This window comes from Chiloscyllium plagiosum, unplaced genomic scaffold (genome assembly GCF_037043375.1).
Source record: "Chiloscyllium plagiosum isolate Xiang-an unplaced genomic scaffold, Cpla_swu_hap1 HiC_scaffold_16, whole genome shotgun sequence".
Classification (NCBI taxonomy): Eukaryota; Metazoa; Chordata; class Chondrichthyes; order Orectolobiformes; family Hemiscylliidae; genus Chiloscyllium; species Chiloscyllium plagiosum.
Genome location: NW_028270154.1, coordinates 6,509,225 through 6,653,403, shown reverse-complemented (window position 1 = coordinate 6,653,403; position 144,179 = coordinate 6,509,225). Strand labels below are relative to the sequence as shown.

The following is a 144,179-nucleotide window of genomic DNA, read 5'->3' as shown; positions in this document are numbered from 1 at the left end:
AGCACCATTTACTTGTAAAGTGCTTTGGGTTGTCCAACAAAGCACTTTTTGAAGTGTCATTATTATACTAGGAAGGTGATGTTGCTGCAGTCCTGCTCTGTCACTAGAGAGGGAGAGCTGGTGGCGGTTTAACCTGAGGATCAGCACACCTCAGCTGAGGGGAGGGGTTGAGGAGGAGGAGAGTCCGTCATGACCTCAGTTAGTGTGGGAATTGAACACATACCACTGGCATCACTCTGCCAAATGAGCTAAGACATTCCAAAAGATATGAAACACACAAATTAATTTGTACAGCAAGATCCTATGCACTGTAAAAATTATAATGAGGCAGATAATTTGTTTTCGTGATATTAGTAGACGGGTCAGTGTTGGCTAGGATCCAAAGAGTTGTAAAGAAAGGATCTTGAACTGAAATGTTAACTCTGTTTCCTCTCTTTCCACAGATGCAGTTTGACCTGACCAGTATTTCCAGCACTTTCTGGTTTAATTACAAGAAGAGTCCCTCAGTTTAAATAGTGCAATTAGATCTTTTACATCTACCAGAGAGGACAGAAAGGGCTTCAAATGCTCGTATTATCTGAAAGATTGTACCTTTCAACACTGTCACATTCTCTCAGGTCAGCAATGGAGTGTAAGCCTAGAGTTGATGTTAAAGTCTCTTGCTAACATAAGTCCACAATCTTAAAGGGAGAGAGCTATAACTAAGAAGAAGGTTAAATGCCCCATTGAAGTTGAAACGAGTGCTTAGGGATATAATTGAAGTGCTCCTGACACTTTAACTGCTGAGCCACATCAGCTGTGGCAGTAGGTGTCAATTTTATTCATGTTCCTTAATGCTACAATTGTCCAAATGGTGTCAAGGGCTGTCAGTCCCACCCCTGCTTGAGTCCAGCTCTTTCGTTCATCTTTGTCTGGAGCTGGAGTGTGGTACACAAGATCCACCTGGTTCCAATCACTACAATCTCCAATCCTGATTTTGATCTCGTACTGACAAAGGAACACAAGAAATATTCAAGTCAGAAGAATGTGTAAATTCAGAGAAGGTGTCCCTATGCTTACCCTTAGGAATCCTACTTTTTAATTTGCACTGAGTAATGAAGAAAAGTCCTTGATCTGAAACATTAACTCTGTTTCCTCTCTCTGCCTCTCCACAGATGCAGCATGACCTGCCAAGTATTTTGTGATATTTCTACATCTTCCAAGTGCCGATAATGGCTGCGTAGCAATAAGTTACTTCCCAGAATATGTCATTTGGAGCACCTTAATAAAGGTGACTGTGCGATCCTGACTAGTTTGCAGAGCTGTGCAAAGTTTCACTCTCTGAGGTGAAGTGCTACATACTTGAGAAATACATTTGCATTCTGAACTCAACACTTTAAAAGAGATTTAAAAACCGCATCAAATGTACCTATGTTTTAATGACTAGTCGTCAGTGTACAGAAACCCTGCATATTAACGGTTTAAATCAGAGAGAATTATCAACCTTTCATAGGGAAGATATAGATTTCAATTAAAGCACAAGGTAATTGCGCTGTGTAGGTATTGATTAACAGACTGAACTGCTTCTGGACGACCTGACTGTAATAAGTCGGGATGAGCCTGGATAACAATGTAAGGAGACTGGAACTCTCATGCCTGGTAGAACTGTGAGCTTCAGATCCATGGATCTAACAGTATTCAGGAAAGATCATGCATTGCCTATCAGCTCCTCATAGAGCTCAGCAAGGTGCCCAGCAGCTTCAGGCCCCTGCTCTATTGATGCAACAACAAAATATTCTGGCGTTGGAAATCAGAAATAAAAGCTTGAAAATTCTCAGAATGGTTGGAAGCATCTGTGGAGAGGGAAACAACTTAATGGTCCAGATTTCAACTCTGTACAAAGGTCACTGACCTGAGCCATTAACTCTCCGTCTCTCAGCACCGACCCTGGTGTACCTGCTGAGAATCTGCAATGGTTTGTTTCTGTTCCTGCGATATTGATGGTGCCTACCATCTTGGGGCAGATTTCCAACAACGTCTCTGAAAAACAAGGGAGGTCACATCACAGCAAGACATCATACCCCTCTGGCATCTTGAAATCCATTACAACCTTTTTTTGTTTGACTTTAAAATGAGGTAAAGGTATAACATATATATGTGCAGCATAGATTTGCAGGAAGGCAGAAACACTGAACTGCTGGACAAAATAAATTCTCCACATAACCTGTGAAGTCAAGCAGCCGCAATGAAATTTTAATTAAAAATGGTTCATGGAGAGCTTCTCTGATATTATAGAAAATTATACATTTGATTCCTGACCCTCAGGTTTTGAAGATTTGAGACTCAGTTCTCAATTTGAAATGAATAACCTAAATCCAAGCACAGAGTTATTGTCAATTATTCGGGTTTTCATTGCCCAGCTCACTGTGTAATACCAATCCAATTGCACAAAATTAGGCAGCAGATGCTTGTATTGAGAATGCCGAGCAATGTAACTGACAGTTTAGGGCAATTTATGTAGCTCTATTGAAAAGGACAACATTAGCATTAAACTATTGACAATAATGTGATTACTGAAAGCTTCAGATATGCCTCAGTGAGCAGCTCTCTCATCTCTGAATCTGAACCTCGTGGATTCAAATTGCAAATCTAGATGCTCGAACACCACGGTCCAGGCTGACACTTTCAGAGCTGTACTGAGGGAGTGCTGCACTGTCAGAGCCATATTTAGGGAGTGCTGCACTGTCAGAGCCATATTTAGGGAGTGCTGCACTGTCAGAGCAATACTGAGAGAGTACTTCACTGTCAGAGCCATACTGAGGGAGTGCTGCACTGTCAGAGCTGTACTGAGAGAATGCTGCTCTGTCAGAGCCATACTGAGGGAGTGCTGCATTGTCAGAGCCATACTGTGGGAGTGCTGCACTGTCAGAGCTGTACTGAGAGAGTACTTCACTGTCAGATCTGTACTGAGAGAGTACTTCACTGTCAGAGTCATACTGTGGGAGTGCTGCACTGTCAGGGCTGTACTGAGGGAGTGCTGCATTGTTAGAGCCATACTAAGGGAGTGCTGCACTGTCAGAGTTGTACTGAGAGAGTACTTCACTGTTAGAGCCATACTAAGGGAGTGCTGCACTGTCAGAGTTGTACTGAGAGAGTACTTCACTGTCAGAGTCATACTGAGAGAGTGCTGCATTGTCAGAGCTGTGCAGAGGGACTGCTGCATTGTCAGAGCTGTGCAGAGGGAGTGCTGCACTGTCAGAATCATACAAGGGAGTGCTGCACTGTCACAACCATACTGAGGGAGTGCAGCACTGTCAGGGTGGTACTGAGGGAGTGCTGCATTGTCAGAGCTGTACAGAGGGAGTGCTGCATTGTCAGAGGTGTGTAGAGGGAGTGCTGCACTGTCAGAGCTGTGCAGAGGGAGTGCTGCATTGTCAGAGTCATACTGAGGGAGTGCTGCACTGTCAGAAGTGCTGACCTTTTGCTGAAGCATTAAGTCAAACCCTTGGCTGATGTGTTCTTCAGAGTTATCACATTAACTCTGAGACTGGGGATCCTACTGAGAACAAGTACCAGAAGATGCATTAAAACAACAATTAAATTCGTACAGTGCTATCATGGACTTTGATATAGTCTAGGCAGAAGGTGGTTGACTAACTGCCTTTCCTGATGCATTATAAACCGTGTAACAGTAGCTTTTGCAGATGGAGCTGATAGTTTTATATCACATGGCATGATGTCACATAAATACTATCATTGAACTCTTTTAAAGAGGGGATCATTTGGGGCCTTGGATAGAGGGTAGGGGGGAGGTGTGGGCGCAGGTTTTGCTCTTCCTGTGGTGGCATGGGAAGGTGCTGGATGGCTGGGGCCATGGATCTGATGACGGAGTTGCAGAGGGAATGGTCTCTCTGGATAGGGGTGGGGAGGGAAATATATCTCCGGTGGTGGAGTCTGTTTGTAGATGGCGGAAGAGGTGGAGGATTCCCAATTGCTCCGCTCCACTGCATTGTTCCCCAGATGACCAGTTCCACCTTAGGACATCCCAAATGGTCTCCTTCTTCAAAGATTGCAATTTCCCCTCCTACGTGGTAGACGATCCTCTCCTGTGCATCTTCTCCACTTCCCACACCTCTGCCCTTGAACTCCACCCTTCCCAACGCAACAAGCACAGAACCCACTTGGTCCTCCCCTTCCACCCCACCAACCTCTGGATACATCGCATCATGCTCTGCCACTATATTTCCCTCCCCACCCCTATCTGTGTTCTGGAGAGACCATTCCCTCTGCAACTCTCTCATCAGATCCACATCCCCTCCCATCAGCCCGCACCCCACTCCCAGCACCTTCCCCTGCCACCGCAGAATTGCAAAACCTATGCGCACACACCTCCCCCCTCACCTCCATCCAAGGCCACAAAGGATCCTTCCACATCCGAAAGAAATTTACCTGTATCTCCACCAATGTCATCTACTGTATCCATTGCTCCCAGTGTGGTCTCCTCTGCACCAGGGAGACAGGATGCCAACTTGGGACACCCGCACCAACCAACCCCACTGCCCCATTACTGAACCCTTCAACTCCTCTTCCCACTCCATCAAGGACATGCAGGTCCTGGGCTTGCTCAATCGCCAAACCCTTACCACCCGATGCCTGGAGGAAGAATGCTTCATCTTCCACTTTGGGACCCTGCAACACACACGATCCATGTGGATTTCACCAGTTTCCTCAATTCCCATCCATCACCTTATCCCAGTGCCAAGCCTCCAACTTGGCACTGCCCTCTTGATCTGTCCATCACCTTTCCCACCCTTCTGCTCCATCCTCCTCTCCGATCTATCACCTTCTCCCCCACCACCATCTACCTATCACATTCTCAGCTATCTTCCACCCAACCCCACCCACTCCCATTTATCTCTCAGCTCCCTCGGTCAACAAACCTCATTCCTGACAAAGGGTTTATGCCTGAAACATCAATTCTCTTGCTCCTTGGATGCTGCCTGACCTGCTGTGCTTTCCAGCACCACACTCTTCACTCTGATATTTGGGGAGGTCTGGTTCCCCTGTCATTAAACTAGAAGCTTCCATTTTGTGTACCACCCCAGGATGTCCAATGAAGCTGTGTTCATAATGTGGCCAAACTGCTTAATTATCCATATTAAAACAGAAATTCAGCAGGTCTGGCAGAATCTGTGGAGAGATAAACTGAGTTAATGTTTTGAGTTCAGAGTGACTTTTCTTTGGAATTGAAATGGATAAGAAAATGATAGTTTTATGCTGTTGACAATGCAGGTAGAGAAGTGTGTGGAAAAGTAGGTGAGTGTGCCCGGATTAAAAGATATCCTGATGAAGGGCTTTTGCCTGAAACATTGATTTTCCTGCTCCTCGCATGCTGCCTGACCTGCTGTGCTTTTCCAGCACCATTCTAATCTTGACTCTAATCTCCAGCATCTGCAATACCACTTCTGCTTGGATCAAAAGATGTGCTGAGTTCTCGTGCTGGTAGAGGAGTGATATAGATGTGAAGTTGATATTGACGGTAAGTGTGAGTAATAAAATATAGCTCAGTCCAATGAGAGTCAGCCCATTCAAATAAGACACTGGGAGTGGATGGATTGAGAAGGGGGTATAATCAAAATGGAGGACAGTCTACGTAGTCTGAAGTTGTTGCATTCAATGTTTAGTCCTGAAGGCTATGGAGTGCCTAAACAGAAAATAAGGTGCTGTTCTTTAAGCTTGTGTTAAGTTTCACTGGAACACTGCAGTCATCCAGGATAGAAAGGTTAGCATGGCAGTAAGATGGTGGATGGCAAGCAATTGAAAGATCAAGGCCTTCTTACTAATAGAACAAAACAGTCTGCATTTGATCTTGCCAATGTAAAGGAGACCATCAAACAGATAAAAAGGCAAGTGTCACATTTCTGTGATTGTATGAGAAGGAGCCATGGGGGAGGGGGATGAAATGTGACAGAGGAATGCCAAGGAGGGAATGATCCCTGAAGGAGACCATAAAACCATAAGACATAGGAACAGAAATGAGGCCATTCAGCCAATCGAGAATGCTGACAAATGAGGGGAGAAGATGATGTGTTTAGTGGTAGCATCCAGCTGGAGGTGGGAGAGGATGATCCTTTGGGTGTAGAGAAAAGTGAGGTGGAAAGCAAGGGTGAGGGGAACCCTATAGTTGTTCTGAGAGGGAGGGGAAGGGGTGAGGGCAAAAGTGTGGCAAATAGGTCAAACACGGATGAGGACTCTGCCAACCAAGGTGGGGGTAATCCTTGGTTGTGGAAAAAAAGAGTACACTCTTGCTCCTGAGTGTTGATGATGGAGGGAGTGATGTTTGTGGATATAGCATCAATCAAGCAGGATGCTTCACTCCAGATCATGTAAACTAACCCAGTGCTGTTCTCCCATTTTCTCTCCATAACCCTGCACATTCTCCCTTTTACACTTTATGATCCACCTCCCCCTGAAATACCTCAAGAGAACCTGCCTTCAGCAGACTGGTCAACACCTGATCCGAGATCGTAACTACTTGCTGCCTGAAACATTTTCTCCCGGCATTGCCATTGCTTTTTTCGCCAATGTCCTTATATCTGTGACTCCTTTTTCTCAATCCTTCTCACAGCAGAAACATTTTTCTCTACATATCCTGTCCAAATCTCAGATCATAGAAACTTAGAAATTAGGAGCAGGAGTGGGCCATTTGGCCCTTAAGGCCTGCACCACCATTCAAAATGATCGTGGTTGATCAAGCAACCTCAGGATCCCACTCCCGCTTTCTCCCCATCCCCTGTGGTCCCTTAAACTGGAAGGGCCACACCCAGTTCCCTCTTGAATATATCTAATGAACTGGTCCCAACAGCTTCCTGTGGCAGAGAATTCCACAGGTTCACAACTCTCTGAGTGAAGAAATTCTTCCTCATCTCAGTCCTGAATGTCTTATTCCTTATTCTTAAATTGTGATCCCCAGGTCTAGACTTCTCCAATATCGAAAACATTTTTCCCGCATGTAGCCTGGCCTGTTCTATCAGGACTCTATGTTTCCATGAGATCACCCCTAATTCTTTGAAATTCCTGTGAGTACAAGCCTAGTCGATCCAATCTTTCCTCATATGTCAGTCCTGCCATCCCGGGAATCAGTCTGGTGAACCTTCACTGTACTCCCTCAATAGCAGAATGTCCTTCCTCAGAGTCGGAGACCAAAACTGCACACAATACTCAACGTGTGGCTTAACCAACTTCTTAAATGTGAAGGTTTCTGCCTCTCCCACCCTTGGAGACAGTGAGTTCCCAGTTCCCACCATCATCTGAGTAAAAAAGATTTATCACATCTCTTCTAAATCTTCTGTCCCTTAAAACCATGCCCCGGTCATTAATCCCTCCACCAAGGGGAAATGTTTGTTTCTGTCTACCCTACCTTTACCTCTCATAATTTCATACACCCACAATCATAACCCCTCTGAATCTCCTCTACTCAAGGGAAAACAACGCTAGCCAATCCAATCTGTCCTGAAACTCTCCAGTCTAGGCACCATCCTGGTATATCTTTGTGCCCCCTCCCCAGCACTGTCACATACCTCCTATAATACAGATTCCAGAAACTGCACACAATACTCTCGGTGTGGTTAATCAAAGCGGTGTCCTTCCTCATCTGTGTATCAGGATACTAGTGATGCCTGGTCATGTCTTTTGGTGGCCAGTTGGTGCTGGTGGCTAGTTTCCTGCCTGTCTGTCCGATATAGTGTTTGTTGCAGTCCTTGCAGGGTAGTTTGTAAATGACATTCGATTTGATGGTTGTTGGTATGGGATCCTTTAGATTCTTTAGTAGCTGTTTCAGTGTGTTGGTAGGTTTGTGGGCTACCATGATGCCAAGAGGTCGGAATAATCTCGTAGTCATCTCCAAGATGTCTTTGATGTATGTTAGTGCGGCTAGAGATCTGTGCATGTTATGTCTTCTTGTTTGGGCTTGTTGTTTAAGAATCAGCGGACTGTGTTTATTGGGTACCCACTGTTTTGGAATATGCTGTATAGGTATTTTTCTTCTGCTGCTTGTAGTTGCTGGATGCTGCAGTGTGTTGTGCCCATTTAAATAATGTCCTGATGCAGTTCCGTTTGTGGGTGTTGGCATTTACTGCTTCTCGGATGCTGCCTGAACTGCTGTGCTTTTCCAGCACCATTCTAATCTAGAGTATGATTGCTCTTGTAGATGAGTATCTGGTCTGTGTGTGTTGCTTTCCTGTAGATGCTGGTCTGCAGTTTTCCATTGACTGTTTGTTCCGCTGTGACATCTAGGAAGGGGAGTCTGTTGTTGTTCTCTTCCTTGTTTGGTGAAATTTATGCCAGTAAGGATGTTGTTAATGATACTGAGATGCCGGTGTTGGACTGGGGTGTACAAAGTTAAAAATCACACAACACCAGGTTATAGTCCAACAGGTTTAGTTGGAAGCACATTAGCTTTCGGAGCGCTGCTCCTTCATCAGGTGGTTGTGATATTGTAGGTTAATGATATTGGAGGTTTCCTCTAATTTGCTCTGTTTCATAACAAAGGTGTCGTCCACATAGCTGACCCAAAGTTTGGGTTGGATTGTCGGGAGGGCTGTTTGTTCTAGTCTCTGCTTCACTGTTTCTGTGAAGAACCTAAAGGACCCCATACCAACAACCAGTAAATCGAACGTCATTTACAAAATACCCTGCAAGGGCTGCAACAAACACTAGATCGGACAGACATCTGATACACCAGCACCAACTAGCCACCAAAAGACATAACCAGGCATCACTAGTATCCTTACACACAGATGAAGAAAGACACCACTTTGACTGGGACAACACATCCATCCTAGGATAGGCTAAACAGAGACATGCACAGGAATTCTAGAGGCCTGACATTCAAACTAGAACTCCATCAATAAACACATTGACCCCATTTACCAACTTCTGAGAAAAAGAACCGGACATGATAACACCCACTGACAGACCAAGACACACAAATAGAAAGCGTGACAGAACACCAGCGCTTCACTGGAGGCTCACTGATGTGCATGGTGACGAAACATCTGAGAACTAACCTACCAGCTCAGTGAGCAAGTGTACAACCTGGGCTTCAACCTGAGCTACAAATCTTCACAAAAATCGCAATCACTAATGTCTTTTAAGGAAAGAGATCTATTATAATTTGTAAGTCTGGTCTACATGTGACTCCAGACCCACAGCAATATGGTTGACTCCAAGCTGTCTTCTGAGCAATAAATACTGGCCACATCCTGTCAAAGAAAAACAGTAGTGATCAAATCTGCAATCTAGAATAGATTGTATTCGACTTTATGTTCTGATAGAAACTTGAAGAGCTCATTCTAGAAGTAGGAAATACTGATCAAAGTTGGATATCAGCACAAATGGAGTGGAAGGAATGATATTGCCCATATTTTTCAATGATTGTCCTTTCTTGTTATCATCGAATGACAGAATCATCAAATCATAAAATGCCAACAGTGTACCAGTAGCCAATTGAGTCCATACCACTCCAAAGAGCATCACTCACTCCCCTACCTTATCCTTATAACCCTGCATTTCCCATGGCTAATCCATCTTGCCTGCACATCCCTGGACAATTTGGGCAATTTAGCATGGCCAATCCATGTAAGCAATCCTGAGGTTGGGATTGAACCATTGCAACAGGCTTAAAGTTTGTAACAACCTGAGCAGTTCCAAAATCCAGATTTATCTGGAATTCAAATTGACACTGATCTAAAAAAAAGAAGATGGAGGAAGGGCCCCTATGGCTGAATAGCTAAATATTGTTAAATGTTTATTGGTTGATATTCACTCCCTTCACCACTGATGCACAGTGTGCACCATCTACAAGATTCACTGCAGTCACTTTCAATAGCACATTCCAACCGATATTCTCCACTATCTAGAACATCAAAGGCAGCAGATGCACAGCAACACCACCAACACAATACCCTTCATGTCACACATCACTTTGACTTGGAACCATCTCATCATTCCTTCAGCGTCACTAGGTTAAAAGTCTGGCACTCCCTTTCCAACAGCATGTGGGTTCCCCTACACCAGATGGACATGCCTGGGAAAGCAACTCCAACAACATTGAAGAAACACAACCACATTCAGGTGAATTCAGCTTGTCTGTCCAGCATTTCATGTGCCACCTTCAGCATTCATACCTTCCACCATTCTCACAGCATGGTATGTATGTTTACCATTTACAAAATTCAGTGCAGTAACTCACCAAGGCTTGTTCTCTATCACCCTCCGAACCCATGAGATGTTATGCCCAGAAGGTCAGGGTTCTTGTCCAAGGAAATACCTTCAAGGCTCACACGTTTTGACTTGTATGTTCATCAGTCACATCTTCACTGGAACTCTCTCCTTGATGACACGGGGGGCACCTTCATCACACTGTTTCAGGATATTGGTTTATCACCTCAAGGCCAACAAGAAATGTGTAATAAATGATGTTCAGGCCCATATCATGAAAATTAATCAAATTTAAATACCACGGACTACAAATAATGTACTTCATTGCAGTCTGGCAAATTAATACGATATTTCTCTATCATATTTGTAGAGATATGTTTCAAACATCTGAAATCTAATAAACCCCAACTTTGGAGCAAGTGGAAATTTGGAAATTCCACCATTGGGTGCAACTTTAGTGATTTTGACTGAAATTCTCCCCATTTTGATTTTAGTGAAGGTTTTGACATTTTAAAGAAAATGGGTTACATTTTTTTTCTGAAATAATCATCAAAGTGATTTCAGGTTTAATACCACATTAGTTCGAAGGCACTCAGGAATGCCCTGCGGTACTACACAAATGCAGACCATTCAGCTTTTTCTTTCCTTCAATCTTCCTCACTGGTGTCACTGCAAATCCAGACACCTCTCTGCTGTAACTACAACACATTCATGCAGCCCTGATTACATCACCTGCAGCCAAATGAAGCAATGAAGTCAGAATAGACAATAAAATAATCCTCGGCTCAATAATTCATTCCTTCACACACTAAGAGAATAAATGGTTTTCATACAAAATAATCATTACCAATGTAAGTGAAGTGGATATTACTAGTACACTGGATTTGAAAAGATATGGGCCAGTCACAATGATTTAGCTAAATATCAAGGAACAAAATTAAAACTGAATTATTCATACTGTGAGATGGACATGCCAGATTTTTTTTCCTTCTCAAATTGCAGTCAAAACCAATCATAGTTTTTACACACCGCAGGCTTGTTTCTTTAATAACTTGGAATGCGAGCAAGTTCAACCTATGTAAGCCAGGCTGAAGAGCTTAAGTAAAATGATTTTTACCCTTTGAAGGCAATGTTGCAGACAGCAGAACAGGAGAGTGTTTGGCATTTATACAAACCCTTCAGCATAGTGATATCCCAGGGCACTGCACTGTCAGATAAAGAGTAGGAGAATGCTCTTTCTCCGAACCAGTCAAGTTGGATCAAGGTATAATAACGTAGTTGCTAAGATAGTTGTCAAAAAATTACAGAGAGCTAAGGAGTTATATTTCCTTGCCTCTCAAGTAGAAGCCTGTCACCTCCAAGTTCCTCTCCAACACCAGAAGTACACAATCTGGGGTGACATTCCAGATCAGTTCTGAGGTGAGCGTGAGAAACACAAAATGCCGGAAACATTTAGCAGATCATTCCAATCCCACATGGAGAGAAACAAAGTCAATGTTTCAGGTCTAAGGTCTTTGATCGAAATTGGTTTGATCCAGTTCTTCATTCAAAGAAAAATAGTCCCGTGAACAGTTGTATATCACCTTGCAGAACTCCAGGATGTTGAAAAGCATTTTATGATCAATGAAGTACTGATGGAGCACAGTCACTGGTGCAATGTGGGACATTTGACAGCCAATGCACACACAACAAATTCTCCAAACATCAGTTTGAGAATGGCCACCATTCTATGTAAAGAGCTTGAAAGTAATTAGCCAGGAAACCAGTTGTATGCGTAAGTGTTCGAGAGGGCAACATTCATAGCTGTACTGAAGAGTCAGGTATGTATAACACTTGAAATTCACATTGGTGCAATGGGGTTGGAGGTCCTGAACTGGAAGATGAGGCGTTCTTCCTCCAGTGTCGGGTGGTAAGGGAGTGGTGATGGACGCAGCCCAGGACCTGCAAGTCCTCGGCAGAGTGGGAGAGGGAGTTGAAATGTTTGGTCATGGGGCAGTTGGGTTGGTTGGTGCAGGTGTCCCGGAGATGTTTTCTGAAGTGGTCTGCAAGTAGGCGTCCTGTCTCCTCAATATAGAGGAGACCGCTACATTTGTCTCCTCTACATTGGGGAGATAGGATGCCTCCTCCATTGCCACTTTTTCATCTTCTGCCTCAGGACCCTCCAACCCCAGGGCATCAATGTGGATGTCACCAATTTCCTCATTTCCCCTCCACACCTTACCCCACTTCCAACCTTCCAGCTCAGCACTGTCCTCATGACCTGTTCCATCTGTCTCTCTCGGCAGAGGTGAGTACTACAGATGCTGGAGATTCGAGTCAAGATTAGAATAGTGCTGGAAAAGCACAGCAGGTCAGGCATCATCTGAGGAGCAGGAAAATCGACATTTTGGGCAAGAGCTCTTCATCAGGAATGATTCCTGATGAGGGGCTTTTGCCCGAAACATTGATTTGCCTGCTCCTTGGATGCTGTCTGACAATCTGTCCATCTTCCTTTCCGCCTATCTGCACCATCCTCCCCTCCGACTTATCACCTTTACCCCCACCTCCATCCACCTATTGCACTCTCAACTACCTCCCCCCCAGCCCCACACCCCCTTCCCATTTATCTCTCTACCCTGGAGGCTTCCTGATGAAGGGCTCTTGCCTGAAAGGTCCTTTTCCTGCTCCTTGGATGCTGCCCGACATGCTGTGCTTTTCCAGCACCACATTCTTGACTCTAATCTCCAGCATCTGCAGTCCTCACTTTCACCTATGTATAACACTTTACTGCCCTTAGCAAGTTAGAATTAGAGATAAAGACCTTTAAATTCAGAGCTGATGACAACAGAGCTTAAATTTGAAAAGAGAGGTCATATTTGCTAATTTGCCAAATTAATACTTCACTATGTCTAATTTCGTGTAAGGAATAAGCCATCCAAGTTCTGAAAGTTAATAAATACAGTTTTATTTTCACAACTTCCTTGAGTAAAAGTACTCAAATAATTAACATAAAGAATTTACAACTCGATCCGACTGTGTACTTTTGCAAAAAGAAGCTCCCAACAATCCTTCCATTTATGAAAATAAAACAATGATAGAACTCATGCGCCATGTTGGATTTTAAAATCTGGTGAGTGACATTTAATACCTGGGAAAATTGTTGTCAGATTGGCTGGAGCTGAGGGTTACTGAATTGTCCGGATTTGGTTCATTCCTCTACTCTCCTGATGAGGGAGGAGTTGATTCGCCTGTTTAAAAAAATATCAGTTTGTACAATTGATGTCTTCTGGTGTTTTTTTGAAGACAAAGACTTTTAGAAAGTTCCAAAGAATTGGGTGGGGTGTGTGGGTGAGGAGGTAGGGGAGGGGGAGTGGGTGAGGAGGTGGGGGAGGGAGTGTGTGGGTGAGGAGGTGGGGGAGGGTGTGTGGGTGAGGAGGTGGGGTGGGGGTGTGTGGGTGAGGAGGTGAGGTGGGGGTGTGTGGGTGAGGAGGTGGGGGAGGGGGTGTGGGTGAGGAGGTGGGGAGGGAGTGTGTGGGTGAGGAGGTGGGGGAGGGTGTGTGGGTGAGGAGGTGGGGGAGGGAGTGTGTGGGTGAGGAGGTGGGGGAGGGTGTGTGGGTGAGGAGGTGGGGTGGGGGTGTGTGGGTGAGGAGGTGGGGGAGGGGGTGTGGGTGAGGAGGTGAGGTGGGGGTGTGTGGGTGAGGAGGTGGGGGAGGGGGTGTGGGTGAGGAGGTGGGGAGGGAGTGTGTGGGTGAGGAGGTGCGTGAGGGGGTGTGTGGGTGAGGAGGTGCGTGAGGGGGTGTGTGGGTGAGGAGGTGGAGGGTGTGGGTAAGGAGATGCGTGAGGGGGTGTGTGGGTGAGGAGGTGGGGTGGGGGTGTGTGGGTGAGGAGGTGGGGGAGGGGGTGTGTGGGTGAGGAGGTGCGTGAGGGGGTGTGTGGGTGAGGAGGTGGGGGGTGTGGGTAAGGAGGTGGGGGAAGGGGTGAGTGGGTGAGGAGGTGGGTGGAGGGGGTGTGTGGGTGAGGAGGTGGGGGAGGAGGGGTGTGGGTGAGGAGGTGGGGGAGTGTGGGTAAGGAGGTGCATGAGGGGGTGTGTGGGTGAGGAGGTGGGGGGTGTGGGTAAGGAGGTGGGGGAAGGGGTGTGTGGGTGAGGAGGTGGGGGAGGAGGGGTGTGGGTGAGGAGGTGGGGGAGTGTGGGTGAGGAGGCGGGGGAGTGTGGGTGAGGAGGTGGGGGAGGGGGTGTGTGGGTGAGGAGGTGGGTGAAGTGATTTGTGGGGGAGGAGGTGGGGGAGGGGATGTGTGGGTGACGAGGTGGGGGCGGGGGTGTTGCGGGAAGTGGGGGGGAGTGCTGCTGTTTGGCTCAGTGGCAGTTTCTCTCTAACAATCTCTTCATGCAAACCCCAGGTACTTCCCACCCACAGACTGGGTTACCAGTGTGTTCTCTCTGAATGCTTCATTGACTCAATGGCCTGTGTTATGTCTGATTCTTTTTAGGGATTTTCGTCATCAGACCAAGTGAATTTTCTTCTTGTATCTTATCAAATCTGCCTCATTAATTAAACCACACCGATTCCAAACCCACCTTACTTTGGCCATTCTATGTTGAATTCAAAAGCACTCCCTGTGCCTGCATCATTCACTCAGAAGCCTATTGTGCACCCAGGCAAACATAGTCAGTCGGAGATGCCCTGCAAGGTTCATAACATATGTCCCAGACATAATAGTCAGGGGGAAATTGGCACTGTGCTGGCAAGGCAGCCTCCTGGATGGGGTGGGGTGGGGCTGAAGTAGGACTTCCCCTTCTGTCAGTACCTGCTGTGGGGGCTAAGCTGCAGACCATGACCAGCCTGGTCCCACGTATTAACCCCATGGGTCAGTGCAGTCTCAGCATCTGGAGGAATATCCAGCGCTGTAGGAAGAAGGTCAATCACCATCTCCACGCTCCCAGGGTAAGAGCCACCATCTTCTCTTTGATATCTTTATATCACTACCTGGCATGGCAACTGTACCATTCAAGACAGTTACAGAGAGTGGTGAACTCGGCCCGGACAATCACAAAGGCCAACCTCCCATCTATAGAATCCATCTACCAGGCTCCGCTGTCAAGGAAAAGCTGCCAGCATTCTCAAAGATCCATCCCATGCTGGCAATGTTTTTCTACAACCTCTACCATCAGGGAGAAGGTACAGAAGCCTAAACACATGCACCAGCCGGTTTTGCAACAGTTTCTACCCTACCGTTGTTACAGTACTGAATGGACTTCGCCTGTACTTGTGTTTTTGGTTTTGCTGCTGTTTACCTATTATTTACTATCTATGCTACTTAACTCTGTGATCTGCCTGTACTGCTCGCAAAGCAAAGCTTTTCACTGTGTCTCAGTACAGGTGACAATAAATTCAATTCAGTTCAATGCAATTCAATCTCACACTCACTCTATCTCTGCTACTGTACCCACCTCCCACCAAGGCTCATGTCACTCTCATTATCACTCACTCGCCCTCGTCCACTCCAAACCCTATCGTTGTCTTTCACCTGAGATCTTGTTGAGAGTTTGTGTTTTCGACTTCAGTGCAATCACTGAACTGCTGCCTGGGTAAAGCAAAAACCTTCAAACCCGGTGGTGACCATAAAGATTTGGTTCAGGATGTGTGAACTAAATGTTTAGGACTTACATACAATAAATTTCACTTTCAATTGGGTTAAAAGGTCTTTTTTTTTGCACCATTCAGTTTAATCATTTTACAAAAGATGTATGAAATTATGTCATTTAGTGTCATTAAGAGCACAATTCTCTTAAATGAAATCATCCCTAAACGTGCCAACACTGCAGAACGTGTCGAAAGGTTATGCTCTTTGCAATAATATTTTAATAAGCATTTTGTCACAGATCTTCTCATTTTCATCATCTCTGAGCCGCTGTTGCTGACTTATTGGTGCAGAGCACCACAGCTTCTGATCCATTATATTCATCCAAAAGGCAGCAATTACTATGCCTTATTGTCGAGAATACTTCGAGGAGAAAGTGAGGGCTGCAGATGCTGGAGGTCAGAGCTGAAAATGTGTTGCTGGAAAAGCGCAGCAGGTCAGGCAGCATCCAAGGAACAGGAGAATCGATGTTTCGGGCATAAGCCCTTCTTCAGGAATGAGAAAAGTCCTCATACTTCACAACATAACAGGGGCATCCTGCAGGGTTACTGGGAAAATGATAAGGTGAACTGATCTTGTGGTGAGCCAGTGCAGTCACAATGGGCTGCATGGGCTCCTTCCATGCAGTTCTGTGATAAGATGAAATACAACAACAAGTCATTGAGGTTAGCTTGGAGCCTGTTCAACCAGCCATAGGCTCACAAACCTCACGCATTCACACAGGAATTTAATCATTGAGTAATAATGAGAAACCGGAATCACTTCTGAACCTTCAAATAAAGGAAGTTGTACAAATTGTTGCATCTTCTGTTGCCAATGCCCTAAATCCTACGGTGGAAATCAGTCAGCACAGACCAAGAGATAAACCAGTGACCTGGGGATTGGCTCTGTTTCTCTCATGGTCACACTGATACGTGCACACACCCACCTACACCCAATCACACACTCACCCACACACTCACCCATACACACTCACACAAACACACACTCAACCACACACAACCACACACTCACCCACACACAACCACACACACACATACTCACACACACATACTCACACACACTCACCCACACACTCACCCACACACACTCACACAGACACACACTCAACCACACACACACATACTCACATACACTCACACACACATATTCACACACACTCACCCATACACCCACTCACACACACACACCCTCTCACACACACACTCACCCACACACAACCACACACTCACACACCATCTCACACACACCCTCACCCACATACTCGCCCACACACACACTCACCCACACTCACCCACTCGCCATCACACACTCACCCAAAATCATCCACACACACTCGCCCATACACTAGCCTACACGCACCCACACTCACCCACACACTTGCCCGCCCACACACACTCACCCAAATCCTCGCCCACACACACACTCACCCACATACTCACCCACACACTCACCAACACATAACCACACACTCACCCACACTCACCCACTCACCATCACACTCACCCACACACACCCACAGTCGCCCACACACTCGCCCACACACACTCACCCACATTCACCCTCACACCATCACACACTCGCCCATACTCACCCACACACACACTCACCCACATGCACTCACCCACACGTACTCACCCACACACGCGCACACACGCACCCACACTCAACCATGCACTCACCCACACACACACACACACTCTCACACGCACACTCACCCTCTCAGTCACACACGCACCCCCTCACCCACACACTCACCCACACACACACCCCCTCACCCACACAAACTCACCCACACACACTCACCCACACCCACACTCACCCATACACTCGCCTACACGCACCCACACTCACCCACACACTCGCCCGCACACACACACTCACCCACATTCACCCTCACACCATCACACGCTCACCCACATACTATCACACACTCGCCCACACACACGCATACCCACACACACACACTCACCCACACACACACTCACCCATACACACACACTCACCCACACACACTCACCCACACACACACACCCTCTCACCCACACATGCACCCACACACGTACCCCCTCACCCACACACACTCACCCACACACACACCCTCACCCACACACACTCACCCACACACACCCACCCACACCCACACACTCGCCCACCCACACACAACCACACTCACCCACACACTCACACATACACACTCACTCACACACAACCACACACTCACCCACACACACCCACCCACACATCCACACACAACCATCCACAACCACACACTCACACACACACACCCACCCACATACCCACACACATACTCTCACCCACACACACTCTCACCCACACACACCCACACACAACCTCACCCACACACACCGACCACTCACCCAAATCACACATTCACGCACACATACTCACCCACACACTCACACACACACGTTACATACACACTCACACTCACTCACCCATACACACATGTACAAATGCACACGCGCACGCACACAAACTCACTCATACACACAATAACACACATATTCACTCTCTCTCACACACTCACTCTCACACACACTCACCTATACACACACTCACCCACAGAATGACACACACACCCCCTCATCCACACACAATGACACACACACACACGTACAATGACACATATCGTTACCCATTTACTCGCTCATACACATATATTCACTCTTTCTCACTCACACTCACACACTCACCCTCACATACTCACTCATCTGTATACATTCTTTCCCATGCATATTCACAAACATGTACACACATGTACACTTTCTTGCGCACACTCACTAAAATTTGAAAAACACGCAGCTTGGGAGAAACAAACATAAACAGAAAGAGTTGGAGAAACTCAGCGTGTCTGTGGAGAGAAAAACAGATTTAATGTTTCGAGTGTCCCTGCTTCAGTTCTATTGACTCTGTTTCTCTCAACACACAGATTCTGCCAGAACTGCTGAGTTTCTCCAACAAATTCTGTTTTTTGTTTGTTTTTGATTTCCAGCATCCCAGTTCTCTGTTTTAAATTAGCTAGGAAGCCTGTACCAGAGGTGTGTTATAACATTTCTGAAAGATCGATTAGAAAATAGCTCCACATCTCTGTTTGGTCCACAGGGAGTTCGGAATACTAGGGCTAAATTTCAAGCCTCGCATCAGTGGTAGGGACCTGCTGGTTTGGAATTGGCTTGCTGTAGAAATTTCAACTCATTAATTTCAAGCTGAGAATGATTCCATTGTCTCCATCATCCTTGTCTTATTGCTTGTGGAACAATGCAGTCATCAGTGCACTCTTTAAAGGTCAAATTCATTGTGAGAGCTGGTATGAAGTACCCTATCAGTTATTCTTGAAGTGACATTCATAAAGGACCTCCAGTTAATTAAAAACCTTTTAGCTGCTACCACTACCTAGCTCTCCCACCCTTCCAAACGCGCACACTCGCACAGATGGTCTTGTTTAAACTCATTTAATTGCATTATCTTTCTGACTGTAATTTCAAAATGACAAGTCAAATTAATGAGTTTGCTAAATTGAATTCTCGGGCTGATTGCTGCGACCAACACACCAGTGGCAGCACCCAACCCCACCACCACCACCGCCACCCCCTCTCCACCCCACTCCCGCGTCAGCCCTGCCATCCTGATGTGACAGGATACATCAAGTGTTTAGTTCCGATGTCTGCGTAGTTTGTGAGGTAGAGCCGGAAAAGAGTTAAATTTAATCCATTTTGTTGGTTTCCTGCAATATCACCTTATAAATTACGAATGTAAAGACATGACAAGGTTTTAACCTACAAATGAATTCATGTCTTTTCAGTCTGCAATTAATAATTCTGCCTAGCTGTGTGAAATTAAGTAACCTAAAACCTCATCTGAATTCTTATGAGGAAGATTAATTTTCAAAGTTTGTTTCTGTGTGTTATGTAGATTTCTTCACACGTTATTTCAAAAGTCAGCGTGTCATTATTAATGAAGTTGGGTATATTGTGCATTTGTAACATTGTTTGAAAACGTCAGTTTTTACTGCCAAGAAAGAAATAGAGACTGGAGAACGCTGGGAAATAATTATTGATATTTTGAGAAATGTTCAGTCAACAGTAGAGGAAGTGCTGGAGGTCTTAGAAAACATAAAGGTAGATAAATCTCTGGGACCTGATCAAGTGTATCCCAGGTTGTTGTGGGTATTAGGGAAGAAATGGCAGACCCCATACCAGAAATATTTGTATAATCTATAAACGCAGGTGAAGTGCCGGAGGATGGGGAGTGGCTAATGATAAGTCTTAACTGAAGAAAGGCTGTAAGGAGAAGCCTGGGAATTGTTGACCTGTGAGACTGACATTGGTGTTAGGTACATTGTTGGAGGTGAATCTGAAAGATATGATTGACATGCATTTGGAGAGGCAGGGACTGATTAAGGATAGTCAGTAGGGTTTTGTGCAAAGGAAATCGTGTCTCACAAGCTTGATTGAGTTTTTGGAGGAAGTAAGATTGATAAGAGCAGAGCAGTAAAAAATGTTTATATGGACTTTAGTGAAGCCTTTGACAAGGTTCCACCTGGTAGACAAATTATTAATGTTAAATCACATGGGATTCAGGTTGAGCTTGCCAATCGGATACCAAATTGGCTTGATGGTAGAAGACAGAGTGGTGGTGCAGGGTATTCATGATGTGGTGGGGCCAGAGTTGGACTGGAATGGACAAAGTTAAAAATCACACAACACCAGGTTATAGTCCTGGATTGGTCTTTTCCAATATATAATTTCAGTTACATCACACTGTAAACGTTTGCTATAAATTCTGTGTCTTACGATCTTATACTCCACAACTACCTGATGAAGGAGCTGCGCTCCGAAAGCTAGTGCTTCCAAATAAACCTGGTAAACTATATCCTGGTGATGCGTGATATTTAGGTTTATGCTATAGTGGTCAATGAAGAAGGTTATCTAAGATTAGAAAGAGATATTGATCAATTGGGTCAATGGATGGAGGAGTGGCAGATGGAGTTTAATTTGGATAAATGTGAGGTATTGCATTTTGGTAAAACAAATAAGGGCAGGACTTATAAAATTAGTGATAGGGCCTGGGTAGTATTGCAGAACAGAGAGACAATCATGGAATAGAGGATCAAATATCATAGAGTACATTCAGTGTGGAAACAGGCCCTTCAGCCCAACAAATTCACACCAACCCTCCAAAAAAACTCACCCAGACCCATTCCCCTACATTTAACCCCTGACAACATAAACATCCCTGAACACTGTGGACAATTTAGCATGGCCAATCCACCTAACCTGCACATCTTTGGATTCTGGGAGGAAACCCACGCAGACACGGGGAGAATGTGCAAAATCCACACAGTCAGCCGAGGCAGGGATTGAACCTGGGTCCCTGGCACTGTGAGGCAGTAGTGCTAACCACTGAGCTACCCCAGACCCTATAAGTGGAAGCGCCAATGCTACAGTTGGTCAGTGTGGGGTTTGAACCCACAATGTTGGTCTGATTAGCACCATGCTCTAAACATCTGAGCTAATCAATGCAGACCTAGGGGTTCAGGCACACAACTGTTTGCTTCACAGGTAGACTGGGTGGTTAAGACAGCATTTAGTATGCTTGCCTTCATTGCTCTGATCTTTGAGTACGGGAGTCAGGACATCACGTTGAGGTTGTATAGGATGTTGGGGAGGCCTCTTTGTGTACGCACACTGTTTAACAAGGATATTATTAAACTGGAGATGGTTCAGAAAAGATTAACCAGGATATTGCTGGGAATGAAGGAGATATGGCAAGAGGCTGGACAAGCTGGGAATTTTTTCGTTGGAGCATAGGAGGTTGAGGAGGTGGTCTTATAGAGGTTTATAAAATCATGGGGAACATTGGTAAGGTAAATAGCAAAGGGTCTTTTCCCTAGGGTCGGGGTGTTCAAAACTAGGATGCATATTTGTTAAGCTGAGAAAAAAAAGTCAAAAAAGGACTTGTGGAGCAATTTTTTTTTACACAGAGTGTGGTTCATGTTTGGAATGAATTGCTAGAGGAGGTGGTAGATGCAGGTACAGTTACAACATTTAAAAGACATTAGGATAGATAGACAAATAGGGAACATTTGGAGAGATATGGACCACACACAGGCAAATGGGACTAGTTTCGTTAGAGATTATGGTCAGCGTGGACTGGTTGGACCGAAGGGTCTGTTTCTGTGCTGTGTGATTCTATGACTCCATGACTATATTACAAATTTAATCTTTGTGAACTTCCTGAAACAATGTACATTGTTCATTAATTCCTGTTCGCTTTCCAAAAGGACAGTGCACCTTCGTGATTCTCCACAGGATTTGCTCCCATAGCAAGTTTTGAGCTGACTTGTAGCTCAGGTTGGGGTTTTGGATGTAGGTTTGCTCGCTGAGCTAGAAGGTTCATTTCCAGATGTTTCGTCACCCTACTAGATAACATCTTCAGTGGGCCTCAGGCGAAGAACTGCTGAAAATTCCTGCTTTCTATTTATATATTTGAATTTCTTTGGGTTGGTGATGTCATTTCCTGTGGTGATGTCATTTCCTGTGGTGAAGTCACTTCCTGTTCCTTTTCTCATGGGGTGTAGATAGGGTCTAACTCAATGTGTTTGGTGATAGAGTTCCGGTTGGAATGCCATGCTTCTAGGAATTCTTGTGTGTGTCTTTGTTTGCCTTGTCCTAGGATGAATGTGTTGGCTAGTTTTCTGTCTGTTTGTCCAATATAGTGTTTGTTACAGTCCTTGCATGGACAAACAGGCAGAGGGCTAGCCACCAGGCTACATGAACACCAACTAGCCACAAAAAGACATGACACTCTCTCACTAGTATCTTTACATACAGATGAGGAAGGACACCACTTTGACTGGGACAAATATCTTGTGAATATCCTAATGTGTTAAAACAATAACCTTTCATAGAATCATAGAATCCCTACAGTATGGAAACAGGCCATTTTGGCGATCAAGTCCACACTGACCCTCTGAAGAGTATCCCACCCAGACCCATTCCCATTCCCCCACCCTATTACTCTACATTTACCCCTGACTAATGCACCTAACCTACACATCCCTGAACACTATGGATAATTTAACATGGCCAATTCACCTAACCTGCACAACATTGGGCTATGGGAGGAAACCGGAGCACCTGGAGGTAACCTTTGATAAAAGATGCTTTTGTGCAGCAATACATAAATTCAAACCATAAACTTCAAACATGATTTCTCTGAGCATTGCTAATTTTGATGATTCTATCATTTATATTCTAGAAGAATGGGTTAATTATTTCACCTTTCTAATGGAATGTAATTTTGAAACTCCTGTGGAGTAAATTCATTATTATGATTTTCACTCAGTGGGATGAAGTATCGGTAGCGAATTCATAATTCAGCTCAAATTAATTCAGTTTTGCATTTGTGTGCCACCTGGTGAGTATAATTTGCTGATACTTTTGAGTTGCTGCATCCCATTTTTGTTCCCCCTCTCAGTACTTTATAAACAATGCATATTCAGGTGAGAGATAATGGTGCAGGGAAGTAGAATGTCTTGGAAGATTCCTTTGCAGATCCAATGATTTCCATTGCACCACTTGTGCTGAAATTATGAAGGGCTTCCTCACTTTTCTTTTAAATGACCTGTATTACACAGTTCAGGAGCAAAATGAGACATGAACATAGGCCTTCTGGCTCAAAGGCAGGGACACTGCCATGGATAATAAATACTAAACACAATTTCATAATTGTCATAGAGTCACAGAATCATACAGCACAGAAACAGACCCTTTCGTCCAGCCAGTCCATGCTGAACATAATCCCGAACTAAAGTAGTCCCACCTGCCTGCTCCTGGCCCATATCCCTCCAAACCTTTCCTGTTCGTGTACTTATCCAACCATCTTTTAAACATTGTGATTGTACCCATATCCACCATTTCCACTGGAAATTAATTCCACAAACAAACCACCGTTTGTGTAAAAAAACTGCCCCTCATGTCTTTCTTAAATCTCTCTCCTCTCATCTTAAGAATGTGCCCCCTAGCCTTGAAATCCCCCATCCTAGGGAAAAGGCAACTATCACTATCCCTATCTGTACTCCTCATTATTTTATAAGGTCTTGTCTCAACTTCCTACCTTCCAGATAAAAAAGTCCCAGCCTGGGACATCTTTCCACATTGCTTGAAATTATTTAAACCCAAATCCAAGTCAGATTCCCTCCTTGACCTGTAAATTACTAAGATTACTTAATCAGTGATGATTAAACATTGGTTAAGGAGCATTTTGGTATTGCTGAAAATAACTCAAAGTCCACTTGACAAGAAATTAACATCTCTTCATGCTGTCTAAACTGCACTTTTTGAAATGTGGTATTTTTGCAAATGTCCTGTTGATTGCAAGACAAATCTTTAATAGTCTGTCTCTGTTTTTTCTAGTAACACTCCATTCTGTAAAAGCTTTGGTATTGTTTAGTAAAATGCAATTGGATTGATAAAGAACAGAAAAGTTCTTACATTTATAGATTACTTTCCAGACAATAAAGAACAGCTGCTTCCCTGTTGTTATTAGACTTCAGAATGGACCTCTCATATTTTACATTTAGATTAGATTTACATTACAGTGTGGAAACAGGCCCTTCGGCCCAACAAGTCTACACCGACCTGTCACCCACCCATACCCCTTACCTAACACTACAGGCAATTTAGCATGGCTTGAGGCAGGAATTGAACCCAGGTCTCCGGCGCTGTAAGGCAGCAGTGCTAACCACTGTGCCAAGTGCCGCCCACAAATGTTGATCTCACTCTCTGTGTGCCTTCTTTGCAAGCTTAACTTTGTGTTCCTTGCTTGTTCTATCACCCTATGATCTTTCTATGATATGATCTACCTGGACTGCATGCAAAACAAAACTTTTCATTGTATTTAGGTACATGTGACAATATTAAATTAATTCAAATCAACTTTGAAGTACAGTCAGTGTTGTACAATAGGAAACCCAACAGCTAATTCACGCACAGGAAGCTCACACTCACAATAATACTATCATAAAAGAATAAGGAATAAATATTGTCCAGAATGTCCCTGCCCTCTCTCAAAAATAATGCATGACATCTTTTACGTCCACCTGCAAAAGCAGATGTGGCCTTACTTTCAAACTTCATTCAAAAAGTAGTCCCTTTGAAAAGTGCAGCATTGTCTCAGTTCTGCATTGAATCATCAGCCTGAACTTATGACTACATTTTTAGTGTGAGATTTGAACTCAGATTATTCTCATTCTGAGGCACAAATGCCACCCCACAGAGCCACAGCGATTCAAAACCATTTCAGAATTCATGAGCAAGTGCTCATAGCATAAGGAGGGAAGAAAGCACACTGACCATGTTTCATAAAATATGGAATAAACCATCGGGAGGTAACAGAAACAAGAACCAGGTTCCCTCCAGCAATTACAAATCATGGAGTAATTATCTACACAAACTCACAGATCTTTTGTTTCCAAGACAGTACATCAATAATCTTTCTTCCCAAGGCAAACTCACAATGAAACAAGCTGCTAAAGAAAATAGTCACACTGTTAATACTCAAGACTAAGCGTCAGGCTATTTTCAGCGAGAGATTTTTATTACCCGACTGCCATGTCAGGAAGTCTTGCCTGGTTTAGCTAACGTTAGCTACAAAAATATTGGTTCGAATATGGAAATTCATCTGCAATGGCAACACAACTAAAATGGGAACAGACGTGTGAGTATTAAAGAAGAGATTCTATGATCTGTGGTTTCTGTATTTTGGCATCATGGACATGCACAGGGAAAGTGTCAGCACATTAAGAAAACTTAAGCTTTTATTAAATTCATGGACAGAAATACAATGACTAAGACTTCACAGGTTTCCATTGTGTGGTTCCATTCATTAGCTAGGGGGAGGAAGAAGACATTATGATATGCAAAACATTTGACATTTAAGCAATAATACCTTGCATCATCATTGTGTGTTAGATTGATTAAAATACAAGTCATCCTTTGCAAATTATAGGCTGGAGTCACTCTACATTGGAGGTAACCTCTGATCCCTTCAAAATTGTTCCTCCCTTCAATAAAGCTTGTCTCACAGGCATGATGGAAGATTTATAATATACCTGTAATGGATAGGAGCTTTCAGGACATTTTGGAATCATCCAGGTCAAATCACGAGGTCAGTGACCCTATCATAGACCCAAGATCCCCATCCCTCCTGCACTGTCTTAGGACTAACTCACTAGTTGTGGTGTTTAGAGTCATAGAGTCAAAGTCATAGCGATTTACAACATGGAAACAGACCCTTCGGTCCAGCTCGTCCATGCTGACCAGATATCCTAGCCTAATCTAGTCCCATTTGCCAGCACTTGGCCCATATCCCTCTAAACTCTTCTTATTCATATACCCATCCAGATGCCTTTTAAATGTTACAAGTGTACCAGCCTCCACCACTTCCTCTGGCAGCTCATTCCCTATATGCATCACCCTCTGCGTGAAAAAGTTGCCCCTTAGGTCCCATTTATACCTTTCCCCTCTCACCCTAAACCTATGTCCTCTAGTACTGGACTCTCTCACCCTAGGGAAAAATACCTTGTCTATTTACCCTATCCATGCCCCTCATGATTTTATAAACCTCTAGAAGGTTACCTCTCAGCTTCTGATGATCCAAGGAAAACAGCCCCAGCTTATTCAACCTCTCCCTATAGCCCAAATCCTTCAACCCTGGCAACATCCTTGGAAATCATTTCTGAACCCTTTCAAGTTAAACAACATCCTTCCAATAAGAAGGAGACCAGAATTGCACCCAACATTCCAAAAGTGGCCTAACCAATGTCCTGTACAGCTACAACATGACCTCCCAACTCCTGTACTCAATAATCTGACCCATAAAGGAAAGCATACCAAATGCCTTCTTCACTATCCTATCTACCTGTGACTGTACTTTCAAGGAACTATGAACCTGCACTCCAAGGTCTCTATGTTCAGCAACATTTACCATTACCTTACCATTAAGTGCATAAGTCCTGCTCTGATTTGCTTTTCCAAAATGTAGCACCTCACATTTATCTCAGTCTAGGTATGCAATGCTTAGTTTGACAGATATCCACTACCCTGTGATTGTTAACAGAAAGGTGAGAGCAGAAAGCCCACAGAAGCAAGATTATTCTCAAATCCTCTTCCAGTTTCCATGTTACTCTGCTTTGGGACATACTGTTGTTCTTCGTTGTGATTAGCATTCCTTACTGAACAGCATCCTTCATATTCACAGACAGGAGACAGCAAAGATTCAAACAGAAACTTCACCACCAAATACCTCAGGGAAAAAAAAACTTCCCTGACTGAATTGAGGATTTTGCTTTTTGCGTTCAAAGGAACGGGAATTTGTCATTCAGCCCATCGAGCGTATTCTGCAATTCAATGAGATTGTGGCTGATCTGTGACCTAACTCCATAAAAACTACCTTTGGACTAGATCCCTTAATACTTCAATCTAACAAAAGTGTATGTAGCTCAGATTCAAGATTACAATAGATCTAGCACCAACTACCATTTCTGGAGTAGAATTCCAAACCTCTAAGACCCTTATGGTGACTCTTTTGACTGGTCTGGTTCCAATTTTTAGACTGTAATCTTTCATTCATTCATGGGATGAGGTGCACTTGGCTAGACCAGCATTTATTGCCCATCCCTTATTACCCAGAGGGCAATTAAGAGTCAACCACATTACTGTGGGTCTGGAGTCACATGTAGGCCAGACCAAGTAAGGATGACAGTTTCCTTCCCGAAAGGATGTTAGTGAACAGATGGGTTTTTCCAACAGTTGACAATTGTTTCAAAGTCATCATTAGACGCTTAATTCGAGATTTTTATTGAATCAAATTCCACCATCTGCCATGGCAGGATTTGAATCAGGATTTCCCAAACATTACCTATTTCGAAAATATACAACCAATTGAAGTAATTTATCTCGACCTACCCTATCTTTTCGTCAAACACCACAATACAAGAACCATCCCTCAGCCCACTGTCTATGCTACCATAATGCCATTCTATACTAATCCCATCTGTCTGCACTTGGCTTATATCCCTCTATTCCCTGCCTGTTCATGTGTCTATCCAAATGTCTGTTAAACATTGTTATTTTATCTGCATCTACCATTTCCCCTGACAACGCATTCCTGAAGAAGGGCCTGTGCCCGAAACGTCGAATCTCCTGTTCCCTGGATGCTGCCTGACCTGCTGTGCTGTTCCAGCAATAAAGTTTCAACGCATTCTAAGCACCTATCACCTTCTGCATAAAAAGACTTTCCTCACATATCTCCCTTAAACTCTCCACTTCTCATTTTAAGCCCATGCCCCCTATTACTTGACATTTCCACCCTGGAAAAAAGACTTAAAATATCAATCCTATCCGTACCGCTCATAATTTTATATACTTCTGTCAGATTGCACATCAGTCTCCAGTGCTCAAGTGAAAACAATCCAAGTATGGTCCAAACTTTTCTTACAGCTAATCCACTCCAAACCAGGCAACATCCTGGTAAACCTTTTTTGCACCCTCTCCAAAGCATCCACATCCCTCCTGTAGTGCAGTGACCAGAACTGCACGCAATATTCCAAATGTTAATATCTTGAAGACTTTGATCAGATCACCCGTTAACTTTCAAAATTCTAGAACAATTGCTTTGTTATTTGAGTGGCATTTTGGCTCAGTGGTTAGCACTGCTGCCTCACAGCACCAAACCCAGGTTCAATTCCAGACTCAGGTGACTGTCTGTGTGGAGTTTGCACATTCTCCCTGTATCTGCATGGGTTTCCTCCGGGTGCTCCGGTTTCCTCCCAAAATCCAAAGATGGGCAGGTCAGGTGAATTGGCCATGCTAAATTGCCCACAGTGTTAGGTGCATTAGTCAGACGAAAATGGGACCGGATGGGTTAATCTTCGGTGGGTCGGTGTGGACTGGTTGGACCAAAGAGCCTGTTTCCACACTGTAGGGAATCCAATCTAACCTAATCTCATGCATTCTAAAGATGTGGGCATCACTGACTGAACCAGCATTTTGTGCCCATCCTTAATTGCTTTGGAGAAGGTGATGGTGAGCTGCCCTCTGGAACACTAGAGCAGATGTGATGTGGGTATACCCTATTAGGAAGGTAGCTCCACCATCTTCACCCAGTAACAGTGAAGGAAATGGTGATAAACTTCAAGGATGGCATGCAACAGTAGGTAAATTGTTGTTCCCATATATATTTTGCTTTGTCTGTCCAGGTGGTAAAGGTCAGATAGGTTTGGACCTTGTCTAGCAAGCTTCTGAACACTATCTGGCTTATGCCTGCATCACAGAGAGGTAAGAGTGACCGCCCATGACATCAAGGCCACATTTGACCAAGTATGGCATCAAGGGGCCCTGGCAAAACTGGAAACAATGGGTCAAGAGTGTGGTGTTGGAAAAGCACAGTCGGTCAGCCAGCATTCAAGGAGCAGGAGAATCGATGTTTCAGGCATAAGCCCTTCATCAGGAGCCATTCCTGATGAAGGGTTTATGCCCAAAATGTAGATTCTCCTGGTCCTCGGATGCTGCCTGACCTGCTGTGCTTTTCTAGCATCACACTCTCAAATCTGGTCTCCAGCATCTGCAGTCCTCACTTTCTCCTAGAATCAATATGTATCAGGGGGCAAACACTCTGCTGGTTAGAGTCATTCCTGGCAAAAATGAAGATGGTTGTGGTTGTTGGAGGGTCAGCCATCTCAGCTCCAGGACATCAGGGTAGTGTCCTATGCCCAACAATCTTCAGCTGCTTCATCAATGACCTTCCCTCTGTCATAAGGTCAGAAGTAAGGAAGTTTGCCGATGATTGCACAGTATTCAACACCATTCGCGACTCCTCGCATCATGAAGCAGTCCGTGCGCAAACGCAACAAGACTTGGACAACATCCAGACTTGGACCTACAAGTAGCAGGCAATGACCATCACCAATAAGAGACACTCTTAACAATGCACCTTGACATTCAACAGTATTACTATCACTGAATCCCCCACTGTCAACATCCTTGGAGTTACCATTGACCAGAAACTCAACTGGACTCAGGCCATACACACAGTGGCTACATGAGCAGGTCAGAGACTAGGGGTACTGCGGCGAGTAACTCACTTCCTCATACCCCAAAACCTGTCCACCATCTACAAGGTACAAGTTGGGAGTGTGATGGAATACTCCCCAATTGCCCTGGATGGAAGCAGCTCCAGCAGCACTCAAGAAGCTTGACACCATCCAGGACAAAGCAACCTGTTTGATTGCACCACATTCACAAACATTCAATCTCTCCACCATCGGTGCTCAGTAGCAGCAGTGTGCACTATCTACAAGATGCACTGCAGAAATTCACCAAAGATCCTTAGACAGCACCTTCCAAACCCAAAACCACTTCCATCTAGAAGGACAAGGGCAGCAGGCACTTGGGAGCACCACCACCTGCAAGTTCCCCTCCAAGCCACTCACCACCCTGACTTGGAAGTATACTGTCGTTCCTTCACAGCCACTGGGTCAAAATCCTGGAATTCCCTCCCTACCGGCATTGTGGATCAACTCACAGCAAGTGCACTGCAGCGATTCAAGGAGACAGCTCACTACCACCTTCTCAAGGTCAAATAGGAATGGGCTATCAATGCTGGCCAGCCAATTACACCCAACTCCCACAACTGAATTTAAAAAAAACATAGATAAAGTTTATCTCAAAGATTGACATGGAAAATAAATGGACTTGTTTGCTTCTGCCGTTTCATGACAAAAAAATGGACAAAGTAATAAAGAAGACACATGGTCAGAAACAATTACAAGGTCGCATTTAACAAGATATGGGCACCAGTTAAATGAAACTGGTGATAAGTAGAATGCTGATGTGTTGCCTGGGTTGCGGGGGGCGGGGGAGTGTCAACTGCATTATGCAGGATTTAAACTTGGATCTTGAAGAATAAAACGGGAAGAGAGCTGAGGATGTTTGAATTATAATGCTATTTATGCATGCTAAGAAAAAAAATGATAAAAATGAGTAATGAGAAGGTCATTGAACCAGGTCAGGAACAAAGGAAAAGTGACAAAGTTGATTGTGATGAGAAAAATAACACGCAGTGGGCACATTGTTCAGGAATCACAAGGAAGGTCATTGGAATTGTCATTATCTGAAAACTATAACAGATTGAGAGGGAGCCAAGAGAAAAGTCCTCTTTTAATGTAAGGAAATGGACAGGAGCCAAATTAAGCGATATTTCAATCCATTTGTGCAATGACAAGGAAAGTTAGAGTGCAGTCTCATTTTACGCAGTTAGAACTCACAAGCCAAAGGTGCAGGAATTACTGCTTACCAAATTCTAAAGTGCAGGGGTATGTAGAAAGAGGAATTTTAGTATTCAAACATCCATCTATTTTCTAATAACTTCTGATATATAATAATCTCCTGACAGAGGTCATGTGGATAAAGGATGAAACCATAAAAATACAGCAGCTACAAGACTTCATCAGAGGCTGGGAATCCTGGAACAAGTAACTCACCTCCTGACTCCCCATAGCTTGTCCACCACCTGCAAGGCACATCTCAGGAATGATCCCCACCTGCCTGGATGGGTGCAGCTCCAACAACACTCAAGAAGCTTGACACCATCAGGGACAAAGCAACCCGCCTGATTGGCACCACATCCACAAGCATCTGTGGATGAGGAATTAGAGGGTTTTGGTGGTGCAATGAATACGCGGTAAGAAATTTATTTTGAAAATACTTTCAAGAAGTCTAAAAATATTTTTTAACTTGATTAACACCCCCATTTTGACCAGTGTCCTAATGTCACCTTTCATATCTCATATTCAATTCTATTTGATTCCACTTTTATGAAGACCCTTTGAATATCCCTGTTTGTCAAGGGGATCAAAGGTTATGGGGAGAAAGCGGTAGAATGGGGTTCAAAAACTTATCAGCCATGATTGAATAGCAGAGCAGACTCGATGGCCAAATGACCTAATTTCTGCTTCTATGTCTTATGGCCCTAATATTTTAGCATGTCAAAGGCACTGCATGAATGAAATGTGTTGTTTTTGTGCTCCTTTGTGTACATGCACACATTGAGATGCTATTCAACTTCCAGAGCATCATTCTCAGCAACAGATCAGAGATTACAGTCTGTTTTATCCTGATTGAATTCACAAGAACTTGTGATACCTGTGCCTTGTATCAGCAGAAACATAACAATTACATTTTCAATCTGTGTCAGACTACAAAACAAGTGCCAATTATTATTGAACTTCAGGCTGCTTTGTTACATTGCAAATGTGTATAGCATGCAATAGAATTTGCTCTCTTAAAACCTTCAATGTCTTCAGACAGAGGAGTCTGTGTCCCTTTCAGCTTCATTTTGATTCAAATATGGATCCTGGAGATGGAGTATTCCAAAGATTTATGATCTTTTGAATGAAGTAATTTCTTCTCATTTCTTTTCCTAAGAGTAATTCTGTGTTTAGACTCTAGGCTCCCTCCTAACTTACAATCGCTCAGCGTATGCTCTCTCAGCCCATTTGGAATCTTGTGTGTCTCAATGAGATCATCTCTCATTCTTTTAAACTCTGGTGAATCTTGGTCCCATTCACTCAACCTCTCATTCAAGGATAAATCCCAGAAGAAGACAACTCGAAACATTACCTCTATTTCTCTCTTCACAGATGCTGCCAGACCTGTTAAGTTTTTCCAGAATTCAATACATTTGCTTTAGATTTCCACCATCTGCAGTGTTCTGCTTTTATTTAGATTTATAGCAAAAACTCCCTTTAGTCCTAGGGCCAATGTTGTGAAGCTTCACTGTATTGCCTCTCGTGCAGGTATAGAAATCAAAACTGCACACAGTGTTCCAGATATGATCTCAGCAAAATCCTATGCAATTTTAATCAGACTTGCAATAAAGTTCAACATGCCACTTACCTTCCTAATTGCTTGCTGCTTCTTAACTTGCTTTTTTTGCATACGTACATCTAAATCTCTGTGAATATCAACATTTATAAGTTTCATGCCTTTCAAAAAATACTCCATTTTTCTGTTCTTACCACTCAAGGGAGTACCTTCCCCCCTCACTACATTTTACTTTGTGTACCCTCTTGTTGCCTATTCACTTAATCTCATTACATCTCTTTGTAGCCTCTCTGTGTCCTCCCCATAACTTACTTTTCTATCTGGCTTTGTATTAACAGCAAATTGAAGTGCATTACTTTCTGCCTCTTCATCCAAGTCATTCATATTTTTACAACAGAAGCTGGAAGGGATCAATGTTTCTTTTTCCAGTCCCACTCCTCCACATTTTAAATTGAAGTCAGTTGATGATTTAGCCATTTCAGACATTGCCAGGTTTAATATTTAGCACAAGTTAGTCAAGCTTATTACATCAACAGCCAATGACTGGTTTATTACCAAACAAAACACACATTGCCAGCTATCCCACTTAAAGTGGAAAAGTCACTCTCTTTGCACTGCACTGCTGCCAACCTTACCATTGGAACATAGAACATAGGACAATACAGCACAGGATTGGGCCCTTTGGCCCATGTTGTTGTGCCAAACATGATGCCAAATTAAACGAGCACCTTCTGCCTGCCCTTGGTCTATACCACTCCATTCCTCGCATATTCATGTGCTTATCTAAAAGTCTCTTAAATGCCCTTATTGAATTTGCCTCAACTACTACCCTGGCAGTGCATTTTAGACTCCTACCACTCTCTGTGTAAAAAACATGCCCCCCACATCTCTTTGAATTTCCACCTCTCACCTTAAATACCTAGTTTTAGACATTTCAACTCTGGGAAAAAAAACATTCTGACTGTCAACCCTATCTACGTATCTCATACTTTTATAGACTTCTATCAACTCTCCCCTCAGCTGTCACTGCTCTGGAGGCAACAACCTGAGTTTTTGCAGCCTCTCCTTACAGCTCATACCCTCTAATCCAGGCAGTATCCTGGTAAACCCCTTGTGCACCCTCTCCAAATCCTCCACATCCTTCGTGTATTGTGGCAACCAGAATTGAACGCAGAACTCTAAGTGTGGCATAACCAAAGTTTTATAAAGCTGTAAGATGGCATCCTGACTCTTGTACTCAATTCCCTGACCAATATAAGGCAAGCATGCCACACGCCTTCTTTACCATTGTCTCAACTTGTGTGGCTACTTTCAGGGAGCTATGGACTTGAACCCCAAGATCCCTCTGTACATCAATGCTGCTCAGGGTCATGCCATTAATTGTATACTTTTCCTGAACATTTGATCTCCCAAAGTGCAGTACCTCACACTTTCCCAGATTAAACTCCATCTGCCATTTCTCCAACCATGTCTGCAACTGATCTAAATCCTATGTATTCTTTGATAACCTTCTTCACGATTCACAACTCCACCATTCTTTGTATTGTCTGCAAACTTACTAACCTACCCTACGACATTTTCATCCTATATATATCACAAACAGCAGAGGGATGAGGGATCTTGTCGAAATATTTCACCAACAGACTCCTACATAATAAATCCTCCATAAAAAAGCTATCTGATTCTTCCTATTCTGCCCACTCCCTACTGCACATTTATTCCTTCCAAGTATTTATCCATTTCCATTTTGAAAGTTATCACTGAAACTATTTCCACCACCCTTTCAGCCAACACATTCTAGATCATGAAACAAATGCAGAGAATACGGGAGAAACTAACAAGTCTGGCAGCATCAGTGGAGAGACTCTGATATTACCCTAAATTCCAGAACATAACTGTTATGTAATTTATCTTTCCCCTCATTTCACTTTTGTTCCTTTTGCCAATTCACTTAAATCTGCTTTTATTAAAATGCATCCTTTGATTTACAAAAATTTTATCTCTAGGGTTTGCAGATGTGTGTTTAATACTTGAATTGTTTTCTGTAGTGCACTAATTTACAGAAGGCTGTTTATTATTAATTGGGTGAATACTATTTAGAAATAATGCACAGAGGAATGCCGAGTGAGTGACTTAATTTATAAATGCCACAAGCTCAAATCTTGGAGCAGAAAATTCTGACTAAGTCCATCTTTCTGTGGTTCCGTGGAACACACTTTGAATAAGTATGAGATACAATAGTGTGGCGTATGGAACAAAATTATTGACACCACATTGAGGAATCAGCTGAATCTAGATCAGAGGCTGGTTTTGATCTGAAGTGCTGTCTTTTCAGCCTTCTGAACATCTCTTGATTACCAGAGTCCTTTGTAATTCAAATTTTGCATACATCAAAGTTACACGTCACAGGTAAGACCTCGAGATGTTATCTATTCCTGAATCCTTTTGAAGACAGTCCATTCATGTAAACAGTTGCTCTTTATTTCAAAATGATTTTCCATAAGTAAAGCTTCCAGACCAAATAGTTCTTCTGCTTTCTGAAAAAGAACAGGCTTTATTAAGCATTCGCTTTCTGTTCTATAGTTCTATACTATGTTTATTATAGGAACCACTAATGTTACACCTTAATCAGTTGATGCTGACATTTTCCTGTCACATATTCCCTTATAAAAGTCCTTTACAGATACAGCACACAACTTCTGAAAGCAGACGGCAAGTTATCTTCTTTCTCATGAGACTTCAAAGCCATCCCTTTTACCTGAGGAAGCTTGTTCTTTTTCTTTACGCAAAAAGTTTGACAGTTAACACTTAACTCCCCAAAGTGTCCAACTTATAACTTGTTTGCCAGAAAAAAAAAACACATCTTTGGTAGATCAAGATAGTTAAAAAAAATGAAAGTCTATTTTGTTATTCCATTCATTGCCTAGAACTTGGCTTCACTTCACGAATGCTGTGAAGATAAAGATTTCTTTCCATGACCGATACTCTGGACGTGGGCTCTTTTATCAGCAACATGGGTTTGGTATTGAAGTATCTACAGAAAAAAAGGACAATTTCTGCAACGGTGATTCATTTGCAATACTTCTGCAAATGTACAATGGACTGAATGGCTTCTTTCAGCACTGTAGGATTCTCTGAATTCAATAGCTTATGATCTTCACTGTAACAATGGGGGATGAATGATGATACTGGAGAGTTCCGAAAGTGAAATGCTACATTCTATGGCTGCATTCAATAGATTCCTTTCAGAGTTTAACATTTTTGCGAGACAATATAAGGAATGATTTTCCTGTGATGGGTATAGCATTCCTGGGCATAACACAGAAATTTGGATCTTCCATGTGCAAATATCATTATCACCCTATTTCTGGATCTAGATATTTTTACCTGTTCATGCTATAACACATTTCTGAAGCAGGTATTATTTGAACTTTGCGTCTCCTGGCCAAGAGATAGGGATACTACCACCGAGTTACCCATGACTGGATCTAGATATTTTCGAATCAACCTGCTCAGGAGTATTATTGCACATCTCTAAAGCAAATAGGACTTGAAATTGGGCCTCCTGATCCAGAGGTAGTGACATTACCAATGTGCTGCATGAGGCACCCAAATCTGTATCTATTCTAAATCAATTCAGTAAAGTTTGATTGTGATGAATGGCTCACATATCATCATTTTAATTCATCCACAGGGTGTGGAAAGCACTTAGCCCCCACCCATAATCAACAATAAGAAGGGAATGGTGAGCGACCCTCATGGAATGGACTGCTAAGCTTTTTCAGAAGTTAAGGATCACAGAAATGTGAATAACATTGGAACTGAAAAAGTAACTGTTTCTTTCTCCAATTTCTCCAGTGCTTTCTGTTTTCAATTAATCTCTCTAGAATCCACTGCATTTTACTATTATAGGAAAGAAAAGAATGTTTTTTCAAGTCTGGAGCCATATGTGCGCAAAACTGGGTTTAAAAAGCTGCTTTCATTCCAGAAGGGCCATAAATGAATCAGGGAGGTGTTTATGCTAATCCAGTTGCATAGTTTTTTTTTCATAGTTTTGTAGTTTCATAGTAATTAAGATTAATTATTAATTCCAGATAGAGACATCGAGATGTACAGCATGGAAACAGACCCTTTGGTCCAACTCGTTCATGCTGACCAGATATCCTAACCTGATCTAGACCCATTTGCCAGCACTTGGCCCATATCCCTCTAGACCCTTCCTATTCATATAGGTGGGGCAGCACAGTGACTCAGTGGTTAGCACTGTCGCCTCACAGTACCAGGAACCTGGGTTTGATTCCAGCCTTGGGTGACTGTGTGTGGAGTTTGCACATTCTCCCTGTGACTGTGTGGGATTCCTCTGGATGCTCTGGTTTCCTCCCACAATCCAAAAATGTGCAGGTCAAGTGAATTGGCCATGCTAAATTGCCCATCGTGTTAGCTGCATTAATCAGAGGGAAATGGCTCTGGGTGAATTACTCTTCGAAGGGTTGGTGTGGACTTGTTGGGTTGAAGGGCCTTTTTCCACACTGTAGGGAATCAAATCTAATCTCATGTACTCATCCAGATGCCTTTTAAATGTTATAAGTGTACCAGCCTCCAACACATCCTCTGGTAGCTGATTCCATACACACACCATCCTCTGCTTGAAAACGTTGCCCCGTAGGTCCCTTTTATATCTTTCCCCTCTCACCCTAAACCTGTGCCCTCTAGTTCTGGAGTCCCCAACCTCAGGGAAAAGACTTTGCCTCTTTATCTTATCCATGCCCCTCATGATTTTATAAACCTCTATAAAATCATCTCTCAGCATTCAATGCTCCAGGGAAAACAGCTCCAGCCTTTTCAGCCTCTCCCTGTAGCTGAAGTGCTCCAATCCTGTTTTTATTATTTGAATTTTTATCCTCTGACTGTTGGAGTAACCCTAAATCTGGGCCAGAGGCCTGGACATAAGCCCTAACTGCACAAGTCGATTAGAAAATATATACCCCTGAGGATAGTAGGTATATAGTGTGTTTCAGTGGGAGTGTTCCTATCTCTAGACTGGGAGACCTGGGTTCAAGTTCCACCTGCTCTAGATCTGTGTAATAGCATCTCTGAACCAATTGATTAAAAGATATCTGCAGGGCTTGTGTAGCACAGTGGTAATGTCCCTACCTCTAGATCAGGAGGCCCAGATTCAAGTCCCATTTGTTCCAGAGGTGTGCAATAATATCTTTGAACAGGTTGATTTAAAAATAACCCCCCCCCCTGACTGTTAGGGTTGGTTTAATGATCCAGTCTTCTGGGTTATTAAAATACTAACATAACCACTGTATTAGCTCAGCTCTTTTGCTATTATGCTCCTGCCTGACAAATACAAGGGAGAAAGCGAATGAGATGGACCTTGATCTTCTTTCTCTCAAAGTCCTTTTATTGCATTAATATAGAATAGCACATGGGATCAAACTTGTCTGTTTATAGAGTGGGATTTGAACTGGAGGTTATTAAAATAAAGGGATATCTAAAGAAACCTAAAAAATTCTAACAGGACTCAACAAGGTAAACACAGGAAAGATGTTCCCAAAAACCAAGGGGTCCAGAGCAAGGGGTCAGAGTCTAAGGAAATGGGGTAGGCCATTTAAGACTGAAATGAGAAGACATTTCTTCACCCAGAGAGTGGTGACCCAGTGGAATTTTCAGTCATAGAAAACAGTTAAGACCAAAACATCGAGTGTTTTCAAGAAGGAGATAGATGTAGTTCTTAGGGTTAAAAGGATCAAAGAGTATGTGGAGAAAGGTGGGAACACAGTGCTGAGTTGAATGATCAGTCATGGTTATATTGAATGGCAGTACAGGCTTGAAGGGCTGAATAGCCACCTCCTTCTCCTATTTTGTGTGTTTTTAACTGATGTGGAACTCAGGGCCACAAGGGCTGGTTGAGATGAACAGCACAGAAGTCCCATCGACCAACCTGTCATATTCACTACCTGTGTCCGCCAATCACGACCTCACTATTCTGCTACTCTCCCCACCCCATCCCTACCTCTCTCTTTATCTGTAGCTCTCCCTACCCCCACATCTGGCCCTGAAGAAGGGTTCTCCCTGAAACATTGACTTCTCCTCCTCTTGATGCTGCCTGACTTGCTATGTTCTTCAAGGCTCCTGTTTCTCAACTTTTTAGGGGAATCTGTCTAAAACCTGCAAAGGACCAAAATCTAGAAGGTTTTGCCAGAAAGAGTGAGATGATAATGGAGGAAAGAGTTTTCTCTGGGGTATAAATACTGGCATGGATCAGATGGCCTGTTTCGGAGCTGTAAATCCTATGTAAGGAATGTTCCATGTCACATCATGTCTCTCAATCTCAAGCTGCTTTCTAAACCAGGCAAACACATTACCTGCTCTGCTCTCACACATCTGTTTTAATCACTTTTGTTACTAACTTACTGTGTAAAAAAACAAAAAGCCCCAGCTGTAATGACAACATGTGCAAGTACTGGTAACAAGCAGGTTACTGAGGTGAGCTGCAGCCTTCTTTCAGCTGATACCTTGGAAATATTTGCTGTGGTGATGGTTGCACATATGCAAAACAACACTTGAGGAAGTTGATGACATTTAACAAGGGGAGCTGGGTTACTATCTGGTAAGAGTGAGCAGACAGGCAGAATATTAAAATAGCCAATCCACCACTGAGCGACTGGTCTGCTGAAATGGAAAATTAACTTGAATTGAGTATTTAATTAAAATAAATAATGAAATGCCAGGATAATAAAATGCTAGTTAATATTTGCCAGAACTATTCATTACCTTGCATTCTTGGTCTCCTGCATTAGAACATCATTTTTTTCTGAAGCCATAGACCCTGAACTTTCTTTTCCAAGCTTCTCAGTCTCGTTGCTTCCAGCCCCACTAAAAAAAGATTTGAAAATCTACCTAAATAGATTTCTCCGCTATGCCAATAAATTCATCCGTCCTTCCCTCTATTTTCCAGATTAGAAATGGTTATCAATTTCATCTCTAATTTTCACCCTGCTCTCACCTTCACCTGGTCCATCTCTGCCTCCTCCTTTCCCTTCCTCAACATCTCTGTTTCTACATCTGGGGAAAGACTGGCCACCAATATCAATTACAAACACACTGATTCCCACAGTTACCTTGAGTATCCATCCTCACACCCTGATTCCTGTAAAGGGTCTATTCTATTCTCCCAAAGAACAAAGAACAAAGAACATTTACAGCCCAGGAACAGGCCCTTCGGCCCTCCAAGCCTGAACTGATCCAAATCCACTGTCTAAACCTATCGCTCAATTCCCAAGGATCTGTATCCCTCTGCTCCCCATCTACTCATGCATCTGTCCAGATGTACCTTAAATGAATTTTCCATTCCTGCCTCTACCACCTATGCTGGCAATGCATTCTAGGTACCTACCACCCTCTGTGTAAAGTACTTGCGGCGTGAATCCCCCTTAAACCTTACACCTCTCACCTTGAAAGCATGACCTCTCGTTATTCAATCCTTCACCTTGGGAAAAAGCTTATCTCTATCTAATGTGTCTATATCCTTCATGATTTTGTAAACCTCAATCAGGTCCCCCAAATCTCCTTTTTTCTAATGAAAACAAACCTAACCTACTCAACCTCTCTTCATAACTAGCACCTCCCATACCAGGCAACATCCTTGTAAACCTTCTCTGCACCCTCTCCAAAGCATCCATATGCTTTTGGTAATGTGGCGACCAGAACTATACACAGTATTCTAAATGCGGCCAAACCAATGTCTTGTCCAATTTTAACATGATCTGCCAACTCTTATACTCAATACCCCGTCCAATGAAGGCAAGCATACCATATGCCTTCTTGACCACTCTATCCACCTGTGCAGCAATGTTTAGGGTGCAATGGACCTGAACTCCCAGATCTTTCTGCTCATCAACTTTTCCCAAGGCTCTTCTGTTTACTTTGTAATTCGTTCCAGAATTAGACTTCCCAAAATGCATCACCTCACATTTGCCTGGATTGAACTCCATCTGCCACTTCTCCGCCCAACTCTCCAGTCTACCTATATTCTCCTGTATTTTTTGACAGTCCCATATGCTTTCTGCTATTCTACTAATCTTCATGTCATTTGCAAACTTTCTAATCAAACCAAGAGTGCCGTCTTCCAGATCATTTATGTATATTACAAACAATAGTGGCCCCAGCACTGACCCCTGTGGAACACCACTTTCTTTATTTCAAGAAACTCCCTTCAACTACTACTCTCTGTCTCCTGTTGCTCAACCAGTTCTTTATCCACCTGTCTAGAACTCTCTGCACACCATGTGACCTCACTTTCTCCATTAGCTTACCATGGGGAACCTTATCAAATGCCTTACTAAAGTCCATGGATATAACATCTACAGCCCTTCTGTCATCTAACAACTTGGTCACTTCCTCAAAGAACTCTATTAATTTGGCAAGGCACGATCTCCCGCACACAAAACCATATTGCCTATCATTGATAAACCCTTTTTTTTCCAAAAATATATAGATTTTATCCCTTAGTACCTTCTCCACCAACTTTCCCACCACTGACATCAGGCTCACTGGTCTGTAGTTACCTGGAATATCCCTACTACCCTTCTTGTACAGGAGGACAACATGAGCAACCCTCCAGTCCTCCGGCACTTCACCTGTGTTTAAGGGTGCTTAAAAAATATCTGTTAGTGCCCCAGTATTTCCTCTTTTGTCTCCCTCAGCAACCTGGGATAGATCCCATCCGCTCCTTGGGATTCGTCTAACCTACCCAACACATCTTCCCTACTTATGTCAATGTGATCCAGACTAAGCAAACTTCTACCTCTAATCTCAACATTAATCATATCTCTCTCCTCAGTGAATATTGATGCAAAGCAATAATTAAAGATCTCACCCATTTTTTCAGGTTTGGCGTAGCCTTCCTTCCTTATCCCAGTTCCTCCATCTTCATTACATATGTCCTGGTGGTGCCAACTTTGATAGGGGGGCCCTCCAAAATGTCCACCTGATTCCCCAGCACTGTAGTTGACAAGGGCCTCAGCCGGGTCCGACCTATCTCCAGCATTTCAACCCTCACCCCCTCTCTTCCCTCCAACAACAGCAATAGAGTCCCCTTTGTCTTTACTTATTAACTCACCACCATCCATGTGTAAAGGACCATTCTCCCCCATTTCTTCCATCTTCAACAGGATGCCACCACCAGGTACATATTCCCCTCCCCTCCTTTGTCAGCCTTCTGGAGGGACTGTTCCCTCTGGGACATCCAGGTGAACTCCCTCTTTCACTCCCAACACCACCCCACAGCCCCACAGTACCTTCCTCTGCAATTGCTGAAGCTTTCGGTTTACTTCCTCCTTCCTCAGTATCACAGGGCCCAAACACACCTTCCAGGTAAAGCAGTACTCCACTTGCACTTCACTCAATCCAGTCTATTGCATTCACTACTCATAATGTGGTCTCCTCTACATTGGGAAACCAAGCATAAACTGGGTGACTGCCTTATAGAACATTTACCTTCTATCTGCAAAGAAAAAGACCCCTAGCTTCCAGTAGACTGCTAATGCAATACACCACCATGTTTCCTGACCAACATCTCTGTCTCAGGCTTGCTGCAGTGTTCCAGCAAAGTTCAGCACAAGCTGGAAGAACAACACTTCACTTTCCCCTGAGAAACTCTCCAGCCTTCTGGACTCAATATCGAGTTCAACAACGTCAGGGGTTGAGCACCATCCCCAGGTCTTCCCCCACCCCCATACATCACATGGCCTACCAATACACACAGCCCACTGTGAGCCAGTAATAGTCCCCATTAGCAGCCATTCCTTCTCCTGCGCTGACCTTATGTAGTCCTTTGTCTGTCCAACTATTTTTCTCTCTTTGGGGTCTATTTCCACCTATCGCATAATCCTTAGGCACTGATCCCACTCTATGTTCAGCATCAACCCAAATTTTTCCTAGCTACCTGTTTTGAGGAAGGGTCACTGGACTTGAAATGTTGACTCTCCACAGATGCTGAGAGACCAGCTGAGTTTTTTCAGCAATTTCTGTTTTTGCTTAAAATCTACTGCCCCCAATGAAACGCCTTTCACTCCAGTTAAGATGCTAAAGAAATTTCAGCTGTCATTGTTAGAAGTAACTTGTTTGAAAAACAAACCTCAACGTTGGGCTAACTATCCAGTTTATTTAGTTGCAACTTCTATGAAATAATTTTATTGTCTTCTAACTTAGGGATATTTCTCCCTGAGTGTTTGAGGATGATGGTGATGTTGAACAATTGATTGCCACATGTTTGACCATCCAATGATCTTGAATGAGGGATACTCTGAGCAGATAAAATTGTACCAGCCACTGAGTGACCTCTGGATGTGAAACACCCTAACCCTCAGCCAGTGGGATCTTACTAAAATGTTTACATTGGAGTATTTTCTCAGTTACAGTATCACAAATTAGATTTTGAATAATAACAGGCGATACCTGCAGTGTGGTCACACTGTCTGCTGTTAGGAGGTACTCAGTTGCCTAACTGAATTTTGAAAATGGAAGAACGAAAGCTGAACGCCACTGATCTTTGTTGGAGAGTGTTAATGCCCTGCAAGATTCTTTTATCGGAAATGGTTTATAATGTGATGATGAAGAGTAGCTTAATAAGGAAGTCACTATTAATATATTTGAGTTATGAAAATGTACTCTGTGCAATAGTGCCTAACACATTGTTAGGTGAAGTAATTAGAATTCTGTACAAAATGCTAATTAAGCGGGAAATGCAATTTTAAAAAGATGAGAGTGGTTTGCCTAAGGACTATAGTTAGTTTGGACTCACCATCTTTTTGTTCCATTGTTTTCATGTTGTTCAAGTGTGACATTTGCAATATGGTGAAATTGTTTTATAAGATTTACGAGGATGTTGCTGGGGTTGGAGGATTTGAGCTACAGGGAGTGGCCAAATAGCTGGGGCTATTTTCCCTGAAGTGTAGGAGGCTGAGGGGTGACCTTATAGAAGTTTGTAATATCATGAGCTCATAGATAGGTTGAATAGCCAAGGTCTTTTCCCCGGGGTAGGGGAGTCCAAAACTAGAGGACCTAGGTTTAAGGTGAGAGGGGAAAGTTTTAAAAGTGACCTAAGGGATAACATTTTCATACAGAGGGTGGTGCGTGTATGGAATGAGCTGCCAAAGAAAGTGATGGAGGCTGGTACAATTGCAACATTTAAAAGGCACCTGGATGGGTATTTAATTGGAACAACAAATTACAACATGCTTTGACTCTTGTACAATATAAACATATTACAAAGCTCAAAGCCCCAAAAGCTTAAAATATTTTCAAAAGGCAGTCAGGTTTTATGTAGAAAAATGCAAAAACCAATGCTTGCTGCAAGAAATCGAAAACAGGAAACAATGTGATGCATATTTTTTTTTTGTTCATGAGATATAGGTATCACAGGCCAGTCTGCTAGTTGTGCCAATCCCTAATTGGTGTGCAATTCTGGTCTTCCTGCTCTAGGAAACAAGTTGTGAACTTGAAAGGGTTCAGAAAAGATTTACAAGGATGTTGCTAGGGTTGGAGGGTTTGAGCTACAGGGAGAGGCTGAACAAGTTGTTTTCCCTGGAGTGTCGGAGGCTGAGGGGTGACCTTTACAGAGTTCATAAAATCATGAGAGGCATGGATATGATAAATAGACAAGGTCATTTCCCTGGGGTGGGTGAGTCCAGAACTAGAGGGCATAGGTTTAAGGTGAAAGGGGACCTAAGGGACAACTTTTTCATGCAAAGGGTGTTGCATGTATGGAATGAGCTGTTGGAGGAAGTGTTGGTACAATTACAACATTTAAAAGACATCTGGATGGGTATATAAATTGGAGAGTGGGGGCACGGTGGCTCAGTGGTTAGCACTGCTGTCTCACAGTGCCAGGATCCCAGGTTCAATTCCGACCTTGAGTATCTGTGTGTGGAGTTTGCACATTCTCCCTGTGTCTCCGTGGGTTTCCTCCGGGTGCTCCGGTTTCCTTTCACAATCCAAAGATGTGCAGGTCAGGTGAATTGGCCATGCTAAATTGCTCATATCATTAGGTGCATTAGTCAGAGGGAAATGGGTCTGGGTGGGTTACTCTTCGCAAGGTCAGTGTGGACTTGTTGGGCTGAAGGGCCTGTTTCCACACTGTAGGGAATCTAATCTTGGAAGGGTTTAGTGAGATATGGGCCAAACGCTGACAAATGGGACTAGATCAGTTTTGGATATATGGTTGGCATGGACAAGTTGGACCAAAGAGTTTGTTTCCATGCTGTATCACCCTATGACTCTATCTACTTTAAATGATACATTGAGAGTGAATGTAGTGTGACTTTTGCATCTATAGCGTAGGGATTTATCAAATGTAAAAGTCATATGACACAAATGTTTGAACTGATACTTTTAAGTCATCTGACGTTGTCTATCGAGGATGTTAACAGAAGGTCTATTAGCATCAATGTGCCAAAGAGCTACTGATGAAGTAGGGTGGGTTGGAGCTGGGGCTGGCACAGGAATTAGAGTACAGCTCACAGCAAACAGTATATTGCTGCAACTAGTCTATTTACACTGAGAACTTTAACCACCAATCCACAGAGTCTGGCTAAAATGTTCTCTGCCAACTATAGCAATCACAACTCACCACCACTGCAGTGATATTTCCAAATAAATGTACAATCCCATTCCTCAAATAAAATTTAATAGGTAGATAGTCATTCATAAAACTCTGCGAGTGAAATGAATCCCTGCCAGTGTAGCAATTATCGAGGGGAAAAAGATTCAATACATTTAGCCATACGTTTACTCTTAGTATATTTGTCAGGATCATTGTGCATTCTGTGCTGAGAACTCATCAGCTTAATTAAAAGCAAAGTCAAGATACTTCCTTAAAAGAAAAAGTCAGACATGGGATTTGGGCATTGTTGGTGAGGTCAGCATTTACTGCCTGTCCCTAATTGCCTAGTGGGTAGCAAAGAGCCACATTGTTGTGGAACTGCACATATGGCAGACCAGGTAAGGGTGGTGGATTTCCCTCTCTACAGGACATGAGTGAAGCGAAGGGGTTTTTCCAACAATCAGCACTGGTTCCATGGTCACTAACTTTCTAAATTCCAGAATTTTATTCAATTCAAATTTCGCCATCTGCCATGGTCTGACCTTTGGCCTGGGGTTCAGGATTCTAGCCCACTGAGATTATCATTGAATCTTCACCTTCTTTTAAGGATTGAAGGAGTATCAGCTGTTTCAACAATTTCTTATCTTTGTAGGTTATTTGTTAGATTAATTTATTTGACTAGTTCAGTTATGCTGGATATTTTGTGAGATAGAATGGTATTTACATTGTAGCTCTGCTTAGCTCATGAAGATTAATTTGTTTCACTGAGGTTTAACTGTATTTGAGTTATTTACTCCATTCTACAATGGCATAAAGAACATTTCCAGGCCAGCGAAGGGACAGCCTGTCCTCGATACTGGTACTCATTAACCTTCAGTGATCCAACAGCTGTCAGAAAGCCTTGAAAGTTGTTGTTTTGGCAACAAAAAGACATGGACTCAGCAGAATAAAAAGTTAGACAGGCACAGACTCCACTGGTACCTGTTATTGGTATCAGAAGCTCCTGACATCAGGACTGAAAGATTAATTCTTGAATGTCGGATGTTCTGATATCACTTTAAAGTATAATACAGTGATACATGTTGGTGCCTGATGAAGTGAATGTCACTTGATGAAGAAGCAGTGCTTCGAAAGCTTGCGATTTCAAATAAACCTGTTGGACTATAACCTGGTATCATGTGACTTCTGACTTTGTCCACTCCAATCCAACACCGGCACCTCCACATCATGGTATCTGATAAAGGGTAAGTACATGTGCAGGCTGTTAACAGATTGCAATGAATGGGTGTACCATAGGACTATAGAAATGATACAGCAGAAAAAGGGGTAATTCTGCCCATCTTGGCCATGCCAACCCAAAGGTATCCAGATGCCATTTCTAATCCCATTTACCTGCACATGGCCCATAGCCCTTCAGCTTACAACTCTCACGGTGCCGATCTGGGTAATTTATAAATGAGTTCAGGGTCTCTGCCTCCACCAGTGAATTGCAGACACCCACCACCCTCTGCGTAAAACAATTTTTCTTCATGTTCCCTCTTAGCTTTCTGCCATTTAGCTTGAATCTATGAGCCTGGTTTTTGGACTACCTGCCAAGGGAACCTGGTTCCTTTAATAGTACACCCTTTGTATACTTCAATCATGCCATGGATGTATATTTCCTTCTTGAGTTTTCTGCCCAAAACCTGGTCTTTGGCAATTATTTGCGGAATTGTGACACAGTGCAAGGATGTTTTACTGTGAGTATGTCAACAAGGCATGCGCATCGGCTGGATCCTGTGTTGTTGGCATGGAGAAGATGATGGCATGTTGCTGGACAGAGAAGTAAGCTAGTTCTCTGGGACCACATGATCAACTTGAACCACAGTAGTTGGTGAAATTCAAATTCAATTAATAAATCCAGAAATGAATGTTGGTAATGGCAACCATTAAACTATCATTGATTGCTGTTAAAAAAAAGACCTCATCCAGTTCACCGATGTCCTTTTAAAGAAATACATTGTTCATCTTTAGCCAGGACAACCCTCATATGAATCCAGACTCATGATTAACTCTGAATTGCCCTTTGAAATGGTCCAGCAAGCCAGTTAATTCAGAGGCAATTAGGAATGATAACAAATAGGGCCATTGCCAGTGACACCCAAATCACATGAAATAACAACATTGGCATCTGCATGTTAGCTCTCTTGTAAATTGGACTAACTTGGATGTGTTGGAGCCTAGTATAATTACAAAAGCATCTGGATGGGCAAATGGACTAGATTAATTTAGGCTATCTAGTCAGCATGGATGGGTTGGACCAAAGGGTCGGGGTTTCCGTGTTGTACATTTCGATGATTTTATGACTCTATAACTTCTTTGCTTTGACATGGAAAGAGGAGATCTCAATGAGCAGCTTTGCCTGCCAGCCAATTTTCTCCAGAAGCTTAAACAATTCACTGCTGCTCTCAAAGCCGAATGTCTTGATGGTGTCAATGAAGATGGTAATGTTTTTATTACTCATTCATGACTTGTGGGCAGTGCTGGCTGGGTCTGCATTTAATGCTTGTCCCTTGTTGCCTGTGATAATCTAAGAACATAAGAACTAGGAGCAGAAGTAGGCCATTCAGCCCCTCGATCTTGCTCCGCTGTTTAGTACAATTATGGCAGCTCTCATCTTGGACTTAATTCCACTTTCTCACCCACTCTCCATGACCCTTCAACCTATTACTAATTAAAAATCTGTCTATCTCCTCCTTAAAGTTACTCACTGTTCCAGCCTCCACTTCACTCCAGGGCAATGAATTCCACAGAGTCATGACCCTTTGAGAGCAGTAATTGCTTCTTATCTCTGTTTTATATCTGCTACCTCTCATCCTGAAACTGTGGGCTCTCATTCTAGATTGCCATACGTGAGGAAACATCTACTCTATGCCTACTGTGTCAATCCCTCAGTTAGATTTCCTCTCATCCTTCTAAACTCCAGACAGAGAGTAGGCCTAACCCACTCATTGGTCTCTTCATAAGGTAAACCCCTCATCTCTGGAATCAATCTAGGCAATCTCCTCTAAACCGTCTCCAATGCAACTATATCTGTCTGCAAATAAGGAGATCAGAATTGTACACAATACTCTCACTTGTATAGTTGTAGCAACACGTCCCTAAATTTATAATTTACTCTTTTAGCAATAAATGCCAAAATTCTATTTTCTTTCCTTATTGCCTGCTGTGCCTGCGTACTATTTTCTGTGATTCATGCAGAAGGACACCCAGATCCCTCTGCATTGAAGCACTCTGAACTTTCTCTCCATTTCGTGGGCAGCACGGTGGCACAGTGGTTAGCACTGTTGCCTCACAGCGCCAGAGACCCGGGTTCAATTCCCGCCTCAGGCGACTGACTGTGTGGAGTTTGCACGTTCTCCCCGTGTCTGTGTGGGTTTCCTCCGGGCGCTCCGGTTTCCTCCCACAGTCCAAAGATGTGCAGGTCAGGTGAATTGGCCATAATAAATTGCCCGTAGTGTTACGTATAGGGGTAAATGTAGGGGTGGGTTGCGCTTCGGCGGGGCGGTGTGGACTTGTTGGGCCGAAGGGCCTGTTTCCACACTGTAATGTAATCTAATTGGTTTCTCGACAATAAGTTGACTTCCTATTCCTCCCATCAAATAGATGACCTCACACTTACCCACATTCAACTCCATCTGCCAAATTTGACTTATTCACCTCACTTATCCATATTCATTTTGTAAATCTCTTATTTCTTCCCTGCAACTTATGTTCCAGCCTATATCAGTATCATCTGCAAATTTGGCTGTTGTACTTTGAATCCCACCACATAAAAGTCATTCATATGATTGTAAATAATTCAGACTAAACCCTGTGACACCCCAACTAGTTCCATCTTGTCAACCACAAAAAAGGCCCGTTTATCCCAATCGCTGCTCACTGTTGTTCAGCTAATCCTCTCCCCAAACTAATAAATTACCCCTAACCCCATGAAACACCAACTAATGTGATGAGTTTAGCAAGATATGGTATGGAAGATCACAGAAGGAATCAGTCCACCAAACCCAAGGTGATTTGGATCTTGCCCAAAGCTCAAATGACTTTCTAATGATGAAACAATTAAACAAGTTGACACATGTAGCTCACACACATTTAAATAAGGTTGAGTGTTCCTTTCAAGGAAAGTTGAGAATTGCTGCTTGATCTATATTCAGTGACTTTTACATTAAGGATGCTCATTATCCTTTGATACTGGTTGGTCTGTACTTGCTTAATACTTAGTTAATGTATTTGTGTGCTGTTTTAAAAGATAATCATTAAAGTAAGTGTGTTAATGATCATAAAACGAAAACACACAAAGAAGTTTATATCAACTTATTAAGCAGGAAATTAATCTACAGAGGTTAGTCGCTGATTATCTGAAAAAAAAATTATTAAAAGAATAAGCTGGAGAATGTGACTAAGCAAATAGCTCTGAGTAAGTCGGATTATGATGGCTTGGATAACTTGTAAAACTCGAAGTCAAACACTTCAAAATTGATCCAAGTTAATCCTTTTGCAAGTCATGGAGTAAATACATGGGAAGGTTAACATTAAGAATTTATATCTGCACATGTATTAGCTATTACAGTTTGCTTTCTATGTGTGTGTGTGTGTGTGTGTGTGTGTGTGTGTGTGTGTGTGTGTGTGTGTGTGTGTGTGTGTGTGTGTGTGTGTGTGTGTGTGTGTGTGTGTGTGTGTGTGTGTGTGTGTGTGTGTGTGTGTGTGTGTGTGTGTGTGTGTGTGTGTGTGTGTGAATTTCACAAAAACGAACAATATTCTATTAATTGATGAGTTATTGTGAATCTTGGAAAATTCTAACTTCACCGAAGACAGAATGCAGGTGCAGCTGCAAATAATGAATGGGCAGAGAGAAAGGCCTTATGACACTGCAAAGTCAGCAGCTGGTATTACCCCATTATAAAGCCATTAGTATAACCATGGGGAAGGCATGTTCCAAAACCTTTGGAGCCAAACACGTCACCAATCACTGCCTAGGTTTGTTATCCTTGCAGTTTTATTTCAAGGGAGGGCTCTTGGGCTCAAACAAACTCTTGCAGCTGGGAGGGCAGAGCCACCATTAACCAGCTGAAGGTAAATATGCAGTAGGTTAAGGCACTAAATATTTTAACTTTCTCCTTCCTACAAGGCAAATAAGGCCTCACTTTTAAACATCAGTACCATAGAACGGAGACAACAATGCCACAAGCTGCTGAGCAATTTAAATGTAATTGATGGGGAAGTTATTTGGAACAGGAGTAGGCCATTCAGCCATCTTATGCCTACTAGGCCATTCAATTTGATCATGTGACACAATTGCAGATGCTCACGTCTTCTGCGTTTTCCTTGACATCACTGTCCAACGAAACTGTATCAATCACTGTCTTGACAGGTTGAGCAGCTATAGAATCTACAAGCTCTGGGAGACATGTCCAAATTTCCACTATACTTGGTGTGAAAAATTGCTTTCTAATTTTTTTCTGAAATGATCCATGTCTAATTTCAAACGAGTGCCCATTGGTTCTCGATGCACTCACCAGAAAAAAAAACATTTCTCTGATTCATTTCCTAGGAAGAGAACACTGATACCAATCCCATTATTTATTGCCCAACACTATCACCTTTGAGGTGGCAGTGACAAACAATCTTGCTGCTAATTCAGAGGGCAGACAGGAATCACCCACAGGACACAGCAGGTCCTAACATGGTGGACTCTTATTCATTTGAGTGATCCAGAAATGCAGCTTCTGTGATCAGAGAAACAGAGTTAACATTCAAAGTTCAATATAATACATGGAGGGTTCAGATTGGCCAGTATGTTGCCAGGTATGGAAGGTTTGAGTTGTAAAGAAAGGCTGAATTGACTGGGACTCTTTTCATTGGAGCATAAGAGGTTGAGAGGTGACCTGATAGAAATTTATAAAATAATAAGAGATATAGATAGAGTTGAGGAAGATGAGGAATTTCATGACCAAGGGGTACATTTTTAAAGTCAGAGGAGAGAGATTTTAAAAAAAAGACATGAGGCATTTTTTTTAAATACAGAGGGTGGTTTGTATGTGGAATGAACTTTCTCAGGAAGTGGTGGATGGGGGTGCAATCACGACATTTAAAAGACATTTGGAAGGATACATGAATAGGAAAGGTTTGGAGGTAAAAACAATGACTGCAGATGCTGGAAACCAGATTCTGGATTAGTGGTGCTGGAAGAGCGCAGCAGTTCAGGCAGCATCCAAGGAGCTTCAAAATCGACGTTTCGGGCAAAAGCCCTTCATCAGGAATAGAGGCAGAGAGCCTGAAGCGTGGAGAGATAAGCGAGAGGAGGGTGGGGGTGGGGAGAAAGTAGCATAGAGTACAATAGGTGAGTGGGGGAGGGGATGAAGGTGATAGGTCAGGGGGTAGGGTGGAGTGGATCAGTGAAAAAGAAGATAGGCAGGTACGACAAGTCATGGGGACAGTGCTGAGCTGGAAGTTTGGAACTGAGGTGAGGTGGGGGAAGGGGAAATGAGGAAACTGTTGAAGTCCACATTGATGCCCTGGGGTTGAAATGCTCCGAGGCGGAAGATGAGGCGTTCTTCCTCCAGGCGTCTGGTGGTGAGGGAGTGGCGGTGAAGGAGGCCCAGGACCTCCATGTCCTCGGCAGAGTGGGAGGGGGAGTTGATATGTTGGGCCACGGGGCGGTTTGGTTGATTGGTGCGGGTGTCCCGGAGATGTTCCCTAAAGCACTCTGCTAGGAGGCGCCCAGTCTCCCCAATGTAGAGGAGACCGCGTCGGGAGCAATGGATACAATAAGTGATATTAGTGGATGTGCAAGTAAAACTTTGATGGATGTGGAGGGCTCCTTTAGGGCCTTGGATAGAGGTGAGGGAGGAGGTGTGGGCACAGGTTTTACAGTTCCTGCGGTGGCAGGGGAAAGTGTCAGGATGGGAGGGTGGGTCGTAGGGGGGCGTGGACCTGACCAGGTGGTCACAGAGGGAACGGTCTTTGCGGAAGGCGGAAAGGGGTGGGGAGGGAAATATATCCCTGGTGGTGGGGTCTGTTTGGAGGTGGCGGAAATGTCGGCAGATGATTTGGTTTATGCGAAGGTTGTAGGGTGGAAGGTGAGCACCAGGGGCGTTCTGTCCTTGTTACGGTTGGAGTGGTGGGGTCTGAGGGCAGAGGTGCAGGATGTGGAGGGTATCTTTAACCACGTGGGAAGGGAAATTGCAGTCTCTAAAGAAGGAGGCCATCTGGTGTGTTCTGTGGTGGAACTGGACCTCCTGAGAGCAGATACGGCGGAGGCGGAGGAATTGGGAATACAGGAAGGCATTTTTGCAAGAGGTAGGGTGGGAAGAGGTATAATCCAGGTAGCTGTGGGAGTTGGTGGGTTTGTAAAAAATGTCAGTGTCAAGTCGGTCGTCATTAATGGAGATGGAGAGGTCCAGGAAGGGGAGGGAGGTGTCAGAGATGGTCCAGGTAAATTTAAGGTCAGGGTGGAATGTGTTGGTGAAGTCGATGAATTGCTCAACCTCCTCGCGGGAGCACGAGGAGGCGCCAATGCAGTCATCAATGCAGCGGAGGAAGAGGTGGGGAGTGGTGCTGGTGTAATTACGGAAGATCAACTGCTCTATGTAGCCAACAAAGAGACAGGCATAGCTGGGGCCCATACGTGTGCCCATGGCTACCCCTTTGGTCTGGAGGAAGTGGGAGGATTCGAAGGAGAAATTGTTAAGGGTGAGGATCAGTTCGGCCAAACGAATGAGAGTGTCGGTGGAAGGGTACTGTTGGGGATGTCGGGAGAGGAAAAAACGGAGGGCTTGGAGGCCCTGGTCATGGCGGAAGGAGGTGTAGAGGGATTGGATATCCATGATGAAGATGAGGCATTGGGGGCTGGGGAAATGGAAGTCTTGGAGAGGTGGAGGGCGTGGGTGGTGTTTCGAACGTATGTGGGGAGTTCCTGGACTAGGGGGGATAGGACAGTGTTGAGGTAGGTAGAGATGAGTTCAGCGGGGCAGGAGCATGCTGAGACAATGGGTCGGCCAGGGTGGTCAGGCTTGTGGATCTTGGGAAGGAGGTAGAACCGGGCAGTGCAGGGTTCCTGGACTATGAGGTTGGAAGCTGTGGGTGGGAGATCTCCTGAGGTGATGAGGTTCTGTATGGTCTGGGAGATGATGGTTTGGTGTTGGGGGGTGGGGTCATGGTCGAGGGGGCAGTAGGAAGAGGTGTCCTCGAGTTGACGTTTGGCTTCAGCGGTCTCGAGGTCAGTGCGCCAGACTACCACTGCGCCTCCTTTATCCGCTGGCTTGATGGTGAGGTTGGGATTGGAGCAGAGGGATTGGAGGGCTGCGCGTTGTGAGGGTGAGAGGTTGGAGTGGGGGAGGGAGGTGGACAGGTTGAGGCGGTTAATGTCACGGCGGCAGTTGGAAATGAAGAGGTTGAGGGCAGGTAATAGGCCAGCGCGGGGTGTCCAGGTGGATGCAGTGTGTTGGAGGTGGGCGAAGGGGTCCTCGGAAGGTGGGCGGGAGTCCTGATTGTGAAAGTAAGCTCGGAGGCGGAGGCGACGGAAGAATTGTTCGACGTCACGGCGTGTATTAAATTCATTGATGCGTGGACGGAGGGGGATGAAGGTGAGTCCTTTGCTGAGGACTGATCGTTTGTCCTCAGTGAGGGGGAGATCTGGGGGGGAATGGTGAAAACTTGGCAGGGCTGGGAGCTGGAATCTGGTGTGGGTGTAGAGCTGGAAGTGGGGGTGGAACCTGTAACTGGAGTGGGTGTGAAGGTGGGGGGAATGGGGGTCGAGTCATGAGCAGGGGTAGTGTTCCCCTCGGGGTTCTGGGGGGTGGGGATAGTGATAGTGCGGTCTGTGGGGGGCGTGTCAGCAGAATGCAGGTGGGTGGCGCTGGTGCGGGCGGAAGTGGTGGTGACCACGGCAGTAGGGGTGGCGGAAGTCACTGAGCATGTGGCAACAGCGATGATCTGAAGGGCGTAAGTGATGTCACGTGTGATGCATGAGGAATTGTTAGGGGTGGAAGTCGTTGTGGGAGTGGCCATGATGGGGCGGAAGTGACATCATCAATCAGCATGGAGGTGGCAGCTGCATCACCTACATGGCTAATGGCAGAATAGATTCCGAGACCAGGGGAATCTTCTGGAATGTTCAAGGAGCGCTGGTTATGGAGGGGGGTGGATAAAAGTTTGTTGTACTTACAGTTTTTGATGTTTGAGATGGAATTGAAATACTGTTTGTTGAGAGTATGAATTCTCCTGAGGATGTAGTACAGAGTCGGTCCTTCGCAATTCTGAGACAGTGTGGCCCTCAGCTGAGGCAGGGCTGACTGTAGAGAGGTTAGGTGCCGGCGCATTGCTGCAAGCGTGGAGCGGAGGATCTTGAAGGAGAACCGTTGCTGGTGTTTTTGAATCTGTAGTCTGTACTGTTTGTCCTGTTCGGGTCCGAACTCTGCTGGTTTAACGGTGGTCCGGAGTCCGTGTGGGATGAGTTGCTTACGGAGGCAGGCACTGAGGAAGCAAATGTGGCTGTGGTTGCGAGTCTGTTTCAGGACATGGTTGAAGAGCTTCAGGGCAGAGGAAATGACCTGGGATTTGTAGTGGGAGAGGGACTCCCTGAGATTCTTGTAGAGAGAGGAGGAAAACTTGTTCAAGTCAGGCATCCTTGCAAGAGGATTCGCAGTAGGGTTAAAATCAACGAGTTAAAAACAATGACTGCAGATGCTGGAAACCTGATTCTGGATTAGTGGTGCTGGAAGAGCACAACAGTTCAGGCAGCATCCAAGGAGCTTCAAAATCGACGTTTCGGGCAAAAGCCCTTCATCAGGAATAAAGGCAGTGAGCCTGAAGCGTGGAGAGATAAGCGAGAGGAGGGTGGGGGTGAGGAGAAAGTAGCATAGAGTACAATGGGTGAGTGGGGGAGGGGATAAAGGTGATAGGTCAGGGAGGAGAGGGTGGAGTGGATAGGTGGAAAAGGAGATAGGCAGGTAGGACAAGTCATGGGGACAGTGCTGAGCTGGAAGTTTAGAACTAGGGTGAGGTGGGGGAAGGGGAAATGAGGAAACTGTTGAAGTCCACATTGATGCCCTGGGGTTGAAGTGTTCTGAGGCGGAAGATGAGGCATTCTTCCTCCAGGCGTCTGGTGGTGAGGGAGCGGCGGTGAAGGAGGCCCAGGACCTCCATGTCCTCGGCAGAGATGGAGGGGGAGTTGATATGTTGGGCCACGGGGCGGTGTGGTTGATTGGTGCGGGTGTCCCGGAGATGTTCCCTAAAGCGCTTGGACCAGGAGCAGGCAGATGGGACTAGATTAGTTTGGATTATGTTTGGCATGGACTGTTTGGACCGAAGGGTTTGTTTCCATGCTGTATGACTCTGTGACTCTATAGTGTTCTTCAGAACTCAAGAGTAATCCATTTGGGCTGGAATAAAATTCCAGTAGGTTATATGACCATTAACTATTCCTCTATTCCTGATGCAGGCCTTTTGCCCGAAACGTCGATTTTCCTGCTCCTCGGAAGCTGTCTGACCTGCTGTGCTTTTCCAGCACCACTCTAACCTTGACTCTGGTTTCCAGCATCTGCAGTCCTTGTTTTTACCTATATGACCATTAACCCTGACTACCATGGTGGGACTTGAATATGTAACTCTAATTTATTCATCTAGTCCGTCCTAGCAATGTGACCAGCATGCAACTATTCCAATTAATACTTTCAACTTTGAAAAAGTTCACGCTGATCACAACTTGACTTGAGGGAATGCAAGCAAAGTTTTGCAATTTGCTGAGGCTGGATTTTTTGTAGCATCCAGACTCACTCTTACCCAGTGCAGGTTACTGTTCCCAAGATAGCTCTCAAATCTTGCTGTTATCTGTAAAGTAAAACAACAGCTTCACAGTTTTCACATGACCCAAGGGATCAATTATAATTCCATTGTCTGTAAGACCAGTGGGAAGGAATTCCCACCATCTCAGTGTCAAGTACTTGTTTTTTGATGGAGAGTAGTCTTTTTTTTTCTCTCTGTTCTGAAAAGGATTGGTTGGTCATTAAATGGTGGACTAGGTATACTTGCTGCAGGTATGTCCGTCTCTTCCAGCTCTCTCTTCTTCAGCTCTTCTGTTAAAACTGCAGTTCAGTGGTTTGTCTTAAAGTGAAAAAAGTGCAGGAAAGCTGGAATCTCACTGCTGGTAAGTGGGATTAATGTAAATACGTTGGCGCAGACTTGATGGGCTGAAGGGTTTCATCTGTGTTGTATGTCTCTATGACTTTATCAGAAGCGCATTGGTTGAAGACTCATCCCAAATCTGTGGGCAGGTAATCCTGGCTAACACCCCCATGCAGTTCTGTAAAATGCAGTGCTGTCAGAGGTACTGTCTTTCAAAGGAGGTATCAAACTGGGTCCAATTTGCCCCTTTGGGTGGGTGTAAAATATCCTGTGACATTATTTTGAAGAAGGGCAGGGGAGTCTCCCTGGCAACCAGGCTAACATTTACCTTCAATCAAGACCACTGATCAATAAAGGAAAAATATAAGTGCTCAAGTTGAGTCATACCTGACTAGAAACGCTAACTATGTTTCTCTCTGCACAGATGCTGCCAGACTTGCTGAGTTTCTCCAGCACCCTCTGTTTCCATCTGATTAATATACCACTATTGTTATTCTACAAAACAACAGTGACTACAGTTGAACGTAGTGTTTCTGAAATAACCGTGTGGAGGGTGGTGTCTCCTCACCCAGTCACTCTTTATTTACACATGCACAATACATAAACTCTATCCCGTCAGCTCCAAGCCAGTGCCTAGTGCGAGGAGACTCCATAGTACTCCAGTTTTTTTTTCACTTTTTTTCTTTTTTTTTTAACCCCCACACTACCACCTAAGTGCGGTAGTGCTTATTTTATCCCCAGCACCCATGGTGTGTGTGTGTGCAGGTGTGAGACACAGTGAAAGACACAAAGTGCACGAATCTTTATTCAATTTCCACCACCAGGAAGATAGGAAAACACCCGGGTGGCCAGCGACAAACACTGCCCTTCACATCAAAGGGCAGTGCTGTGTGATCAAAACAGTGAAGGGGGAGGGTAGGGACTAAATCAAAATAGAGTTGGAGGGAGAAATGATGCACTCCACTCCCTGCGGCGCCCACCTCTCCCTGAACAACTCCAGGGTGTTGGTGGACACCGCGTGCTCCTTCTCCAAGGACACCTGGGCTCTAGTACTCCAGTTTTTATCTGTCATCCAAGATTCCCTGATTAGCCAAGGTTAACTGCCCCAAGCAAGGTCCTCATACTCAATGAGATCCACCTTGTTCTAATCACTACAGTCTCATTGGCTGTAAGGTGCTTTATGGCAGCTTTGAACGGTAGAGCAGTATTTAATATTAATATTAAGTGAGTAATGCTACTTTGAAGCCCAGGCTTGAAGATAGTTCTCAACTTTACTTGGACAATTAGTCTTAAATGTAGACTTATAATGTGGCATTAAACCACATGGTGAAAAGGAACACAACCTCAACAAAAGCATCTTATCCGGAGTCATTCTCAAAGTCACCCTGCCCCATTCCACTGAAAATAAACTTTTAAATGTCACAACTCTATCTACTGAACATGCATATCAAAAATATTTGATTCTAGAACTGGGACCTATGAAGTAATTTAGAAATGTATTCACTATTGTACTGTGCAGCAACCAATTGAAAATTTCATAGCAAAAGACTTGAAAGGGTGTCTCAGCCTGGTAAAGTTTGGATGATAACAGAAGAATTTAGAAACTTCTTGGCAGTACAGATTGCAGCAGTCAATTGGTGTTCTTTTTGCTATGATCAACTTAAGAGACAACAATATCTCCTATTCCGGCAATTTAGACAATGTGACCTGAGCTGTAAATGGTTGTTGCAAACTGACCAGTTATTGTTTGTGGGGAAATCCCAGTGGATTAGAGTTTAACGTTAAGTGGACAGTCTTGGTGTAGACAGCTTGTTAAAGCAGCTCTGAGAGAAGGGTTCTAATACAGCTCAAACTGATAGTGTCTTGAACTTGAGCAGGCTATAAATGAGTTGAACTTTGGCAGTCTCTCTAAGTTCAGTGTGGGGACATTCCAGTTCAAAGTTATCTCTAGCTCAGCACCAAATGATGTTAATTGCAGACCAATTTTCCAAGACAGTTCACAAGAATGTGTGAAGGGAACTGTCACTTTGCTGGAGGAGGGAAATTGGTGTGGTCAACTGACTTCCAATTAGTTTCAAAGAGACACAGAGATTATTTCAGCTGGTACCTTACCTGCCCTCTAAACAATCAGCAATCCATTTGGCAATGGAAAACTTTGCTGAGTGTGTTACCTAATGAGTTGCTTGTCAACCCAAAGCTGCTAATATAAGCTAAAACACCAGTACAGCATCTGAGAGACTCGGAAACTAAGGAGGACTTTTGTGGTGGTGTCAAGCATCTTGTCTGCCAGCCCGGAGACTAGTGATTGAGAGACCAGTACTGAATCTTTACAGGGAGGTTTCCAAACTTCAAACTGATCAGACATCGATGAAACTGATAGCTGGCGTTCCTCGGAATTGAGACTCCAGCAGCAGAATTCCTATCTCTTAATGTTTCCTATTCTGTATCATTGAGCAACTTGTGTATTGCCATACAAGTACTGAAAGAACTGCAAATTCTGGAAATCACAAACACAAACAGAAGTTGCTGGAAAAGCTCAGCAGGTCTGGTAGCCTCTGTGAAGAGAAATCAGAGTTAATGTTTCGGGTCCAGTGATCCTTCCTCAGAACTTGAAACGTTAACTCTGATTTCCCATCACAGAGGCGGCACGGTGGCACAGTGGTTAGCACTGCTGCCTCACAGCGCCAGAGACCGGGGTTCAATTCCCGCCTCAGGCGACTGACTGTGTGGAGTTTGCACATTCTCCCCGTGTCTGCGTGGGTTTGCTCCGGGTGCTCCGGTTTCCTCCCACAGTCCAAAGATGTGCAGGTCAGGTGAATTGGCCATGCTAAATTGCCCGTAGTGTTAGGTAAAAGAGGTAAATGTATGGGTGGGTTGCTCTTCGGCGGGGCGGTGTGGACTTGTTGGGCCGAAGGGCCTGTTTCCACACTGTAAGTAATCTAATTTCCAGAGGCTGCTAGACCTGCTGAGCTTTGCCAACAACTTCTGTTTTTGTGCTTTAATGCTATTCTGGGAATTGGTTAGCTTGGATGGCTGGTTTGGAATGCAGAGTGATGCCAACAGTGTGGGTTCAATCCCTGCATCGGCTGAGGTTACCATGAAGGAACCTCCTTCTCAACTTAATGTTAAGTGGACGTGAGGTATGGTGACTCTCAGACGAAACCACCACCAATTGTATCTCTCTTCTTATCACTGCAGTGACTTTTTAAAAAATCTATATTGTTATTTTTGAAATATGTATGAAATAGGACTTCTAATCTTTGCAACAACATCATCAATTGAAACGATTTTTTGAGTGCTGCATTGGTATGATGCAGATCACAGTAAAATAAGGCAATGGACATTATTTGTGATTTGTGAGCAGTGTGTTATGTTAATGACAAAGCTGAAGAAACTCATCTAACCCACTCTCCATTAGAACTCCAGCATGAATTAACAGCCCAAGACATTGAGTTCTTTTGTAATTAATGGTCTTCAAAGAGTTCATTTCATTTGCTGTTCAACCGACAATGGGATTGGATGAGTGAATGGATTAATTCAAAATTAAGTCAGATCCAGTAAGTGACAGGTTCTGGCATATTTTGTTATGATGCAATTTACAAAGAGTGGGAGAGAATTGATAGCTTGAACTCACTCGATCTGCAAATGGAATTAGAAAACAAAAAGGCTTCTTAATCATGAGTGTGATTTGTATCGTATCTACAAATAACATTTACACACTATGGCCCAAAATTAGCATTTTGTGGCAGAGCTGTTAGGTTCATTCTCTCTACCTCACCCTTCAGAGGAAACGTAATTTTCCCAGGAAAATGGTGGAATTGTGTGACCAGAATCCTACAGTAAGAGTACCTATGGCCATATAAAAACTGAAAAACTGTGAATGCTCTAAATCAGAAACACAAACAGAAGTTGCTGGAAAAGCTCAGCAGGTCTGGCAGCATCTGTCAAGAGAAATCAGAATTAAGGTTTCAGGTCTGCTGATCATTCCTTTCAACAGGGGATTTTCAGAAATTCACTGAAGATCCTCAGACAGCACTTTCCAAATTCATGACTTCTTCCATCTAGAAGGACAAGGGGCAGATACATTTGGAACATCACCACATGCAAGTTCCCCTCCAATCCACTCACCTTCCTGACTTGGAAATATATCACCGATCCTTCAGTGTTACTGGGTCAAAATCCTGGAATTGCCTCCCTAAGAACATTGTAGATTTACCTACAGCATATGGACTGCAGCGGTTCAAGAAAGTAGCTCACCCTCACCTTCTCAAGGGCAACTAGGGATGAGCAATAAATGCTGGCCCAGCCAACGATACCACATCCCCAAGTGAATAATAATAAAAAAGAGAGAGAGTGAGAAAGTCATCGAGAAAAGTGGAAATTGAATCCATCCTTCTTGGTCCAGTGGTAGGGACACTATGGCTACACCACAAAAACCCTACAATTTTATGTTTGGAAGTATTATCAAAGACAATGGAATGGTTTGTTTTCCCACCGCCAAATCCATGGTATTTTTAATCTATTATTCACCATGACTACATCATCTAATTAATCAAATTACGTGCAAAGCTCATTAGTGGCAATACAAACTGCGAGCAGTAGGGAGATAGAGAGGGGGCGAAATCAATATGGAGTTGTAAGGGAAGGTAAAGCACTCCACATCTATCTTTCTCCATAAGCATTGAGGGTATTGGTGGACACTGCATGCTCCCTCTCTAAGGACACCCAGGCAATAACATAGCTGAGGAAGGTAGGTTGCAAAGTACAATGAGCATCACGAGCTCTCAGTTTGGAGCTGTTCTGCTCTATCATTAAAGGAGCCTGCATTTGGAACGGTCTGACACCAAACAGTGTCCGATTCACATTGACTCCAGGTTTTCTTGAGCTTCTCGATGACACTCTTGGTGACATGCCTTATTCCTATCATGGACTGTCACTCTCTCCTCTCCTCTGGAATTCAGCTCTTTCATCCGTGTTTGATGAAAGGCTGTAATGAGGTCGAGAACTGAGTAGCCCTGTCAGAACCCAATTGTAATGCTGGCTCCTTTCATTATCGCACAAAGTGAATAGAATCAGCTGAAAATTGGCATCTTTAAGTTTGGAGACCTGGGATGAGGCCAAGATGGATCATCCAGTTCACACTTCTGGCTGAAGACATTTGTGAATACTTCAGCCTTATCTTTTGCACTGATGTGCCGGGATCTCCCATCCTTGTGGATGGATGAATGAATGAATGATTTTTATTGTCAAATTTATTTGACAGTGGAAAATACAATAAAATTCAGTGAAAAGCTTCCACTGTCGCCATGATCTCGTGCTATTTTGAATAGTTTAAGAATATATAAAAAAGACAAAGCTTAAATGACATCTGTGGAGCCTCCTCCTCTGGTGAGTTATTTATTTGTCCACCACCATTCATCTTGACGTGGAAGGTCTACAGAGCTCAGATCTGAACCATTGGTCGTGCGATCACTTAGCCCTGTCGATAAAATGCTGCTTACACTATCTATCATGCATGAGGTTCCGCTAACATATTGCTGAATCTTCTCTAAGACTGACAGTACTTTAAGAGAATAATTCTTGCTGAAGGCAGTATTTAAATATCTATGTATGCTTTGTCTATAACATGAATGATTAAATATAGAATCCTCACTTTATCAATCATGTATATTACAACAGCGAATGATGTAAAAAAATAGCCACAAAATTGCTGCAGGTTCTACTGAACTTTAACATAACTCTCAGTGTTTTAATATTTCTCTGTTACTGTCCACTATATTTTCAACTTGCTTCATAACTGTTGCAATTTTGCCAGTTTTATTGCAGGTTGATTACTGCTGTTCATCCTGGGGCTGCTTTCGGTGAGCCTTGTGATAACTCAGCCACACTGAAATTAAAATTGCTAACTTTCTGGGAGGAATTGTGGCATAATGTCCTGCACTTTGGGTGCATTTTGCAGTTGTTGTTTGAAGCTCAGCAAACAACAAATATCCGTGGCATCAGCAATATAGGACAGTTCTTTTCAGAATACCTTGACTTATAAATCACACTTGGTGTGGTTTTAAAATGTTTGGGTATGACAGTGGTGCTTTTGTATGTTGTAAAAATTTCTGTTCAACCAGAAATAACGATAAATCAGACCAATCACCTGGACATTGTCACATTGCTGTTTATCAGAACTCGCTGCGCAATATTGGAAGTCACATTTTGGCAAGTACAACCATCTGAAAAAAATGGCATTGGCTGAAAAAATGCTTTTGGAACATCCTCAGGTTGTGAAATAATATTTTTTTTTTATTTCTGAAAGCCAATTGGTGAAGGAGCAGACCAGAAATCTCAATTCAGTTTTTGATCCAGTCACAAATATATAAGCGGTGTGATCTGGTTAAAGCCTTTGCGATTAAACCTTTGCAATTTCCCTGTATGGTTGCCACATATGTAGGATTGTTGCATTCTCCACGCTTCTAAGATATTCATTCTTATTGCATGACTTACTGGCCCTGCACATGTTTCCTATTGAATGAATGGGCAGGGCTGTGGATGTGACAACGGGTGGCATGGGTCTGACAATTTGTACCTGCCTTTTAAAAGGCTCCAGAACTCAGGCAGTGGTTCACCATTCCTTTGAGAGGTTGTGAACTGAGAGTTATGGACATACTATCCAACTCCACAAAGACAGTGGGATCCATTTGGTGATGGCAACTCCTGTAATGGAGTCAGGTTAGGAGTGCAGGATGTGGGTGCACTTGCTGCATCCTTATCAGATTCCTCCCACTCCTTTGTTTCTGTTGCTTCCTTTCCTCTATTAATGTAGTTCTTAATGAATTCTTCTCTGTCCACACCTTTGTTCACATGGGGTATTGGTGACTTGTGCACTTCAGTCTGAATATAGCCTGTGCAGCACCTTGGGGAGTTCACCACATCACCACAGTTGTTAAGTTAGCTGTTCTCAGTGCTCATTACATGATTTCAAATCTGTACAACCTCTTTGGAATACTTTATTAATCTGTTTACTTGGGAGGTTGGTTGGCTTTCCCCAGTTGAAGAAGAAGACAAATTATTTTTACTGTAAAGTGTTATTGCTCTGTGGCCAGTGCTCATACTGTTGGAACACACTTAATACAAACTGCCCTGTCATGCACATTGGATCAAGCAGCAGTGTTGGAGAATCAATTGATGTAATTTCCTAATGTATTCCAATCCAACTGGTATTACAAACACAGCCTTCGTTGGAAATTAAATGCTCCAGCGGTAATAAAACTCAATCCAATTACTGTACTTAATACAGAAAGTTAGGTCCAGGATTAAGGTTGGAAGACAAAGTCCAGAAGCAGTTTTGAGGGAAAGTCTGGGAAAGTGTGAACTAGTCACCGACATTCCCCATTTTGACAAGAATTTAAATAGTAGTGAAGAGGAAAGAGAGTCTCATTCTGCAGAAAAGTATATTTGGAGGCTGGTGTAAGTGCACAATATTGAATAGAGCAGCAATTAAATACTTGTTTCAACAATTGCTTGAAGTTACCCTGCTATTGAATTTCACCAACTAAGATACTCCTGTGCCCAATGCTACAATGACCAGACCATTGTCCTCATTGTCTAAAGCTCTCTCACCTACACCTAGCCTGACCCTACTCTTCTCCCAATTTTCAGACCCCTCCTCATTTACTCACTCTCCCAGGTTCCCATTCGCCGGCTTGGTAGGCTGTCTGCCGCGCTATTCACCATGCATTAACTTCATCTTCCTGCACTTTTAAAGAGCTGAAAAATCTGATTGATCATTTGCATCATCACTTTATCTCCCAAGTATTTTATTGACTGAATTAAACTGTCTACAGGGTCTTAAAGAAATAATTTGGAAGAAAGATTATTTTTGTTTTCTTCTTTCATGAGATATGGGCCTCAAAACAAGATCAACATTTGTTGGTGGTTCCTAACTGAACTGAATGGTATACTCAGCTATTTTGGAGGGAGGTTAAGACCCCCCCTAGCTGTGGGTCTTGAGTGATAGGTAGATCAGTTCAAGTAAGGATGGCAGATTTCCTTCCCTAAAGGAGTAATGGAGTTTAATAATTGTAATGGTGACCTTGAAACTATCTTTCAAATTCAAAGTTATTAATTGAAGTTCCCCCAGTTGTCATGGTTACCACCAGCAGGCCTCTCTGGTATTAGTAGTCTAAAGATCTTACTCCTGTACCATTATTGCCTTGACATTAGGATATCACTTTCAATAGACTTGCTCTCACAACCATTAGATCTTTTCTCAAATTGACTCTCAAATGGATCTACATCGCAGATCACTTTTCGATAGATGCTAATACTTTGACAAGGATAGAGAGGGGATTTACTGGAATGGTGCCTGGCATGAGGGACTGTAGTTACATGGATAGCCTGGAGAAGCTGGAACTGTCTTCCTGCAGTCAGACAAGGTTAAGGGTTAGATTTAAATCCTGAAGGATTTTGATAGAGGATCTGGAGGTAATCTTTCAACTGACTTGCTAAGAGAGAGTTAAGCTGATTACCAAAACAGCCAGGGCTGTCCTGAGGAAATATTATTTTTTGATTCTGTGAGTTGCAACACATGGGAATGTGCTGCCTGAAAGGCCGGTGGAAGAGGATTCAATGGGGATTTGCAAATTGGAACTGGCCAGATGTAACGGAGGATAGATATAGTATACAACAAAATGAGCAAATTCACATACAGTTCAGAGAATTCCTGGGCCCTCCAGTGGGATAAATTTCATTCTTGTTTCTCATTCTTGAATATGAGCACAACAGAAAAGAATTGATTGCATCAAAATTGCCAGAATATGAACTGAGTGTGAGGAGGGACCTCCCTAGGACGTGGCCACGGTGAAATATCAAAATTGCAGGAAGGAGAATGTGTGTGTGTGCTATCTTTACATTCTGGCTTCTGAGTGACAGTTAATGACTTGCAGTTTGACTCTGAAATGGGCAACTCAGTTAGAAGCAATGGAATACTTTACACAGAGGCTTTGACATTAACATGGTTTATTATTAAGCTCCCAAATGGTCTAAATCATTATCTTTTTTTGTTTGTATCTTTCCTGATGCAGAGTAACTGAGATAGTAGATGTAACAACATTTCACTTTGTAGACTCCCAACATATAGGTTATATTTGACTTTCAATGTATGTGAAGGATAACATTTCCTTGGCTACGGGAGAAAGTTGGAGTCAGGCTGATTATTTAGCTCTTACCAGAGAATTGGGACAATCATAAAATGGCCAAACTGCCTCCAAGTGTTCTGTATCCTTCCATAATACAATGATAAGATCCAGTATGCTGTTGTACAGTCACTGTGTATTAACTGAAGGAGGAGAAAGTTCTGGATTATATTGCAGTAATGTTAAAATACTGCTTTCATTCCATTTTGCTTTTTAATTCAAACATAACATGTTACAGTATTATGGTGTGACATACTCTGTACCTATTCAGTGGCTCATGTTTAATGAATCATGTGCATAACCCATGCAGGTTAATTACCTAAATAAGTTTTTCCTGTAATGCAAAATATTTAAACTCTATTTTTAATGATGATGGAAAGATATAAACACAAGGTTAATAGGGGCAAAATATTAATGAGTTGAATGATTTGCATGTACGGATTAGATTAATGAGAAATTTGTTATTCCCAAAATGCAAATCAAACTTTTGTGATCAAAGTTACATTCAGAAGGTATCCAATTTTATGAACAGATCCATAGCAATAACACTTTATAAATTGAATAAACATGCAACCTATTAAAGTCTTTGCTCTTACATTTCCTTTTATCTCTTCGGTTGGCTTTCATCTGTATTTGCTGCTTCTGGTCCCATGTACTTTTTGAACAAATGATGATTTTCCTCTGGTTACCACAGTAGTGGAGGCTGGTGGACTATTGAACTATGTGGGGCAGCACAGGCTTCCTAAAACACATTGGCTCATGGGTCAATTCATTGTATGTGAGTTTGTTAGTGAATACCAACAAGAACTCATATCTACAGCATGATCTTGCTGTAGTATAACATCCGAAGGCGCTAATAAAATTTCAAAGTTTGTGTGAAGATTTGTAGCTCGGGTGCTCGTTGTTGTGGTTCTGTTCGCCGAGCTGGAAGTTTTTGTTGTAAACGTTTCGTCCCCTGGCTAGGCGACATCATCAGTGCTTGGGAGCCTCCTGCGAAGCGCTTCTTTGATGTTTCCTCCGATGTTTATAGTGGTCTGTCCCTGCCTGTCCCTGTGTACAAAATACCATGCAAGGACTGCACAAAACACTATATAGGACAAACAGGAAGACAGCTAACAATCCGCATACATGAACATCAACTAGCCACGAAACGACATGACCAGCTATCCTTAGTAGCCACACACGCAGACAACAAGCAACATGAATTCGACTGGGACAACACTTCTACCATAGGGCAAGCCAGACAGAGAACAACCAGGGAATTCCTAGAGGCATGGCATTCATCCACAAACTCCATCAACAAACACATCGACCTGGACCCAATATACCAACCACTACAGCGGACAGCTGAAACTGACAACCGGAAGCGGCAGGGACAGACCACTATAAACACCGGAGGAAACATCAAAGAAGCGCTTCGCAGAAGGCTCCCAAGCACTGATGATGTCGCCTAGCCAGGGGACGAAACGTTTGCAACAAAAACTTCCAGCTCGGCGAACAGAACCACAACATTAAAATTTCATTCCAAGCCTTGGAAGGAATTATCGGATAGCTGGCAGAAAGATTGGTCAAAGATGGAGGTTTAAAGATATATCTTAAGGAAGAGGGAGGTGTAAGGAGGTAGCTGAAGGCATGATCACCAATTTCTGGATAAAGGAAATTGGGATTGCCCAAGGGACAGGGTGGCACAGTGGCTCAGTGGTTAGCACTGCTACCTCACAGCACCAGGGTCCCAAGTTCAATTCTAGCCTTGGGTGGCTGTCTGTGTGGAGTTTGTACATTCTTCCTGTATCTGTCTCGGTTACCTCCCGCGGGCCAGGTGAATTGGCCATGCTAAATTGCCCATAGTTTTAGGTTAATTAGTCTGGGTAGGTTACTCTTTGGTGGGTTGGTGTGGGCATGTTGGGCCGAAGGGCCTGTTTCCACATTGTAGGTAATCTAATCAATTGGACGAGGACAGAGATCCCAGGATGTTGCAGGGCTGGAGAGAGTTTCAGAGATTTTGTGGAGGTAAGACGGTTGAGGAATTTGACTCGAAGGATTAAAACTGAAGAAGAAAAAGACAACTTGTTGGAGAAACTCAGCATGTCTGGTAGCATAGAAGAAAGTGAGTCGAGAGTGTGTAGCTGGGAAAGCACAGCAGGTCAGGCAGCATCCGAGGAGCAGGAGAATCGACGTTTCGGACATAAGCCCTTCATCAGGAATGAGGCTTGTGGGTCTGGGGCTAAGAGATAAATGGGAGGGGGTTGGGGGAAGGTAGCTGAGAAAGTGATAGGTGGATGAAGGCGATAGGGCAGAGGGTGGAGTGATGGACAATCCGGAGGGTGGTGCCGAGTTGGAGGCTTGGGACTGGGATAATGTTGGGGGAGGGGAAATGAGGAAGCTGTTGAAATCCACATTTATCCCGTGTGGTTGCAGGGTCCCAAGGCGGAATATGAGGAATTCCTCCTCCAGGCGTTGGGTGGTAATTGTTTGGCGTTGGAGGAGGCCCATGACCTGCATGTCCTTGACAGAGTGGGAGGGGAGTTGAAGTGTTCAGCCATGGGATGGGGGAGGGAGGGGGGGGGGGGGGGGGGGTTGGTCGGTGTGGGTGTCCCAGAGATGTTCTCTGAAATGATCCGCAAGTAGGCGTCCTGTCTCCCCGATGTAGAGGAGAAAACATTATGTGCAATGGATGCAGTAGATCTGGCAAGATCTATGGTGAGAAAGCAGAGACAATCTTTTTGGTCCAGTATTACTTATTTTGTTTATTTTATATTAAAACTGAGGAATAGTCAGATGGAAAGCCAATCACAGTCACTGAACAGGGAGTGAACAGGGTGTCATAGCTTCCAACTTCATAGTCCGGGAACCCCGCACTGTCTGGTTCTACCTCCTTCCCAAGATCCACAAGCCTGACCACCCTGGCCGACCCATTGTCTCAGCATGCTGCTGCCCCACTGAACTCATCTCTACCTACCTCGACACTGTCCTATCCCCCCTAGTCCAGGAACTCCCCACATACGTTCGAGACACCACCCAGGCCCTCCACCTCCTCCAAGACTTCCGTTTCCCCAGCCCCCAACGCCTCATCTTCACCATGGATATCCAATCCCTCTACACCTCCATCTGCCATGACCAGGGCCTCCAAGCCCTCCGTTATTTCCTCTCCTGACGTCCCCAACAGTACCCTTCCACCGACACTCTCATTCGTTTGGCCGAACTGGTCCTCACCCTTAACAATTTCTCCTTCGAATCCTCCCACTTCCTCCAGACCAAAGGGGTAGACACGGGCACATATATGGGCCCCAGCTATGCCTGTCTCTTTGTTGGCTACATAGAACAGTTGATCTTCCGTAATTACACCAGCACCACTCCCCACCTCTTCCTCCGCTACATTGATGACTACATTGGCGCCACCTCATGCTCCCGCGAGGAGGTTGAGCAATTCATCAACTTCACCAACACATTCCACCCTGACCTTAAATTTACCTGGACCATCTCTGACACCTCCCTCCCCTTCCTGGACTTCTCCATTTCCATTAATGACGACCGACTTGACCCTGACATTTTTTACAAACCCACTGACTCCCACAGCTACCTGGATTACACCTCTTCCCACCCTACCTCTTGCAAAAATGCCATCCCATATTCCCAATTTCTCCGCCTCTGCCGTATCTGCTCCCAGGAGGACCAGTTCCACCACAGAACACCAGATGGCCTCCTTCTTTAGAGACTGCAATTTCCCTTACCACGTGGTTAAAGATGCCCTCCAACGCATCTCGTCCACATCCCACACCTCCGCCCTCAGACCCCACCCTTCCAACCGTAACAAGGACAGAACGCCCCTGGTGCTCACCTTCCACCCAAATCATCTGCTGACATTTCAGCCACCTCCAAAAAGACCCCACCACCAGGGATATAATTCCCTCCCCACCCCTTTCCACCTTCCGCAAAGACCGTTCCCTCCGTGACTACCTGGTCAGTTCCACGCCCCCCTACAACCCACCTTCCCATCCTGGCACCTTCCCCTGCCACCGCAGGAACTGCAAAACCTGCGCCCACACCTCCTCCCTCACTTCCATCCAAGGGCCTAAAGGAGCCTTCCACATCCATCAAAGTTTTACCTGCACATCCACTAATATCATTTATTGCATCCGTTGCTCCCGATGTGGTCTCCGCTACATTGGGGAGACTGGATGCCTCCTAGCAGAGCGCTTTAGGGAACGTCTCCGGGACACCGGCACCAATCAACCACCCCGCCCTGTGGCCCAACATTTCAACTCTCCCTCCCACTCTGCCAAGGACATGGAGGTCCTGGGCCTCCTTCACCGCCGCTCCCTCACCACCAGACGCCTGGAGGAAGAACGCCTCATCTTCCGCCTCGGAACACTTCAACCCCAGGGCATCAATGTGGACTTCAACAATTTCCTCATTTCCCCTTCCCCCACCTCATCCTCGTTCTAAACTTCCAGCTCAGCACTGTCCCCATGACTTGTCCAACCTGCCTATCTTCTTTTCCACCTATCCACTCCACCCTCCTCCCTGACCTATCACCTTCATCCCCTCCCCCACTCACCTATTGTACTCCATGCTACTTTCTCCCCACCCCCACCCTCCTGTAGCTTATCTCTCCATGCTTCAGGCTCACTGCCTTTATTCCTGATGAAGAGCTTTTGCCCGAAACGTCGATTTTGCTGCTCGTCGGATGCTGCCTGAACTGCTGTGCTCTTCTAGCACCACTAATCCAAAATCTGGTTTCCAGCATCTGCAGTCATTGTTTTTACCTATCAGGATGTCATACAGGGCAGGATATGGCCAGTTGGATGACCTTAATTTGGCAGATGTTCACCGGGGCAGCATGGTGGCTCAGTGGTTAACATTGTTGCCTCACGGCGCCAGGGACCTGGATTCGATTCCAGCCTCAGGTGACTGTCGGTGTGGAATTTACACATCTCCCAGTGTCTGTGTGGGTTTCCTCCGGGTGCTCCGGTTTCCTCTCACAGTCCAAATATGTGCAGGTTATGTGAATTGGCTATGTTAAATTGCTCTTTGTGTTAGGTGCCTTGGTCAGAGGGGAATGGGGCTATGCGCGCTACTCCTCCAAGGGTTGGTGTGGACTTGTTGGGCCGAAGGGCCTGTTTCCACACTGTGGGGAATCTAATCTAATATTCTACCATGGACACCAGCCAAGAGTGCATTAGATTAACTGAGGCCACGTAACTCATTAGATAGGTCAGTACACAGCACTTTAGCAGTGGACAAGCTTGTTTTGATCCTCAGTTTCTGGTGTGCACTTTACCCTCCCCCTTTAACAATTTAGGGAAGGTATCCTGTTTGACAGGACTGGTTTGAAACTGTAGCTCTTTATTTTTGCTTGATAGCAGAGTGCACCATTTCACTGGTGCCTTGAGGAATTCTCTGGCCTGCTTGAGCTCCCTCAGGTTGTTAGCTGCTGCAGCAGAGATGATATTAAGCTGTCAGCGCTCGTACAGCTCTGAGAAAGGAGGATGCTAACAACAGGCCACAGTCACGGCTCAGTCTGTTGTTAAGGTGATCACAGGCCTGCCCAGGTTGTCTGTGACATGGAGCAACTGTTATTGCTCTGTTACTAGCTGGAGATGTTTTAGTGAGATACATGCAGTCTGAAAAGTGAGCTGCTGGACTAGATTGAACTCTGCAAATGGCCCTTCGAATACCTGAGGTCCAATCTTCTCCCCAAGGTGGGGCCCTTCTGCTGTCCATGTTTATATTACTATTTATTCACAATGGTGGGAGTGTGAGAAAAAACTGAGAGGGAGAGAAAGGGAGAGGGAGAGGGTGACGGAGCAAAATAAAAATGTATTTTACTAGGGATAGGAGTAAGTCATTCAGCCCCTTGAGCCTGCTCCACCATTTAATAGGATTGTGGCTGATCCAACACTCCTCAGGTCCACTATTCTGCCCTTTCCCCTTGATTTCCCGACTAATCAAGATTCTATCTCAGCCTTTAATATACACAAGGACTGTCCCCTCTCTGTAGCAAGCAGTTTTAAACACTCACAACCCTCTAAGGGTAGAAATTCATCTTGGTCTTAAATTGGTGTTCCTTTTATTCTGAGACTACATCCTCTGGTCCTTGACTCTCCCATAAGGGGAAACATTCTCTCAACATTTACCCCATCAAGCCCCTTAAGATTCCGATATGTTTCAATGAGATCCCCGCTCATTCTTCTGAGCTCCAGTGAGTGGAGTCCCAACTGGTTCGGCTTTTGCTCGTAAGACAATCCCTCCATCCTCTGTCTCAATGCCATATTCCCACATTTTCCCCATATCCCTTGATGCCTTTAATACCTAAAAATGATCTTTTTTCTTGAAGATAATCAGTTACCCAGCCTCCAAATCCTTCTTTGGGAAAGAATTCCACAAGTTGATCATCCTCAGGGTCCCAGGTTCAATTCTAGCCTCGGGTGACTGTGTGGAGTTTGCACGTTCTCCCCGTGTCTGCGTGGGTTTCCTATGGGTGCTCTGGTTTTCTCCCACAGTCCAAAGATGTGCAAGGCAGGTGAACTGGCCATGCCAAATTGTCCATAGAGTTAGGTGCATTAGTCAGAGGGGAATGGGTCTGGGTGGGTTACTCTTCGGAAGGTCGGTGTGGACCTGTTGGGCTGAAGGGCCTATTTCCACACTGTAGGGAATCTAATCTAATCTTAAACAGCAATGGTTGGGCTCTCACTCTCTGGGAAGTTAAGAAAGTAAAGCAAACCCTGGGGTGTTTGAATGTTCCTGGGGAGTAGGGTTGTGGGGAGAGGTGGCAGTTCCTCATTCAAAGTCATTCAGTACCAGGAGCTGTCATGAGAAAGGGGGTACCTCACTCTGAGAGATGTCGTAATTCACCTCTGTCTGTGTCGTTCCAGACCACAACCACCCTCCCTTCTCTCTTGCCATCTCTCTCCAGTATCCTGGACCATCTGGTAATTCTGGACCAGGTGTAAGTGTAATACCAACAACTGACACTGCCCTCCCAGTGGCAATGTCAAACAATACAGAGCTGATAGTCTCTGATTTCTCCAGAGTTCTGATCCTCAGGGTTCTTGACTCCCGATATCACCAACACCTGCCTGGTTAATTGAGACTTATTGAGAGTCAATATGGGTAACAAGGACTTTAGACGGAGCAGGAGATCCCCTAGTTGTGAAATACCTCCATAGAGGCCGGGATCATGTTACCAGCTCACCTTTTATTTACACATGAATTGTCCTTGACTATAATGCTGCCTCATTCAGAGTCAGAGTCAATATCCCTGACACTCAACCTTTATGTGTCAGCCAGGCCTCCCTGAATAAACCAGATTAACAGCCCCAAACAGAGAACTCATACTCTATGAGGTCTAGCTGACTGACCTAAAAGCAAAGAACAAAGAAAGAACAAAGGAAATTTACAGCCCAGGAACAAGCCCTTCGACCCTCCCAGCCTGAGCCGATCCAAATCCACTGTCTAAACCTGTCGCCCAATTCCTAAACATTGGTATCCCTCTGTTCCCCAACTACTCATGTATCTGTCCAGACACATCTTAAATAAATCTACTGTGCCTGTCTCTACTACCTCTGCTGGCAACATGTTCCAGGCACCTACCACCTGGTAAAGTACTTACTGCATGTATCCCCCTTAAACTTTTCACCTCTCACCTTGAGAGCGTGACCTCATTACAATCACTACAGGTGGTCACGTTATAGTTCATCACTATTGACTGTTATAAACAACCTTTGGAGAAAAATCACACAGGACTTTATAAATGGCTGCATTTTTTTCTCATTTTCTTGTGACATCTCTGTTTGTTGGTTCTAAAAATATTGACGATGGGAAGATGATTCAGTTTCGAGATCCAGAAAAATAAAAAGTACCCATGTTTTCTTACAATTTTTATTGCTCTTCCTTCTTGGTTTTTTTTGTATTACTGTTTTCTTTTAAATACTGTTTTTTGTATCTAAAAGTTTGTTTTGTTTTTAAATTCACATTTTTGTACCCAAGATGGCACCAGAGAATAGCGACTTTGTACACTTTTCACTACATTTTTGCACTTGAGTACATGTGACACGGTGGCTCCATGGTTAGCACTGCTGCCTCACGGTGCCAGGGACCTGGGTTTGATTCCAGCCTCAGGTGACTGTCTGTGTGGAGTTTGCACATTCTCCCTGTGTCTCTGGGGGTTTACTGTGGGTGTCTGGTTTCCTCCCACAGTCCAAAGATGTTCAGGTTGGATGGATTAGCTTTGTTAAATTGTCCACAGTGCCAATTTTGTGCAGGCTAGGTAGGTTAGCAATGAGAGATTCAGGGATAGGGAAGGGTCTGGATGGGATGCTCTTCAGTGTGGACTTGCTGGGCCGAATGGTATGCTTCCACACTGTTGGGATTCTATGGAAATAACTCTAATTCTCTATCATACTTAGTAACTGTGTATTCCTTATTCTCTGAGGCAGGGAATTTCAAAGATTCACAATCTTTAGAGTGAAGAAACGTTTCCTCTTTGTCATCCTGTGACTGAGCCCCTTGGGTTTTAGATTCAGGGAAAGTGCCTGTTAGTACCTGCCCTAGCAAACTCTCCACGAACTTTACACATTTCAATAAGATGGCGGTCCATTCTCCTAAACTCCAGAGAATATTGGGCATTCTATCTCATTAGACTGACCGAGAGTGAATTTGCTGATTCTTTGCTGTGACCCCAGTTCCAGGAACATGCTACTTTCAGTCATGAGATGGTCCTTAGAGTCTTGCCAGGTCAAATAGTTCAAAATACAAAGAATGTTGAGCAGATAACTTTCTCTTCTTTATAACTGAGGTGACTCCAAATCTCCTGGTTATATTTATTTTCTTTTCAAAACCCCCACACTACCGCCTAACTGTGGTATTGCTTATATTTTCCCCAGCACCCACGTTGTGTGGGCTGGTGTGAGACACAGTGAAAGACAACAGGTATACAAATCTTTATTCAATTTCCACCACTAGGAAGAAAGGAAACACCCGAGTGGCCAGTGACAAGCAATCCCCTTCTCAGAGGGCAATTCTGCGTGATCAAAAAGGTGAAACGGAGAGCTGGGATTAAATCAAAACAGAGTTGGAGGGGGAGCAGATGACTTTAATACTAAAATATTATCACCACATCAGCAGAATCTGTAATAAGTTTTAAGATCAGCAAAAAGAATACGTAAACGTGTTAAGAAAATATCATCCAATTATTAGCAGTAGTTGGGTGATCTTACAGAGGTTTATAAGATTATGAGGAGCATAGATAAGGTGAATAGCAAAGATCTTTACCCCAGGCTGGGGGAGTTGAAAGTGGGCATATTTTTAAGGTGAGTGGAGAAAGATTTAAACAGGATCCGAGGGGCAAAATTCTCATGCAGATTAGATTAGATTAGATTAGATTCTCTACAGTGTGGAAACAGGCCCTTTGGCCCAACAAGTCCACACCCCCCTCCAAAGAGATGTGGAATGAACTACTAGAGGAAATGGTAGATACAGTTATAATAATTAAAAGATATTTGGAAGGGTACATGAATAGGAAAGGTTTAGAGGTATATGCACCAAATGCAGCCAAGTGGGACTAGTTCAGTTTGAGAAACTTGGTCAGCACAAACGATTTGGACTGAAGGGTCTGTTTTCATGCTGTATGACTGTGACACTATACTAGTGCAGTACTTCTATGTGAACACTAGATGGTGGAAGTACACAAAGAATAACACAACACACTCAAAGATCCCTCAAAATAGATAATATTTTGCGAAGCTTAATGCCAAGTGGGGAAAATGCAATATCTTTAATGTATTCTGACAAAGTTCCTTGAATCCATCAAATTAAATTGCTGTCTGTGGTAATGAACTTAGAGTTGACAGCTCGTTTATGCTTGGAAAGGAATTGGGGCTTTGACTTGGTATCGAGGGGAATGATAGGGAATTGTCCACTAGGCCCCATATTTATAAATAGGGATACAAAATGGATCTGAACTCACTGAAGCCAGTTGGGCTGCTCTACAGAGAACAGAGGATTGCCACTGAGTTATGTATTCCCTCATACAAAGATTTAAAACAAAAAGTTATTTCAGGAGCATAATGTCTTTGTGTGTATAATGTACAAACCATCAGCCCTGAACCTTGCTGTTTCTGGTGATACTGACTGAAATGTAAATTGTCCAGAAAGTTCAGGTAAACAAAAACTCCACTATGAGTTACAAATCATCGCCAATTTTCTGGACAATTGCTCAGCTGCTTTCTAGTTCTCATTTCTCTTCTTTCTCTCCTCTCGGCAGCCAATCCCCAATTTTCTCTTTTCTTCATTTCATTTTCTGTGTTTGATTTGATTTTAACTCACCCTATTTCCCCACTCTCCTCTTAACCTTCTGAAAATAGCAGCTTCACCTCATTCTCACACAATGAAATTGCTGAACTTGCACATTAATTGTCCGTTAACTTGGCTGCAGAGAATGAGGGCTGGTGTTTAACAGCGTAAGAAACTTTCTGATGATAACCTTTAACTTGCTTCAATACTACCTGAACATTTCAGGTCCAGAAAGTGAACAATTTAAACAATGAAATCTCTCTCCTGCAAATTGTTGGAGGAGACTTTAAAAAATGCCATGGTTGTGGATATGTTCGCTGAGCTGGGAAGTTGATTTACAGACGTTTTGTCCCCTATCTAGGTGACATCTTCAGTGCTTTAGAACCTCCTGTGAAACGCTTCTGTACCGTGTCTTCTGGAATTTATTCGGTTCCGTTCCTGCTGCTTCACAACAAACAACTGGAACTGGCAACTGGATTCCCCGGGATCACTTCAGCCCACTTACCAAAGCATACAGCACGTGAGTTTTGTGTCTCACTTGAAGAAGTCCCTCAGTAATGTGTTGGGAAGTGAGCCTGGAGCCTCACAGTTCTGTCTTTGGAAAAGGCTGGTGGATTATGAATTGAACCTGCAGTCCGTTAATTCAGACATAAGAATGCTCCCAGATGAGCTGCAGCAAAGTCTAAAGTCACAAAGCAAGGCACGGCCAGCTAAAGTAATGGATGGCACAAAGATGAGACCACATGAAGAACATCAGAACCTAGAGAGAGTTGCTACGTGCTGTGAGGACACTCACGTATGGATTATTGACTGGAATAAGCTAGTTGGCATTGCAGAGATTGCTACAATAGTGAACTAGACCACTGTTGGGTTATTGGGTTAAACAGACACTTCAGAACGACTCAGCTTTACCAGACAAACCATTGATAGGGTTAAAAGTTTGTGAGAAGATTTGTAGCTCGGGTGCTCGTTGCTGTGGTTCTGTTCGCCGAGCTGAAAGTTTTTGTTGCAAACGTTTCATCCCCTGTCTAGGTGACATCCTCAGTGCTTGGGAGCCTCCTGTGAAGCGCTTCTGTGGTGTTTCCTCCGGCATTTATAGTGGCCTGTCCTTGCCGCTTCCGGTTGTCAGTTTCAGCTGTCCGCTTTAGTGGCCGGTATATTGGATCCAGGTCAATGTGTTGCATCAAGACATTATTCAAAAGGGCCACAACACACTGCAGCACACCAGAACTGCAAAAAGAGGAAGAGGAACACCTATACAAGGTATTCGCCAAAAACGGATATCCTCGCAATTTCATCAACAGATGCCTAAGGGAAAGACAATGGAACGAGGACATGCCGCAACCCAAAGGACTAGCCACACTACCATACATCAAGAACATCTCTGAAATGACAGCCAGACTACTGCGACCACTAGGACTTATAACAGCACACAAACCAACAGCCACTCTCAGACAACAACTCACCAGAACGAAGGACCCAATACCCAGCATGAGCAAAACCAATGTAGTGTACAAAATCCCATGCAAGGACTGCACAAAACACTACATAGGACAAACAGGAAGACAGCTAACGATCCGCATCCACGAACATCAACTAGCCACGAAATGACACGACCAGCTATGCCTAGTAGCCAGACACGCAGACGACAAGCAACATGAATTTGACTGGGACAACACTACCATTATAGGGCAAGCCAAACAAAGAACAGCCAGGGAATTCCTAGAAGCATGGCACTCATCCACAAACTCCATCAACAAACACATAGACCTGGACCCAATATACCAGCCACTACAGCGGACAGCTGAAACTGACAACCGGAAGCGGCAGGGATAGGCCACTATAAATGCCGGAGGAAACACCACAGAAGCGCTTCACAGGAGGCTCCCAAGCACTGAGGATGTCACCTGGACAGGGGACGAAACTTTTGCAACAAAAACTTCCAGCTCGGCGAACAGAACCACAGCATTGATAGGGTGTTGAGGGAGGGCAAGGTGGAAAGAAATTGCAATTAATTAGTGGGGCTTGACACTACAGTGAGTTCCTTTTGTTATGACGATTGGAAGAGGTAAGATTTCAAAGGCAGAGAGACCAAATGTTGGCAGGCAGCAGTAACAATAGAGGGGAACAGCTGCAGTAACAGCAGTGGTTGCTGGAGTTTGATTCACATATTATTCCACACATTATCACATTTCAAAAGTGTTTCATTATCTGTAAAGCACATTGAACGATCCTACTAGGCGCTGTAGAAAGACAAGCTTTTCAGATTTGCTGTGGCTGATCAGCGACAAATCAAAGAACAATTTCACCCCATTGGCACTCCAGAGAGGGCGAGAGAAACAGAACATGCCAGAAAGTGCAGCTTGTCCATCAGCAACTGAAAGAAAGATTAGAAATTTGTTTTTCACTGATGGGTGAATTACTAATCGGAGCACACAGCTTTCTGATAATTTGTAAAAGAGGGGAACTGAAGGTTTGTCTTTTAATGCAGAGATGTAGCTCTGACCAGAGGTTTTCTCTGCCTCAAATCATGCAGCAGCTTGCAAAAAGGAATTGGATATTTATCCGAAAATTACAGCTATGGGGCAATAGCAGAGGAGTGGGAGGAATTAGAGAGCTCTTCCAGAAAGCCAGTACCAAAGAGGTGCTCTTCTTCCCTGTTCCCTGGTCAATATCTCTGTCTCAGCACCTCACCTTCCGCTTGGGAACCCTGCAGTCCTCTGGACTCAATATCGAGTTCAACGATTTTAGGGATTGAGCTCGCCCATGTCCCTATCCCATCCCCACACACCAGACCTTGTTATCACATGGTCTGTTATTACACACAGCCCATTGTTAGCCACTAACAGACCCCGTTAGCAGCTATTCACCTTCCTAGCCGGATTGTTATCCACTCCTTTCTCTGTCCAAATGTTCTTCTTTCTCTTTGGGCTCCATCCCCATCTATCATTTATTCCTTACCCCCTCGCTCCCCCATCCTCTCTTCTGCATATAAACCGACATTTTCCTAGCTACTATCAGTTCTGCGAAAGGATCACTTGACCCGAAAGGTTAACTCTGATTTCTCTGCCAGAACTGTTGAGCTTTTCCAGCAATTTCTGGTTTATATTCCAAAGAGGTTCTCCCATGTGCTTTAAGATTCCATGATTTTTGATGCAGTTTCAGCTCCCTTTCAAAACCCGGCGCTGATGATGCACAGGGAAAATGCTCCCCTCGGTCTTTCCTCCGCTCCCCAGTTTCACATGCACTCCATCTTTAATGGCACAAGCTCTTTGTTCATCCTTCAGGAAGGAAAGCGACATGAAACCTGCATTGATTAGTTAATCTATCACTTACTATTTGTGAATCAACCTGGTCACAGATGTTAGCAAATTCCTACAGTGTGGAAACAGGCCATTTGGCCCAGCAAGTCCACACTGACCCTTCGAAGAGAACCCCGCCCAGACCTATTCCCCTACCCTATTACTCTACATTTCCTGCTGACTAATGCACATAATCTACACATCCCTGAACACCACGGGCAATTTAGCATGGCCAATTCAGCTGACCTGCACATCTTTGGACTGTGGGAGGAAACCGGAGCACTCGGAGGAAACCCACACAGACACTGGGAGAATGTTCAATCTCCACACAGACAGTCACCTGAGGCTGGAATCGAACCTGGGTCCTTGGTGCTGTGAGGCAGCAGTGCTAACCACTGCACACTGTGACATCACAGGTAGGAAATGAACCCAGGCCTCCTGGCTCAGAGGTTGAAACACTGCTACTGATGCACAAGAACCCTTTGCTTACATTCACACGGTCTCCTGAGTTCAAACAGACCCATTTAGATTTCAGCAGCTAGCCTTCACACAATGGTTTGCTAACTTGCCTGATCGTTTCAGCACTTACTCTTTGCATCAGATTAAACAAAACTAATTTCATAAAGTTTGAGCAAACATTTTCTTCTGCCAAATGACCCATTCGACTCATCTAATTCATTATATATTAATAAATGGAAGTTTACTTAATTAGTGAAATCCACTGACATGTCCTTCAATTAGATTATTATCCTCGCAAGAATCTTTGAACAAGGGCTTGTAATTTATTCATGAATTCTCTCCTATTTAGATTTTGCAATGCCAGAACTTTCAGCAATTGGATGTTTCAGTGACTTACAGCAGTCCAACTCTCTTCAATGTTTGACTTCCTCTGAATAGAGCTTTCAGTTGACATGATCTGTGTGTGAATGCTTAACTTTCCTGTAACAGATTTAAATCTGCAAACTCCTGACTCAGGGACTGTTCAAGTTGCTGAAAGTGAAGAAACTCAAGTTTATAATGAATCTTTCCCAACCTCAGGAATATTCCAAAGTGTTCTATACTTATAGATTTCTTTCTGAAGTATATTCACTGGTGTAACATAGGGATCCATGGTGTAGAGGTGCCAGTGATGGACTGGGGTGGACAAGGTCAGAAGTCACATGACACCAGGTTGTAGTCCAACAGATACATTTGAAATTGTAAACCTTTGGAGCGCTGCCCCTTCACCTTCAGGTTGATTTCAAATAAACCTGTTAGACTATAACCTGACGTGTGACCTTGTAGCATAGGAATAGCAGCAATCAATTTACACTCACTCAGCTCCCACCTACACTATTGTGATAGTGAAGAGATGATCTGATTTTATTCCTTCATGTCACTATGCCTACTTTCACTATCCTTAAGGCCTTTGAGATGGTGGTCATGAGTCTGAAATTCTGTAACCCCCCTAGGGTGGGTACGATTTGGAGATGCTGGTGTTGGACTGGGGTGTACAAAGTTAAAAATCACACAACACCAAGTTATAGTCCAACAGGTTTAATTGGAAGCACACGAGCTTTCGGAGCGTCGCTCCTTCATCGGGTGATAGTGGAGGGCTCAATCCACTATCACCTAATGAAGGAGCGACGCTCTGAAAGCTTGTGCGTCCAATTAAACCTGTTGGGCTATAACCTGGTGTGTGATTTTTAACTAGGATAGGTACGCCTGCAAAGTAACATAGGAACATGGGCACAAAGGAACATAGGAACAGGAGTAGGTCATTTAGCCCTCAATCCTCCTCCAATAAGATCATGGTTGATCTGTGGCCTAACATCCTGTGTCTACCTTGAGCCCATATCCCTTGAAACCTTTGTTTAATACAAATATGTTTATCTTAGATTTAAATGTAACAGTTGATTTACCATCGATCACTGTGTGAGAAAGAGCTTCTCAAGCTTCCACTACTCTTTCCATGTAGAAGCACTTTCTAACATCCCTCCTGAATGGTCAGGCCCTAATTCTTAGACTCTGCCCCTTGTTCTGGAATCTTCAACTGGTGGAAATAGTTTATCTTTATTGACCCTGTCTTTCCCTGTTAATGTCCTGAAGACGTTTGATTAGATCACGCCTTAACCTTCCAAATTCTAGAGAATAAAGGCCTAAACTCTCCTCATAATGTAACCCCTGAAGTCAAGGTGTCGTCCTTGTGAACCTGTGTTGAACTCCTGCCAGGGCCTACACATCCTACCTAAGGTGTGGTACTCAGATCTGCTCATAGTAGTTAAATGGGGTCTAACTAGTCTAACTGCAGCATAATGTTTGCATCTCTGTAGTCCAGCTTTTAGATATGAAGACAGGTATTCCCATTAGCCTTCTGGACTATTTTCTACATCTGTCGTTAGGGAGAGTTCTGTTGGATTTTGATCCAGCAAAAATAAAGGAATGCACTAACTTGAGGTGGTCTGGGGGAACTGGAAGGTAGTGGTGTACTCCTACACACGCTAACCTCGTTCTTCCAGCTGGTGGAAAACCCCGATTTGGTTTTTTGGCTGAGGGGAAAATATTGCAAATGACGCCAAGGATAGTTCATCTGTTCTTTAGTCATGCTGTGAGATCACCTGAGAGGGCAGGTACAGCCTCATTTCAACATCTTCTCTAAAAGATGGGCAGTACACGTCTTTCTTCAGGACTGACCAGAAGACATTCAAGCAGATGTAGGCCATTCAGCCCATCGAGTCTGCTCTGCCATTTGAAGAGATCATGGTTGATCTGACAATCCTCAAATCCACTTTCCCGCCTTGTCTCCAAAACCCCTGAATCCCTGACTGATTAAAAATCCATCTCAGCCTTGAATACACCGAACAACCCAAGTTTGACAGCAATGAGGTGTGTCAACTGTGTTTAAGTGTAGGGTGTGGCCGGCTGTTGTGTTGGACTGGTAGTGTCCCCACCTCTGAGTCAGGAGATCCAAGTTCAAATTCACTATTTTCTTGAGATGTGTCAGCTTGGTTAGAAAAACACTGTATTTAATCCTATTTGTCTTTACATTCTATGGCAGCAGATACATGGAAATGCCACCATCTGCAAGTTCCTCTCCAAATCACTCACCATCCTGATTTGGAAATCTATCCTTCAGTATTGTTGGGTCAAACTCCTGGATCTCTTTCCCTCGGAGCATTGTGGGTGTTCGTACCTCGTGCAGATTACAGTCAGGTTCAGGAAGGCAGCTCACCACCATCTTCTCAAGAGGCAACCAGGAACAGGCAATGAATACTGGACCAGCCAACCACACCCACAACCCATGAACAAATAGAAATTATTGCCTCAGACAACTATGCTATTCACCCATGTGGTACGGAACTCCACAACCTCTCTGGGTGGAGATATTTGTACAGAATTCAAAGAAATGAGAAAGAAGTTTAAGAAGTGGAAGGACTCTTGTGGCACAGTGATAATCTCCCTACCTCTGGACTAGGTGATGTGGGTTCAAATCCCACTTGCTCCAGAGGTGTGTAATAACATCTCAGAACAGGTTGATTGGAATGAAGAAAACACAATGTCCAGGGAATGGGTCATTCAGTCACCAAACAGAGAACACTCTGAAGAGCAAGTCCTGCCAGGGGTACCAGATCTGACTTTATTGAAAAGTGGTAACTTTTGCATAACAATTGTAAACTTAGGAAACAGGGTCAACATTTAATCTTGTTGGATGGCACTTTCTGTGTTGGGTTTTCTCTTAGTGAAGAAATTACTTCCTATCTCAGTCCTAAATGGTTTTTCCTGAATCCTTAGACCATGACCCCCTGGTCCTGGACTCCCCAGTCATTGGGAAAATCCTTCCTGTGTTTACCCTGTCTAGTCCTGTTAGAATTGAATAGGTTTATATCTGATTCTTCAGCTGTCACTTATGTTGGAAACATCAAATCTTGTAGCTAACTAATTTTTTTATTTATTGCTTTATTTTGTGGTTCCATGGTCATAGTCTAAATTAATTAGCCCTCTCATACTTCAATTTTTTCTGCCTTTATAACCCATTCAAAAGCTTAATCCTTTCGCAATCTTTTCTCCAATAAAATCAGTGTTGGTAGGATGAGATGAAGTAGGTAAGAGGCTCATGTGGAGCATAAACACTTGCACAGACATGCCATGTGCAAAATGTTGATCTGTATTTTAGGTATCACTGGAGCAGTTCAGCAACTTTTCCCACAACTTCCACCCCGCCCTCAAATTCACTTGGTCCATCTCAGACACCGCCCTCCCCTTTCTTGACCTCTCCATTTCCATATCCGCTGATAGTCTCCAGATCAATGTTTATTACAAACCCACAGACTCCCATAACTACCTGGACTACACCTCCTGCCACTCAGTATCCTGCAAGAACTCCATCCTGTTCTCCAAATCCTCTGCCTCCGCCATATCTGCTTGGACGAGGAGACATCCCACTCCCAAGCATCCCAGACATCTGCCTATTTTGAACAACATGCTTTTCCTTTCCCCCGTCATCCAGAACAGCCCTCTACCACACCACCTCCATTCCCCGTTCCACTGCTCTTAACCCTCCGCCAAATGTAATAAAGACAGAGTCCCCTTGTTCTCACCTACCCCGTCTCAATCTCTGCATCCAATGCATCATCCTTAAACATTTCTGCCAACTCCAACTGGACCTCACCACCAAGAACACCTTCCCCTCCCCACCCCTCTCTGCCTTCTACAGTCCTTGGCTTGTGCCACTCTCCCCACCGCGCCCTCACCCGAACCCCCGAGTACCTTCCCCTGCAAGCGGAAAAGATGCAAAATCTGCTGGTACACCATCCTCCTCACCTATATCCAGGGCCCCAAATAGCCCTTCCAGGTGAGACAGAGGTTCACCTGCCTCTACTCCAACCTAGCTTACTGCATCAGGTGCTCCTGATGTGGTCTTCTCTACATCAGGGACATTGAACGTAAACTTAGAGAATGGCTCACCAAGCATCTCAGCTGGGTCCACAGGGACTGACTGGACCTCCCAGTCACCTCCCATTTTAATTCCCCTTCCCACTCCCTTTCTGACATGACCATTCTTTGCCTCCTCCATTGTCACAATGGCCAAACTTCAAATTGGAGGAACAACACCTCATCTTCCGCCTGGACAGCTACAGCCCAGAGGACTTAACATTGAGCTCTCCAATTTCAAATAACCTCCCTTCGCTTCTCCCGACTCCTTTTCCAGCCTCTCCCTCTCCCTTCCACTCATCCCTGTCATCAACTGGATTCATTCCTCCCATTGACCAATCAGGTCGTACCCTCTACCTGTCTTCACCTATCCCCACTTCACCACCTTGCCCCCAGCACACCCTTTATCTACAGTTCCCCCCACACCCACCCCCAGTTCTGAAGAAGGGTTACTCTCAAAACATTGGCTTCTCCACCTCATGATCCTTCCTGGCCTGCTGTGTTCTTCTAGCCTCTTGCCTGTCTACCTTGTAGTTATCACTGGCTGGATTTTAATTATGGGGTTAGGAACCTGATACTATAATGAATCCCATGTCCCAACCATGCACTCAGGATGTGTTTGTATCACAACATGATTTTTAAGTATAAATATCTGAATTAGTCAATGTCAAATTGTGGGAACCCAGTGCCGCCAGGAGGTAGGAAGCAGGTGGTAGCTATTTTGGGGTTACGGTCATGGTTAGGGTTAGGGTTATGTTTAGGGCTAGGGTTAGGTTTAGGATTAAGGTGATGGTTAGGCTTACAGTCAAGGTTAGGATTTGGGCTAGGGTTGGGCCTGGGGTTGGGGTTAGGATTGGGGTTGGGATTAGTGTTACAGTTAGGCTTAGAGTTGGGATTAGGGTTTAGGCGAGGGTTGGGGTTGGGGTTAGGACTACGGTTAGGCTTAAAGTTTGGGTTTGGGTTGGCGTTAGGGTTTGGGTTAAGGTTTGCGTTAGGGTTTGGTTTAGTGTTTGGGTTAAGGTTTGTGTTAGGGTTTGGGTTAGCCACCACCTTGCCAGTTAGCACAGGCAGCTTCATGGAAGTGGAAGGAGGCAGATAATGAGCTTGTAATACAAGGTCTAGCTAACACTCATGTCAACCATGATTGCCCAATGATTTATTTAAAGGACTAACACAATTAAAAAGGGTTGAATCTTGTGATGGATCTGGTTTTGTTGCACCTACTTACGTAGGACTGGTTGGGTTCACTTGAAAAACGTTTGAAAATTCCATTTTGCATCTTGACTCCCTAATTCCAAGGAACTGAGGGAACCATTAACTATTGTCGGTCATATTCTCTGCTCGGACCCTTTTGCATCCCTTTCAAAATCCGAAACTGACCTGGGGCACCGGAATACCAAAACAACCTCTGGGAAGATTTGCAAGCTCACCTGCTCTCGTGAGTCCATATAATATGGGCCCAGTGCCGGAAAATGGAACTAATTCAGATTAGGAAACCTGGTCGGCATGGACACGTTGGGCTGAAGGGCCTGTTTCCTTGCTGTATGACTCTATGACTCTAACTCCTGTTACATCCAGATCTGCCAGGCCTTCTTCACAACTTGTCAATGACTTTGCAATGGGTTGGCTGGTGTTGTGTTGGGTCATGTTGCTGGGTTCTGGTCTTCAGCTGTCAGGTTCGGTTTTATTGCATTGGATTGGATCATGTTGTGTTGGATGGTTGCATAAAACAGTTCAAATATTTCTCCTGTGATCATCAGAAGTTGCTTCAATTCTTTCCAAAACTTGTGATTTTCCAAACTGCTTGAAGCCTGCTATTCTGTTTCTTTGTTTTTTTCATTACCAGTTCCACTGAGGTGATGCACCCTCTAATCAGGTTATTTGGAGCAACTTTCTTTTTCAGTTTCTAGATAACCACTTGTTATCGCACTGTCTCTGAATTGTCAGATTGTCAGCCAACCGTTTGGGTATAAAATCCTGGTTGACACTTCCTGCATTATCCATGATGCAATCTTTCGGAGCACGTGGTTGATTAAGAATCCTGCCTGCTGTCTCAGGTGGATATGAAAACATCCCATGACACACTAGTGAAGAAAAGCAGGGGAATTGTCTCATGTCCTGGCCAATATTTATCTCTCAGCCATCACCATTAGAGCACTTAACTGTGCTTTGTCCCATTGCTGTTCCTGGGATCAGTCTGCATTCAAATTGTTGCTACTTGTGCAATAATGACCCTCAAAAGGAGGCGATAACCTTATGATGTTAACAATAGACTATTAATCCAGAGACCCAGGTAACATTCAGGGGACATGGGTTCAAATCTTGCCAAGGCAGAAGTTGGCATTTGAAATCAATAAAAGAACTCTGGAAATAAGAACCTGATGATGAAGCAGATGCCAATTGGGTGATAGAGCGGGGGGATCCATCTGCTTCACTAAACTCCTTTTGGAAAGATATGGTTCAACCCATAGTAAAATGGTTTACTCTTAATTAGGGATGGGAGTCAACATTTCGGGCATAAGCCCTTCATCAGGAATTGACCTGCTGTGCTTTTCTAGCACCACACTATTTGACTCTGACTCTCCAGCATCTGCAGTCCTCACTTTCTCCTAGTTGATTATAACCGTACTGCGAAGCCTCTTCCAAGGGTGTCCACCTTGCAGATGTTCTCCTCCTCTCTCTGCAAGGATCTTCCAAGTTAGCTACCCCTCAGCCCCACCCTCCTCCCATTTATCTCTCAGCCCCCTTGGGTTCCCCCACATTCCTGATGAAGGCTTATGCTTGAAATGTTGACTCTCCTGCTCCTCGGACTCTGTGGGATCGGCTGTGCTTCTCCAGCACCACAATTTTTGACTCTGATCTTCAGAATCTGCAGTCCTCACTTTATCTTAAGTGAGATGGTCAATATTTACTGGCCTAGCCAGTGATGCCCACATATTGTGAATAAAAATAAGAGAAGTTAATTTAACTGTGAATTGATTCAGGCCAGTTTTAAGATTCTGAAAAACAGAAACAAATTTCATTCTCCTGCAACCTGCTTTGGACCTAAAAGAAGAAGTTGAATATCTCAAACCTACCTGTGGTTGGAGGCTGATTCCATTGTATGGAGTGTACAGTGACTGGAGTGAGATTTCTTCCTTTGATTTATAATAGATGCTCCAGATATTCTTTCCAATACTTGATTAGGCTCTTTGTTCAAAGCTTCTCAATGATTGACTACTTCCAATATGTTGTCAATAATAAAACCTAAACATCTACATTCTTTCACCACATACTTTTGTTTCCTTCTCTCCGTCTGTAAAATTTTATATGAGCCGCATAAACTAGAAAAGTGCCCTGATTGTTGGGAAAATTTCAAACTGTTTATTTAAGTGCAAGGTTTTAATGCACCATTAAGATTTAAAGCTTTTTACTGTGTAATTGTATTTTACAGAAAGTTATTAAACAAAAAGCCACATAATCAAAAGCAATGATAACAAATTGCTTTTATATAGTATCTTTAATGTAGTAAACATACAAGAAACTTCATATGAGTGTAATCAATTAGACATTAAGGAGTTATTAGTTAGATAACCAAACAATATGGAGCAGCAGAAAGCACAAGGGACTGTCAGAGAATACAGGAGGATATAGATAGACTGGAGAGTTGGGCGGAAAAGTGGCAGATGGATTTCAATCCAGAAAAATGTGAGGTGATGCATTTAGGCAAGTCTAATTCTAAAACGAATTATACAATGAACAGAAGAGCCTTGGGAAAAGTTGATGGGCAGAGAGATCTGGCAGTGCAGGTCCATTGTACACTGAAGGTTATTGCACAGGTGGATAGACTGGTCAAGAAGGCATATAGTATGCTTGCCTTCATTGGACAGGGTATTGAGTATACGAGCTGGCAAGTCATGTTAACGTTGTACAAGACATTGGTTCGGCCGCATTTAGAACACTGGGTACAGTTCTGGTCACCACATTACCAAAAGGATGTGGACGCTTTGGAGAGGGTGCAAAGAAGGTTTACGAGGATGTTGCCTGGTATGGGATGTGCTAGCTATGAAGAGAGGTTGAGTAGGTTAGGTTTATTTTCATTAGAAAAAAGGAAATTGAGGGGGGACCTGATTGAGGTTTACAAAATCATGAAGGGTATAGACAGGGTGGATAGTGACAAGCTTTTTCCCAGGGTGAAGAATTCAATAACAAGAGGTCACGCTTTTAAGGTGAGAGGTGGAAAGTTTAAGGGGATACACGCGGTAAGTACTTCACACAGAGAGTGGTGGGTGTTTGGAACGCATTGCCAGCAGAGGTGGTAGAGGCAGGCAAGGTAGATTCATTTAAGATGCTTCTGGACAGATGCATGAGTAGGTGGGGAGCAGAGGGATACAGATGCTTAGGAATTGACCGACAGGTTTAGACAGTACATTTGGATCGGCACAGGCTTGGAGGGCCGAAGAGTCTGTTCCTGGGCTGTAAATTTTCTTTGTTTATCTTAATAGAGTTGAGAGGTTTTAGAGAAATGGAGAGGATGAAAGAGGGACTTGCAGAGTTTAGTGCCCAGGCAGCTGAAGTTCCAGTCACTGATACATTTCGGGAAAGGTAATAAATACTGGCCTTGCCAGTGATGCCCACATCCCAAGAAGGAATTAGAAAAGCAAAATAAATTTGTTGATATCCTGGAGGGTAGTAGGGCAAGACGTCCATAAGACATAGGAGCAGAAATTAGGCCATTCAGCCCATTGAGTCTGCTTCGCTATTCAATCATGGCTGATAAGTTTCTCAACTCCATTCTCCCGCTTTCTCCCTGCAACCCTTGATCTCCTTTCCAATCAAGAACCTATCTGTGGAGAATCTATCATGGAGGAAGGGAGGGCAAGTGACCGAGGACTCGCCGTGAAGTAAGTTAGGAAATCGAGAAGTTGCTGACTTGGGAGATATTGCAGGTGAGTGAGCTGGGGGGAAGAGAGTGAACAAGACTTGCTTTGGGCAGCAGAGTTTTGAAAAAGGTCAAGTCTGTGGAGGAGAGAAGATTGGAGGCTGGTCAGGACAAGAACTTCAGAATGATCAAGTCGGGAGTTAACAAAGGCAGCAGATTAGTTCAAACAAGGTGAAGTTACAAAATTGAAAATGGGCAATTTTAGTGATGGAGTAGATAATTAGGATATATCAAATGTATTTGCACATATCACATATGTAGTCTGGATATTGAAAACATACAGATGTTCTGCATGCCTGGAGTATTGTGTGCAGTTTTGGTCTCCTTATCTGAGGAAGGATATTCTTGAGACAAGTGCAGCTTATGTTCACCAAACTGACTTCTGCAATGGCAGGACAAATGGATTGAGTCGGTTAGGATTGTATTTGCTGAAGTTTAGAAGAATGAAGGAGAATCTTATAGAAACCTATAAAATTCTAGTCATGATTCGGAGATGCTGGTGTTGGACTGGGGTGTATAAAGTTAAAAATCACACAACACCAGGTTATAGTCCAACAGGTTTAATTGGAAGCACACTAGCTTTCGGAGTGATGCTCCTTCACCAGGTGATTGTGGAGGGCTCGATCGTAACACAGAATATATCGCAAAAATTGGCAGTGTGAAGTAACTGAATTATACATTGAAGAATTGATTGAAGAACAGACAATCAATTCTTCAATGTATAATTTCACTTACATCACACTGCAAATTTTTGCGATATATTCTGTGTTACGATCGAGCCCTCCACAATCACCTGATGAAGGAGCGTCGCTCCGAAAGCTAGTGTGCTTCCAATTAAACCTGTTGGACTATAACCTGGTGTGTGTGATTTTTAACTTTATAAAATTCTAGTTGGGCTAGACAGGGTAAACACAGGAAGGATGTTCCCTGAAAGTGGTGGAGTCCAGAAACAGGGGTCATGGTCAATGGATAAATGGTAAACCTTATAGTATGTGAAATGAGAAGAAATGTCTTCATCTGGAGACTGGTGAGCCTGTGGAATTGATTACCACATAAAGTAGTTGAGGCTAAAATATTATTTGCTTTCAAGAAGGAAATAAATATATCTCCTGTGACTAAAGGGCTCAAGGGAGGAGTGTGGGATTAGTATATTAAGTTTGATGATGAGCCATGATCATAATGAATGTAGGAGCAGTCTCGATGGGTTGAATGGCCTATTCCTGCTCCTATCTTCTACGTTTCTGTGCTTGTGCTGCACAGGAGCCTGGATTCCTAACTGAATTCAAAATTGAGAAGCTATTTCAGAAGAAGCTTCAAGTCGGGATACCTTTACGTTTCCAGTCGTTTACTTAAAAATACTCAGTTTTTGACCAATGGCCTGAATCTAAATGTTGGTGATTACAGTGTCACCATTGTAGTTGATGGGAGAGTCTATGCTGTGAAAATAGTTTCCTTCATTAATCTACAATACACCTGTTGACTCTAAAATCATTCAGGACATCCCGAGGTTGTCCAAGATGCTATATAAATGCAAGTGCTTTTCTTTAAACAAGGAAAGTATGCTCAAAGCTAATGTCGTGATCACAAACAGGGCTATTGCATTGCTGTCCTATTCCTGCTCATGTTGGAAAGACTAATTCCATTCTCCTTGGAGAGAGTGAGCACGGCTGGAGATCAGAGACAAAGACAATGGTGCTAGAAAAGCACAGCCGGTCAGGCAGCATCTGAGGAGCAGGAGAGTCAATGTTTCCGACACCATTGCTGATGAAGAGCTTATGCTCAAAACATTGACTCTCCTGCTCCTCAGATGCTGTCTGACTGACTGTGCTTTTCCAGCACCACACTCATCGACTCTAATTCCATTGTCCTGTTTGCGCAGAGAAGCCGGGAAGCAATATTAGGGGCTGAGGGTATTCAGCTTGTATTTATCTGGGAATATAAATAAATTAATGGAATAGTCTTCCATTGCCAACTGGAAGATTAGAGTGATGCAATTACAATCACAATGACCATGTTGTGAATGATAGTCCCTTTAAGAACAAACTACGCCATGCAAAACAGCTAGAATCAAGCAGTTCAGACTTTTTGGAGCATACACTTAAGGGCAGTCTGGAGTTTGTAATGAACATATAAAACACAAATAGACACTTGTGGAAGATTAATTGCCTCCCATTTCAGTGAAGGGATGAGTAACATCCCTCAGACAGGGGTCAACAGTAAACCCCTCAGACACTTGCACCCTTCCACAACCATGTGGTTAAAATGTCACTGACCTAGCGATCTAAGACCCAGGCTAATAATCTGGGATTATGGTTTCAAATCTCATTATGGAATTTAAATTCAATGTTTAAAAAACCTTACATTGAATGCAAATCTCACTATTGGTGGCAATGAAAGCATTATCAACTGTTGTAAAAACCCATCTGGTTCAGTAATGTCCTTTAAGGAAAGAGATCTGCCATCCTTATCCAGCCTGGCCTACATGTGACTCCAGACCCACAGCAATGTGGCTCACTTTCAATCCCCGCCCCTGTGCAACAGTCTGAACTATCCACTCAGTTCTAGGAACGGGGAATAAATGCCCATCTCGTGAACCAAAGAAAAGGTCAAACTAAACCAATCAGAATGGAGATGAGGAAGAATATCTTCACTCAGAGAGTTGTGAACCTGTGGAATTCTCTACCACAGGAAGCTGGTGGGGCCAGTTCATTAGATAGATTTAAGAGGGAGCTGGACATGGCTTTTGCGGCTAAAGGGGCCACGTGGGATGGGGAGAAAGCGGGAGTGGGATACTGAACATGCATGACTAGTCTTGATCATATTGAATGGTGGTGCAGGCTCAAAGGGCCGAATCGACAATTCTGCACTTATTTTCTATGTTTCTATGTTTCTATGGTGCTATGTAATTGGCTTTCTAAGCTATTTTAGAAGTCAGTTCACTGTTGGCCGATAAATGCTGGAATCTGTACTGAAAACAACAAATGCTGGAGATCACAGTGGGTCAGGCAGCATCCATAGAGAGAGAGAAAGCTAATGTTTCGAGTCTAGATAACTTTTCATCAGAGTTAACATGAAGTGTGAAAGGGGCAGCATTTATGCTATAGTGAAGGATGAGGTGGAGTGCTGGGGGAGAAAGGATGTTGATTCTGCAGATAGAGTCGTAGTCTTAGACTCAGAATCACAGAATCCCTACAGTGTGGAAACACGCCATCAATAAACACATTGTGTTAGACTCCATCTACCACCCCTGAGAAAAAGAACAGGAAATGACATCACCATAGGAAATTACAACACCACAGGAAACGGCATCACCAACCCAAAGAAACCCAAACATATAAATAGATAGCAGGAATCATCAGCAGTGCTTTGCCCGGAGGACCACTGAAGATGTTACCTGGTACGGTGACGAAATGTCTGGAAATGAACCTTCCAGCTCAGCGAACAAATCTACATCCAGAACCTCTTCCTGAGCTATAAATCTTCTCAAAACCCACTTTTTAACTCTCTCTTTAAATCTTTCTTAGCTAATCTGTAATTCTCCATTGCCTCATCTGAACTATCTTGTCTCAATGTCACATAAGCCTCCCTCTTCAGCTTAAAAAGAGATACAATTTCTTTATTAAACCACGGTTCCCTTACCTTATCACTTCCTGTCTGCCTGACAGGGACATACCTTTCAAAGACACGCAATATCTGTTTCTTAAACCAACTCCACATTTCGATTGTGCCCATCCCCTGCATTTTCTACCCCATTCTATGTCTCCTAAGTCCTGCCTAATTGCATTATAATTGCCATTCCCTCATCTATAACTCTTGCAATGTGGCACGTACGTATCCCTTTCCATTGCTAAACTAAATGTAACCAAATTATGTCCACTCTCTCCAAAGTGCTCACCTACCACTAAATCAAACACCTGGCCGGATTCATTACCGAGCACCAGATCTAGTGTAGCCTCCCCTCTTGTCAGCCCTTTGATATACTGTGTCAGGAAACCCTCCTGCACACATTGGAGAAAAACTGATCCATCCGACATACAAGAGTTATAGCATTTCCAGTCAATGTTGGGGAAGTTAAAGTCCCCCATAATGACCACTCTGCTCCTTTCACTCCTACCCGGAATTGTTTTGTCATCTACCTGCGACTCCACTTTCAAGGAACTATGACCCTTTACTCCAAGGTCTCTTTGTTCAGCGACACTCTCCAGGACTTTACCATTAAGTGTATAAGTCTGCCCTAACTTGCCTTTCCAAAATGCAGCACCTCACATTTTTCTAAATTCAACTCCATCTGCCACTTCTCGGCCCACTCATTCCAGGAAAAGGGTGCATCCTGTGAATTGCTTAACTCTCTAGGTATGACCCTTGAGAGTCAGATATTCCAAGCTCCTCTCTCACTGTCAACTGCCTGTTGATCCCCTGAACAAACAAAAAATCTAATAATATATGGCACGTACTCCTTGATGAATGCAACATTCATAACCAGAAGAATATAATGGAAGCGTTTAAAATGCCTGGCTAGTGAAAGGTTACTGAACAGACATCCACGAAATTGTAGTAATGTTTTTTGAATTACAACTGTGTAACTGGCTATGCCATAGATAATGGTGTTTCAAATTTATTCAGGATTGACAGCTCCTTTGTAGCAACCCAATTGAATGTGAAATCACTCCATTTCACATCCCCCCGAAAAAACGATTTCCACTGCTTTACTTGAGTGCTCTACATGTAGATTGTCTGCTTAAACTCCGCAATGCTATGACAGGTGAAATTGCACCTCTGTCAATTGCTGGGACAGAAAATAATTCTGAAGAGTTTCATTTTTAGATTAAAAGCATTTCAGGGATGACGTTTACCACTTAGTTCTGTGCCTTTTTTTTAAAAAAAAAATTATTTTAGCACCATTCTTCAGGATCAACAAACAACTCATTTCCCATTTACTAGGAGCTGGAGGTGGCTCAGACGGAAACTCTGCCAAAACAATCTGCAGTAAATGGGGAGATTTTGTTTTGTATTTTCACTCTGCTTGTCGGCTTCATTTAGACTGGACGAAGAAGGAGAAGTAGTCACATTCATCCCTTTTTCCTAACAATGAGGTGTCTCAAACCATTTCTTAGGAGCATTCGAAGACAGAGTTTTCATGTTTAGCCATGTGTGGATATATTGGGACAGGTTTTAAGGTGTGTCTTTTGAGGGGAGGGATAACCAAAAGGAAAACGGTTAGGGAATGGATTTCAGACTTTAGAACTGCGATGGATAAAAACATGGCCACTGATTTTGAGGTGAAGGAAAGTGGGATGTGCCAGAGGCCAGAACATGTTGAACACTGAATTGCCACGAGATTCTAAGGTTGGCAAAGGTTAGAGAAGGGTATGGTCACAGAGAGATATGCACAGACAAATGAGAATCATTATTTAATCTCTCTGTGGGAATCAGAGAGACTCACGATTGGTTGCCTCCCAGGTGCCAGGGAATGTGGTGTCTCTGATGGTGTTTTTGGGACCCTTGAGGGGGAGGGGTAGCAGCCCCAAGTTGTCCAAATAGGCACAAGCGACATAGGTGGGAAAAGGAATGGGGATGGAGATTTAAGGCAGAAATTCAAGAAGTTAGGGTGGAAACTTAGAGCTAGAGTTATTATCTCTGGCTTGTTGCCCGTGCCACGCACTACCGAGGTGAGGAATAGGGAGAGAGAGGAGTTGAACACGTAGCTACAGGGATGGTGCAGAAGGGAGGGTTTTAGATTCCTGGATAATTAGGGCTTTTTCTGGGGTAGGTGGGACCTCAACAAATAGGATGATCTTCACCTGAACCAGTAGGATTTCAATATCCTGGGAGGGAGATTTGCTAATGCTATTCGGGTGGGTTTAAACTAATTCAGCAGGGGGGAATAGAACTGAAATTGTAGTTTGAGTGTATGGGAGTTTGAGACTAGTGAAGACAGAAGTACGATTTCAAGACTGCAAGAAGACATTGGCAACCAGGTAGTTGGTGTGAAGGGTGTCTACTTCAATGTCAAGAGCATCCGGAATAAGGTGGGTGAACTTGCAGCATGGGTTGATATCTGCGATTTCAATATTGTGGCCATTTCAGAGACATGGGTAGAGCAGGGACTGGAATGGTTGTTGTAGGTTCCAGGATTTAGATGTTTCAGTAAGAACAGAGAAAATGCTAAAAGAGGGGGAGGTGTAGCACTATTAGTATTACGATTGCAGAAAGGACGTTTGAGGACCCATATACTGAGGTAGCATGGGCTGAGATTAGAAACAGGAAAGGAGAGGTTAGCTTGGTGGGAGTTTTCTATAAGTGTCCGAATAGTTCCAGGGATGTACAGGATCAGATGTAAAAGATGATTCTGGATAGGAGCGAGAGTGATAGGGGAGTTGTTATGGGGGTCTTTAACTTTCCAAATATTGACTGGAAATACTATAGTTCAAATACCTTAGATGAGTCAGTTTTTGTCCAATGTGTGCAGGAGGGTTTCCTGACACAGTATGTAGACAGGCCAACAAGGGACGAGGTCACATTAGATTTGCCACTTGGTAATGAACCTGGCCAGGTGTTAGATTTGGAGGTTGGTGAGCACTTTGGTGATAGTGACCACAATTCAATTATGTTTACTTACATAATGGAAAGTGTTATGGTCTAGACGAGACCACTCAAAATATTCTTAAGCAGGCAGCCCAGTCCATAACTTTGCAATTTGTTTTGGTAAGTGTAAATTACCCAGATTAAGTTAGCGAGGTTGACTACTAGGTATTAAAACAGACAAAACTTTATTTACAAAATTACACAATGAAACACAAAGAATAGAATAAAGAACCCAGACTGAACTCAGTCTATCCAAACTAGACTGAATTATACTGTTCTGAATATACACAACAGTCCCAATAAGCAAACCCTCCTGAAACACAGTTAAAAAATGGAACAGATGCTGACAGGTTGATGTTCGATGGGGGGAGAGAGAGAGAGAGAGAGAGAGAGAGAGAGATTGTTTCCAACAGCTCATGGTCATTCAAAAAGATGAGAGACTTAACAAACAAAGCAGATCTTTTTCAATATATGACTTCAGTTACATCACACTGTAAACTTCAGCTATAAATTCTGTGTCTTATAATTTTATTCTCCACAACCACCTGATGAAGGAGCAAAGCTCCGAGAGCTAGTGCTTCCAAATATACTTGCTGGACTATCACCTGGTGTTGTGTGATTTTTAACATTGTCTGCAGGAACAGTGTCAGAAGTCTGGAGGATAGCAAATGTTGTTCCCTTGTTCAAGAAGGGGAGTAGAGACAACCCTGGTAATTATAGACTAGTGAGCCTTACTTCAGTTGTGGGTAAAGTGTTGGAAAAGGTTATAAGAGATAGGATTTATAATCATCTAGAGAGGAATAAGTTGGTTAGGGACAGTCAACACGGCTTTGTGAAGGGTAAGTTGTGCCTCACAAACCTTACTGCGTTCTTTGAGAAGGTGACCAAACAGCTGGATGAGGGTAAAGTGGTTGATGTGGTATATATGGATTTCAATAAGGCATTTGATAAGGTTCCCCATTGTAGGTTATTGCACAAAATACGGAGACATGGGATTGAGGGGGATTTAGCGGTTGGGATCAGAAATTGGCTAGCTGAAAGAAGACAGAAGGTGGTGGTTGATGGGAAATATTCATCCTAGAGTTCAGTTACTAGTGGGGTACAGCAAGGATCTGTTTTGGGTCTATTGTTGTTTGTCATTTTTATAAATGGATGAGGGGATAGGATGGGTTACTAAATTTGCAGATGAAACTAAGTCCACACCACCCCTCTGAAGAAAAACCCCACCCAAACCCATTCCCCAACCTTACATTTACCCCTGACTAACACAGTGGGCAATTTAGCATGGCCAATTCACCTGACCTGCACTTCTTTGGATTGTGGGAGGAAACCCACGCAGACACAGGGAGATTATGCAAACTCTACACAGACAGGTGGGAATTGAACCCAGGACCCTGGTGCTGTGAGGCAGCAGTGGTAACCACTGAGCCACTGTGCCACCCACCTCTGACATCTCTCCTATATCTATCACCCCTCAATTAATAAGCTGCAGAGCTGGGCTAAGAGATGACAAAAGGAGTTTAATGCAGAAACATGTGAGGTGATTCACTTTGGAAGGAGTAACAGGAATGCAGAGTACAGGGCTAATGGTAAAATTCTTGGTAGTGTTGATGAGCAGAGACATCTTGGTGTTCAGGTTTCATAGATCCTTAAGAGTTGCCACCCAGGTTGATAGGGTTGTTAAAAAGGCATACGGTGTATTAGCTTTTATTGGTAGAGGGATTGAGTTACAAAACCATGAAGTCATGCTGCAGCTGTACAAAACACTGGTGCGGCCACATTTGGAGTATTGCGTACATTTATGGTCACCACATTATAGGAAGGATGTGGATGCTTTGGAAAGCATTCAGCGGATATTTACTGGGATGTTGCCTGGACAGAGGGAACGTCTTACGAGGAAAGGCTAAGGGACTTAAGGTTGTTTTTGTTACAGAGAAGGTTGAGAGATGACTTAATTGAGACATATAAAATAATCAGAGCGTTAAATAAGGTGGACAGGGAGAGCCCTTTTCCTCAGATGGTGATGGCTAGTGTGGGTGGACATAGCTTTAAATTGAGGAGTGATAGATATAGGACAGATATTAGAGATGGTTTCTTGTCTCAGAGAGTAGTAGGGGCATGGAATGTACTGCCTGCAACAGTAGTAAATTCGCCAACTTTAAGTGCATTTAAATGGTCACTGGATAGGCGCATGGATGAGAATGGAATAGTGTAGTTAGATGGGCTTCAGATTGGTTCCACCGGTTGGTGCAACAGCGAGGGCTGAAGGGCCTGAACTGCGCTGTAATATTCTATGTAAACTAGGAACAGGAGTAGACCATTCAGCCCCTCAAGCCTCCCCTTCCATTCAATACAATCATGGCTGATCTCATCTTGACCTCAACTCCACTTTCTTGCCCACTCCCCATGACTCATCACTAATTTAAACTCTGTCTGCCTCCTCCTTACACTTACTCAGTATCCCAGCATCCAACACACTCTGGAGTTGGACAATTTCCACAGATTCATGACCCTTTAAGAGAAATAATTTTTCCTCATCTCTGTTTTAAATCTGCACTCCTTAAGCCTAAAACTATGGGGGTATGGGGGTATGGGGGTATGGGGGTATGGGGTATGGGGGTATGGGGGTATGGGGGTATGGGGGTATGGGGGTGGGGGGGTGGGGGGTATAGGTCTGAACAACACAATCTCTCTTAGTTCAACCAGCCTTTTATCTCTGGAGTTTAATTGATGAACCTAAATTGAATCAATCTATTACTGCATTGGAGGAATGGTATAAATTAGCAAGTAGAGATCAACTTTAATTGAAAGCTAACATTGGGAGGGGCTGTGTGTTAGGATGATGTTGAGATTCTCAAACAATGGTCTCTTTTGACCTGAGTTTTTTTTGGAAAGACCAGGAGGTTAGAGTTGTTCTGATAATATCAAACAAGGTTGAAGATCAGTCTGGAAATAATGAGGGCTTCTGATTGGGTAAAAGGGAAGTAACTGCTTTTGTTGGCAAGAGGATTATTAAAAACAATAAACATTTTGAAAGAACACTCAAGGTGGGGTGAGGAGCATCCTTGTGGTTACTGCAATTCATTGTGATCTGGAATGTACTGCCTGAAAGGACAGTGGAAACAGATTCAACAGTTAACTTCAAAAAGAATTGCATAAATTTCCAGCATGAAAGTGGGCCATTTGGCCCAACTAGTCTATGCTGGTGTTTATAGTACTATCAGGATGCACCTCTATTTGTTTCTGTTTGATTTGCTTATCTATTTTCATTTGAAATGCATCTAGGTATTTCACTTCAGCTACTCCTTGTAGTAGGAATGTTTAGCAGTCTCATGATAGCCTCTGCGAGAGAGGTCTTCACAAAGGAAACAGTATCTGGAACCTTGGGCAATGTGTGGGGAGTGAGAATAGTAATTATGTAGCTCTTTTAAGAAGTTGTGCATGCTGGGCTGAATGACCTCCTGCTATACTTCATTATTTATGAACCATAAGGGGCTGCAAAATATGATATTGGGTGACCTCCCTCAAGTGCCAGGTGCTATATTGGCACAGGTTATTGTCTTTTCATGGCACTATTTGGTGTGACAATGACAGCTACTGGCATTTCTCGGTGATTATATTCTGGAATTTGGACTAGAATGTAAATTGACAAATACACTTGGCCTGTCATTGAGTCATAGACAGTACAGAAGAGGCTGTTTAACCCATTGAGTCTGGACCAACCTATCTACATGAGTCCCATTTTTCAGCACTTGACCCAGAGCCTTCTATGTTTTGATGTTGGTCAGCTCAGTTGGTTGGATGGCCGGTTTGTGATGCAGAGGTATGCCAACAATGACTTTAATTCCTGCACTGTTTGAGGTCTCTCCTTCTCAATCTCTCCCCTTGCCTGAGATGTAGTGAACCTTAGGTTAAACCATCACAGGCAATCTGTCTCCAATGAGACAGCAGTCTTATGGGCTGGTAGGCCTGTGGTGAATTGACCTTTGTGATATTTTAAAGACTCATCCAAGTACATTTCACAGATTGTGAGGTTTCCCACCTCATGTACCCTCCCAGGCAGTGCATTCCAGAACCATCCCCTCCTCTGGATGTAAATTTGTTTTCTTCAAATCTCCTTGAACATGAAATTATGCTCCTTGTTATTGATCCTTAGATTAAGGGAAACAGTTGCTTTCCATGCCCCTGCCCATGCCCCTCGTAATCTTATACACCTCAACGAGATCCCCATCTCAGCCTTCTCTAACTCCAAGAAAACAACCGGGGTATTCAGAGAAGAAGTGACTAAATATGGTGTGACAAGAGAGATTAAAACAAAAGGTTTAAAATTCTGAATTCAATTAGATTAACAGAATACATTTATACCATGACTTTAACATTCTCAGGCACCTTGAGAAGGTCCACAGATTGAGATTATTTTTAGATTTTAGATATTGTGGTCATGTGTATCCAAGTACAGGCGTACAGGGAAAATTGTATAATGTTGTCAATTTAGGTACCAAGGTCCAATGAAACGCAGGTGTAAAGTAGTAAGAGAAACGAAAGTTAAAAAGTTAAGCATTACTTCATGGAATAGTCAAAAAATAAAGATAAAGAAATAAGGTTATAAGGGATGTAGATAAGATATGATTTGGAGATGCCGTTGTTGGACTGGGGTGTACAAAGTTAAAAATCACACAACACCAGGTTATAGTCCAACAGGTTTAATTAGAAGTACACTAGATTTCGGAGCGCCGCTCCTTCATCAGGTGATTGTGGAGTACACAATTGTAAGACATAGAATTTATAGCAAAAGGTTGCAGTGTGATATAACTGAAATAATACATTGAAAAATACCTTGATTGTTTGTTGAGTCTCTCATCTGTTCGAATACCATGATAGTTTCACTTCTTTCATGTGTAAATCACAAAACTTTTTTTTAAAAAGTTACATTCTCAGGTTAACTGTAACAATTGATGTCAGCCAGACAATATGTTGACGGTCTTAGCCCCCTGTGTTCCCTGTATGTGCCATAATGTTTAGACTGATTCCAATCTTAAAAAGTGAGATAACAGAGTCTTACATGAATTCACGCAGTTTTTGAGCAAAGTACAATGTAACTCTGCAAGTACAAATAGGATAAATAGTGACTGAGTTATGAAACAATAGCAATAAGGTAACAGATAACTAAAAGCTTGGTGAAAGAAATTAAGTGGAGGAGCCGGTGTTGGACTGGGGTGGACAAAGTTAAAAATCAAACAACACCTTACAAACAAACCTGTTGGACTATCACCTGGTGTTGCATGAATTTTAGCTTGGTCCAAGAAAGAAAGTCTTAAAGGAAGGAAGAGAGAGAGAGACAGACAGACAGAGGCAGAAATCTTTTACTGAAAGAATTCCAGATCCTGGGAAGCTGAAAGCATGGCTATTAATGATGAAGAGATGAAAATTGAGAGAGACTACAAAAGAAATGTTGAAGCTGGAGAAAATGAAACTGACCCTTTGAATATCTATAACAGCAGTAAGCTTTGCAGAACAAAGTACAGATCAATACTTTACTGCATGCCGCAGGCAAAGAAGTGTCAGAGATATGTAATAAGTTTATTTGTGGTGAGGGTGAGGATAATTGGAGCTTCAGGGATACAATTGACATGTTTGAGGCTTTTCTTTTGCACCTCAAAGGAATATTTTCTATGAAAGAGCATTTTGGTATCGGCTTTCGATCTCAGGGAGAAATCATTGCACAAGCCGCAACAGAACTGTGAAGCCAAATTCTATTGAGAACTGGATAGTGAGAACACAGGTTGGAATGAAAGGGGTTGAGCGAAGTGAAATCTGGTGCAAGAGAAGTGCAAGGGAGTGATACATTTTGGCAGAAACAATGAAGAGAGATGATATGAAGTAAAGGGTACAGTTCGAAAAGGGTGGTGAGTTGGAGGGTATATGTATGAACATTATTGAATGTGGCAGAAGGTAGTTTAAAAAGGCATTTATGATCCTGAGCTTATGCAGTTCAAAATAAGCAAGTTATGATGGATCGTTATCAGCACTCTGGTTTAGACTTGGCCGGAGTGTTCTATCCCATTCTAAACATCACATGTTACAGAGGGTATGAAGACATTTGAGAAAAGATCAGTGTGAATGATTCTGGGGCTGAAAACTCCAGTTGTGTTGGTGGATTGGGAAATCTGGAGATCTTTTTGGAGAAGAGAACTTTGAGAAATTTAACAGAGATGATCGAAAGCATGATGAGTGTAGAACGATTTGATAGGAAGAAACTGTTCCTAATGAAGAGTAAGTATTGAAAACAGATTTAAAGTGATCAGCAAAAGATTAAAAAGCAAGATGAGGAGGTAGCTTTTCACACAGGGAGTGGTGAACTGCCTCAGATTGTAGTGGAGGCAGATTCAATTGGTTCTCAATATGGAATTTGGTAAGAGTTCGAAGCATGGCTGCAGCGTCAAGGTGGGAATGGCTGAGCTTAATGGGCAGAATAGCCTCCACTTATGATGTAACAATGCCATGGATTTTTCATGCAGCAAGTCCAAGCTTTGTGAATATGCATGGACAAATAAAATCAGAGTTATAGTTGTTATCAGTCAAAAACAGAACAGAATCAGTTTCTGCTTTGAGTGCAATTCGGAAATCTGTTGCACTAAAATTTATTTACACAAACACAAACCTCAAATCTTTTAAGAAACAACAGGATTGAGCAGTGTGATGGAGTGTAATGTAATCATCTTTCCTCTCCTTGCATTAACAGGCGTTCCTTGATGTTTTTGAGAGCGGTAAATTGGTCCAGATTTATTAACTTGGCTGAAAATGCTTTTCTCCAATTAAAAAATAATCCTTTTAATCTTAGTCCAGTTCTCTCCCTGGGAGTAAAGTCATTTAAGATCAATGATAATGATAAAAAAAATGCCTATCCTGAAAGGTTTAATAAATTCATTGCTGGACACTGGTTGGTTTCTCGGTAAATCAAATATTTTAATATCATAAAAGCTTTAAAAACATGACTGTTTGTCTAAGAAAATCAGCATAACTTGAAGAACAAAGTAAACCAACAGTTAGTGGGCTCTGGATGCGTGGTCAGCTTTGCAGGTGACACCTGGCTGTTTATGGGAGATCCCTGTAGACTTGGACATAAGGAATGATTAGATTAGATTCCCTACGGTGTAGAAACAGGCCCTTCAGCCCAACCAGTCCACAGTGACCCTCTGAAGAGTAACCCACCTAGACCCATTTCCCTCTGACTAATGCGCCTAACATCACGGGCAATTGAGCCTAGCCAATTCACCCGACCTGCGCATCTTTAGATTGTGGGAGGAAACTGGAGGAACTTGAGGAAACTTACGCAGACACTGGGAGAACGTGCAAACTCCACACAGACAGTCACCCGAGGCTGGAATCTAACCTGTGACCCTGGTGCTGTGAGGCAGCAGTGCTAACCACTGAGCTACCGTGCCACCCACAAACGTTCCCTTTAATTCTTGTTATGCCCTGATTCATCGGAGTGGTATATTTAACCAGAGCGGATGTCATACACTGGTGGTGCTTTTAGCTGATGTGTGGCTGCACATGTGCACAGCTTACAGGGAACATGAGACGGATAAAGCTTTCGACATAGCTCCCATTTATCACTCCATGATTGTTAGCTGAATTTTGTTTTATTCACCACGAGAATGTGGGCATCATTTATTGCCCAGATGGCTGTTATGAGTAAACCACATTGCTGTGGGTCTGGAGTCACATGCAGACCAGACAGTTTCCTTCCCCAAAGGACATTAGCAGGTTTTTCCAACAATCAACAATGGATTCATGGTCGCTATTAGACTCTTAATTCCAAACTTGTATTGAATTCAAATTTTACTGTCCGCTGTGGTGGGATTTGAACCCAGGTCCTCAGGATATTACCTGGGTCTCTGCCATTTCCTCCACTTATGTGAACAATTCCTTCAACAACACCTCCTACACCCACCACCTCGACTGCATAACCCCATAACCCAACATTCCCCATGGCTGATCGACCTAACCTGCACATCCCGAGACACAATTGAACAAATCAGCATGTCCAACTTTGGAAACTGGAGCACCAAGAGGAAACCCACACAGACATGGGAGAATATGCAAACTGCATATAGACAGTCACGCGAAGTTGGAATTGAGCCCAGGTCCCTGGTGCTGTGAGTCAGCAGTACTGACCACTGAGCCACCATGCAACCTGATCCAGAAGCACAAAGGCAGCAGATACATGGGAACATCACCAGGGGCAAGTTCCTTTCCAAACCGCTCATAATCTTGACTTGAAATAAATCACCATTTGTTCAGTGTCATCAGGTGAAGATCCTGGACTTCCCTCCCTAAGGGCATTGTGGGTCTCCCTACAGCAACTAGATAGCAGCGGTTCAAGAAGGCAGCTCACCCCCACCTTCTCAAGGGGAAAGAAGGATTGGCATTAAATACTGTCCCAGTCAGTGATGCTCTCATCCTGTGAAGGAGTGAGAGAAAGAAACAGGTTGTGGTGATATTGCGGATGTAAACATGTGAGAACTAGGAGCAGGAGTAGACCATCTGGTCCCTCGAGCCTGCTCCGCCATTCAATGAGATCATGGTCTATGATTTTGTGGCCTCAGCTCCGCTTACACGTCTGTTCGCCATAACCCTTAATTCCTGTACTGGTCAAAAATCTGTCTTTGCCTTTAACAACATTCAACAAGGTAGCTTCATCTGCTTTACTGGGCAGGGAGTTACACAGATTCACAACCCCTTTGGGTGAAGAATTCCGCCTCAACTCCGTCCTAAATCTGCTCCCCTTTATTTTGAGTCTATGTACCCTAGTTCTAGTTTCACCTGTTAATGGAAACAACCTCCCTGCTTTGATCTTATCTATTCCCTTCATAACTTTATATATTTCTATAAGATGCCCTCATTCCTCTAAATTCTAATAAGCATTGTTCAAGTCAACTCAATCTGTCCTCATATGCCAACCTCCTCAGCTCTCGGATCAACCTAGTGAGCCTCCTCTGTACCCCCTCCAGTGCCACTACATCCTTTCTCAAGTAAGGAGACCAAAACTGTACACAGTACTCACCAGCACCTTATACAGCTGCAGCATAACCTTCCAGTTTTTAAACTCCATCCCTCTAGCATGAAGAACAGTATTCCATTTGCCTTCTTAATGACCTGTTACACCTGCAAGCCAACATTTTATGATTCATGCACAAGGACACCCAGGTCCCTCTGCACAGGCAGCATCCTGCAAGTTTTCACCATTTAAATATTAACCCATTTTGCTGTTTATCCTGATCAAAATGGATGACTTCGCATTTACCAATATTTTACTTCATCTGCCAGACCCTTGCCCACTCATGTAACCTAGCTATATCCCTCTAAAGATTTGCAGTGTCCTTACCACACCTTGCTCTACCACTCATCTTAGTGTTATCTATAATCTGTAATATTTGATCCACAACTCTAAATCATTGATGTAAATTATAAACAATTGTGATCCCAATGCTGATCCCTGAGGTACACCACTAGCCACTGATCGCCAACCAGAAAATCATTCATTTATCCCCACTCCTTGCTACCTGTTCAGTAACCAATCCTCTACCCATGCTCTGTAGAAACGGCACAACAGCGGGAGAATATATGGAAAAAACCCAAAGTAAGACCAGCAGCAGAGCCAGTAATTAGTGTGGAGACTTCACAAACAGAAAGTGAGGATGAACTGGTCAATAGCAGGCCATGGAAAAATGTAAATGTAGTGTAACACCAGCTGAGGGGACAAACTATTCAGCACATAGCCAGGAAGCGCTGGTGTAAGGAGAAAAACTGAAACACATGAGAACAAATGTAAAGCTTTCACCCCCAGACAAGGCAAGCATATAACAGGTGGTTCACAGAGTCACAGAGCAGACTGTGAGCGATAAAAATATTCAGACTGGAAATGGTATTGAATGAATACTTGGGCACAAGTCCAATAGCACGACTTCTTATTGTCTACAAACAGGAAACATACAACAGATATATTTATTTAGTTCTGAATGGTGGTGGACAATTAAACAACTCACTGGAGGAGGAAGCTCCACAAATATCCCCATCCTCAATGATGGAGGAGCCCAGCACATCAGTGCAAAAGAGAAGGCTGAAGCTTTCACAGCAATCTTCAGCCAGAAGTGCTGAGTGGAAGACCCATCTCTGTTTCCTTGACTGGTCTCCAGCATCACTGATACCTGTCTCAGCCAATTTGATTTACGCCACATGATGTCAAGAAATGGTTGGAGACATTGGATACTGCAAAGGTTGCGGCCCTGATAATACTACATTAATACTGAAGACCTGTCCTTCGGAACTTGCCGCTTCCCTAACCAAGCTCTTCCAGTATAGTTACAACAATGGCATCTACCCGACAATGTGGAAAATTATTCACTGTCCTGTACTCGAAAAGCCGGACAAATCCAGCCCAGCCAATTGTCGCCCCATCAGTCTACTCTTGATCATCAGTAAAGTGATGGAAGGGGTCATCGACAGTGCTATCGAGCAGCACCTGCTCAGCAACAGCCTTCTCAGTGATGCCCAGTTTGGGTTCCTCTTGGGTTCCTCAGCTCCTGATCTCATTACAGCCTTGGTTCAAACATGGACAAAAGGGCTGAATTCCAGAGGGGAGAGGGGAGTGACAGCCCTTGACATCAAGGCTGCATTTGACAGATTGTGGTGTCAAGGAGTCCTAGCAAAACTGGAATCAATGGGTATTGGGGGCAAACTCTCTGCTGGTTGGAGTCATACCTGGCACATAAGAAGATAGTTGTGGTTGCTAGAGGTCAGTTATCTCATCTCCTCCAGGACATCAGGGTAGTGTCCTCGGCCCAACTATCTTCAATGATCTTCCCTCCATCATTAGGTCAGAAGTAGGGATGTTTGCCAATGATTGCACAATGTTCAGCATCATGTGTGATTCCTCAGAAACTGAAGCAGTTCAAATGCAACAAAATCTGGCCACTCACCATACAGGGAACATTGCTCCTGCTCCCTCTTAAAAGAATGTCATGGTATTTTTTCATAACCTCCCTCTGGGAGGACAGACAGGGCTACCGTCTATTGTCATACCTCAGAGTTTACATAAAGCCTCGTCCTAGGGTGAGAAAACCTGTGCCCTGCATTGATTTGTAGACTGACTTATTCTCCTGCTTTGCAGAGCTAATTTATTCTTTCATTGGACGTGGGTCTCACTCGAAAGGGATTAGTTGGAGATGATCCTAGAGTATTTGGATAGTTCTGTGCAGTCAGAAATTCCCTGGCCCCATTAGGTATAGTGACGTGTTGGATTCAGACCCCATAGGAGAATAGGGAATGATTTGAAAGGTAGCTGAATGTCATTGAAATGTCCGTGCAACTGAGAGTGGGGTTTGAAAAACACTCGAGCAGGATTTGTTTGTACAACTGAGTAAATTTAGAATTTCACAAAAAACTGCGAGTCATCAATTACTCCAAAAATGCTCCAAACTGGCATTGACAACACTCAACTGTCTGTTTTGCTTGTTCTTCCTGTCTTTGTCAACAACCTACAGAAGCATCACTTTTGAGCTCCTCTCAGTTCTGAAGAGGAGTCAGATTGAACTTGAAATGTTAACTCTGTATCTCTCTCCACAAATGCTGTATCGATGTCTTTGCTGCAGGTCTACAGAATCTGCAGTAGCATCATTGATTCAGACAGTACAGAATAGGTCTATAAGCCCAACAAGGTTTGTACAACAAAACTAACACTAGTCTCAATTTCTAGCAGTCAGCCCATGGCCTTGAATGTGACTTTGCCTTTAGTTGTAATCTTACCATTTTAATTGTCTGATGAAATACTTGGGATTTCACAGTGTGTCACTTTAAGAAGAAAGTTATTGGTCCCTAACTCAGCTCCTGAGTTAAATCCTGGTGGATCTTAGCACTGTACTATATCATTCGATGGTTCAACTTGCTGATATGAAATTAAAACACTGCAGCCAAGAGTGGTCATAGATAAGAGTGATGATGTTAAATGCTGTGCAGCATGTCCTATCACCCAGTTTCAGAAACAAAACTGGGAGTGATGGCGAGTGATGCTGAAGAACAATCCTGTCGGAAATTGAAGTCCCTGAATTTAGATTGAATACGAGACATGGAATCTGACATTGATCCTCAGCCACTGCAGCGTTGTGACTTCTGAGATGAAATAAAAATTGAAGTGAAGCTTATCTTCAAAAGCCTGAAGGCATCTCATGTTACTTAAAAATATATCAAAGCCATCAACATAGGGAAAAATCGAAAGCTTAACTGGAGATATTGACCTGGATATAACCACTTTGATGTAATTGCTGTTAGAAGCATTGGTGCAGATGGAGGGCATAGGGTGGGTTTGTGCAGATTAAAGTGGCCTGGTAAATTTTATTGCATCCCTTTGCAACAGCTCTATGGAACAAAATATGAGAAGGGTGCTCTGTGACTGAAGATATTGTTCTCCAGACAACAAAGGAGCACATCTTCCTAGACGGCATTATGTCATTTGGCTAGACAGCTGGTTTACAATACAGAGTGACACCAATAACACAGAGTCAACTCCCCCATTGGCTGAGGTTACCATGAAGGACTCTCCTTCTCAACATCTTCTCTCATCTGAGGTGTGGTGGCCCTCAGATTAAACCATCACTAGTCGTTTCTCTCTAATGTGAAGTCCTCTGGGAAGCAGGTCATTCAGCCCACCAAGTCCACACTGAATCTCTGAATAGCATCCCAAACCAGATCCACCCCATCCCTGTAACCCTGCATTTCCCATGACTAATCCATCTAGTCTGCATACTGTAGGCAATTTATCATGGCCAGTCCACCTAACCTGTACATCTTTGGACTGTGGGAAGAAACCGGAGCACTCACACAGAGGAAACTCACACAGAAAAGAGGAGACTGTGCAAACTCCACACAGGCAGCTGTGCAAGGCTAGAATTGAACACGGGTGCCTCATGCTGTGAAGTAACAGAACTAACCACTGAGCATCCGTGCTGCCCTTGGTGACTTTACCAATTCAGCAAATGTTTATCTCCAACATAGTCGAGTCGGGGTTCAGCCAAAGTTTCAAAACTGAGATTTTTGTAAGGTAAGATTATTAAAGATTACCAATCAAAGAATGCAGATGGAGATGCAGATAGACCTGATTGGAAGGCACAGACCAGACTCAAAAGCTTGAAGGTCTACTCCTGTTCTCATGTGTTCTGGAAGCTGATAATTTTCAGATCTTTATTTCACTCTCTTTACTGTCCTGAGGCAGTGAGGTCCCCAGTATGACAAGGGCTACTAATGTGTGTGACAATATGTTGACTTTAAGGGTGTAGTTTGTTTTTTTATGAAGAGAGGTTGAGACAGAGGTGCTGAGCTGTCTGTTCTGAACGAAGAAGTAAACAGCTTGTGAGACCATGGGTTTTTTAAAAAACTGTTGGAACAATAGAAGCAGCCTGAATGGGTGGGATCAGGCTCCCACAGAAACAGGATTTTAGTTTCAGCTTTCTGCAGTTGCTGGAGTCTTGAAGCTGGATGTGGAAGCTCTAATTCCTCTCTATTATAGCTAAAAGCTGGAATTCTCTTCCTGTTGCTAGTATGCCATGTGAAATGATCCAGTTTACTGAATTTGCTTTTGACAAGGGTATGATTCCTGATGAAGGACTTTTGCCTGAAACGTCGATTCTCCTGCTCCTTGGATGCTGCCTGACCTGCAGTGCTTTTTCAGCACCACTCTAATCTAGACTCTGATCTCCAGTCCTCACTTTCGCCTAGTTGTGTTTATGGGATGTTACTATATTGGAACAGTTGCTGTTTAGAAGATAAATAATCCAACAGAGTTAAGTTATTTCAATTTTTCTTCCTTTTGTTTGTTTTTGAACTGCAGGGTAAAAATAACGTGTGCTTTGCTCAAAGCTGAGTAGAATAACTAATCAAATTACATCTGGAACACAGCGTCTTACACTTGCCTTTAAATAAGAACATTTTAGGATTTGGACTATCTCCTTGATACATTTGAAGGAGGTTTGGTCTGGTCCATAATGTGTTTCTGTGCATACAATGTATCTAAATGATAGGGCACAGGTTATTCAGCTGAAACAGTCGATTCTCGTGTTTATGCTCAACTTTAGTTTTCTCCCACCTTGGAGAAAGTGAGGACTGCAGATGCTGGAGACCAGAGTTGAAAAGTGTGGCACTGGAAAAGCGCAGCAGGCCAGGCAGCATCCGAGGAGCAGGAAAATCGACGTTTCGGCATATGCCCTTCCTCAGGGATGAGGCTGGTGTGCCAAGCGGGCTGAGATAAAAGGTGGGGGGAGGTGAGGGTGAGGGTGATAGGCCGGAGAGGGGGTGGGGGCAGTGAAGTCGGGAAGAAGATTGCAGGTCAAGAGGGCATGCTGAATCCGGGGGTTGGGACTGAGATAAGGTGGGTGGAGGGGAAATGAGGAAGCTGGAGAAATCTACATTCATCCCGGCACCTTCCCCTGCAACTGCAAGAAGTGCAAAACTTGTGCCCACACCTCCCCCCTCACCTCCCTCCAAGGCCCCAATGGATCCTTCCATATCCGTCGCAAATTAACCTGCACCTCCACACATATCATTTACTGTATCCACTGCATCCGATGTGGTCTCCTCTACATTGGGGAGACAGGCCGCCTACTTGCGGAACGTTTCGGGAACACCTCTGGGACACCCGCACCAACCAACCCAACTGCCCCCTGGCTGAACACTTTAACTCCCCCTCCCACTCCGCCAAGGACATGCAGATCCTTGGCCTCCTCCTTCGCCAGACCATGGCAACACGATGCCTGGAGGAAGAGTGCCTCATCTTCCGCCTAGGAACCCTCCAACCACACAGGATGAATGTAGATTTCTCCAGCTTCCTCATTTCCCCTCCCCCCACCTTATCTCAGTCCCAACCCCTGGATTCAGCACCGCCCTCCTGACCTGCAATCTTCTTCCTGACCTCTCTGCCCCCACCCCCTCTCCGGCCTATCACCCTCACCCTCACCTCCTTCCACCTATCGTATTCCCAGTATCCCTCCCCCCAATTTCCCCCCCCCCCCCCTACCTTTTTTATCTTAGCCTGCTTGGCACACCAGCCTCATTCCTGAGGAAGGGCTTATGCCCGAAACGTCGATTCTCTTGCTCCTCGGATGGGGCCTGGCCTGCTGCGCTTTTCCAGCACCACACTTTTCAACTCTTTTTTTCCTACCGTTCCTTCTCCAAATTTATCATTAAATCCTAAAGGTAATTCTGGACAAGTCAGACCCAGAGTGAAATCTCTCTCTTTAGCTTATATTTTGTTTGCTTTGGTGGTTAGTCATTGCTGAAAATGTATTGCTGGAAAAGCGCAGCAGGTCAGGCAGCATCGAAGGAGCAGGAGAATTGACGTTTTGGGCATGAGCCCTTCTTCAGGTCAGTCACTGGGCATTATTCATAGGATGCTCTCTATCAAAATCATTTGACAAAGAAATATACATTTATTACTAAAATAACTGCACAGAGGCTGGTGTCCGGTCACCAAGTCACCCTTTATTTATGTGTGCACAGTACATGGGCTCTGACCATGTCAAAGCCAGTCCCTAGATTTGGATACCTTCTGAATCTCCTGTTTATAACTGTCAGCCAGGGCTCCCTGATTGGCCCAGGGTAACAGCTCCAATCAGGGAACTCGTAATCAATGTGATCTACCTTGCCATTGTTGCAATCACTACAGTTATATGTAGGGGTAAAAAAAAAATTAGATGTGAAAAATTAGAAAAATCTTACCATATGCCACATTGAGAGAGAGTTAACTCTTTATCCCAGGAATATTTTTTTCCAGATACTAAACTCCAGGGAATTATTGCTTCTATCTTCATTTTAAAATTTCTTACTGAACTGACAAGATTGAAAGTGTTCTCTTTTGGCAACTTTCTACACATTCACCAGATGTGATGATCCCCATCCATCCCTGTCACACACAGGTTAACTCACTGACTTTTCTCTGATACTGATTACTTTGAGGCTGGTCAAAAAGCTCAACAATTCTTTCTCTGATGGATTGAAGACTTCTACAAACTGTTCTGCTGGAATAAAATGCTTCTTCCAAATTTAACCAGGTTATGACCATTAGCCTTCTCTTCACTGTTCATTAAAAACCCCAGGTTGACACTAAGTAGCAGTTATCTCATCAGGTAACTGGTTGAATCATTCAGCTTATGTCACAGAATTTCTGTCTTCTGTGCCTTCCAAATGAGCATTAATAAAACACAAATTGGGCATTCACAGAGCTGAAAACCAAAAAAAAAACAATTTACCTTAACTTTAGAATGTAATTTCCTAAATATGGATATATTTTAAACTTTCATCACACCATGAACTCCTCCCTTCTCCCTCATACGTTGTCTAGCTTCCCATTTAATGTATCTACACTGATCACCTTAACTACTCTCTGTGGTAGCCCATTCTACATTCTCATCATGTGAGCAAAGAGATTTTTTCTGAATTCCTTATTGGAATTCTTCATGACTGTTTTGTATTGATGGTCTCCAGTTTATGCTCTTCCCCACAGTAGGAAACAGATGCATCCAAATATGAAAACCTATCAACACTTTAAAAGAACTCGATTTATTCATCTCCCATTTTCTCTTTGTGAAAGAAAAGAGATCGAGTTTGTCAATCCTTCCTTGATATATGAAAACCTGCTTATTTCTGTGTCATCCTTGTAAATGTTCTCTCACTCATTTCTGGTCCCTGTCTTAAAATAGGATGACCACAAATTATGTCGTACTTGAAGTATGATCTAACAAATGTTTGATACAGGTTGTGAATAATTTCTCTGCATTTCAATTATATCCCTCTGGCAATAAAGCTCAGGATTTGGTTTGTTATTCTTTCGGCTTGGCGAAGATGTACAACTTTTAGTGTCTGATTAGTTATATCCCCAAAATATCTTTGTTCCTTTATCCAATATAGACCTGCTTGTCCAAGTAATAATTCTTCTTCCCAAAGTGTGTCACAATTATTTACGTTGAACATCATTTCCTGTTTTGGCCTACTTCTGCTCCTGTGTCTTTTGGATTTTTGTTTTTGGATTTTTGTTTGCCCATTCTACAAATTTCTTACTATCCTTCTGTATTGTTACAGTATTGTAGTATTCTCTTTAGTATTGCATATTCCCCGCAAATTTAGAAATTATATTTTTGCTAATGTGTTATGAACGTCCATCGTCCCATCATTGATCCATTGCAATACTATTTCCAACCTTTCTCCACATTGAAGAACTACCCTTCTCTCCCATTCTTAACTTTTTGGCTGAAAGCCAGTTGGCTATCTATTCTGTATCATGTCCTTTGTCTCCATATTCTCTGACCTCATTCATTAGGTTGCTGGAGGTGGGTGGGGGCATCTTATCAAAGGTCTTTTGAAAATCTAGATACGTTATAATTACTGCAGTGCCATTGTCTACTCTTTCGTCATGACTAACTGGGATAACGAGATAGAAATCAAAACCTATTGTTCTCAGAGTTAAGACAAAAATAAATGATTTTAAAAACTATGCAAAATTCGATAATTTGCCAGTCAATTTGACAAAAAAAGCATGGACCAGGTTTCTATACTTAAAGAAATATTAATTATCTCAAATAAATAGAGTTTAGCTACAGGTAAACAGTTGTAAACCATTGGTATATAACACTACTAATTAAAACTGGAAACTTCCTCTTACACATGTCGACGTGGAAAAGATAAAAAGGAAGTATGTGTTATAGCTGGAGGAAAACAATTCAAAAACAACTCCATGGTGCCTGTTCATGAGGTTTCTAAGGTGATTTTTATGTTCTGGTCAGTTTGCTGTTTCTGAGTTGTCCTTCTCTGGATAGTTTACTAGTTTGCAAAAGGCATGGGCTGACGGATTCACCTTTCGAAAGATCTCTGATTGTTCAATTGATGTTCACAGCAACTGCTGCAAGTTGTCTTCAGATGAACTTGACTTATAATAGAAAATGGAGAGGCAACACCTGATTGGTGGAGACTGAAATGCCTTTCCTTTGTTTCGTTCCCAGCCCCAGGCATTTCAGATACCTAAGAGGCAATCACATGGCTGTTAGCAGATAGATGGCTTTTGTCATTGATAACTGGTCACCAGTCCATCGAGTGTGGCACTGGAAAAGCCCAACAGGTCAGACAGCATCCAAGGAGCAGGAGATTCAACTTTTTGCGCATAAGCCCTTCATCAGGGATGTGGAGGGGGAAGGGAGCTGAGGGATAAAAAGAGGAGAAGGGGTGGTTGTGGGGGTGGGGCTGAGGTGAAGGTAGCTGGGATGGCGAGAGGTTGATGTAGGTGGGGGGTAATTGTGAGAGGTTGGTGGGGAGGGTGGAGTTGATAGGTGAGAAGATGGACTGGTAGGACAGGTCAAGAGGGCAGCTTGTCACCACCTTCTCAAGGCTAATTAGGGATAGGCAATAATTGGTGACACAGCTGGTGATGCCCACATGTCTAAATTAATATAAAAACTAAGGAGAGACAGATCATGTCCGCAAGGATCTGTTTTGGGGCTACTGCTGTTTGTCATTTTCAAAAATGACCTGGATGAGGGCAGAGAATGATGGGCAGTAAATTTATGGATGACACTAAGATCGATGGAGTTGTGGATAGTGCTGAAGAATGTTGCAGATTACAGAGGGACACAGATAAGCTGCAGAACTGCGCTGAGAAGTAGAGTTTAATGTGGAAAAATGTGAGGGGATTCACTTTGGAAGGAGGAATAGAATAAAGAGTACTGGTCTAATGTAAGATTCTTGGAAGTGTAGATGAGCAGAGAGATCTTGGTGTCCATGTGCATACATCTCTGAAAGTTGCCACCCAGGTTGATAGAGTTTTTTTTTAGATTAGATTAGATTACCTACAGTGTGGAAACAGGCCCTTCGGCCCAACAAATCCACACCGACCCTCCGAAGAGCAACCCACCCAGACCCATTCCCCTACGTTTACCCCTTCACCTAACTCTACGGGCAATTTAGCATGGCCAATTCACTTAACCTGCACATTTTTGGACTGTGGGAGGAAACTCACGCAGATAAAGGGAGAATGTGCAAACTCCAAACAGACAGTTGCCGGAGGCGGGAATTGAACCCAGGTCTCTGGTACTGTGAGGCAGCAATGCTAACCACTGTGCCACCGTGCCACCCGTTGTTAAGAAGGCATACAGTGTATTAGTTTTTATTGGTAGAGGGATTAAGTTTCGGAGCCATGTGGTCATGCTGCAACCGTACAAAACTCTGGTGTGGCAACATTTCGAGTATTACGTACAGTTCTGGTCACTGCATTATAGGAAGGATGTAATATCAATTTGACCTCAATAATTAGAATTTCTTATTTCTAAGTAACAAACTGGGCAACACATCATTTCACTCTTTCGAATCCTATCAAAAAGCAGTCTCTCAATGAATTAGAGTCCCGTTTACAAGTGAACAAGTGAAATAATCTGCAGGTCCTGACAAAAAAATGTGAAAAAGCAGTAAAAGAAACTTTCAAGTTCATGAACTGCAAGCACATATCACACTTCAACTTCCATTAGTTGTACTGAATAATTACATTCCAGAAGAACATGTTTTCTACAGTTAAACATTATTTTATTTGCCAGTTTCTTTTTATAATTTGCTCATTATCAGGCATTGGCAGATACTGTCTCAATTTAATAAACTGCCTTTGGTGTTAATTCAAACTCGCCTGTCCTTCATACGGAATATTGAATATTTCAAATTTTAATGCAAATGTAATTAGTCAGCATTTTACTTGACCCTCCTTTCTGTTGGAGCTCACATTCTGGATTCATGTATTGAATTTCACTTCGAGTTCCAAACAGTTGGACCATAAACAGTGATTAAACTCTATGTGCCAGTGGGAATAAGCAGCATGCAGTTTAAAAATGACACCTTTACACCTTCAAGATCAGCATTCTAATCCAGCCTTGAAATTCAGAGCAAATGTCTTATCTAAAATAACTGTTCAATGTACTCAATGATCTTGGACTGTTACAAGCCAGCTTCTAATGCAAATAAGTTCCACTGCAAAAGCTGCTCCAGATAATGGATTGGTATGTTTTGGATTGTCACTTTAGATATATGACAAGCAATCAAAAAGGCTAATGGAATGTTAGCCTTTATAACTGGTGGATATGAATATAGAGGGGAGGAAGTTTTACTTAAGTCTGGTTTGAGCTCATGAGGAGTACTATGTGCATTTTGCAGTACCACACACCTCACACAGGTTATATTAGTCTGAAAGGAGAATATAACAGCTACAACAGAATCTCCACACCAAATCAGATTATCCAAAGAGATTACCGATGTTTTCATCAACTTGTCCGCCAATATATGTACACCTCTCTGGGGTAGCTGGGAATTGAATCTCGGCCTCCTGGTTCAAAGGTAGGGACACTACCACTGCATCATGGAATCCCTGATTGTCAATACTCTTTTATTTAAATTCATCCTGTTCAGAAGTGTAACGACATACCACTGGAGTAAGTAGGATTTTAACCTGGGCCTCCTGACTCAGATTTGATTTGTTTCATGTGCAGCTAAACACAGTGAAAGGTTTTGTTTTGCATGCAGTACAGGTAGATCATAACAGACAAAGACACGAAGATCCTTGGGCGACTGAATCAAGCGAGGAATACAAAGTTATGGATGCAATGAAGGTGCACAGAAAGCCAAGTCAACATTAGATTTGAAATTTGAGATGGAGGGGTATTCCAATTGCACCACAACAGCCCATCCAAAGACATTACAGATATTTTAATCAACCTGTCCACCTATATATGTATGCAGCTCTGGAACAGGTGGAACCTGAACCCAAGTCTCCTGGCTCAGAGGTATGGACGCTACCATTATGTCACAAAAACCCTATGTATTTAAATAGCTATTTTTAATAGCCCTGTCTGGTAATGTTATGACACACCTCTGAAGCAAGTGGGTTCCGAGTACAGGTCGTCTTGTCCAGAGATCAGGACACTACCACTTTGTCACAAGATCTTGCTCATGAAATTTCACAAGTTAGGCCACTACTCCAGTTCAATGTGCTCATCGTCCTCCTCAGAAGACTGCTGCTGTTCCCTAGTTCTTCAGCATCCATCACATCCCTTCATTGCCTGCTTCTGTCGTGCATGAGCATAATATGTTCAGATCATCTGGCACTCTCTGTCTCTGTCTCTGTGTCTGTCTCTCTCTGAGGGGTACTGAGAGGCCTTCCATACCCAAAACTCTTCCGAGCATCTTGAGGAGACCCATTGTATCTGCTCCACTATGAGGCCCATTCTTCAACAAGGACCATTGTATTGGATCCTCAGTCCTTGGGGTTGAGTATCAGCCATGGTAGCCCTTATCTCCCAGTAACCATCCTTGGAAGGAAATTTAAGAATTACCAAGGTATAGAGACAGCACAGTAGCTTTCAGGGTGCCTGATGAAGGGTTCTTGCCCAAAACATTGATTTTCCTTCTCCTCAGATACTGCCTGACCTGCTGTGCTTTTCCAAAACCACACTCCTGACTCTTCAGGGTACCGGATGCATTCTTATAAGGTGTGATGCCAAATGTCACAAATGACTTGGACATTCACTGAATAGAACCCTTTCCTGTTATGATATGGCCCTCTCAACATGACATGTCAGCAATCTATTGTACCCTGCACCAAGGGCAAGTCTGCTCTCTTGGTAAAGTCTAGTGCCATTGCTGTAGTAGGGACCTTGTCATGTCAATACTAGATAGAGCTGTCTAATTTGTCGCAAACTGTTTCAGTAAAAGCTCTGATACATTTTGCCAGTTGAAGTTTGAGAGATCCCACAAAGATCTAAATAGCCAGTTGTGTAAAGATTAAGCCAAGGGATGTTTGGGAATTGCTGACTGCAGGCAGCACTTGATATATCACTGGCGATCACTCCTGCTTCACAGAGATTATTGGGATAAGTTTGTAATGATCAGCGGTGTGCTCAGGATGGATTGTTGCCAGGATGATGCTCGAATTTGAGCACAATACTGCAGATTCCAGCCATCTGAAACAAACAATGAAAGTGCTAGAGAAACTCAGCAGGTCTAGTAGCATCTGTGAAGAGAGAAGAAGAGGTAACATTTTCACTCTTCTTTAAGATAAGGTGGCCACCATCACAATAGGTTGCAGGTCCCACCTCAATAGATGATGCGGTTCTGATATGACGTCCTGGGGAATACCCTCATTTATCAGCAGCACTGCATCTTGAGGATGTAGTGGCCAGTAGACCCTGGAGCTCTATGTCCTGTAGAGACCTCATGCTGCGAATTCTCCTCATGGAAGCCAGTCAGCAGCTGCTGTTCCTGGGCTCATGGATATCTTCGTGCCTCCCCAATTTGAATGAGCTGTCAGAAGAGGGGGGGTGGAGGCTGGTATATAAAGGCATCTGGATGGGTACCTGAATAGGAAGGGTTTAGATGGATATGGGCCAAATGCTGGCAAATGGGACTAGATTAATTTAGATATCTGGTTGGCATGGCCAAGTTGGACCGAAGGGTCTGTTTTCCGTGTTGTACATCTCTATGACTCTATAACACCCTGGTTGCATTGCAACGAGAGTGACAATAACACCTGCTGTCACTGCAATCATACAGAATGGCTACAGTGATCTTATGTGGGGAATATCAGAAGTAAAACAATTTCTTTGTCGTGAAATAGCATTTGCAGCAAGGGCAAAAGAGATTTGCCAGAAACCGTGATGTTTTATCACATGGAGGATTGAAATAAGGAGGACCATGGGATATCTCTGCATGGCCTTCTAACATTTTTTAGACTTTATTTTGACATATGCCACACCAGTCATGACATGATGGATTGTGGCCAGGATTCCCCAGGTATATTTGAATAAAAGTAAAACACAGCAAATGTTGGAAATCTGAAGCAAACACGAAGGATGCTGGAGAAACTCAGCAGGTCTAGAAGCATCTGTAGAGAGAGGACGAGAGTTAGTGTTTCAAAACCAGTCTGACTCTTCCTTTGGAACTCATTTCATTACAGATTAGGCAGCAATGTGATGAAGTTAGTGCACTGTTAATGAGGCGGCATGGTGGCTCAGTGGTTAGTACTGCTGCCTCACAGTGCCAAGGACCTGGGTTTGATTTCAGCCTCGTGCGGCTGCCTGTGTTGAGTTTGCACATTCTCCCCATGTCTGCGTGGGTTTTTTCCAGGTGTTCCAGTTTCCACTCACGGTCCAAAGATGAATTGGTCATGCTAAATTGCCCATAGTGTTTACGGATGTATAGGTTAGGTGCATTAGTCAGGGGAAATGTAGGGTAATGGGTCTGGGTTGGATACCCTTCGAAGGGGCGGTGTGGACTGGTTGGGCTGAAGGGCCTGTTTCCACGCTGTAGGAATTCTAGTATCAATCTCTGTGGATGAAAGATGCTGGAATTCGCTGCCCATGAACCTAGCCCTGAGATGTTGGCAAATACTTGGCAAAGACAGAAACCCAGTGAAGATGTTTGCAAGCTGCAACTGCCAGATACACGCTGTCGGGAATTTGTGACACCCAGTTTCTCTCTGCTGCCTGGGAGAATAGCAACCATCATATAAGTAAAGTGTGATGAGGTAATAATATGACATTAATGCCTGAAAATAGGATTCTTACTGTTTATTAGTGAGATTTTCATCCAACCATTGAAATTGTGAAGTGAAAATGGGTCTTTTTTCTCAATGTCAACATCTTATCATTCTTGCTTTGGTTTCCTATTGCCTGTGTCATACAGATGCTTGCAAAATTGTGCTTTGTCTGTTTTTTGTAAGAATTTGGAAAATATTGATGAACTAAACCTTTTTGATAGTGGGAGGGAAACGACATCTCGAAGACAGAGATGTATGTTTAAAATCAGAACAAGTAACTAATTTCTTCAAGAAAGGATAGAAATGTGGAACCACCTCTGACAGATCCCAGCTCAGTCAATTTTCCTCCTCAACTCTAATTGCCCAGAGAGTAGTTAGGAGTTAACCATATTGCTGTGTGTCTGGAGTCACATGTAAGCCACATGGGTAAGGATGGCAGATTTCCTTCCCTAAAGGACATTAGTGAACCAATTGGCAATGATTTCATGGTCATCATTAGACTCTTAATTCCAGACTTTTAATTAATTTAATTCACTTGTGGGACCTTGGCATCTGCCTGAACCTAGTTGACTGTGAGAAGGTGGTGGTCAGCTGCCTTCTTAAAACTGCTTCTGTCTATGTCCCGTGGGTAGATCTGCAATGGCCTTAAGGAGGGAATTCCAGGATTTTGACCCAATGACAGTGAAGGAAAGGTGATATACGTTCAAATTGGATGGTATGTGGCTTGGAGGGGAACTTGTATGTGGTGGTGTTTCCATCTCTCTTGATGCAAGTGGTTGTGGATCTTTGGTGAATTTCCGACGTGCATCTTGTAGATAGTACACACTGTTGCTACTGAGTCTTGGTGGTGAAGGAAGTGAATGTTTGTGGATGTGGTGCCAATATAATGGGTTGCTTTGACCAGGATTGGTGTCAAGCTTTTTGAGTGCTGTTGGAGCTGCATCCAGCCAAGCAAGTGGGGTGTATTCCATTGCACGCCTGACTTGTACATTGTCAATGCTGGACAGGTTTTGGGGAGTGCGGGGTGAGTTACTAGCCATAGCATTCTTTGCTGAAAATGTGTTGCTGGAAAAGCGCAGCAGGTCAGGCAACATCCAAGGAGCAGGACAGTCGATGTTTCAGGCATGAGCCCTTCTTCAGGAATCACCTCCACCATCTGCAGTCCTCACTTTCTCATAGTATTCTTTGCCACTTTCATGAGCTGGTAGCCACTGTGTTTATGTGGCAAGTCCATTTGAGTTAATGGAATGCAGAAAAAGGAACTGGAGAAAGAAATGCCTTGGATCTCAAAGCCAAGGATTAACTCGATCTCCGGAAACACCCATCAAATGTATAGTTGGAGACGTGGTTCCCAGACGGGGCTCATCAGCTACACGAAGACCCACAGAATCCGTGAGCAGTGACATAGGATTTCCTGGGTGGACAGTCATACTAACTGGCCTCTCTGGATGGAATGAATGGCGTTAGTATCGAGATCAACCACAACCTCACTAAATAATACTACAGACTCTTAGAGCTGAACCACCTCCTCCTAGTCCAATTTTCCAAAGGTCAGTTGGGTGAGTGGTTGATCTGAAGTGGGCTTTCCCATCCTGAGCATCTGAACAGTGCAATATTTCTGCAAGAAAAAAGACTGACTTATCATCTTCAGTACATACGGACATATGACACAACACATTTTAGACTCTGGAAGGTTGTAGAATAAATATTCTATCAGGCAAAGGCTTAGGTACAAACCTTATTATCAATAATAGATAAGAGAGTAGGAATGTAAACAAACCATTTATTTACAGTGAAGTACAGAACATGATTTCTTCCCCTAGAGAAGATTGGACATAACAGCCATGTATCCTGTGCTCAAATTCACTGAGAATTAAATGTGAGTGTTGTACATCAATATAACTGCATTTGAAATTTGCTCTTAAGTCTTTCACAGAACCTCCAGTATCCTTCAGAAAAAAAACGAAGCTCAGAAATTAAATAGAATTACACAGAATTTGCAGCACAGGTGCATTCTAATCTTTCTGGATGGTCAAACAAAATGGTAGAGATTAATTCTTTTATGCACGGAATGTGAATTTTTGGAACTTGTATGTTTCATCACTACAATTATTTTTTTATCCCACTGCATGAGCACTTGCCCCAAATCTACTTGTGTCACTTTTGATTCCTTTCTCCCTCGTTTGTCTCCCCAGCTTCACCTACTATAACAGGAAAATGGAAACTTAGATCTGAAGTCAGAAACAGGAAGGAGTGAGGAACATTTAGCAGGAAAGAGAGCCTCTGTGGACAGAGCAGCAGAATTCATGGCCCAAATCTTTCAATTTAGTTTTGTCAGAATTCATATTCTGTCCAAAATCAGACACAAAGTGGCATACCACTTCCTAAAAGTTGTTATGCCTTTTCTCCAGTGCAGCAACCTCACAGTCTGCAGTTCAGAGTTTTCATAGAATCTCTGCCCCTGTTTCCAGCACTCACTGTGGTATGCTGATAAATAAATAAAATTTAAAGATCTCAAAGCCTCTGGAGAACCTATGGAGAGAAGGTAACTGGGTGAAGCAGTAAGGAAGCAGGGTGTTTTGGTGATGAAGTTGGATGGCCCATAATTAATGGTGTGGTGTGACAGATTGGTGGCTGAGAGGTTAGGTAGGCAAGTGAGTGAGGAAGTAATACGTCAACTGGAAAAGTGAGGAAGTAGTGTGGCAGCTGTATAGGGGTGGTGGTAGGGTAATCAGTTTTATGATTGGTTTTCCATATGTTAGCCCATGTAACACATAACACAGAGACTGGATATTTGTTGAGTCAGATTATTAATAACATTGCCCATGTACCTGTACATTGATCTGATAGCTCAGATTTATATCAACACTCTGGATTCTACCCTTACTAGATTACTGTTACAGTATATAAATAGCTGACTGGCTAACTAACTAACTAACTGACAGATTGACTACTTTGGATATTTAAACTGAACTAACCAGACTGATTGTCTGCTGAAAGTAAGATGGGAATCTTCTCTGCTGGAATATTGCATGTTGTGATGCTATCCAGCTGTCTTAGAGGTACATTGCCTTTCTGAAATCTGCTCAATAATACAACATCTCCTTTTCTCCTTTAAAGAATGGGAACCCTGTTCCAGTAAACATGTATCAGGCTGAATATAGAGACATTAACTGCACATTTTCGAGTAACAGAGGTACAACATAACCATACCTTGTTCTTATATATCTATTATGACTTGGCTTCATTCTGTGATGTTAATGGACATTTATCATGTTTGGCAGGTGTATGGTTGCTGTCTGATATGATACCTACTGAGTCTGAGTCATCATCATATATACTGGATGGTTATTTCTATGCAACTCAGATATATTGCCTGTTTTGTGACTTGGCCTTTATTTGTGTCAACATCGTAGGCTGGACAGAACATTGCAATATCATTCTGAGAACACATGAATTTGTATGAAGATTATGTATGGTGGTGCTGTCCTGTTTGCAGTTGGGTGATTTCAGCTTGCTGGTCATGCTCTCCCTTCTTTCCAATAATATTTCAATCTCACCTGTGATTGGATGGTGAGAAGAGTATGAAGGGGGAAGGTTTTTAGATTAGATTACTTAGTGTGGAAACAGGCCCTTCAGCCCAACAAGTCCACACCGACCCTCTGAAGAGCAACCCACCCAGATCCATTCCCCTACACCTAACACTACGGGCAATTTAGCATGGCCAATTCACCTAACCTGCACACTTAATTTTGGACTGTGGGAGGAAACCCACACAAACATGGGGAGAATGTGCAAACTCTACACAGACAGTTGCCTGAGGCAGGATTTGAAGCCAGGTCTCTGGTGTTGTGAGGCAGCAGTGTTAACCACTGTGCCACCGTGCCTCCCAAGCTGTGCAAATCTGTTTTCTAACATCAGAGCTGTTGATGAGGATAAACCATTGTCTGGAAGAGATTTGACATAATTATCTTAAAATCTTGGCAAATCTCATTTTACATTCATTAGTTGTTAATGAACAGGCCATGGTCATATTGAATGTTGGAGCAGGCTTGAAGGGCCCAAATGGTCTCCTCCTGCTCCTATTTTGTGTTACCATATGTATAGTGCATCCTACCAGACCATTATGCTGAGAGTGGTGAGGAAAGGAGGTACCATTCTCATAGTTATAGAGAGCAGAACAAGAAAAACATCCTTATATGTGATGATATGAGCCGAATTTCCACTATTTCATGACTTTAATTTCTATGAACTTTGAAATAAATCATAATCTTTCATTAACATTTTAATTGCTTTGCCTCTTCATGTTGCTATCTCTAATAATTCATTCAGATGTAATCTTGAGGTATCTCTTTGATCTTTTATTCTGTTCAGTTTCTCATTTTCAAACATGTATGTAATGCTTTTATTTCCCTTTCCAAAATACATCACCTCAGCAATGTTACAAAGGGAATAACAGTCTAGATTAGAGTGGTGCTGGAAAAGCATAGCCGGTCAGGCAGCATCCGAGGAGCAGGAAAATCAACACATTCTCACATTACTGTGGATCGAGTTTGCAGAGCATCAATTAACTTTCACAATTGCTAAATAGTGCCGAAACGAAAATTGTTCTTCAGTTGTAAAGTCGGAATGTTCTGAGATATAAATGTAAACCGTTCTTCCTTCACACTTCTATTTATTTTTAATTTAACTGCTGAGATTATAAATCTCTTCTTGGTTTTTGTACTAATTTTGATGTTTGTGTTAAAACTATACTAACATGTGATGAGCAGACTTGCCAATTTTAATGGCATTTAAATGGGCATTGGATAGGCGTAAGGATGAGAATGGAATAGTGTAGGTTAGATGGGCTTCAGAATGGTTCCACAGGTCGGTGCAAAATCAAGGGCCAAAGAGCCTGTACTGTGCTGTAATGTTCTATGTTAACACATAAATTCTGCCATTTAATATGATCAAGACTGATCTGATTATTTCCCATTTCTGCCTACTCCTGACAATTTTCACGCCCTTGCTTATCAAAAAGCTAGGCAAAAGTGAGGACTGCAGATGCTGGGGATTAGAGTTGAGAGTGTGGTGCTGGAAAAGCACAGCAGCTCAGGCAGCATCCGAGGAAAATCAAGAGTCTACATCTACCTTCAAAATATTCAAGGTCTTGGCTTAAACTTCATCTTGAGCAAGACCGGTTCAAAGGCTCATGAACCTCTGTGTGAAAAGATTTCACCTCAGCTTTGTCGTAATCGATAGTGATCCCTTGTTCTATATCCTGCCACAGCAGGAAATATCCTCTCCACACCGCCTCTGTTAAGACCCTCCATTTCAATCAAAATGCTCCTTACTTTTCTAACTCCAGCCTAACAAGTTTAGCCCGTCCAATCTTTCCTCACAAGGCACCTGCTCGTTCCAGGTATGAGGATAGTAAATCTTCTCTGAACTGCTTCTGATGCAATCCTTCCTTAAATATGGCCACCAGCGCTGTATGCATCAATGCTGTATCTGTATACACTCTTATACATGTTCATTCAAAAGGAAGTTCGCATTCGTTAAAGGAAATAGGGGAATGTTGTATTATTGCATAGACCTCAAAGACACAAAGTTCCAAGACAGCTGGGTGTGTTCCCTTTTTCTCTTGTCCTTGCCCTTCTAGATGGAAGTGGATTTGGATGGGCCTGCCTAATAAGCTTTGGAGACTACTTCTACTGAGTGTCAGTGATTTTGGGAGCACGTATTTGTGGATGTGGTGCCTATTAACTGAGCTGCTTTGCTCTGGATGTTATCAAGCTTCTTGAATGTGGTTGGAGCTGCACCCATTCAAGTGAATGGGAGTATGCCATTACACTCCTGACTTACATCTTATAGATGGTTTGTAGAGTCAGGAGGTGCAATATACTCTGCAGGATTGCTAGCCTCTGACCTGCCCTTGTAGCCACTGTATTTATATGGATTGGGAAGATTTAGAGGGCTATGAGCCAAATGCAGAAAAATGAAGCGAACTTAGTTTTAGGAAATCGGGTCAGGATGAACGAGTTGGGCTGAAGGATCTGTTTCCGTGCTGTTTCCCAGACTGGAGATAGCAGGAGAATCTATGATGGTACTGTTGTTGAATTTCAAGGGACAGTAGTTAGATTCTTCCTTGCTGGAGATGGCAATTGCCTGGCACTTGCACGATGCAGACATCACTTGTCAGATGTGAGCCTAAACCTGGATATTGTCCAGATCTTGCTGCTTTTGTGGAAATCAACCAACAATGACACCGACAACTAGTACTGTCTTCTTACTTTCTATACTGTATAATTGTAAGCAATTCAATGTAATATTCATTAATCTCATTGCTTATTATACACCTTGTAGCATTTGGCTTAACTGAAGATTTCTCTGCATTGATCTTCTTTTACACGTTGTATTGTAGAGTGTACTACAGTGTACTATGAAAGTACAGAACAATTTAGATTCCAGTTCCTCAGTCTTACTATATTAATATATTCACCACTGGGTTTTAGACCAAAAATGTGCTATTTTAAAATTAACTTGTACATGTGGAACAATTGTGCTCCTAAAGTAATTCTTGGACAAAGCCTGAGGTGTGATAGAGATAGGACTAGGGATGGATGAAGATTATTGAGTGAAGGAGCAGTGGAATTCATCCACTTCTACAGTAATGTGGAGGAGTCAGTGTTGGACTGGGTGGACAGGCTTTCGGAGCTCTTCTCCAACACCTGATGAAGGAGCTAGTGCTTCCAAATAAACCTGTTGGACTATAACCTGGTGTTGTGTGATTTTTAAATTTCTACTGTAGACAACCTTGACGCCTTCGTAATTCCTATTTTTGGGATCTTGCTTTTCTCCCAATGCAATTATAAAACCTGGGCCGTGAGAAGGTTTTTGAAGAAATCTCGCTGTCACAGTATCAGTGAATGTCACATGTAAATTATTGGAGTTGATGAAGTGTGGAGCTGGAAAATGTACAACAGGTCAAGCAGCATCAGAGGAGCAGGAGAGTCGATGTATCAGATTGGGACCCCTCATGAGGACCTGTTGAATCAGCCCCTCTGATGCTACTTGACCTGCTGTGCTTTTTCCAGCTCCACATTTTATTGACTCTGATGTTGCCGCATCTGCACTCCTCACTGTCTCCACATGTAGATTGTCTACACTTCAAAATATGTCATTAGTTATCAATTGTTTTGGGATATCCTTGATAGCATCTAAATCTGACAACACCATAAAATCATAAGAACAATGTGCAGGAGGCCATTCAGCCCCTTGGGTCTGCTCTGCTATTCAATACGATCATGGCTGATCTCAGCTCAGCTTCAACTCGACTTTCCTGCCCGCTCTCCATAATCCTTAAACCCGTTACTCAATAAAAATCTGTCTTTCTCCTCTAAGTTCCTCAATGCCCCAGCATCTATCGCACTCCATAGATTCATGACCTTTTGAAAGAAATAATCTCTCCTTACCTCTATTGAACTTGCCAATAGTGGCAAGGTGGCTCAGTGGTTAGCACTGTCCCAGGTTCAATTCCAGCCTTGGGTGACTGCCTGTGTGAAGTTTGCACATTCTCTCTGTATCTGTGGGGGTTTCATCCCACAGTCCAAAGTGGTGTGGGCCAGGTGAATTGGCCATGCTAAATTGCCCATAGAGTTAGGTGCATCATTCTGAGGGAAATGGGTCTGGGAGGGTTACTCTTTGGACGGTTGGTGTGGACTGGTTGGGCTGAAGGGCCTGTTTCCACACTGAAGGGAATCTGATCTTACCCTAAAGCTATAAACTCTCATTCTAGATTGCCTCACAAGGAGAAACATCCACTCTGCATCTGCTTTAAAGATCTTCTCGACCTCAATTAGATCTCCTCAGCTAAATACCTAGGAATTAAAGATAATGAGGCAAACAATTAGCTGATCATATTAAAATGCATGTTCCTTCTTGTGGTGCAGTGGTAGTGTCCAGACAACTGGATAGGATGCCTGCATTCAAGTCCCACTTGCTCTGGAATTGTGCAACGACATCTCTGAACAGGTTGATTGAGAAAATCGGATGGAGACCAAACATGGGGCTCTTGTGGTGTAATTGTAGTGTCCTTACCCCTGAGTCAGGAGGCCCTGATTCAAGTCTCACCTGCTCCAGAGGTGTGCAATACCATCTTTGAACAGGCTATTTAGGAAAATGCTGATAAAGAATAGCCAGCAACAAGGAGAGGTGTGAGAAGTTAGGGAAGAAATTGCAGGGCCCTGCAGAAATATTTGTATCATCATAACCATGGGTGAGGTGCTGGATGATAGGAGGGTGGCTAATGCTGCGCCTTTGTTTAAGAAAGGCTGTAAGGAGAAGCATGGGAACTATAGACCTGTGAGTCTGACATTGGTGGTGGATAAGCTATTGGAGATGATTCTGAAAGATAGGATTCCGGCATTTGGAGAGGCAAGGAGTGATTAGGGACAGTCAGCATGGCTTTGTGCGAGGGAAATCGGGTCTCACAAACTTGACTGAGTTTTTTAATGAAGCAACCAATAAGATTGATGAGGGCAGAGTGGTAAACAGTGTTTAGCTAGAATTTAGAACAGCCTTTGACATGCTTCTGCTTGGTAGACTAATTAGCAAAATTAGATCACATGGGATTCAGGGTGAACTTGCCAGTTGGTTACAAAATTGGCTTATCAGCAGGTGACTGAGGGGAGTGGTGGAGACTTGGTTTTCAGACTGGAGGCCTGTAACCAGCAGGGTTCCACAGGCATTGGTACTGGGGTCCTCTTTTGTTTGTCCTTTATATAAATGATTTGGATAAGAATACAGGAGGCATGGTTAGTAAGTTGGGGATGACACTAAAACTGGGTGGTATAGTGGACAGTGAAGAAGGTTATCTAAGATTACAAAGAGATCTTTACCAATTGGGTCAATGGGCCGAGGAGTGGCAGATGGAGTGTAACTTGGATAAATGTGATGTATTGTATTTTGGTAAAACATTCAAGGTCAGGACTTATGTAATTAATGATAAGGCCTGGCTGATGATGTAGAATAGAGACCTGGGAGTTCAGATGCATAATTCTTTGAAATTTGTATCACAGGTAGATGAGATGGTTAAGAAGGTGTTTACCACACATGTTCACTGCTCAGGCTCTTAAGTACAGGAGTAGGGACGTCATGTTGAGGTTGAAAAGGACATTGGCGAGGCCTCCTCTGGAGTATTGTGCCCAGTTCTGGATGCCCTTTTCTAGGAAGGATATTAGTAAATTGGAGAGAGTTCAGAAATGATTTACCAGGGTCTTCCTGGGAATGCAGGATTGGAGTTATAAGGAGAGACTGGATAGACTGGGATTTTTTAAACTGGAGCATAGGACATTGAGGGGTGACCTTATAGAGGTTTATAAAATCATGAGGGCAGGGATAATAGCTTGGGTCCTTTCTCTAGGGTGGGATAGTTCAAAACTTAGGGGCATATTTTTAAGGTATGAGGAGAAAAAATTTAAAAAAGTAATGAGGGGTTACTTTTTTTCAGAGTGGTTCATGTGTGGAATGAATTGCCAGAGGAAGTGGGAGATGCAGGTACAGTTGCAACATTTAAAAGACACTTGGATAAGTAGTGAACAAGAAATGTGTGGAGGGATATGGGCTAAACGCAGGCAAAGTGAGGCATTTTGCTTAAGAACATGTTTGGTATGGACTAGTTGGACTGAAGGGTCTGTTTCCATGTGATATGACTCTATGACTATAACAGTTGTAAGTTGTAATAAATACTCCATAAAAGTAAGTCTTTTTTACTTCTCTTCTGTCCATTGAGTTAAACAATCCAAGTACTTTTTATTGCATTTCTGACACTGTTTTAAGGTTACAATTTTCCTCTCCCTATCCCAAAAAGCAGATGTGAGTAATTTGCAAGTTTCTCCAGAATGTCGTCCAGAAACATAACCCCTTGAGACTGCTTCACCATTTATAAAATCAGAGCTGTTTTGTCCCTCAGCTATAACTCTGTACCTGTTCAATTTTCTTGCAGGGCCAGTGCTCATTGTCCGTCCCTGAATCTCCCTTGACCTGTTGGTGCTTTTTTGAATTGCCTTTCTGTAGAAATTTGGTATGGGCTTCCTGGATTTCAGAGTCAACTGCATTGCTGTGGGTCTGGAGTCACCTGCAGACCAGACCAGGTAAGGATGGCAGATTTCCTTCCCTGAAGGACATTAGTGAATCAGATGGGTTTTTACAGCAATCGATGATAGTCATCAAGCTAGAATTCAATTCCAGATTTATCGATTACATTTAAATTGCACCCACTAGCATGATTGGGTTTGAACCTGTGATCGCAGATAATTAGCTTGACCCTCTGGAACACCAGTCCAGTAACATTATCCCATGCCTCTGCTCCCCCATTATTCTGATCAGTCTGTTCAACTTGTGGAGACTGACCTCCACAAACCCATGATTTGGGCTAATGGGCTACCCTGTGGAGGGTTCTATGTTTTGTTTGCTCTGTATTTGATCATATGAGCCCTTCACAACTAATGCCCACATTGATTGATTGGTTGAGCCTGAGTGTTCATGCAGAAAAGTAAACAAAGCTGCAGGGAAAGTTGGATTTCAGAATGCGGAGTAGACTTTAAGAAGAACTGTCAATAAAATCTGTCTCACACACGGAAACTGTGTCAGCTCTATGTGAGCGCAAGATATAAAATATATGATCCTACCACTTGCAGGTCGATAGCCATCAATCCCCCTTCCAGCTCTTCCCTGAATGAAAATGCCTGGGAAAGGGACTGGGGCAGCAGATCACCGTGTGATGGATAATTGTGAGCACAACTGCTTCTGGCTTCACCAACTCGAGAAAACCATTAACTCTGCCTCGATCCCCACAGCTGCATTTCCCTACATTTCCTGCTTATCGTTCAGATTTCCTGTATTCACATTAATATCAAGAGTCATTTTTCACTGATTAATTGTTCTGACCATTACTATAGCAACTATAGAAGTGAAAGTTTAGGTCTTTACAGGGTATGGAACACCATTGCCGACCATACCTATCTTTGGTTTCTCATTTTGAGTCAGCTAATTTTCTTTTCTTTTATTTACAGTTTTCAGAACTTGATTGCCAATAAAATATCTACCAAAAATGTCTCACCTATTCTTTTTTCATTGTGAATGCTATACACTTCTGGAAAGCCATTATTAAATGTCTTTGACTGAAGGATAAGCCGTCAGTCCATCTTCACTCAGTGGGGGATTGTTTTAAAAATACTGTAAACTGGATGGGGGTTTTATTTTTATCTTAAATCTAGATGAATGCTCACGTACCAATGCATCACCCGATGTGTGGGGAGGAGAGTACAAGCTGTGATTTATCATAGACAGGGCTGAACAAGGCAAATTGCATAAAATCTATCCCCATTTTTCAAACTCTCAGCTCCACAAGGAACTCTGCATTGGAGAATGGGGATGTGGTGAAGAGGAGGTTAGTTAAAAGATAGCAGCTGCTGGCTTGTCCGAAAGCAAACTTCTGCTCAAGAAGAATAACCTATCAACATGTAAACTGTCCCTAGTTCCTTACAATAATCATTGGACAGGGGTCCTGGAAAAGTATTGAATGGAAGGTACGTGAAAGTTTTCCTTAAATAAAGCAAGGAAGTGTGGATTCCAGAGACCTGAAACAAACAAAGGCAGAGCATGCTGGAGAAACCCAACGAGTCTGGCCGCATCTGTGGACAGAAAGCAGAGTTAACATTTCAAAACCAGTCACCCTTTTTCAAGAACATTAACTTTGTTTCGCTCTCCTGCCAGACCTGCTGGGCTTCTCCAGCGTTTTCTGTTTTTGTTTGTGAAAGTTTCTAATTGTAACAAACTGCCGCACTGGTATTTTCTGATTCAAACAACTGCAGAAGCATCTGATACCTTCGAATCCACAGAAGGAGATTGGATGCAATCTCATTGCAAAGTATCTCTCAGCCAATGAAATGTAGTAACAGTGCAGTGTAAGAATTATAACAAGCAATTGATGCACAGTGGGATCCCACAAACAACACTGCGATAATGGTTGGCTCGATTGTTTCTTATTTCTGTGTATTGATTCAGGGATAAATATTGACCAGAACATGAAGGAGGCCTTTATTCCTGATCTTTGAAAGTGTCACTGGATGTGTTCTGTGCACCTCATGAAAGCTGGACATCCGATTTGACCTCACAGCTATAATAAAGGACTTCCAACACTCCCATGTGTTCTCACCTCCGGACTGGAGAGGGAGCTTGGATTTTGCTCTCTAGTCTTTAGAATTAGAATTAGAATAGAATTATTGTCACATACACCCAATGAATAAAGTTTGTATGTTGTCACTTTTAGTGCCAACTTAGGTACAAGGCACAGCTTCTTTAGTTACAAGATCTTAGTCAATCGAGAAATAGAGTGCCCAGCATTACAGAAATAAAAGTTCAGAATAACAGACTATGCTGGCACCGAGCTATCAGTCCGCACTGGGGCCTGACTCCAGACTATGTCAGGCATCACTATGAGGATCATGTGGCTAGGAGATTGCTCCAGATTGCCACACCAGGCCGAGGATAGTAGGCCAGGAGGCTGCTACGATACGTGGGGAGGTTGCTATGCCAGGCCAGTAGGTCACTACGCCAGGCCGGGAGGTCACCATGCTGGAAGGTCACTTTGGTTTGAACACGCAGTGAGCAAGTTTTCCCAATGGTTGTATTTCTCGATATCTCTGTATTATTTCTCATTATTGTTTGTGGCAAGGCTCAGAGGATGGTCCAGATTTTCCTTATTAAACATTCTATTCATTGGATCAGATGTCTGATTGCTTTTTCTTTGACACATCATTGTCCAGACTGCACAATCCAGTCAGGAAAATTGATTTGGCATTTTTCTGGAGCAAGGCAGTCAAAGAATCCCTACGGTGTAGAATCAGGCCATTCAGCTCATCACGTCCACACTAATCCTCCAAAGAGCATTCCCCCCCCCCCCATCCCTGTAACTTTACATTTCCCATGGTTAATCCACCCTATCCTGCACATCTTTGGGCACTGAGAACAGATCAGAGCACCTGGTGGAAATTCATGCAGACACGGGGAGAACACGCAAACTCACACAGGTAATTGCCCGACAGTGGAATCAAACCCAGGTCCTTGGTGTGTGAGGCAGCAGTGTTAACCACTGAGCCACTGCGCCACCCCAGTTTAGGCTGAGTGTGGCATTAAGGAGCCTGAATCGGTGGGAATCGGCAAAAGCTCTCCGCTGTCAGGAGCTATAGCTGCTACATAGCTAGATATTTGTGGTTGTTGGAAGTCAGATATTTCAGTACTGGGACATCTCAGTCATGCAGAAGTTCCTCAGGGTTCTATCCAAATGTCTCCAGCTGCTACATTAATGACATTCTCTCCATCATAAGTTCAGAAATCAGGGTGTCATTAATGTTTGATCATTCATGACTCCTGAGGCAATGAAACATCCCACTTTCAAATACAAGATGTGGACAATATCAAGGCTTGAGCTGATCATTAGCAAGGACACTTGAGCCACACAAGAGTCAGCAAGAACCATCTCCAACAAGGGAGAATCTAATCATTGCCCCTTGCCATTCAATGACATGCTCATCAGGAATCCCACCTATCAACAACCTGTGATTACCATCGATCAGAAACTGAACTGGATTTGTTATATAAATACAGTAGCTACTGAGTAAGGCAGAGGCTAGAAATACTGCAGTGTGTAGTTCACCTCCTGACACCCTAAAGCTTGTCCACTACCTACAAGCCGCAAGTCAAGAGTGTGATGGAATACTCTGCATTTGCCCAGATAAGCACAGCACCAACAACACTTGAGAAGGTTGACACTACCCAAGACAAAAGCAGCCCAAATGATTTGACACTCTACTCATTGCTATTGACATTCACTCTCCCTGTGACTGTCTCTCAGTGGCAGCAACATGTACAAGATACATTATTGGAAGGCCCCTTTAACAATAGGTTCCAAACCTGGGACCTATGCTACCAAGATGGATAAGGGTACCAGGTGCAAGCTCCCCTCCAATCCATTCAAGATTCTGACTTCGAACTGTGTTACCGTCACTGTCACTTGGATGAATATTCTGAAACTCTCTCCCTAACAATGCTATGATTGGCCTCACAACACCTGAACAATGGTGTAGCAAGTGACTCAGTTAAAGAGATTGGCAATAAAGGACAACCATACTCACATTTTGAGAAAGAATAAAGGAAGCAAAAGAAGCAGTTATGCTATATGACATAGTTACTGTCGCATTTATTTAAAAAAATCTTTTAATCTCAATCGCTTTAGAACCATTCATTTCCCATTTGGGGAGTATCAGAATTTTCTGCACAAAAAGAGTTACACTGTTTCACACCAGTATTTATTCTTCACGCGAACCTTCTCTCACCCTAATTCACACAATTTGACCTGAATACACTTCTAAATGCTGGAAAATGGGATTGGAAGAGTTAGATGATTTATTCTGACTGGCACAGGTTCGATGGGCCAAGTAGCCTGTTTTCTGTGCTGTAGATCTCTCTGACTCAATGTCCATGATTTCCTTAAGAATTTATGCATCTTTAGGCTTTCAGCATGTCATCCCAATAGATGATAGGAGCAGGGGGATAGGTAGGAAGAGCAGGGCATTGGGTGTTGCAGGTGGGATATACTTCATTAGAATTTACATGCCTTGAGCATTAGTGAAAAGAAGCACATTTAGTCTAATCTTTTCATCTTGCATTCATCAGGACATTTTGCAAGAATACCAATTCAATGGGGAAACTAACATTTGTGCTGCATGAGAAGAAAGTGATGGTTGGTTGGCAAGTGTTAATTGGTTGATATGGAGGATTTTTTCTTTTTATTCATTCTCAAGATGAGGGTATCACTGGCCAGGCCAGCATTTATTGCTCATCCCTAATTGTCTAGCTGGCAGTTAAGTGTTAACCACATTGCTATGGGTCTGGAGTCACATGTAGACCAGATCAAATATGGACAAGGTCAGAAGTCACACAACACCAGGTTATAGTTTAACAGGCTTATTTGAAATCACAAGCTTTCAGAACATTGCCCCTTTGTCAAGTGAATGAGGGAGCAGCGTTCCGAAAGCTTGTGATTTCAAATAAAGGTGTTGGATGATAACCTGATGTTGTGTGACTTCAGTCCAATGGTGGCATCTCCACATCATAGAGACCAGGTATAGACAGCAGTTTCCTTCCCTAAAGAGCATTAGTGAGCCATCTGGGGTTTCCCCAACAATTGACAATGGCCATCATTAGACTCTTAATTCCAGATTTTTTATTGAATTAAAATTCCACCATGTGCTGTGTGCATATGTCCTTTCAGTCTGCAAAAAGCACCATTCTATGTGTTCGTATATGTATGTGTTCTATGAATAATAATTACCTATCTTGGGGCACACTTGCCTTTCAGTGTAAACAGAGTGTTGAAAATTTATTACAAACCTTGCCTTCCTAATACAGACTCAATTTCTGTTAGATCTTTTTCTTTGATAATTGTCTTTCTTAATTACAGATAGTGGTAACTCCCGTTCTTGTGTGAATATTGACAATGAATCAATGCTGCACACAGAACTTTCAAAAGTCTCAGTTTTAAAATGGAACTTCCTGACCTATTGTGATTTTTCTTTTTAAATTAACCTGACTTGAGAAATGTTTGCATTGGGCAATCAAAAAAATTGTTGGTGACCCAAAGAATATGTTCAGCTACTCATCTTCAGACAGGTCACTGTCACATTGGCACAGCACAGATCGTAGAACCCCTACAGTGCAAATAGTTGCTATTTGGCCCGTTGAGTCTTCACCAACCCTCCAAAGCACACCACCATAGCCTTGCAGTTACCATGGCTAACTTACCCAGCCTGCATATCCATGGACATTGGACAATTTAGCATGGCCAATCCACCTAATCTGCACATCTTTGGACGGTGGGAGGAAACCAGAGCACTCAGCGAAAACCTACACAGACACTGGGAGAACGTACAAACTCCACACAGGCAGTCATCCGAGGGTTGGATTGAACCCAGCTCCCTCGCATTGTAAGCAGCAGTACTAACTATTGAGCCACTGTGTTATCCTTGTAAAAGTACTGAGTCCAAAGATGTGCAGGTTAGGTGGATTGGCCATGTTAAATTGCCCAAAGTGCTCAGCGATGTGTAGGTTGGATGACCAGCCACGATCATATTGATTGGTGGAGCAGGCTCGAAGGGCTGAATGGTCTCCACCCGGTCCTGTTTTTTATGTTTCTATGTAAAAGGCTAATTAAATGACCCAGTTGACCAATTGCCTGATCGACTATTATTCAGGACAAAGCTCATTCACACCAGGCTGGGCATGAGCAGAGAATAGGTCCATTTATTGTAAAGAACCTACTTTTTTGACAATTGACAAAAAATGACTAATTAATTACTATGCACCTTAAACTATCCTCCTCAAAACTGCACACACCCACACCCATCCATACACACACATGCCATCCACATGCATGCACACACACACACACTCACACACTCACACACACGCGCACACACACACACACACCCATCCCCATCCCCACACACACCTATACTCACTCACACTCACACACACCCACACCCATCCCAACACACACACATCGCCCCACCCACCCACCCACACCCATTTCCACACCCACCCTCACCCATACACACACACACACCCAAGCACACTGACTTTCTGAGGGTTTGACAGCACAATCTTCTCCCTTTTTTGCTGTAGCCCTACATATTGTTTCCATTTAAACCATTATCCAGTGCTCTCTTGGATGCCTCCATTGAACCTGCCTCCAAAACACTTTAACTACTCACTGTAAGTAAAAAGCAAAATGCCTTAAATCAGTTATTGTGTGAGTGGGAATAGTTTTGACCTAGCTACTCTATTCACACCCCTGTGATTTTAAAAACATGAAACAAATTTCCTCTTAGCCTTCTCGTCTCCAAGGAAAACAGTCCCAATTTCACCGATCTATCCTCCTAACTACAGTTGCATCACAAGATCCGTTCTCATAAATGTCTCTCTAATTCATTCACATCCTCTTACTGTGTGGCTTCCAGAATTACTCCAGCTGAAGCCTAACCAGCATTCTCTACACACAGCATAACCTCCCGGGTCTTGCATTCTATGCCCCTATTAATAAGGCCTATAAGACTAACCATATGCTCCTATGCTCACACCTTTACTACTAATCTATGCACATATATACACAACTCTCTCTGCTCCTGTAAATCCTTTAGAAGAGCAGCATTGATTTTATGTTTTCTTTCCATGCTCTTTGTAATAAACCGTGTCACCTCACACTTCTCTGGATTGAATTTTATCTGCCACCTATCTGTCTACTCCACCAGCTTGGCTGCATTGTTTTGCAGTTGTCCTCAGAGTTTACAGTGTTCCAAAGTTTGATGATATTAGTAAGGTTTGACGTTTGCACACAGACTTAGATCTTTGATACACATTTGGGAGAGCAACGATTTCAATCCTAACATCTGGGGAATTCCGTGACTCAGCTCCCTCCAGTCCCACAAATGGCCACAAACTGACTGTGGCATTGGAAACACACGTATAACAATGTTACATCCATGTTGCTACTGTCCCTTTTAATCCACAATTAATAACTTTCTGCACAAGTCTATTGTTTGAAAAGTCCGTGCGTTGTGCACTGGCTGTCATTTTGAGTTCCTTAGCGTGGATTCCTTTCATCCAGGAATTCTTTGAATCTGAAAAGCATTGAAAAAAAATTTTATTAATGTATTTCGCTTGTCCCATGCATGCTGGAGATGGGTTAACAATGAGGACAATGTTGCATTATTGTAATGGGTGAGAACTTCACTCATGGTATTATCCTAGATGAAAAGGAGTGATGATATTAAACCAATAATTACAAACTCATTCAGTCATAATACAACGTAATGAGGTGGTGAATACTGAGCCAGCGATGATCATTCCAATGAACTCTGGATGCTAGGTAAACGTTAGATAGATGTTGAAACTACTTTTGGATCAGTCCTTAGGTTCAACGTATATGCTGAAGGGGTAGTATTGAACGAGGTCAAATATGTTACTGACCAAACCCAGAACATTCTGCCTGAGTGGACTGAAGGTGCATTAAATCATTACTGTGGCTTGACTTTGACGTAGCTTTTAACTGTTATTTATTGTTCATTGGTAAGTGCTGTGTTTGATCATAGCCTGTATGATATCAGAAAAGCATTTCAATTATTTCATAAATTTGTGTTTTTTTGTATGTCTTGCCTGAGGGGTGTGGTGAGAGGAGTTGAGGCAGGGCACATTTTGCAGTAAAAACTGCATCTGAACTATGAATGCAAAGGGAGGATTAAAAAGGCCAGCTAGGCCTATTTTAAAACATGTCCTGACCCCATACATTTCACTAAAAAAAAGCTCTTGGTTAGAGATGGAAGATATTTGAAGTCTATTGCATTACATGGTTATGAAATCTGACTATAATGTAATCTTGCAAACAACTTTTAATACATGTCCTTGATACATAATAATAACAAAAGCCATTTCTGAGAAGTCTTTATTGCCTCAGTGAAATACAGTAATTCAAAATGGAATGCAAGTATAGCTGGGAGCAAGATATTACAATGGCTCTGTCAAGTTGTGCTACAGCTTAAATAATTTATTTCATCACATATATAAAGAGGGGATTTTCAATTCTCTTACTAAAATGCTAGTTCATAAATACTTTATCAGTATTTACATATTGATGAAAGTAAAAATTGATATTGTGTTGTGTTATATTCTTTTACCGTTTGCCTAAAGGGGCAGTGAAATGTATAACAATCGATGAACCACCAGAGGTGATCACTGAGTGAGATCTTGTCAATTTGGATCTTTGGCAAAACCCAAACTTCTTGTGCTCCACAATTGGATGGTCTTTGCTGTGGAGGGATAGTCTTATGAGCAAAGATTAAACAGCTTTGGACTCAACTCACTGGAGCTTTGAAGAATGAGAGGTGATCTCATTGAAAACATATCGGATTATTAAGTGACTTGACAGGGTCAATGCTGAGAGGATGTTTCCCCTCACAGGAGAATGGAGGACCAGAGGGCACAGTCTCAGGATAAAGAGACACCAATTTCAGACTAAGATTAGATTACCTACAGTGTGGAAACAGACCCTTCAGCCCAACAAGTCCACACCGACCCTCCAAAGAGCAACCCACCCAGACCCATTGCCCTACATTTACCCCTGACTAATGCACCATACACTATGGGCAATTTAGCATGGCCAATTCACCTAACCTGCACATCTTTGTGAGTATGGGAGGAAACCAGAGCACACCAACGCAGACACTGGGAGAATGTGCGAACTCCACACAGACAGTCCCCCGAGGCTGGAATTGAACCTGGGACCCTAGTGCTATGAGGCAGCAGTGCTAACCACTGAGCCACCATGCCACCCCATACAGATGAGGAGGAATTTCTTGTGAGCCTACCACAGAGATAGGTGGGGTAGAGTCCTTGTGAATGTTTAACACTGAGATGGATAGATTCTTGGTCAGTCAGAAAATCGAGGGTTCTGGGGAATGGGGCAGGAAAGTAGATGTGAGTGTTGGATTATCCACGATCCTATTGACTGGCTGAGCAGTTTTAAGGCATCAGACAGCCTACTCTTGTTTCTGTTTCTTATGGCCTTGTGGTAGCTGTGCTTTCAGCTGCCTGGCTCCCAAATTCTGAAATGTCCCCAGAAACCTGTCCACCTCTTGACCCCTCCCTCTTCCTTTACAATAATCCTCCTTCATTATGTTTTTAGTCATGTGATCTCATGTGTCCTTTTGTGAGATATGTTTGTTTCATTGAGCTCCTGTGAAGCTCTTTAGACTATTGTGATGTGTTACAGGTGCTATATTAGTGCAAGGTGTTGTTATGGTGATTGACAATGCTGATGATGACACTAGGGTTGGCTCACGTGGTGAGGTTAGGAAATGTGGAAGTCAGGATCTTCCAGTCCACAAGCAGTGCTGCCAAAACATTCACCAAATTTCCAAAACGTTAACTCTGTTCTCTCTTCATAAATACTGGCAGACCTGCTGATTTTGTCCAGTGCTTCCTGTTTTCATTTTAACACTCACCATGTCCATTTAAATTACCAAGTTTCCCATGGTTTGGGAAACCTGATTATCAATGATGAAAAAGAGAATAAGGGTTAAAATGAAAACTTGTGCTCGTCGTAATATTTCTAAGATATACCCATTTCTCAGGAGTAGGTTTGTTCTCCACTCCTGCCCCATAAATCATGACTGAGCAGGTTGGAGGCAGTTCCTGGTCTTTGCTGATCTCTGACTTCAAGCTAACTGCACCATAGTTTCCCATTTTTTTCTCTACCCTTCTTACTGAACGGCTCCTGCTACATTTACTAACTTCCAATCTTCTGGAACCATTCCAGAATATAAGAAAGTTTTGAAAATGTTCACCTGAACAATTTCTATTTCAGAAATGAGCCATTGTTTGAAGTCTAGTATGTAAAACAGTCTGTTTTTATATTCCTGGCTAGTTTGCAGCATTCCCTATGCTTTTTTTCTTTTAGTCAGGTTTTGTGAATTTCTGTTTAGCTTTAAAATAATTGCAATTTTTAGATTTAGTACTGTTGCCTCCAACCTTAAATATTCTTTTAATCCAATACTATCCTTTGAGTCTGTTCTGAGGAAGGGTCCTGAAACGGTAGCTCTGATTTCTCCCCCCAGATACTGTCAGACTTGTTGAGCTTTTCCAGCAATTTCTGCTTTTGGTTCCTGGATATGCTTTTATTGGCTCTTTCTTGCTGGGTTTTTGCCTTTAAATGAAATATATTTTTGCTGAATGGTTCAAATTGTTTCTTTAGATTTTAGCAACTGTTTATTTACAGGATCATCTTTTAGTCTATTTACACAATCATCCTTCGCCTGTATTATAACCCATATTTTTGGAATTGGCTTTGTTGAAGTTTAAGATTCCTGTTTGCTATTGGTGTATGTCAGTTTCAAACTTAATATGAAATTCAATCATATATTATGACCACTAGTTCCTGGTAGGATCTTTTACAATGAGATAACTCAGTGCATAATACAGCACCTAAATGTTTTTTTCCCTAATTAGTCTCATGCTATACTTGGATGTAGGTTTGCTTACTGAGCTGGAAGGTTCACTTTCAGATGTTAGAACATAGAACATAGAACAGTACAGCACAGAACAGGCCCTTCAGCCCATGATGTTGTGCCGACCATTGATCTTCATGTGAGGTAAACCTAATGTACGAACTCTCAAATTTCTTGACCATATGTATGTCCAGCAGTCTCTTAAATATCCCCAATGACGTCGCTTCCACAACTGCTGCTGGCAACGCATTCCACGCTCTCACAACTCTCTGCGTAAAGAACCCGCCTCTGACATCCCCTCTATACTTTCCGCCAAACAGGTTAAAACTATGACCCCTCGTGTTAACAATTTATGCCCTGGGAAAAAGTTTCTGGCTATCATCTCCATCTATGCCTCTCATTATCTTGTACACCTCAGCTAGGTCCCCTCTCTTCCTTCTTTTTTCCAATGAAAAAAGCCCGAGCTCAGTCAATCTCTCTTCGTAAGATAAGTCGTCCATTCCAGGTAGCATCCTGGTAAACCTCCTCTGAACCCTCTCCAAAGTATCCACATCTTTCCTATAATAGGGCAACCAGAACTGGACACAGTATTCGAAGTGCGGTCAAACCAAAGTTTTATAGAGCTGCAAAAAGATCTCACGGCTCTTAAACTCAATCCCCCTGTTAATGAAAGCCAAAACACCATATGCTTTCTTAACAACCCTGTCCACCTGGGTGGCCATTTTAAGGGATCTATGTACCTGCACACCAAGATCCAGCTGTTCCTTCACACTACCAAGAATCCTGTCTTTAATCCTGTAGTCAACTTTCAAGTTCGACCTTCCAAAATGCATCACTTCGCTTTTATCCAGGTTGAACTCCATCTGCCACCTCTCAGCCCATCTCTGCATCCTGTCAATGTCACGCTGCAGCCTACAACAGTCCTCTATACTGTCAATGACTCCTCCAACCTTTGTGTCATCTGCAAACTTTCTAACCTATCCTCCAATCTTCTCATCCAAGTCATTAATAAAAATTACAAAGAGAAGAGGCTCAAGAACAAAGCCCTGTGGAATCCACTCACCACTGACTTCCAGGCAGAATATTTTCCTTCCACTACCACTCGCTGTCTTCTGTCGACCAGCCAATTCTGTATCCAGACAGGTAAATCTCCCTGTATCCCATTCCTCCTGACCTTCTGAACGAGCCTACCATGGGAAACCTTATCAATGATGAAAAAGAGAATAAGGGTTAAAATGAAAACTTGTGCTCGTCGTAATATTTCTAAGATATATCCATTTCTCAGGAGTAGGTTTGTTCTCCACTCCTACCCCATAAATCATGACTGAGCAGGTTGGAGGCAGTTTCTGGTCTTTCCTGATCAAATGCCTTACTGAAGTCCATATACACAACATCCACTGCTCAACACTCATCAACTTGTCTAGTAACATCCTCAAAGAACTCAATAAGATTTGTGAGGCATGACCTGCCCCTCACAAAGCCATGCTGACTGCCTTTAATCAAGCCATCTTCTTCCAGATGGTCATAAATCCTATCCCTCAGAATCCTTTCTAACACCTTGCAGATGACAGACATGAGACTGACTGGTCTGTAATTGCTGGGGATTTCCCTATTTCCTTTCTTGAAGAGACGAATTACATTTGCCTCCCTCCAGTCCTCAGGTACAACTCTGGTGGAGAGCGAGGATGCAAAGATCTTCGCAAGCAGCGAAGCAATCACATTTCTTGCGTCCCAAAGCAGCTGAGGACAAATCTGGTCTGGCCCTGGCGACTAGTCAATCTTAATGTTTGTCAACATTTTCAACACATCAGCTTCCTCAATCTCTATCTGTTCCAGTGTGCTTACCTGCTCCTCAATGGTTTCATTCACTACAAGGTCCTTTTCTTTAGTAAAGACAGAAGCAGAAAACTCATTTGGGGCTTTCCCTATCACCTCAGACTCCACACACAAGTTCCCTATGCTATCCCTGATTGGCCCTACTCTTTCTTTGATCATTCTCTTATTCCTCACATATGTGTAAAATGCCTTTGGATTCTCCCTAATCCTTCCTGCCAAGCCTTTATCGTGCCCCCTCCTGGCTCTCCTCAGACCATTTTTGAGCTCCTTCCTCGCCTGCCTGTAATCCTGTAGAGCTGAGCAAGACCCTTGCTTCCTCTGCCTTACGTAAGTTGCCTTCTTTCTTTTGACGAGAAGCTCCTCCGCTCTCGACATCCAAGGTTCCTTTATCTTACCCCTTCTTGCCTGTCTCAGAGGAACACATTTATGCATCACTCGCAACAACTGTTCCTTAAACAGTCTCCACATGTCGATAGTGCCCTTTCCATGGAACAATCGCTCCCAGTCCATGCTTCCCAACGCACATCTGATAGTTTCATAGTTTCCTTTTCCCCAATTAAATATCCTCCCATTGTGCCTGCTTCTCTCCTTCTCCATAGCTATGTAGAATGTGAGGCAGTTGTGGTCACTATCACCAAAATGCTCTCCCACCACAAGATCTGACACTTGCCCCGGCTCGTTGCCGAGCACCAAATCCAAAATGGCCTCTCCCCTCGTCGGCCTGTCAACGAGAGTGAGGAAACCCTCCTGAACACACCTTACAAAAACAGCTCCTTCCAAACCATCTGCTCGAAGGAGGTTCCAATCAATATTGGGAAAGTTAAAGTCACCCATTACAACAACCCTACTACAATCACACTTTTCCAAAATCTGCCGACCTATGCTTTCTTCAATCTCCCTGCTGCTATTGGGGGGCCCGTAGTAAACCCCTAATGAGGTGACTGCTCTCTTACTGTTCCTAATTTCCACCCATACTGACTCAGTAGGCAGACCCTCCTTGACAATGTAACTTCTGTAGCTGTGATACCCTCTCTGATTAGCAGTGCTACACCCCCTCTTTTTTTTCCCCCCTCCCTATTATTTTCAAATGCTCTAAACCCTGGAACATCCAGCAACCATTCCTGCCCCTGAGAAACCCATGTCTCTGTTATGGCCACAACATCATAGCACAGGTACTGATCCATGCTCTAAGCTCATCACTTTTATTCCTGATAAACCTTGCATTAAAGCAAACACACTTTAACCAATCCCTTGGTTCTTTCGCAGGAAATTCCTTCCCACTGGCTGCGCTATCTCTTGCTATTGCCTCATCTTCATCAACTCTCACCACTGGTATATAGCTCAGGTTCCCACCCCCCTGCCATACTAGTTTAAACCCTCCTGAACAACTCAAGCAAACCTTCCACCCAGGACATTGGTCCCTTTCCAGTTCACGTGCAACCCATCCTTCATGTACAGGTCCCACCTTCCCCAGAAGGCATCCCAATTATCTACATATCTGAAGCCCTCCCTCCTACACCAGCTGCGCAGCCACGTGTTAAGCTGCGCCCACTCCCTGTTCCTCACCTCACTATCTCGTGGCACCGGTAGTAAACCCGAGAACACTACTCTGTTCGTCCTGCTCTGCAGCTTCCACCCTAACTCCCTGAAATCACTTTTTATATCCTCGATCCTTTCCCTGGCTATATCATTGGTGCCAATATGTAACACAATTTCTGGCTGTTCGCCCTCCCTTTTCAGAATCTTATACACCCAATCGGAGACGTCCCGGACCGCCTTGCTAATATATATGGTCACTTACTTTCCTTCCCGGCAGCCCCTCTTGTCCACGTCACTTCCGCAGCTGTTCCCGCTCCTCCTGTGGAGGGAAAACACTCTGGCCACTACCGGTAAGTAATTTTTAAAAATCTCCCTTGCCTTAGC

At 43.3% G+C, this 144,179-nt stretch overlaps 2 long non-coding RNA genes across 2 annotated transcripts; one reads left to right on the top strand and one right to left on the bottom strand.

Moving 5' to 3' along the window:
* Positions 1-855: 855 nt before the first annotated feature.
* Positions 856-10,419, bottom strand: LOC148147457 (uncharacterized). The gene is made up of 3 exons (XR_015759630.1): positions 10,232-10,419; positions 1,892-2,019; positions 856-987 (listed from the first exon to the last, which is right to left on the bottom strand). It is a non-coding gene; the product is annotated as an uncharacterized LOC148147457 (long non-coding RNA).
* A 20,749-nt stretch (positions 10,420-31,168) lies between these two features.
* LOC122556418 (uncharacterized) lies at positions 31,169-132,086 on the top strand. The gene is made up of 3 exons (XR_006313531.2): positions 31,169-31,587; positions 129,305-129,452; positions 129,999-132,086. It is a non-coding gene; the product is annotated as an uncharacterized LOC122556418 (long non-coding RNA).
* The last annotated feature ends 12,093 nt before the right edge of the window (positions 132,087-144,179 follow it).